This window comes from Oryza sativa, chromosome 6 (genome assembly GCF_034140825.1).
Source record: "Oryza sativa Japonica Group chromosome 6, ASM3414082v1".
In the NCBI taxonomy this organism is placed as follows: Eukaryota; Viridiplantae; Streptophyta; class Magnoliopsida; order Poales; family Poaceae; genus Oryza; species Oryza sativa.
In genome coordinates, this window is record NC_089040.1 from 30,454,670 (window position 1) to 30,590,124 (window position 135,455).

Here is a 135,455-nt window from a genome sequence, read left to right on the forward strand (position 1 = left end):
CAGACCCACGGCGTCTACACGATTTCAAGAATGGCTGCAATGGCATGTCAGGTTGGGTGGTGAAAGCGAGATAAAGAGATGCCATTACATGCATGATCAACAAGATGATTATGATGCCCCTGCTTACAGAATGATTACAAAGTTGTGAAGGAGAATCACTGGGTCGTACGATGCTTTGAGAGCCCTGTGATCTTCCTCTTTCTGGTGCAGGAAAGGAACTTGTGTTGTTCATAGACACATCATTTTCGTGATATACTCTGCAATTTGCAGCATGTGACATTTTTGCATACATGTGGACATGGTTCCTGCTGAAAAATGGAAAAATGCCAAACCATTTGGTTATCAGTTTGAGATTTTTTTTTTTCATCGATGTGAATTGTGAACTACTAATTGAGAGTTGCTGCTTCAGGCTCAACCTCAACAACCAGCAGCCATGAGGATTGACGCTGGCAACCTAAACGAGATTTGGAGGGAGAGACATCCCTCAAAACATTTTTAAGAAGAAATTATGAGTGTATTGGGGATTGAACACGGGATCTCGGGGTTAAAACTATACACCTCTTGCTACTACACTATCAGGTACATCTCTTATCCTGGCAACCTCAGGAACTGTTGCTAACAATCATAAACTAGCTGCAGATTGGCGCCGTTAATTTTCATCTCCAAATTCCATTTGAGCTGGCCGAAATAGCATATAAACAAGGTGTTGCACCACATGTAATGAGTAATTGTGTAATTGCACTTGCAACCTCGTATGGAACCATGTACTGGAGATTAATTGCATGTTATCGCCAACGGATTGTTAAACGTAAATTAATGTCGATCAAAATGCAGTATGCTTTTCTCAGTCTATATATAACAAGTTAAAGTATGGCCTTAAGAGTTGGAATTGTTGTGTATAAATACACCTTGAGGCAGATCTGGCTGGGTTGATTAGTTAGCATGGTAATTAGCCACCGGACTTCGCATTGGCTAGTCATATCCTTGAATGGCGTATACTCTATGTTGATATACAGACACTCGATCTGTGTGAGATGCCGGGTTTGTGACAGCCTATGAAACGCCAAAGGATGAAAAATATAAGTCAAAGTGGTTATCATGCCAAGTGAGCCAGAACTTATAGACGACCAAAGCATTAATCTTTACTTTTCAAACGGTTGCTGTTCTTCAATTAGGCCGGTAAGAATAAATAGATTAGTTTGACCTTTGGTAAGACACATTGAGGCATGGATCGTTTGTTCTTGCCCAATGAAAGGAACCAACGATTTTGATAATTGTCACATGGATCATGGATGCAGGGCGCCGGTCTTGGTTGAATTTTGCAACTGGAAATCCTCCTCATTCTGCTGAGATCTTATACATTTAAAAATAATACCGTGGACCTGCTGAAAAGTTGTTGTTTGCCTATGTATCCTACTACAACTCTAGAACACAACCGTTAAATTTCCGTATAATTAATTTCGATTAATCATTTGGCGGGACCTTTTTGTCCGACAACCGTATTCCGTTTCCCACGTCGACACTGAATAAGAGTTCATTTAAACCCAATCATAGAGAACACCCCAAAGACCCCAAGCATATAAAACTTAGAGGACAAAATTCCCCTCTAAAAACTCTCATCGGCCAAATAATGCACTACGAGTGTCATGTGCCAAACGCACTAGACCACTAGCGGAGTGTCATATGGTAAAAACATGCTTTCAAATATCCTACCACAAGTGCCACATAAATATATGCTCCCTCCGTCCTAAAATATAGGAATTTAGAATCAGATGAGATGTTTGTCCATATATATTGTACTAGCAAACGTGTTCCAGGTTCTTATATTTTGGGACGGAGGTGGTATATCACAGGCCATGTCAATCACATAAGAGTTTCTTCCATATAGGCCCTGTTCTTTTCTCCAACAAGAGTTGGATAAAGATTAAGATTTTCTCCAACAAGAGTTGGATAAAAATTAAGATTTTCGTGGCACGTTTTTTAAACTGCTAAACGGTATGTTTCGTGCGAAAACTTTCTATATGAAAGTTGCTCTAAAATATCATATTAATCTATTTTTCAAGTTTTTAATAATTAAAACTCAATAAATCATACGTTAATACCACCTCATTTTACGTAAAATACTTAATCTTTATCTTCATCTTCATCTTCAAGAGAAAAGAACACCACCATGTTCTTACACTGGACTACGTATACCATCAAATCTTTCAGGAGGGCTCTTGCAGCGATCATACGGTAAAGTACTCAGCTGCGAGGGGCTTAATTAAGCTTCTCTTGTGATGACCAATAGATCTGCACATTAGATAAACATAAGATTTTTCATTCACGTACGGTGTTAAGTTTGCACAGATATATAAGTCATGAAATAATAAGCTCACCTGCAGTGTGCCGGTGATCAGCAAACATACTGATCATCTCTGCGTCTATCTCCCTCGTCTTCGTACATGCGCCTGCGTCTTAAAAGCAAATGAGTATACTTCGAAACAGGGTTCAAATTGTCGTTTTCAGGTTATACTGGAATTAAATTTCGGCCTGAAATAATTTAAAATTTGATCAAAATTTAGTCAAATCTGAACAAATACACAAAAAAAAATTGAAAAGAAATCCAAAAATTCCGGGCGAAATCATTTCATATCTATAGACCCGAAATTCTGAACCCTGTTTAGAACTCCATCCTATAGATCGATCAAGGTAGTTAAGCTAGCTTGCACAGCGATGAGGCGGCGATCGAGGAGAGAACGGGACGTCGGTCACCAGCAGCGGTGGAGGAGCTTGCACGCTGGTGCTGCTGCTCCGGGGAGTAGAGGCCGTAGCGGCGAGTGTCGCCGGCGTGGGGGCGGCGGCGGCGCGGGTGGGAGGTCGGGGACGAACATGGCGGTCTAGGGTTTTAATTTTGTTTTGGAATGGGGAATCGAGAGGTTGACGACGTGGGGTGGTTGGAGTTGGAGTAGGAGGGGGAACGCGAGGTCGCGAAATATGGGCCGGGCCGGGCCCATCTCCTCCTCCTATATGGATTCCGAATGGGCCTTCCAGAATACAAATGGATCTGGTGGAAGGCCCAGCACAGCACCAAAATAGAACACATTGACCTTTTTTTTCTCTCTTTTTGGCAAAAACATTGACTTTGTTGGAGTTATGGAGTACTATCATGTTTTGTCAGATTTTAAATTGGGCTCAAAATATTTCAACTTCGCTCAAAAAGAAAACGGAACAGGCTATAGGCATAGGATGGAGCGTAGTTTGGGCCACACCGCAACTCCCCTCTTTAAGTTAGATTTAGGAGTTAAAACTCTACTAAATGCACTCTTAAATTAGACTTTAATCGCACATATACGTACTAGCATATAGTGCCTAGCTAGCTACTCGAGGTTTGGTTTATTTTGGGACGAATGGCGTATATCTAGATTTATAATACTATTATGTGTCACATTTCGTACGAGGTTGATTTATTTTAAAACCATGGGTGTAATATGCCCAGTAAAGCCACCACGGCTCGCCCATAACTCCATATTCTTTATGACCGGCCTCTGCTATGATAAACATAATCTAGAGGTTCACCTCAAGATTTGGCTTCATACAGCATATCCGGGCATTTGAGATACTCTCTTCGGTTTTTAATAGATGACACTATTAACTTTTGAACACATGTTTGATTATTCGTTTTATTTAAAAATTTTATACAAATATATAAGATACTCTCTCCGTTTTAGATTATAAGTTGTTTTAACTTTGGTAAAGGCAAATTAGTTTAAATTTGACCAAGTTTGTAGAAAAAGTTAATTAAATTTTCATCTCAAGAAAAAATATTATGAAAACATATTTAATAAAACTAATTTAGTGTTGTAAATATTACTATATTTGTCTACAAACTTGATCAAACATGAAGTAGTTTAAGTTTAACCAAAGTCAAAATAACTTATAATATGAAATAAAGGGAGCATAAATCATGCTTAAATTACTTTGAATGATAAAACAACTCACAACAAAAAAAATATAATTACGTAAATTTTCTTAAATAAAACGAATAGTCAAACATGTGACAAAATAACAACGACATCATCTATTAAAAAAAATACTTCAGTACCTTTATATAATTATACAAAAGTTTTAAATTAGTAAATGATCAAATGATTTACAAAAAATCTAACATCAACGTTTATTTTAAAAGGAGTAGTACTCTATAGTAGAGCAAGTTCGATAGTATAGCTAACTGCTAAGTCTAAATTATCTATAGTTAATTTAATAGTTAATATATATAGTAGTTACCTACAAATATATACTTATAGTGTACTGATACATGGTCTGATACTTGGGGCTCATAGCTAGCGCGTGCGCGCGGCTAGCAAGCACCTCCCCTTAAGACTTTAACTACATCTATTAATTTATTAGTTAATATTTAACACTAATGATACTAGTAGTAATTAGAAAAGATTCTGAAGATTTTTAAGAGATTTTTTTACTAACAGATTGAAAATTTAATTTTTTAAGTTAGATTTGAAAACTTTTGATTTAAGTTTCAAATTTTAAAGTCAAATTTTGAAAACTTTCAAAATCCAGATTTGAAAAATTTGAAAACTTTTAACTTGAGATTTAAAAATTTTCAACTCGAGATTTAAAAACTTTCAACTTAAGATTCGAAAACTTTCAAGTCTAGATTTGAAAATTTTGAAAACTTTCAACTTGAGATTTGAAAATTTTCAACTCGAGATTTGAAAACTTTCAACTCGATATTCGAAAACTTTCAAGTCCAGATTTGAAAATTTTGAAAACTTTCAACTAAGATTCGAAAATTTTCACTCGAGAATTGAAATTTTCAAGGCTAGATTTGAAAATTTTCAAGTCAATATTTAAAAACTTTCAACTCAAAACATTTGAAAAAAGCACATTTGCTATTGGCTAGGAAATAGTGGGGATGGTGGATGCATCGAGTTTGTTGCTAGAGTAAATATAGTATGAGAGAGTTATTAGCTTTTCTTGGTCTTAGTGTACCTATGAAATATATAGATCAATTTGGAATGGAGGGAGTACTTAGGTGCAGAAGGAAATGATATAACTTTTCCCCCCAGATTTTCTGTTACTTCATGTTTTAGGTATACCAATATTTTTGTGTACTTGGTTGATCTGTGCACTAGCATATAACAATTATCCGGCCATCAAAATGGATGAATTTTCCATTTCATCATGTGAAAGACATAATAACTGGAACCTTATCAAAGACATATACTTATTAGTTATTGCATGAGGTAGTTAACAGAATTGATTGCTTTCATTCCCCAGCTTTCACTGGTGATGAACTTCAACTTCTTGTATATAATCTTTTTGATGCTGCAGTTCATGTGATGTACTGATTTCCTTCTGGTCATTGAATTACTATCATATTGTATTGTTTTCTTTAACGGGGAACAGAAAGGGATACCCTTTCTGAAATCATGCTGCTGTTATTGAACCCTGTGTTCCTTATTACAGGTAAAAGACAGCATGTCATGAGGACTTTCCAAGGTCATAACCCCAACACTATGAAAGTTCATTCTCGCAAGTCTCAACCTTCAAAAAAGAAGCCTCGCGAGTTCTATGACACTGTTGAGGTACACATTATTGATGATGACAGTGATGGTGATGCGAATATCCACAAGGATTACTCAATGGAAGACACATCAAAGCACCTTGTCATGTACAATCCTGAGATCACGTATGACAAACAAGGGGAAGTTGAAGTTACTGAGCCTATAGATAACTATACTTCGCTGAACCAAAGATACATGAAGCCAAGACACGGATATAACACTGTTTTACCATCTATCGGTGCTTACACCGTGCAATGTGCTCACTGCTTCAAATGGAGGATCATCCCAACAAAAGAGAAATATGAAGAGATACGTGAGAATATTTGTCAGGATGTGTTTGTATGTGAAAGAGCTCGTGAATGGAACCGTGTTATATCTTGCGTTGATCCTGAAGATATATCACAGGATGGAAGTAGGGTGTGGGCGATTGACAAGGCAAGCATTTCCCAGACTCCTCCTGGCTGGGATAGAGAGGTCAGAATCAGAGGAGAGGGTTGCAGCAAGTTTGCAGATGTGTATGTCACTGTTTCCTTTCCTGGATTTGCAGTAGTACGTGATATTTGGTACCATATTTTTGGCCGTTTCCATATTCGGATATCAAACTTCTTTCTTTATGTGCCTAATAGCATCTTCATGTTAATCGTGGCACACTGGTCCTGTTTATTTATGCCTTGACTAGCTGCTAACTGCTAAGATTAGTTAACACTTTCTAAATAATTAGTGCGATCTCAAGTTTATTCATACTAGTACCACCTATGATCATGAAACTTCTACAGTTTTCAGTTAATACTTTGTAACACCATAGCAAATATCTCACTAATTCCTTATGATATGCCTGCTTGAATAATGCAAACAGCCATTATTATGTTTGCCAGTTTCCTCAGGAACTTTTTCATTATATGATATTTCGAACAGCAACATTGCTTGTAGGACACACAAGATACTCGAGGTTGACATATGTGAAATACTTTTCTTTTTTCCTTCAGGTACTACACTTCTCCAACTGGGAAGAAGTTGAGGTCATTGGTAGAAGTTGGGAGGTGGGATTCATCCATTTGTGCTCTTTTTGTTGCATATTTTGTGTGGCTAGTGTATTACTTGGGGTACCTAGTTCTAGTTGGTCTGGTACAACAAAACGAAGCTCTGGAAAAGCTCTGGAAAGTTCTTGAAATATTTCCCAGGAAATGATGTAATTATTATGTCCATATTCTAGGTACTTGGCAGAGAACCCACACTACATTAGGCAAGGGGTTAACTTAACCCAGTTCTCTTTCGCCACCCCCAAGCCTCTGCAAGAAGACTATGTCAGGAAGCATACATATGCAGCAACTCCTGAATTACCAGAGCTTCTTGAGACTGCGCAAGGTGTGTTATCAGTCCTAGGTTTGTTACATCTATTCTACTTTTTTTTCATTTTTAACTTCTTGTTCCCCACATTGTTGGAAAGGAGGCGTGCTTCAAACAAGGTAAGTTGCTGCGCAAATGGCACAGTTGGAGGTATCTTTGCAATGCAAGCATGTCTAGTTATTTTCAGTCAAATGAGCTGTGAGAAGTCATGTACTCATGATGCCCTTGCATTTTGCTACTTTACATCCTTTCTTGATCTTAGCACCATCTAAATATCATTTAGTGTTGTGATATTAACTGAATATATTTTCCCCCAGTTTCATCCCATAGCTATATCCTGTCAAAACTACCTGTTCTTGGGAGCTTTTGCTGATATATTTGTTATTGAGTATACATTGTTATTTTTCAGTGGATCCACTCTGCTGGGCAGCACCCCCTACACGCAGCGAACTGCTTGGTGAGCTTGGTGCTTCAACCTCAAGATCTGTTGATGTCAGCCAGTCTGAGGTGTCATACCCTGTAGACTTGCACCAGCCCGAGGAGTCTGCGCCACTACCTCCACGCACAAAGAAGAAAACTATGAAACGAGGGCGAGTGTCAGCAACGGGGTCTCAATCGACTCCACCTGGTTCATCCAAAGATCAGTCTGGAGGATGCGTAAGCGACGTCGAGTTTGTTTCGCTGTGAACTCTGGATGCAGTGCCTTTGTCTCTGTCAGTCTGCCTTTTGGTTCGTCTCATTGTCTATACCTCTCAAGAAACATAAACTTCGACCTATATGCCCAATGTTTTGGGTTTGATCAGATGCGCTAAGCATCGAATTTTGGTAATCTAACTACGTCTTAACATGGCCATGACATAGGCTGTAGCATCCACATAACTAGGTAGCCAGCACTAGTCTGATAGACTTGGCAGAATATGTTAGCCAGCATTAGTCTGATAGACTTGGCAGAATATTTTCCATGGACAGCCTGCTACATATGTTGATATGGTAGTTGTACTGGTATTGTAACATGGAAGTCTGGAGTAGACAGACAGTGTTATCAGTGTACCAGATGTTTTATGCTTCGTTTTTCTGTCTCTTGTCTTTGGATGCTTTGTGTTGATGCTCGATTAACCAGTCAGATACTTAAGGATTCATATTCAGGAAATCCTGACACTGAAAATCTGCTTATCCAGAAAACTGAAAGAAGAGCTACGCATGAGTATGTGCCAAGAACATTTTGTATTTGCAAGGGCCTGTGAATGGAACCATGTTTTATCATGTGATTACCCAGAAGAAAATGTCAAAAGATGAAAGCAGTGAAGTTCCTCCGACAATGTCACTAGGCTTACACTGAAATGCCATGTTTGAAAATTTAGCATCATCAGGTCCAATTAACCCAAATTCTAGAATCAGGCAAATGGTTCACTGAAGACAGCAGAGTGAACCCAATGGCGTGCCTCAGTCACAATCGATGCCGGGAGAAGCTCCTCAACAACACCATCAACCAGATTGTGTGCATATACATTTGTGATGGATTTCTCTATCAAACCTCGTGGATTGAAAGGAGCCATCTTCCTCTTCTTTCCGTTTCCAAGATCGATCGTTCTGCTCTCACCCCACAGCCGGTCAGGGCAGAACGTGTACACTTTCCTCCCACCTTTCTCCTCCCTTAAACGGGAGGATCTACCACGGCAGAGGAACCAGCTGAACCCATCCAGATCGCCGGCGTCCAATGGCGACGGCGCCATTGCTATATCCAGCTTGAAGAACTTGAACTCGCAGAACTGATCATCGTGACGGCGACATGAGACTAGGATGACCTCCTCTTCTTCCTCTTCCTCGCCACCGCCTTCGCCAGAGGCGGTGACGAGGAAGTGATCCTCTTGCCAGTTCCACCCCGGCGAGGGCACCGGCGTCCTCCAGGCCGTCTCCGTCATGTCGAACACGGAGATCCTCCCACGGTAGTCGGCGCAGACCACCTGCTTCCCGCGCAACGCCGCGTCCACGATGAATGTGAACGCGGCGCGGCGCCGCCCGTGGCGAGCTTGCTGCGGGGGGGAGGTGTTCGTGTTCTTGTAGGTTGTCCAGTACACGTCGCCGGGGCAGGATGGTGGGATAATCGGAGGCCGTCTCGACGCAGGCCACCACCAGTGGCTCCCCATGGGAGTTGATGTGGAAGACGAAGAGGCCACCGGCGACGGAGCGGAACACCGGCAGGTCCACCCGCCGGCCGTTGCCGGCGTGGACAGGAAGACGGTTCGCAGTGTTTTCTCTCGCCGGGGGCTATGGCGGTAGTTCTGGACCATGAGCAGCCACCCGCGGTTCTCGAACGCCAATGTCGCGGCGTCCAGGAAGAAGGCGGCCATGTCGGTTGCTCCACGGGTCTGCTTGGTGGATGGATCGAACAGGAAACATTTGTTGCTGTTGCATTCCAGAGTTAACAATGCCAATGGTAGCTTGGATTGCTTGGAACAAGAAGTGGTACTTGTTGGAGAAGCATCTGGCTCCATGGTGAATCTTAATTGGTACTAGCTAGTTCCTCCAGATCTGAGATAAGCAAAGGGCAGAGGTTGATCATTTGGTACAATGAAAACTCTACTTATATTACATACAGTGTAATACTATATCCAAATCTGTGAGATATAAGCAAAGAACAAAGATTGATAATTTGGTACAATTAGAGTAGTGCTTATATTATACAAATGTAATACTACATGGCACACTATCTAGCATCTACCATCCTGTGCAGCCAAGTTGTAGCATGCTAATAGATAGAGTCCAGAATAATGTAATTTAACCATTGGTTTACATAACTTGCAATGCAATGCTATTATGGTCACAAATAGTGAGTGGTGAATAGGTTTCTTTAACAATGGGTTCGAATCCTACTAATGCTTCCTAATTCCAAAATACTTACTATTAGCTACCAAATCCCACTTATGTTCAGAGCGAAAGGGCACGTAGAGTAGCACTCCAAAGTCCTAAGTGCAAATCTCCATAGGAGTAAATTTTAGATTGGATTATTTGAGGGGCTAAGTTTTCGATTTAAAAATATCACATATATCTGGTTGGATATAGATACCGGGTAAAAAACAGACAAAAGAATATCACGCGCCCTAACTACATCACCAATCATGGGGGATCGAGGCCAAGAGGACAATTAATTAATCTACACAGCGCATGCAGAGCAAATAATCGACCACCGGATCAAGAGAGAGACCTAACCCTAATACTCGCGCTTGGCACAAGGGATCGATCGAGGGAAGTTCACCTCGGAGAAGAGAAGCGAGGCGAAGCGAATGAGGATTCCGGCGGGGGCGCGGCGCCGGCGGCAAGGCGGAGGGAGCGATGAGGATCGGAGGAGTCGCTCTCGCTCGCCGATTCGGTGATGCTTCCCGTGGAAGTAGGGATGCAAATTGGGAAGAAGAAGAAGAAGAGACCGAGGCGGACTGGTTTCGTTTGGGCCGGGCCGAAAGTGACGCGACCATGTCCGTATTCCAAAGTTTTTTAATGGACCTGACCTGACTGGCTTGGATTAGAATTTGGAAACTTTTGTTTGCCTAGTACCCTATCCTTTCATATTATTAGTTGTTTTGATTTTTTTTATTTTAAGTTTGATCAAGTTTATTAGCAGCATTTAAAACACCAAATTAGTTTCATTAAATGTAATAAGGATTATATTTTTAATACGACTAAAAAAATATTCGTATGTTGCAACAGGTAAATGCTATTTTGATATTATAATTGTTATACGGTTTAGGTAAGCTAAAATTCACTGTGTTAATTCGCTTGAATATTTTTTTAAGGAAATCATGAGCTGCAATTAGGAGTCTGTATTTCATCTCAAGTTAGCATGAGTTTTTTTAAAGAGATTTCTTATACGACTCCTTTTATATTTCTAACTCAAACACGGATTTGTATTTCCAAAAGCGAATGAACTTAAAAACCGACTCAAACACGAATAACGTACCAAAATACCGGCAAAAATATCTTCAATTTTTATAATAGTAGAGATAGAGATTTATTTTATGTTGAAAATGCTGCTATGTTTATCTATAAGTTTGACCAAACTTAAATAAGTTTGATTAAAAAATAATTAAAATGACTTGTAATATGAAACGGAGGGAGTGCTAGACATGGGGGTGACAAATTTGCCTCTAATATGTATTGGACTACGAATTCAGCCAAACACGGATTTTTTTTTTGAATCAAGTCAGATATGAATGGCTTGGATTTCTTTTTGTCTGTTATTTGAATAAGGATAGCGTATGCGGACATATTTTGGATGTATTCACAATATAGATCAACTAACAAAAACATCAGACATTCTAAAGAAAAGGTCTTCATGTACTTCTACTGTTACTCCATCAATGCATAAAACTTCAAAATTAAATTCATTTCATTTTAGCGGTAATAAAAAAGGAAAAATCAGAAATTGCAAAATCTTCTATTGCCTGCTGCTCTTTGTGTAATGAATCCAAACTTGAAATTTTTTACTTAAATGGAGGATGAGTACATGTAGATTTTTTTTTTAAAAAAAAACTGTGATATTGTTTAGCTACTGTGTACCAATGGACAATAATCTTGTGTGCACAAGATATATTCCCAAAGAATAGATAAAATATGCATGTGGCAGCCAGCTAACATGGGTTTGAATTACCAGCAATTCTTACCCAACTGATAAATCCATTTTGGATGGCATCAAGATGAATTGTCATAGTTACTCTGATAAGTCGGAGGACATATCCGGTGAAAAGAGCTAAGTGTTGAAAACTCATGAAAATCATACCTAAAAGTTTCGTAAATTCATGAAAAAAATACTAGAGAGAGGTGCAGATATAAAATACATTCTCACCAAATCTCAACTCCAAACTCAACTTCGTTTAAGAGGAAAAAAATTTCAGATGAATAGTGTCATGTTACTATTCACCTGAAATTTGTCTTTTTTTTTACTCCTAAATAAAGTTGAGTTTGAACTTGATATTTAGTGAGAATATATTTCATATCTACACTATCTCTAGTATTTTTTTTTATGAATTTATAAAACTTTTAGGTATGATTTTCACGACTTTCCAACACTTAAGCTCATTTTCACCGGATATGTCCCTAATAAGTCGGGGCATTTGCAATTGGAAAGAGGGAAAGAAACAATATGAAGAGAGGACCCCAGCAGTTGAGTGAAATCCGACAGGCCATCCCAAAATCTTAGTTAATTTTCTCAAGATAATTATATTTATAAGAGAATATCCCTAAAATATACGCTATACTACTCAGTCATGGTTGAGCTAGATTACCAAGGTCGACCTTAATCAAGCTCGAACGAAGCCTACTCAAAAGCTCGGGGGTGAAATAGACTCGTGTCGAGTTTCAACAAACGAGCTCGCTCAAGCTCGGCTCGTTAACGTCCCTAAATTCAGCCATATTTTAAGGTTTGACATTTAAAGGTTCACACTAACATTCTAGTAAGAGAGAGGATTAGAGCCGAATGGGCCTAAATGAACCGAGCAAGCCAGCAAAGACTTTAGGAATAAGTTCACTTTGACTCCCTTAAAAGTGACCCAAATCTAATCCGTGACCCTCAACCACAAAACTAGATATCTTTGACCCCCTAAATTGTTAAAACCGGTGCAAGTTGACTCCCTGGGTGGTTTTGGAGAGTGGTTTCACTGACGTGGCGATTATGTGGTGGTGTTGACTTCGTCTTCTTCCAACGTGGTGTTGACTAGCACTTATATGGCATTAGAATTAAAAAAATATATGCGGGACCCATTTTTCATTCACCAAAATAAATATTATGGGCCCCACTAACATGTGGACCCCACATGTTAGTCTCTCTTTGACCCCTTCTTCCTCCCTCTCTCCCCCTCTCTCCTCGGGAGGGACGCGCCGTCGCAGCCGTGGGCGGTGAAGGCAGCTGCAGACTCAACGCTGGCACTCACGGTGAGGGGGCAGTTGAGGCGGAGCCGCACCATCCTGCTGCGGCACCAGTGGGATGACGACAGGGAGCGGCGCTGATGAGGCTGCCGACGGCAAGCTTCGTGGCTAGTGAGTTGGGAGGAGGAAGGAGAGCCTAGAGCAGGGGGCGGCATCCTCCTCGCTCGTCGCTCCGCCCCACTTCGGTCGATGGGAGAGGAGTCGGAGGCGACGACTTCGGCGGAGAGGTCGTCAGCGACGCTGACGTAGCCTTAGGAGCAGCAGGTGCACTAGCCTACCCCTAGTCACCGTCGTCCCCATCACAGCCGGCCTCGCCGCCCTAGAGCTCCCTCACCAAGCTTCATCGCGCTGCCGCCTCTGTCTCTCTCTCTCTCTTTCTCTCTCTCTCTCACCACCCCTCCATCTCTTCCCCCCGATCCCCAATCCTGCGGCGGCGGCGGATACCCCTACCTGCCGGCGCGCTGAGAGGGGAGCTACACGAGGTGGTGTTGGAGGAGGAGGAGAAGGAGGAGAGCTCCACCGCCTTCGTCGAGTCCCGTTTTGTCCTGCCGACGAAGCTGGGTCCGAGCCTCGGCGTGCCCGTCGCCTCCTTGGGATTCTCTGTCAGCACGGGCGACGTCGACTCCGACAATGGAGAGAACCGGAGCAGCAGCAGCAGCAGCCAGCAGGCCCTCCACCGCCGCGAGCGCTCCGTGCCGCCATGACTCCTCACCCTTCGTCGCGGCGACAGGCGGTGATGCGGTCCAAGGGGAGAGAAAGAGTCAGAGAGAGAAGTGAGAGAGTGAGAAGGAAGGAGTGAGGATAGGATGACAAGTGGGTCCCATGTGTTAGTGGGCCCACATTTTCTTTGTGTGTGTGTGGATGACAAATGGACCCACATTATGTTTTTAACTCTAATGCCACCTAAGCGCCACATCAACGCCACAGACAAGTCAACACTGCCACGTAGACGCCACGTGTCACACCCCGAAGTTTTCCTCCCAAGTCAAAATTGTAATTTATAATTGACCCTAAGAAAATGCTGGTGAAATCAGGAGAAAACCCTAAGAAAGTAATGCAAATAATAATCGGATTTGACATGTGGAATTTTTCTTGAGTTCTACATGTCGAAATTCATTAACAGGATTTTTAGTGGAATTTTCAGAGCTCTAGAAATAATTTTAACCAATTAAAAATCACTAAAGTGCAATTGTTAATTCCAGGGAAAATCCTTTTTCCTTTTCTTTTTCTTTTTCCTCTCTTTTCCCTCCTTTTTGTCAAGTGGGCCGTCGGCCCACTTCTCCCTTCCTTCCCCTCCCTTACTGGGCCGGCCGCAGGCCGAGGCCCAGCCCGACAGCCGGCCGCCCGCCTCCCTCCTCTCGGGGTCGCCGACAGGTGGGGCCCACCTGTCGGACCCGTCTCCCTCCTCCCGCCGATCCCGCTCGCGCCGCCACCGCCGCAACCGACGCCGCGCCCACGCCTCCGTCTCTCCCGGGCCACGTCGACCACGCCCGCGCGTGCGCCGCATTCCCCGCGCCCGTTCCCCTCCCTCTCCCGCTCGCGCCCGCGCCCGAGATGGCCGGGATTCGAAAACCGAATCCCGCCTCTCTCTCCTCCCCACTCCCCCACGTCGGCCGTCGAATCCCGCCGCTCCCGGCCACGTCCGGTTCCCCCATCCCCTATTTAAGCATCACCGGCACCCCCTCTCGCTTTTTCCCCATTGCGCCGACCTCTCCCGAGCTCCCCAACGCCTCCGCGCCGTGCAACCACCCGCCGCCGCCGCTTTTGCTACTCCGGCCGCCGCTAGCCGCCGCTAGGCTCGCCGCCGTCTCACGCCGTCGCCGCCGTTAGCTTCGCGCGGCCGAGGTCCACCTCGTCCACCCCTCCTCCGTCGAGGTTCGTCGCCGGAGCCCTCATCTCCACGCGCACGGGTGAGCGCCACCTCTACCGCCGCCTTCGGCCATAGATCCCGATCGCCATGGTCCATCTCTCTCTCTCTAATCTCTATCTTCTCCTTCCTTAGGGCACGCCGAAGCTCGTCCGCTAGCCGACGCCGTCCTCCCGTGGCTTGCCGTCGCCGTCCGCCATCGCCTTCCTCCGCGCCGGCCACCCTCGGTGAGGCATCCCCTCCCTTCTTTTCCCCTTCCTCTCCTCTAGCCGCCGCTCTCCGCCGCCGTCGGTCGTCGCTTTGCGCCGCTGCCGCATGTGCGCCGCCGCCGTGTGAGCGCCGCGCCGCCGGCGCCATGGTCGCCGCCGTCTCGCGCCGCGCCCGCGCGCCCCGGCCGCGAGGTCCCGCGCCGCCGTCCGATCTACCCTTGGGTAGATCGGGGCCGTCGGTCCGGTCGCCACGTGGCGCCGCCGCCCAACCTTTTCCCGTGCCGCTGACCGGTGGGCCGCGCGCCGCCACCCTCTTTCTCTCTCTCCCGGTCGCTGACCGGTGGGCCCCGCCTGTCGGCGCCGCGCCCCCTCGCTGACGTCAGCCCTGGTTAATATTGCGCAATAAATTATTTAAGGATTTCTTTTATAGTAATAAACACAGTGAATCTTCTAAAATTCATATCTAATTCATCCGAGCTCCGTTTAATCCCATTCAAGTCTCAGTAAATCAAGAAAAATGTGTAGAATCCATTAAAAATGGTTTTGTTCTCTGTTTCAGTAGTCTTATAGCCTGTTTGCAATGTTTGCTTTGTATGTCGCTAGATTCCGGTTCTTTCGACGCTCCGGTGTACTTCGAAATAGTCGCCGAGGTACCTCCAGCAGCAGAGCAAGGCAAGTCATGCTTGTCACTTGAACATGTTGATCCTATATTGCAAATGCTCCATTGTTTTCTTTCAAATATTGCATTGTTTTATAATATCACTATGGGATGGATACCTACTGCTACAGCCATGCTTTTGGATATCATGCTCCTTTGTTAGCTTGGGTTATAACATGATTAGACTTTGGACTAGGACTTGCTTAGCCATGCTTAGTTCAACTAGCACACATTGGGGATCTCATTTAAAACCTAGACTATAGGTTTATATGATAATGTTGGTTTAATACCACCGCTCTGGTGTTGGTTAAATAAAATGAACCACATGGTGGGCTGTGGGTGCACGGTTTTGCTAGTCGCACCCATGGCAGTTAAGGACCGGTTCGCAGGATGCCCTGGAAGAATTTATCGTACTTACCACAAGCCAGCGTGGGCAACGGCTGGGCTTGTAGTGTAGCTTTCCTCTAGTCGACGCATCCAGGCAAGGGTGGGCGTGATGGAGCGGGGCGGGCCCTGCGACGGCCTCTGTCGCTTCCGGATTCACCTAGGCACGAGAGGGGACTGCCCGTCGCCCGCTGGGGACGGGGGTGAAACCTGAGGTGTGGTGTGCTTGGCTAGAGGGGGTTATGCGAAGGGTCCTGTCACGGCCTCTTTCCGGTATGTCGTGGTGGCATGTCGGCGCACGGAAACGTGTCGTGGGGCTGTGTCTTGTGGGTACAGTTGTACACCTCTGATCAGAGTAAAACTATTCGAATAGCCGTGCCCGCGGTTATGGGCGGTCAACCAGATTCACCGTGATTAGTCTCACCCTAGTGTAATCTGTTGAACTTGGATAGTTTAGGTGGATGGTTGGGCCTGTCGCAACGTGGGTTAGCGTTGGACAGCGGATGTTTAATACTGCTTAATTATTACAACTGTTTTCGCATTAAATTCCTGTTTATAAATGCCAGTATTTATGCAAATGAACCACTCTAGCTCTTCTTTGTTAATTCCCTGCATCATACCCCTATTCCGGTATGACTTGCTGAGTACAGTGGGTAGTACTCAGTCTTGCTCTACTTTTCCCAACCCCAGAGGACGGGTATGTGTCAGATGAAGGTTTCTCCGAGGAGTAGGCTTCGTCCGTGCCGTCGAGGATGCCTGTGGAGTGGTGTTCCCGCTGCCGTTCAAGTCAAGGCTTAGCTCCAGTTTCTTTTGTTTTTCCGCTGCATTTCTGTCAGACCTTTATAATGTTTGTAAGACGTGGATCTGTATGTCAACATTGTCGTTTGTGTACCCCGGCTGGTCCTGGACGGGGGTTTTAATACACATTCTGCTTGGAATTCTATTCGGGAATTTCTGGGCGTGACAAGTTGGTATCAGAGCCGACCTTGACCGTAGGACAAGCCAAATGGAAAAACCTAAGAGCCCTCTGAATCCTTTTTCATTGCATATGTTCTTCGCAATTGGATTTGTTCCGGGAAAATGGGGATCTGTTCTTGTGGTTCAAGGGAAAAATCTTGGTCGCTCGTTTAAAGTGAGTTTTTCAAAACGAGTCAGTCTAGGGTTTTAGTAAATTATTGGGATTTATTCGTCAGTCAGTTGGGATTTGATGGGTGAAATGCATTCGGTCCTAGCTCGGTATCATGGGTTGCAAGGTATTTATGCTTTGTTCGTTATTATTATTATGTATCTAATTTCCCATTATTTTATCGTTATGTGAGTCTGTCTTATTTATTCGCGCTCATGTAAAATGATCTATGCATAAAATTTTGCTCTTATTTGATTCCTTTATTTGAGTCCTTTATTGCTTTATTTAAATTTGGATTTGAGCATGCATTGATCCTACTCCTTTGTCTTCTCTAGATGGCCGGTCACCCACCCAACCACCGCGGAGAAGGCATGATCGACTTCGTGGCAGAGCTGGCACGCATGACACTGGTAGTGGGCTACCCCGACGCGCCGGAATACACGACCATTCCGCCGCTCAGTGGCGAGCTTCCTTACCGTGTCCGCTTGGAGGTCCATGGCTACGTGGGGACTTGCCTCGCTAACATGGCGGTGGAGGCGTCAGGAGGCACAGCAGATCACGCCTGTCAGGAGGCAGCCTACTTGATGATGGCCAGACTACGGGAGCGCCACGACTACATCTTCCACGACACGGCGTACCGCTACCACCCCCGTCGAGCCCATGGTGATGGCGTCAGCTCCTTCCGTCCGACAGCTGGCGAGAACGACACCACCTTCGGTCACATGTGTGCTGTGATGAGGGGATTGGACCGGATGCACTCGGACCTGCACAAGGCGACCAAGGCCTTGAATGATGGGAAGCTCATGAGGATCGTCGCTCTGAAGGACGAGATAGCGCGCCTGAAGAAGGAGAATGCTCAGTTGAAGGGTCTTCCAGCACCAGGAGGAGTCCGGATCCGCACTACGCCCCGTAAGAGGACGACTGCACCCGTGCGCATCCAGCTTGCGCCCAGGAACCCACCTCCACCAGCAGCTCCCGCAGCACCTCCAGTTCCGCCCGCAGTTCCTGCAGCTCCAGCTTCAGCTCCAGCTCCAGCTCCCGCGTTCACTCTTTCCTTCGCTCCAGCATCAGCCGCCAGAGGTCCAGCCAGTGGTACCGGAGGTTGGTTGTCCGCTACTCCCAGTGGCAGCGGCGAGACTGATCTGTCAGGCTCCAGGAGTCGTTCAGAGGGACCAGGTGACGAGCAGGAGGACGCTTTCGACTCCACCGACCGCAGGAGCCGTTCCGAGCATTAGGCTCGTTTTCCCATTAGTTTATCGATTGTCTAGTTTCTGCTTGTTAGTTTGTGTGTTTAGGTTGCTTGTTTGGGGTCAGTCGACGGTCGATATCATGTGCCTATGATATGGCTGTCTTAATAAGGATTTTTGCTTGCCTTTTTAAGTGTTTTAATTCAGATCAGAACAATTGCAGTTTTAATTCCTATATAATAAAGCTTAGTTCTTGAGCATCTGTTTTTCTTCTTCTCCCCCGTCTGCTTTCCCCTCCAGATGGTCTACACCAGGACTGGCAACCGCACGACAGGCGAGGGCAGCAACGGTGAAGAACGCGCTGATGGTGTGCACCCCAACAGTGATTCCGGCAATGGTCCGCCACCACTTCCCGAGAATCCGACCCTTGCCCAAGTTATGGCACATCAAACTCAGATGATGGCAGCCATGATGCAGCAGATGCAGCAGCAGCACCAGCAGATGCACCAGAGGATGATGCAGCACGCCGAACAGCAGCACCAGCAGTTTGGTCCCCCTCCCCCTCAGTCCAAGTTGCCAGAATTTCTACGCGTCAGGCCACCCACCTTCTCCAGCACCACCAACCCCATGGAGGCGAATGACTGGCTCCATGCAATAGAGAAGAAGCTGAACCTCCTGCAGTGTAATGATCAGGAGAAGGTCGCTTTTGCCACACACCAGCTTCAGGGTCCTGCGTCAGCTTGGTGGGACAACCACATGGCCACCCGCCCACCGGGTACTGAAGTCACATGGGCAGAGTTCTGCCGTAGCTTCAGGAAGGCACAGGTGCCAGACGGAGTCGTGGCACAAAAGAAGAGGGAATTCCGGGAGCTCCATCAGGGCAACAGGACTGTGACAGAGTACCTCCATGAGTTCAATCGCCTCGCGCGATATGCACCAGAGGATGTCCGCACCGACGCCGAGAAGCAGGAGAAGTTCATGGCGGGTCTGGATGACGAGCTGACCAACCAACTGATATCTGGGGACTACGCCGACTTTGAGAGGCTGGTTGACAAGGCAATCCGCCAGGAGGATCAACGCAACAAGATGGATAGGAAGAGGAAGGCCGCTCAGTTCAGGGCACATCAGGGAAGTCACCAGAGGCTGCGCTTCACTCCCGGGCAGCAGGGTGGACCTACCACCATGATCGTCCGTCAGCACCGCCCGTTCAACCCCAGCAACTTCCACCAGGGCTCCAGTGGCAGCCAGAATCACCATGGAAGTCAGCCCAACCGCGGTACAGCTCCACGCCCACCGATGGCACCGGCACAGTCAGGCCCGCCCGCACAAGCCAAGAAGGAGACGGGAGCAAAGCCAGGGTCCTGCTTCAACTGTGGCGAGCTTGGCCACTTCGCTGACAAATGCCCGAAGCCCAGGCGTGCCGGGCCAAGGTTTATCCAGGCTCGTGTCAACCACGCATCTGCGGAGGAGGCACAAGCAGCACCAGAGGTTGTACTGGGTACGTTTCCTGTTAACTCAATCCCTGCAACAGTACTTTTTGATTCTGGTGCAACGCATTCTTTCATCTCCAAGAAATTTGTCGGGATGCATGGGTTAATAAGAGAGGAACTTAGCACACCGATGCGGGTTCATACCCCAGGGAATAGCTCCACTTCGGTTCAATTCAGCCCTTCTATAACAATAGAAATTCAAAGGTCACCGTTTCTAGCCAACCTCATCCTTCTCGAATCCAAAGACCTAGATGTCATTCTTGGGATGGATTGGCTGACCAAGTTTAAGGGAGTCATCGATTGTGCGAATCGCACAGTCACCCTGACCAATGAGAAAGGAGAAACCGTGGTGTACAAATCTCTAGTCTCGCCAAAGAAAGGAGCCTCGTTGAATCAGATTGAGACGGAAATCCCAGTGGACATCGAAGAGAAGAACTTGAGAAAATTGGAGGACATACCCATAGTCTGCGAGTATCCAGAGGTGTTCCCCGAAGACCTCACCACCATGCCACCCAAGAGGGAGATTGAATTCCGGATTGATTTGGCACCAGGAACCGCTCCAATCTATAAGAGACCGTACAGAATGGCGGCCAACGAATTAGCGGAGGTCAAGAAGCAAGTTGATGAGCAGCTGCAGAAAGGGTACATACGACCAAGCACTTCACCTTGGGGCGCTCCGGTCATTTTTGTGGAGAAAAAGGATAAGACGAAGAGGATGTGCGTCGATTATCGCGCACTTAACGAGGTCACAATCAAGAATAAATATCCCTTACCGCGAATCGACGATTTATTTGATCAACTGAAAGGAGCTAAAGTGTTCTCTAAGATAGACCTGCGATCAGGCTACCACCAGTTGAGAACCCGGGAAGAGGATATTCCGAAGACGGCCTTCACCACTCGGTACGGGCTATATGAGTGCACGGTTATGTCTTTCGGACTTACCAACGCACCCGCATTCTTCATGAATCTGATGAACAAAGTGTTCATGGAATTTCTGGACAAGTTTGTTGTGGTATTCATCGACGACATTCTTATCTATTCAAAGTCCGAGGAAGAACATGAACAACATCTCCGTCTGGTACTCGAGAAGTTGAAGGAGCACCAGCTATACGCCAAGTTCAGCAAGTGTGACTTCTGGTTGACGGAAGTAAAATTTCTGGGTCATGTCATTACAGCTCAGGGTGTGGCAGTCGACCCATCGAACGTGGAGTCAGTTACCAAATGGACCCCACCTAAGACCGTGTCGCAGATTCGAAGTTTTCTAGGACTGGCTGGTTATTACCGTCGTTTCATCGAAAACTTCTCAAGAATCGCCCGACCCATGACTCAGTTGCTTAAGAAAGACGAGAAGTTTAAATGGACAGCTGAGTGCGACAAGAGCTTTGAGGAGCTCAAAAGGAAATTAGTATCCGCACCGGTGTTGATCCTGCCCGACCAGACGAAAGACTTCCAAGTCTATTGCGATGCCTCCCGTCACGGACTTGGATGTGTCCTAATGCAAGAGGGCAGAGTGGTTGCATATGCCTCGCGGCAGTTGCGTCCACACGAAGGAAATTATCCAACTCATGACTTGGAATTGGCAGCAGTGGTTCATGCTTTGAAGATCTGGAGGCACTATCTGATTGGCAACCGCTGCGAAGTATATACGGACCATAAGAGTCTGAAGTACATCTTCACCCAACCGGACCTAAATCTCCGACAACGAAGATGGTTGGAACTAATCAAAGACTACGACATGAGTATTCACTACCACCCGGGTAAAGCCAATGTGGTGGCAGACGCTTTAAGCCGGAAAAGTTACTGCACTGCCCTATGCATCGAGGGCATGTGTGAGGAATTGCGGCAGGAGTTTGAGCATCTCAACGTGGGAATTGTTGAACACGGGTTCGTAGCCGCTCTGGAGGCACGGCCTACGCTCGTGGATCAAGTTAGAGCCGCTCAAGTAAATGATCCGGAAATAGCAGAACTGAAAAAGAACATGAGAGTCGGAAAGGCTCGGGATTTCCTTGAGGATGAGCATGGCACAATCTGGATGGGAGAAAGATTGTGTGTACCGGACGACAAGGAATTGAAGGATCTGATACTCACCGAAGCTCATCAGACCCAGTACTCCATTCATCCAGGCAGCACTAAAATGTATCAAGACCTCAAAGAGAAGTTTTGGTGGGTCAGCATGAGGAGAGAAATAGCTGAATTCGTCGCACTCTGCGATGTTTGCCAACGAGTGAAAGCAGAGCACCAAAGACCAGCAGGTTTACTCCAACCTCTTCAAATCCCGGAATGGAAATGGGAGGAGATTGGAATGGACTTTATAACAGGACTGCCCCGGACATCATCGGGTCACGATTCAATTTGGGTAGTCGTGGATCGACTCACTAAGGTTGCTCACTTCATACCAGTACATACCACGTATACGGGCAAAAGGTTGGCGGAGCTCTACCTCTCGAGAATCATGTGTCTACATGGGGTACCCAAAAAGATTGTATCTGATCGAGGGAGTCAGTTCACTTCAAAGTTCTGGCAGAAACTACAAGAAGAATTGGGGACCCGTTTAAATTTCAGCACGGCCTATCACCCGCAAACTGATGGTCAGACAGAGCGAGTCAATCAAATCTTGGAAGATATGTTGAGAGCTTGCGCTCTTGATTTTGGTGGAGCTTGGGACAAAAGCTTACCATATGCGGAATTCTCGTATAACAACAGCTACCAGGCCAGTCTACAGATGGCACCGTTTGAAGCTCTATACGGCCGGAAGTGCCGCACACCTCTCTTCTGGGATCAGACAGGCGAACGTCAGCTGTTCGGAACAGAAGTATTAGCGGAAGCAGAAGAGAAAGTCAGAATCATCAGGGAGAGATTGAGGATTGCTCAGTCTCGACAGAAGAGCTACGCGGATAACCGTCGAAGGGAGCTAACTTTTGAGGCCGGAGATTACGTGTATCTTCGTGTCACCCCGCTCCGGGGAGTACACCGCTTTCAGACAAAAGGCAAGTTGGCACCACGCTTCGTGGGACCGTACAAAATTTTGGAACGAAGGGGAGAAGTTGCCTATCAGCTAGAACTTCCATCCACTATGATCGGCATCCATGACGTGTTCCATGTGTCCCAATTAAAGAAGTGTTTAAGGGTACCTGAAGAACAGGCTAATTCGGAACACATTGATATCCAAGAGGACCTAACATATGTGGAGAAGCCGGTTCGCATACTTGACACTAGCGAAAGGAGAACCAGAAACAAGGTCACCAGGTTTTGCCGTGTTCAGTGGAGTCATCATTCGGAAGAGGAAGCGACCTGGGAAAGGGAAGATGAGTTGAAAGCCGCCCATCCGTACCTCTTCACCAGCTCCACCGAATCTCGGGGCCGAGATTCCGTTTAAGGGGGGTAGGTTTGTCACACCCCGAAGTTTTCCTCCCAAGTCAAAATTGTAATTTATAATTGACCCTAAGAAAATGCTGGTGAAATCAGGAGAAAACCCTAAGAAAGTAATGCAAATAATAATCGGATTTGACATGTGGAATTTTTCTTGAGTTCTACATGTCGAAATTCATTAACAGGATTTTTAGTGGAATTTTCAGAGCTCTAGAAATAATTTTAACCAATTAAAAATCACTAAAGTGCAATTGTTAATTCCAGGGAAAATCCTTTTTCCTTTTCTTTTTCTTTTTCCTCTCTTTTCCCTCCTTTTTGTCAAGTGGGCCGTCGGCCCACTTCTCCCTTCCTTCCCCTCCCTTACTGGGCCGGCCGCAGGCCGAGGCCCAGCCCGACAGCCGGCCGCCCGCCTCCCTCCTCTCGGGGTCGCCGACAGGTGGGGCCCACCTGTCGGACCCGTCTCCCTCCTCCCGCCGATCCCGCTCGCGCCGCCACCGCCGCAACCGACGCCGCGCCCACGCCTCCGTCTCTCCCGGGCCACGTCGACCACGCCCGCGCGTGCGCCGCATTCCCCGCGCCCGTTCCCCTCCCTCTCCCGCTCGCGCCCGCGCCCGAGATGGCCGGGATTCGAAAACCGAATCCCGCCTCTCTCTCCTCCCCACTCCCCCACGTCGGCCGTCGAATCCCGCCGCTCCCGGCCACGTCCGGTTCCCCCATCCCCTATTTAAGCATCACCGGCACCCCCTCTCGCTTTTTCCCCATTGCGCCGACCTCTCCCGAGCTCCCCAACGCCTCCGCGCCGTGCAACCACCCGCCGCCGCCGCTTTTGCTACTCCGGCCGCCGCTAGCCGCCGCTAGGCTCGCCGCCGTCTCACGCCGTCGCCGCCGTTAGCTTCGCGCGGCCGAGGTCCACCTCGTCCACCCCTCCTCCGTCGAGGTTCGTCGCCGGAGCCCTCATCTCCACGCGCACGGGTGAGCGCCACCTCTACCGCCGCCTTCGGCCATAGATCCCGATCGCCATGGTCCATCTCTCTCTCTCTAATCTCTATCTTCTCCTTCCTTAGGGCACGCCGAAGCTCGTCCGCTAGCCGACGCCGTCCTCCCGTGGCTTGCCGTCGCCGTCCGCCATCGCCTTCCTCCGCGCCGGCCACCCTCGGTGAGGCATCCCCTCCCTTCTTTTCCCCTTCCTCTCCTCTAGCCGCCGCTCTCCGCCGCCGTCGGTCGTCGCTTTGCGCCGCTGCCGCATGTGCGCCGCCGCCGTGTGAGCGCCGCGCCGCCGGCGCCATGGTCGCCGCCGTCTCGCGCCGCGCCCGCGCGCCCCGGCCGCGAGGTCCCGCGCCGCCGTCCGATCTACCCTTGGGTAGATCGGGGCCGTCGGTCCGGTCGCCACGTGGCGCCGCCGCCCAACCTTTTCCCGTGCCGCTGACCGGTGGGCCGCGCGCCGCCACCCTCTTTCTCTCTCTCCCGGTCGCTGACCGGTGGGCCCCGCCTGTCGGCGCCGCGCCCCCTCGCTGACGTCAGCCCTGGTTAATATTGCGCAATAAATTATTTAAGGATTTCTTTTATAGTAATAAACACAGTGAATCTTCTAAAATTCATATCTAATTCATCCGAGCTCCGTTTAATCCCATTCAAGTCTCAGTAAATCAAGAAAAATGTGTAGAATCCATTAAAAATGGTTTTGTTCTCTGTTTCAGTAGTCTTATAGCCTGTTTGCAATGTTTGCTTTGTATGTCGCTAGATTCCGGTTCTTTCGACGCTCCGGTGTACTTCGAAATAGTCGCCGAGGTACCTCCAGCAGCAGAGCAAGGCAAGTCATGCTTGTCACTTGAACATGTTGATCCTATATTGCAAATGCTCCATTGTTTTCTTTCAAATATTGCATTGTTTTATAATATCACTATGGGATGGATACCTACTGCTACAGCCATGCTTTTGGATATCATGCTCCTTTGTTAGCTTGGGTTATAACATGATTAGACTTTGGACTAGGACTTGCTTAGCCATGCTTAGTTCAACTAGCACACATTGGGGATCTCATTTAAAACCTAGACTATAGGTTTATATGATAATGTTGGTTTAATACCACCGCTCTGGTGTTGGTTAAATAAAATGAACCACATGGTGGGCTGTGGGTGCACGGTTTTGCTAGTCGCACCCATGGCAGTTAAGGACCGGTTCGCGGGATGCCCTGGAAGAATTTATCGTACTTACCACAAGCCAGCGTGGGCAACGGCTGGGCTTGTAGTGTAGCTTTCCTCTAGTCGACGCATCCAGGCAAGGGTGGGCGTGATGGAGCGGGGCGGGCCCTGCGACGGCCTCTGTCGCTTCCGGATTCACCTAGGCACGAGAGGGGACTGCCCGTCGCCCGCTGGGGACGGGGGTGAAACCTGAGGTGTGGTGTGCTTGGCTAGAGGGGGTTATGCGAAGGGTCCTGTCACGGCCTCTTTCCGGTATGTCGTGGTGGCATGTCGGCGCACGGAAACGTGTCGTGGGGCTGTGTCTTGTGGGTACAGTTGTACACCTCTGATCAGAGTAAAACTATTCGAATAGCCGTGCCCGCGGTTATGGGCGGTCAACCAGATTCACCGTGATTAGTCTCACCCTAGTGTAATCTGTTGAACTTGGATAGTTTAGGTGGATGGTTGGGCCTGTCGCAACGTGGGTTAGCGTTGGACAGCGGATGTTTAATACTGCTTAATTATTACAACTGTTTTCGCATTAAATTCCTGTTTATAAATGCCAGTATTTATGCAAATGAACCACTCTAGCTCTTCTTTGTTAATTCCCTGCATCATACCCCTATTCCGGTATGACTTGCTGAGTACAGTGGGTAGTACTCAGTCTTGCTCTACTTTTCCCAACCCCAGAGGACGGGTATGTGTCAGATGAAGGTTTCTCCGAGGAGTAGGCTTCGTCCGTGCCGTCGAGGATGCCTGTGGAGTGGTGTTCCCGCTGCCGTTCAAGTCAAGGCTTAGCTCCAGTTTCTTTTGTTTTTCCGCTGCATTTCTGTCAGACCTTTATAATGTTTGTAAGACGTGGATCTGTATGTCAACATTGTCGTTTGTGTACCCCGGCTGGTCCTGGACGGGGGTTTTAATACACATTCTGCTTGGAATTCTATTCGGGAATTTCTGGGCGTGACACCACGTCAGCGAAACCGCCCTCCAAAACCATCGAGGGAGTCAAATTGTACCAGTTTTAATAGTTGAGGGGTCGAGATATCCGGTATTGCGATTGAAGGATGCAAATTAGATTCGGTCACTAGTTAAGGGAGTCAAAGTGATCTTATTCCAAAACTTTAATAAGTACAACTTTTAAGAGGGGAGTTTGCTTCAATTAGGCTTTAGGCTCTAACCAATTAGGCCCGGCCCATGAAACATCAGTTCGAAAGGGCGCGCCAAATCTGGCGCTGACCGTGCTGCACTGCCCTGCACTCCTGAAAGGCAAAGCTTAATTTGGACGGTTCGTGTAAACCTGAACTGAACAGCTCTAGAACTGCTATACTTTGTGAGAAATATGATTGCACTTATAGAAATAAATGTAAGAGCTTTACTACAAGAAAATACTCCATCCAATTCTATTACTAGAATACAACCGGTATAAAACGTAACATAAAAGAGAAATATTATTAAGTAGTAAAGTAAACCATTTTCAATAATTTAGGAGGTAAAATGAGCTTAACAATAGTTTAGGATATCAAATCATCTAACTAATTAGTTTTGGGGAGTAAAATTGACGTTTTTCTATATGAAATACACACACTCTCTCTTTTATATTATAATTTATAAATCGTTTTGATTTTTTTCTAGTCCAACTTCTTAAAGTCTGACTAAATTTATAGAAAAGATTTAGCAACATCTACAACACTGAATTAGTTTTATTAAAACTAATATTTAATAGAGTTTGATAATATGTTTGTTTTGGGTTAGAAATGTTGTAATGTTTTTCTATATACTTAGTCAAACTTAAAAATGTTTGATCAAAGAAAAAAAATTCAAAATGACTTAAAGTATGAAGTACAATATTACAATTTATTTACACTTTTTAAACCAAAAGATTACAAGTGTCAAGGGAAATCGGCTACAGAGATCGTCTCAGTGATTTCAGTCAGCAGTACTCCCCCAATCTATTTTTGATGGACATATTTCCAAATCTAAAAAAATTATTTTTGATAAGCATATTTCAATCCAACAATCTATACTCTTAATGATTTTTTCGGATTTAATGCGTGACTCTCCATTCTTCCACACAATATTAGCTACATGGACATCGAGAAATGTAAATATTAATGTCACTTGTTTACGAGTAGCACATTTAAATAGATGATAATTAGAATTACTTATTCTTGATATGTGTGTAAAGATAAAATATAACTATTAAAAGTATATGGAGGGAGTAGTACATCAGCAGAGACTAACACGGTCAACTGATCAAGGCGGTACAGGCACACGTATAAACGTCTTTCTGACACGGTGGGGTCGGGGTGGGGCCCACGGGTCAGTGACTCCTGGGGTTTTCAAAGTTTCGCGAAGCCCTCTCGGTTCCCTCTCTTTTTATCCTCTTCGCCGTTGCGAGCTCGCCCCCCTCCTCCGCCTCTCCTCGCCGCCGCGTTCCACCTCTCTCTCTCTCTCTCTCTCTCTCTCTCTCGGAGTCGAGGGTTAGGGTTTCAGCCATCTGCGGCGTCTCCGGCGAGCGAGCGCGAGGGAGGCCGGAGCAGAAGCCGGCCGGGGCGCGCGTCCTGGTCCTCCCCGAGGACGCGGCGGTTTCGATCCCCTCTCTCTCGGGGTTGTCCGCTTCGCCGTCGGGAGAGAATCCGGCCGGAGCGCGAGCGTGAGGTGCGCCTCCTCCGCCGGCCCGAGGAAGCATGCTCTCGATCCCTCGGGTTGTTGGAGGAAGCGCGCGGCGGCGGCGCTTTCGATCCATCGGGTTCTCGATCTCCTTTCGCAGCCGGGCGGGCGCGGTGAATCTGCGGGTGAGTTGCCTTCTTTGCCCCCAACTAATGGAGATGAAACTCTTTCGCGATCAAATTCCTCTTCTTTTTCCTGGTTCTTGCGCGATTGTGCGTTCTTGACACCTTCTTCTTGGATGGATTTTTTTGCTCATGCGTATGCGTTGCAGGGACGGGGAACGAACGAGATCCTACTTCCTTGTAGTGCGATGGCGACGGAAAATTCTTCCCCTGCTTTTACGGACTTCTTGCCCCGTGCGCTCAGCCCGATTCCGTTTGGTCGGCGCCATTCGTGTGCGCGACATGTACGTGTTCTAATTCACCTCATCCTCTGCTTCTAGTTCTTCCCCCAATTGACGGTTTACCTCTGAATCTTGTGATTAGGCATCATATTTTTTTTCCGCCCGATCAACTGTTAGAAACTATTGGATTCCTGACTCCTGAGGTTTATTCCTCTAGTTACTGATCAAATAAATCGCACTAGTGGTTCTTTGATCCATATAATGCCGTATTTTAACGAATTTGTGTCATTTTGTCCCAATACAAAAGTTAGCTCTCATGTTTAATGGACTTCGTCCTTCTCAAAAAAATGTTTAACGAACTTCGTGCGTACTTATCTTTTGTGTTCTTTTCGTTCTGATGTATATGCTGTATACTTCAGTTGATAAAGTAAGTCACTATACAGGAAGTCAGGAACATCCTTGTGTCAATGTAGTTTGGATGGCTGTGTTCTTATCATTTTCAATTATTTACATTAAATGGTTGCTCAGTAAGATATTTCAAGCTTGGAATTTAAGTGCAATTGTGATCCCGGCCATTATTCACAAAGGAAATCCCGCATTTAGATTGCAGCCTTTCTGTTTCATTATGGATGCTTGTCTTACATGATTTCTTCATGTTATTGGTCATGTACTCATGTCGTCTTTCACATTTAGTCATGCATTCTTTCACACAAGAGCAGATGCTTTCTCTCAAACTGGAAAATGATTCCTAGTGTCAATATTGTTCTAGTTGAAAATTTACTCCTCAACAAAACTAGGGAGCAGGTTCAAATATAATGGTGTGTCCATACTGGATTGATTTACACAGTAGTGAATATTCACATGAAGTACAACAACATGATCAACATCATTTGAGTAAAAGAATGGCAAATATTCCCTTTCCATTTGGCACTTACTAGTTATCACATGGCATGCAGTTTAAATCATTTTTACCTTCCGGTTATGTACATTAGGCTAATTTGCATCTTTATGGAGAAATTATTTGCACACAGTTGATCTTAGTTGTTAACAAAACTGGTTCTGATATTTCTCTCTTTTTTATTTGAATGATTTATATTCTATGTGAATTGGGAGGTATATTCTTTCAAATGTCTTTGCTTCTTTACTGTTATGCGCATATTTGGCACTTTCTAAACTCTGGTGTCATGTTTAACGGTTGGATTCCTGGATGCAACAGGGGGACATAATGATGAATATTGATCAAGCTGAGGATTCATGCAGTAACATTAGTGGTGCTTCGAGATCTTCTCAGTCTCATACTGATCAAACTGAGGATTCAAAAGGTTAGTCTACGCAATGTAAATCACCAATGCTTTAGTTGTATGCCTTGCAGCACATACTGATGCACTCTATTAGGATTAGAGATGGAAGGACTGAAAATATGTTATTATGCTAATTGTGCTATGCTTCTGATAGGTATAGCTTCGTTTGGTCAAGTTCTTAGTTTCTTCATGTTGGTCTTCCGTATTTATGTTTAATGCATATTGTCATCCATGTTTTTGAAGGGCCCCCTCCTTTTCGGAGTTCTTGCTATGGTTATTCCATGAGTTACATTCAGTGCTCTCACATATAAATTACTGCATACTGTGTATATATTCAGGAAATGAACTATGTACTCGTGTCAAGGCTGTTACGGATGTATCATGTGGTAGTGAATTACAAGATACTTGTGAAGAAGAAGGCATCATATTATGGCCAGGTCTCAAGATGAGCTTTCCTCAAGCCCCTCTAGTCAGGATCCAGGACAATGAACTTGATTACGCGTACGTCGATGTTTCTGAAACTTCTATTGGCAATTCATTTTTCATTACACAGTTCAACCTTCCTTTGTCACTTCCTGTTTATGTTGTCCTCTGTCTATCATTTCCTGTGTATGCTGTTTAGCATAGATATGTCATGTACTCACCTTAAGTATTATATTTGTTGCAAAATTTCAGGCCCTCTCGAAATGCATGCAAACAACTGGCAGCTAATCCTGAGGCCCCTCTGTTTCGCCTGCCTCCTTTAGGATCCTATGAAAAAGAAATGTGCGGACCTGTATTGCTTATATGCAACGTCCATTCTCCTGGAATGAGTTGTTTCTCTCCATATACCAAGAGCACCTTCTACAGGGAGAATATGGAGATTGATATTGACGATGTGTTGTACTCCAATGGTAGCTGGTTCTTACTAAGGGAGGCAAATATAATCAGCCTTTGGAATGTTAACACAGAGAAGCGATGGTTTGTTGGCGAAGCTGAGGAGATTATTCATCAGGGATATTTTATCGGGAACCCACCATTCGATGTGACAATAGCTCTTGCGCGACAACATCCCCCAAAGCTCGGAGAAGAAGCTATAACTGCAATCTGGCTCAGATCGGTTAAGATTGGTGGCTGGAGCAAAGGGTCGGTGAGGTGTGATTATGAGCACAGCGGGTTGAATAGCCTCACCATTCATCAGGGCATGCTTTTTTGGTTAACTGACAGCGGTTCGTTGTGTTGTGCGAGGCAAACATCTGAGGGCTTAGAACTTATGATTTGGAACGGCTCAGTGAGAATATATGGGATGAACTTTTCACTGGTAAAGCATTTTGATGACCTATACATTGTGAACGGTGGCGGTTTTTTCCCAAATGAAGTAGCTAAATCATACCAAATCGTCGTTGGAGATGAGCTTCTTGTTGATGAAAAGAGGTTGAAGGGGAAAGACGTATTTACAGTCTCAAGACAAGGAGGTTTTGTACTCCCATCATCCGAAGCGGATAATGGCAAGTTATTCACTGGAAACATGATACCGGATGTCGACTGCTCTATGTAAGTATAACACCGCCTGATTACTTGATGCAAAATATTTTGATTGGATAAAATATACTTATAACATTTGAATGCTTATATTTCTCTGCAGGTACAGCTGGAAAAACAATCAAAATGAAATTATAAAGCCCTGCCACTTTCTTCGCCACGCTACCTGTAGCAGTGTTTGGGCTATGCTGCGTACCAAGAGGCGAACCTAGCAAAACTCCAGTAACTACCTTGTGAGTATCTTCTAGTTGTATTTGTTGACCTTGCTTCAATCGCAGCCATAGGAACTACCCAAGAGTTAGTAATTATATTGAGACTGCACATACTGTACTAGTGTACTTTAATTTTCTTAATTAGTTAATTATCAGAAAGCTAAACTGGACTACAGATGTTGATTCATGTCCATAATCATAAAATGCTTCTCTATTCTCATTGAGTTGATAAATTTTTTTGATGCATTTCCATATGAGGAAGTCCGGATACCTTTGAAACTAATTACTATATACTGTCTGATATCGTTCTCAATAAAATTCTGACACTGAATTCCTTTGATCAATACAGGTAGAGGCAACTCTTGCCAGCCTGTTCAATAAACCTGGGCCATGTTCTTTGCGCTTTATCCACTGCCAGTGCCTGTCGGCTGTCGCAATACTGCATGAATCAACTGTGAGATAACATTTGGAATAAGCTGTTTTTCCTGTTGGGCTACCACTTATCATGATTGGATGAATATGTGCTCTTCTAGTCCCGTACATATATGTCCTATACTGGATGATCTGTGCTTCATTCTATAGGTTGATACACTGTGATCTTCTGCAAAACATGCAGAGCAATGTAACTCTCACATACTGGATGATGTATACTGCTCGTTTTCTTTAGAGAATATATTTGAACAAAGTAAAACGGTTGCCAGTTGGATGTTCAATTTTATTCTGCCTCCTGACAACATAATTCTTTGTCAGTGAACCAGTTGCCACAGTTTTCCCCAAACTCGGATACTTTCTCGTGATAATTTTTAACATCTCTCTTCCTTTCCAAACTTTTTGAAGTATATGCATGGAAACCTTTTGATGATGAGAGTGTAAAGGCATTTATGTGATTTTTGGGAGGTACAAATGTAGATTTGAATATTGATGGTGGTTGGCTATGATTTTTGTGTTCACTTGAAAAGTGTGAACTTCAAGTTGAGAGTATAGTTTTTGAGCTGAAAGTCGGGGGAAATTCAAGATGTAAGCTCCCCCATTTTGTTGACAGATTGGAAAATTTGCTGTTCAAGGTTGAGAGTAAGATATCAAATCTCTAGTTGAAAGAGGATATATTTGCCTCAAAAGACATTGACCCACAGTTATAACTTGTAATTGAAATTATATGTAGCCATGTAGGCAGAGGATTTGGGATGGTGATGAAGAAACAAAGACAACAGTAATTACCCATGCTCAAATAATGAGTTTACAAAATAGCAATAGGAACAAAAACCATAAAGATTCACCACTGATCATTCTGTAACCAGTACAATTACAAAGCTGCTTACATGTATATACATGGTATGCCTCCATAAGATGTCAAAAGAAATGATAATGTTTCCTACAGAGAATTGCACAAATTCAAGACCTATAAGAACAAAAAGTAAAAGTAGAATCAAATTCAAGCCCACATGTCCAATATGTGGCACTATTTAGCTCAAGTAGCGAATGTACTAGGGAGAATCCAACGGTGCACTTCTGTAACGATTGATGCTGGTATCACTGTCTCAACAGTCTCATCAACTAAATCATATGCATAAATATTTGTGATGGACTTCAGTGTTGAAGGACCTAATGAACCAGTGAAGGTGGCCACCTCAGTTCCATTCACGATTGAGCCGGCACATTTATTTGGACCAAATAAGTAGACTCTCCTCTTCCCTTCCTCCTTCACATGGTACGATTGGCCCTTACAAAGGAACCAGCTGGTATTATCCAACTCCCTGTCATCCAGCAGTGACCACTCCATTGCTTGTAGATCCAGCTTAAAGAACTTGAAAGCACTCCCTGTTTTACAAGGATGCAATATGGCCACGACTTGCTCATTGGACGCAACAAGAAAATGAGAATCTTGTTTACTCCAATCAGGACAAGATGACACTGTTCTCCAAATCATATCAGTGATGCTGAAGGACAAGATTTGCCCATGAAAATCGACGCACACAGCCTGTTTCCCCAGCAACACCACATCAACGATCAAAGCACTCTGGACCTTGTACATTGCTTCTGACATTTCTGGATCACTAATATGCTTATAGATGCTCCAGTACACATCTCCAGGACAGGCAATATGGGCAGTTGGAACAGCACTCATGATCTCAATGAATGCAACCACTAGAGGCATTCCATGAGAACCAACATAGAAAACAAAGAACCCCTCATTAGGAGAACGAAGTACCGGTAGGTCCAAGTGCGTGCCGGTGCTAGGATGAACAAGGAACACGATCTGATCTTGGAAGGACAACGGCTTGTGCTGCGCCATTAGGAGCCACCCACCATTCTCAAATTCACAGAAAGCATCTGGAAACACCGTACTGGTTACCCCATGGATCTTTCGGCTTGAAACATCAAACAGCAGTCGCTTCTTGCTGTTCAATTCCACAGCGAAAAGGGCCAAGGGTACCATCAACTCTTTGGAACAGTTATTCTTCTCTGTACCATTTGTTTCCATGGCTCAACCTGGCACAAAAACACCTGCAAAGAAGCAAAGTGTATGGATTAGAAGACCAGCTCATTGTTCATAAGATATGGCAGTAAACCCCTATATATTCAAGTCTGATGGATTAGGAACATGTACTTTTTTTTCTTTTTCTTTTTCCAGATACCAAACTAGCAGAAGTGTCTCACCCCCATCTAGTGCCAAGCGTGCCATCTGAAACCTGAACAGAACCGCTCATACTACTAGATTTCTTCCTAGTGTGACTTTGGGTGTCTCTAGTTTGTGACTTTTGAGTGCTCGATGGCACACTGCTTCCACTACGTGCTTGCATCCAAGAACCTAAACATCACAAAGCGCTGGCACGCAGGGCGGGGTGTGGCGGTGGACTGGTGGTTCACCCTGAACACCCCGCCCGTGATCATGGTTGATTCGACTGTTTGTTCACCACGCACACGCAGCAAAAATAAAAAAATAAAATAAAATGGAGCCAACGATCCAGTCAGGCTAGCTAGGGCTTCCATACCTGAATACCTGCACTGTGTGAAGCGAGGAATCGCGCGCGGTGGACTCCGCGGTGGTGGAGGAGGAGGACTGCGAGCTGTTGGCTCCGGCGGAAGGAGGGGCGCGGCGGCCTTCGTCGGCGCCGGCGAAGAGGTGGGGATTCGATTTTGTTTTGGGACGAAGGGTATCCGTATAAAAAGACCTTTTACCCTAACAAAAAAAAAGGACTCGTCTACAGTTCGGATTCGGAAATATATTAAGAGAATTATGTAGTGGGCTCGCAAATTCGTGATAGATTCGGAGACGAGGCCCAACAAACTTGGGAGCCCATCTAGTGGGGAGAAGGCCGCCCAGCAATACAGGGGCCTTCTGGACATGGGCCGATCTTTAGCTATGTTGGCTTCAAAGATCGGAATAAGTTCACTTAGGGTCCCTCTATTTGTCGCCCAGTCCGATTTTCGTCCCTTGACCACGAAACCGGGTACAATCTGTCCCCCAACATACGAAAACTGGACAAAAAAAAGGTCCCTCGGCGGTTTTGATAGCGGTTTTGGCTGATATGGCGCCTACGTGGCTAATTTGACCCGGCCTTCATCTGACACTTCGATCCAAAATAATAATAAAGTCCGTGGGACCCACATGTCACTTTCACACAAAATAATAATTAAAAATGGTGGGACCCACATGGGCCCCACATGTCATTCTCACCCCTCATCTTCTTCCTCCTCCCTCTCCATCTCCCCTCTCTCCATCTCTCTCCCCTCCTCTCTCCAGCCTCCAGGTGCCATGGCCCACGGGGTCACGGGGAGGTCCAGCGGTGGCGGCCGGCGACGCAACAGCCTCCCGCCCCGACGAGCTCCACCTACTCCCCCCCGATCGGCGTTGCTGTTGGGATGGAAGTTGCGCATGGCGGCCTTGTACGCCGAAGTCAGCCTTCCACTTGAGGAGCACGCCGTCCTCGATGCCGAGCTCGCCGGTGGGCAGCTCGATGTGGAGGCGGTGCAAACCTCAGACGGCGAGTGGTGTGAGACGTCCACGGCGGCAGGAGTGGATGGCGTCGAAGTCGGCGCCGTCCATGCTCACCAGCCTCATCGCCGGGATCCCTAGCTTCTCGTGGAGGTACGCCATGCCTCACACCACGCCGACGGCGATCCTCATCCTCGCCGGCCAATCCAGCACCACCCTGTCCGGGCGCTGGTCACCTGAACCAACAAACAAACACATCGTAATTAGCAAACTATAATCGAGATTAGTAGTTGATTAAGAACTACTAGTATTTGCTGTGATTATTATTACCGTGGAGGACGTAGAGGAGGCTGCCACGTGGCATGAACTCGGAGACGATGAGCTTTTCTCCCCTGCGGTAATGGTAGCCGACGGGGGAGAGGACGTTGGGGTGGCGGAGGTCGCCGAGCATCTGGATGTGCTCCTCGAACTCGACGCGATTCATGTCGCGCATCCGCTTCACGGCGACGGTGACGCCGTTGCGCATGGTGACCTTGTACGCCGACCCGAGCTCCCCACCCTTGCGTCCTTCCATCCCAACAGCAACGCCGATCGCGGTGGGGGGAGTAGGTGGAGCTCGTCGGGGTGGGCGGCCGCCACCGCCGGACCTCCCCGTGACCCCGTGGGTCATGGCGCCTAGAGGCTGGAGAGAGGAGAGGAGACAGATGGAGAGGGAGGAAGAAGATGATGGGGTGAATATGGCATGTGGGACCCACGTGGGTCCCACCATTTTTTATTATTTTGTGTGTGAAGATGACATATGGGTCCCACGGTCTTTATTATTTTTCCATATCGAATTGTCACGTAAGCGTCACGTCAGTGCCATGTCAGATAAAAACCGGGTCAAATTAGCCACGTAGGCGCCACGTCAACCAAAACCGCTATCAAAACCGCCGAGGGACCTCGTTTGCCCGGTTTTCGTAAGTTGGGGGACGGGTCGTACCTGGTTTTGCGGTCAAGGGATGAAAAATTGGACTGGGCGACAAATAGAGAGACCCAAAGTGAACTTATTCCTCAAAGATCAGGCCTGCAAGGGGGCCCAAATAGTTATTTTTGTTCTGTTTTATTTTTGATTGAGATGCAGAGAGTTAAACATAATTTTTTTATCGCGAAATCTATTTCAAGAGCGCTCTCGGTTTAGCTCTATAGCGTGACGCATCTCAGAGCTGTCTAACTGTGCACGTCGTCATGATGTCCATCCACGTGGGTGTCTTTTCCTTTCAAATAAAGTTCACGTGGGTGTATTTTTCCTATTCAAATAAAGTTTCATCTCAAATTACTTATCCGATCTACAATCCGATTACACCATTGTGTTCGTTATAATTAGATCTTCACAACAAGATCTTACATGATTATGTTACGATGAAAAAATATTTATATTTGTAAATTACTTTTATTATATACATAAGTTACTTTTATCATATATATATATATATATATATATATATATATATATATATATATATATATATATATATATATATATATATATATATATATATATATATATATATATATATATATATATATATATATATATATATATATATATATATATATATATATATATATATATATATAAGTTACATTTAGATTTGACTAAATTAATTCTTAGACATATAAAAGTAAATTCAATAAAGTCTAAAAGTAATTTACATATATTCTAAAAGTAACTTAAAACAAAACGGAAGTAACTTTGTCACGACATTAGAAGTAAATTCGTTGTAGGGATAAAATATGACTTTTTAGTTAATTCCATAATTTGTGCTGATTAATTTAATTTCTAGATAGAGTCATATTTTTATCTCTACAACGGATTTACTTCAAATGACATGCCAAAGTTACATTCGTTTTGTTCTAAGTTACTTCTATAATATATATATAAATTACTTTTAGACTTACAGAATTTACTTTTATAATTTAAAAAGTAACTTAATGAAATCTAAAAGTAATTTAGACATATCATAAAAGTAATTTGTAATTTTTCATCAAAATATAATTATGTGAGATCTTGTTGTAAATATTTAATTGCAATGAACACAACGGTGTAATCGGATTATAAATCGGATAAGTAATTTAAGAGAAACTTCTCTAAGAAAGAAAAAAAATACATAGATATTGAGTGTACTAGTAGCTTTTTTTTTTAAAGAAGTGTGTCTCTCTTTAGTACTATCCAGCTAGCACTCTCGGTGTAGTCGCGTCCTTTTCTTATTATTAATGAATGTGTAATAATAGTCAGCAGTCGTGAGATATTTTTCTCTTGTTAAGAAAACGAAAGACACAATAGTGTGAGAGGGATGTAATCATGTAGTTGGAAAAAAATTAGAGAAGAACAAGAGAGGTGAGATGAGGTGAGGTAGTATAATATAGGGTAAGTGATTTTGACATTCTAATTTGTTTCATGATATATGGGGTTTTATAATCTCGAGACATATTTTTATTTCTTATCTATTAATTTGTGTACTAGTTTATTTTCCCATATGTTAACTATTTCCTATTTTATCCCTCGACCTATTACTCCTCTCGTCCCAATATATACCAATCTACTATGGATCCGACTATGAATATAAACATACCATATCATGAATCTAATCACAGGTATGTCTAGATTCATAAATCTAGGATAAGTCTGGGTCTAATCTCGTCCTAAATTGCTACATAGTGAAATGAAGGGAATATCTTTTTTTTATGCCCCAAGTTATTTTAGTACTTTATTAATTTATGTAAAAATTGGTACTCCATCATCCCATGTTAAGTGTAGTTATTAGTTTCTGTGTTTAATATGGTATTATTATTATTATTATTATTATTATTATTATTATTATTGAATGATAAAATATGAATAGTACTTTATGTACGACTTATTTTTTTAAATTTTTTAAATAAAATAGACAATCAAATGTTAAGCATAGTAATCTATAACTGAATTTAAAATAAAACGGGGAGTACGTATTATTGGGGAGAGAGATAGAGAGAGACAGGGGGAGTGGACTGTTATGAGAGGCGAATAGTCGGAGTGGTGGCAGTTGAAGCAAGCGTCCCTCCAAAACGAGAGCAAAAAGGCGCAACCACCAACGCTACGGGATCCCATCCATTTTTCTTCCCTTTCCGATCCAAAAGCTTCCTTCCCTTCCGCCACCACACCATGCCACCCGCCGGAGACGCCGCCCACGCGCCGCCGCCGCCGCACCGCCGCCTCGTCTTCGCCTTCTACCTCACCGGCCACGGCTTCGGCCACGCCACCCGCGCCATCGAGGTACTCCGTTTGCTGCTGCTGCGCTTCGTGTTCACTGGAGCAGTTCAGTAGCGTTCGCTTCCCATCGCAGGTGGTGCGGCACCTGATCGCGGCGGGGCACGAGGTGCACGTGGCCACGGCGGTGCCGGAGTTCGTCTTCACCGCCGAGCTGCCGCGCTCCCCGTCCTCCCAGGGCCTCCTCCACATCCGCAGGGCCATCCTCGACTGCGGCGCCGTCCAGACCGACGCCCTCACCGTCGACCCCCTCGCCTCCCTCCTCAAGGTTTTCACCCACGCCCTCCTCGCTTTCCACGCTGCTGCTTCTCTCTTCATTTTCCACCTATTTTTGCCTGAATTGCTGTGGAATGCAGTATCATGAGACGGCCGTGGTGCCCCGCGAGTCGATTTTGAGGACCGAGGCGGAGTGGCTCACCTCCATCAACGCAGACCTAGTGGTACTACTACTTCTGGATTGCTCTTGTCTCATTGCGATGCATTTTGCTATTTTTAGGAGGGGGATGTTACTTGTTAAGAGTGAAATTTACTTGGACTGAAGTGAATGTGGGTGCTGTTGTTGCTTTTGGGGCCTGCAGATCTCGGATGTTGTTCCTGTGGCCTGCAGGGTGGCTGCAGATGTTGGTATCCCCTCGGTCTGCATTGGGAATTTTAGGTGGGGTTATGTCTCTTCCCCGCTTTACTTCATCTGTTTTGAATGAATCAGTTGGCACATCACAACTTATCTCTACCTCATGTTCAGTTCCATGTCTTGCCAAACTTTAGAATGCCAAATAGAATTGCATATCATAGTATAAGGATGCATACTTTAGCATTGCGGAATCAAGCAACACTGATAATACGCTATTGTTTCACTATATGTGCAATCTGCAGTTGGGACTACATATATGCAGAATATATTGTGGCATCTGGCGATCATCACCGTTCTATTGTTTGGCAGGTTTGTTTTTTTCCCACATCAGCTCATTACCCTTTCCTGTTGAGAGTGGTCAAATTCTGGCCTTTAGGTTATCTGCACTATTGTCTCCTTTAGCAATCTCCCTTTTCCATGTGCAGATACGATTACCTGCTCAATATCCAACTATCTACTCAATATTTTGCAGATAGCGGAGGATTATTCTCATTGTGATATCTTACTTCGACTACCTGGATACTGCCCTAGTATGTTCATTTGTGTTTTTCCTATTCTTTCTTTAAAATGTTCATATTTCGAACGGACAAAATTGTCAGTATTTCATTTCTCAGTTTTAATTTTTTTAAAAAATGAGTTTTCCTTAAATCCATAGTGCCGGCTTTCCGTGATGTCACTGATGTGCCTCTTGTGGTAAGAGGGCTACGCAAATCTAGATCAGAGGTTTGTGTGATTCTACTGATGAATGATGCTCCATGGGCTTGAACAACATTCTGCTTTCTTAATTTACAGTTCCCTTTTTTGATCTATTAGGTGAGGAAGGAACTTGGAATAGCAGAAAATGCGAAGGTGGTGGTTTTTAATTTTGGGGGACAGGTGGGCGTTCCCTATGGTTAAATTTCATAAGCTTAGGTGATATGTTTCTGTTTTCCCCCTTTGATATTGTTTTATATAACTCTGTGTTTTAAATTATCCTGAAATAAATCTTGTGCTTTTTTTTTGAATCTATGTTGCCTTTAGCTAGTATCTAGATATATCATCGCGTGATGTTCCCGCAACAGAAAAAAAAAACCATGATTGCACTGTAGTACTGTTTTAACAGCATGTTTCATATTATATGCTTTGTTGAAAGCTCCCAATCTTGACTTCATTACTGAATGCTCCTATGTTTTTATTTGAGTTAAAGAAGTATGATCACAAATAAAACGAAATTATTAATGTACTATTGTCCCCAGCCAGCAGGATGGAACCTGAAGCAAGAATGGCTGCCTGATGGCTGGATCTGTTTGGTATAGATTTTTATACTGGATTTCTATCCTTTAAATAAGTAAAGCATCTGCCCGGTGTGGTTGTCTAAAACTTAGCACTGTCTTCATGAAAGGTCTGCGGTGCATCTGATTCTCAAGAGGTTCCTCCAAACTTCATTAAGCTTGCAAAAGATGCTTACACACCTGATGCTATGGCAGCATCTGACTGCATGCTTGGTAAAACATGATATATTCATTTTTTAATACTAGTCCATATTTTCTATATTTTGCTATGCACTGCTTACTCTCACTACCCTATAGGGAAAATTGGATATGGAACTGCAAGTGAGGCTTTGGCCTACAAGCTGCCATTTATCTTTGTCCGCAGAGATTATTTTAATGAAGAGCCATTTTTGCGGAATTTACTTGAGGTTGAATCATTTCTAATCATCAAGTTATGCTAGGAATAACTTATGTACAGCTATGCTAAAAATGCCGCCATGTCCCATTCTATTTCAGCACTACCAGAGCAGTATTGAAATGACCAGAAGGGACTTCCTTCATGGGCACTGGAAACCTTATCTACTCCGTGCTCTCACACTTCAACCATGCTATGATGGTCCAACAAATGGTGGTGAGGTAATTTTGCAACTGATTTCCCAGGTTATTGCATAATTTCATGCAAACTGGCCAAAATTCACAATATTTATGTGGTTAATGCAACAACATTTTATTTTGTTTTTTTGTTCAGAATCAGATGTGATAAGATAAAAGCAATACTCATTTATCTAGACCAAAATGAGAAGGATAGATGCATAGTCACTAAATCGATTGTATTCCGTATAAGTATTATTTGTAATGATAAACTAATGCTTGTCCATTCAGGTGGCTGCACGAATCCTCGAGGACACTGCTGTTGGGAAGAAGTGTATTTCTGACAAAGTGAGTTACAACAGGGTTGGATTTCCATGTCTACCTTTTTGCTCATATGCCTGTTTTCATCCTGAGCTCTTTAGTTTTTACACTTCATGTGGAAAACTTTTCTCAGGGAGGTTAGAGGACAGTAAGCTTCTTTTGAAACTTTCTATGCTCCATGCTATGTAAAACCAGCATTCATTGAACTGGGAACTTCTGTTTCCTTCTTTTAAATTGTCAAAAAAATTAGATCTGTTTTGGAAACCCTGTTGTACAATCATCTGAGCCAATCAACATATCCTATTTGTAATTATAGTTCAATGGAGCAAGACGATTGCAAGACGCCATAGTGTTAGGGTATCAATTACAAAGGGCTCCAGGGAGAGATGTAGCGATTCCTGACTGGTATTCTCTTTCCGAGACAGAAGTTGGTGCCTGTCCAATCTCAGAAAATATTAAAACAAAAGAAAGCACCGAATCGTGAGTTAAATGCCCTCTCTTTTCATATTTGGGTAGTTGTTGAACAATAGACTTCGTTACTGACATAACAAGTTTAACTCTGGTAGATGTTTTGAAGACTTTGAGATACTTCATGGGGATCTGCAAGGATTACCAGACACCATGTCCTTTTTGAAGAGCTTATCTGAATTTAATCAAAGTGAGTTAAAGAGTAATGGGAAGCAACCTCAAGAGAGAATTGCTGCATCTGTGCTCTTTGACTGGGAGGTACTTGGAATTCCCTGTATTCATTTTACTGCTAAACTATACTACCACATGCACCAAATTTTGCTTCTTCTGTTCATGTAGCATGTCTAGAGTGTAGCTGTTGCAAGAGTGCATAAAGGTGCAACAATGTACAATCAGATAATAAGCTAATAACTTCCTAAATGCACAAAATATATCAACAATGATCCTGTGATGTTTCATTTTAAGTTTCACTAAGCTACTATATTAGTTTGATCAAAGTAAATCGTATCTCATTTTGATGTAGTATACATGGTCCTTGTGAGTTTCACATGTCAATTCACCATATGTTAGTTTCATGCTTTCTTACGAAATATAATTCAAGGGAAACATTTAAGATAATACAGTTTGCAGATCCTTTTTGTGATTGGCATTGTTGACCACGATTTGTATCATGTAATTTCCATATCTATTACATGGTGCAGAACATGTCCAAACAGCTCTCTCTTTTTTTTGGCCATTGAATTGTTTCTTTAACCGATCTTTCTTTTTCTCAACTCTTATCGAAACTGAGCTTTGATAACTGATTAATCAATTATTCTTGTTAACCTTTTGTTCTAACAATTGAAGGAAGTCATTCAAAATGCTTAATAAATGACTGAGTAATCATAATCCCTTATTTGTTTTTTGCGTGGTTCCATTTCAGGAGGAAATGTATATAGCAAGGGCACCTGGTCGTTTAGATGTCATGGGTGGCATTGGTGACTATTCAGGAAGTCTAGTCTTGCAGGTATGCTCAATTGCAGGTGAAAAATCATATTTCTGTACTTGATCTTTAAGTTAGGCGATTTTATTCTCCCTTGACCCCCCCCCCCCGACTTTTAAATAATTAATAATTGGGATGTATAAGTCCCATTTTTTGTGATTCTCCTTGTTTGATCCAAAAGCATTGCTTGGCACTGGTGGATGGTGTATTAGCAAATGAACCATCTAATGGCATCACAACAATACATCTTCTGTTTTAGTCAGTTGTAATTAAAAGTTTTGGTGCAATTACTAGCTGCCCCTTCGGGAAGCCTGTCATGTTGCTGTACAGAGGAACCACCCAAGCAATCAGAAGCTATGGGAAAATACACAGGCAAGACGGCTTGAGAACGGAGGCATGGAACCTGTGGTACAAATAGTATGTTCTACTCAATCATCCAAATATATTTTTTTATTAATCCTCAGTGAACGTGGATACTGCATATTAGTTATATGCTGAAAATGCTTGTCCTGGCTAATTCTTACATGAGAAAAAAGATCTCAATTATGAAATTCATATGGTGCTTACTACCAATAAACTCTCTCACAGGTATCATTTGGGTCTGAATTGAGTAACCGTTCACCAACTTTTGATATGAAATTGTCAGATTTAATGGATGTCGACAAACCAATATCCTACGAGAAAGCCAGAGAATTTTTTTGTCGCAACCCATCCCAGAAGTAAATGTCTTCTATTCCCCACAGAAGCTTAAACTGCTCAACTGTGTTGACATGTTTGTTAACTCCATCCTGTTTCAGATGGGCTGCTTATGTCGCTGGAACAATTCTAGTGTTGATGACTGAGCTAGATGTGAAGTTCACTGACAGCATGAGCATTCTGGTACACCTAAGCTTCACTTTTTTGTCTTCCCTTATTGTGCATGTGTGATTTTCCTTTTTTTTTTTGGTCTAGGGAAATTATTTTCTAAACTCTCTTTTAGGGATTCAAGTAGAATGACAAATGCACAGACATACATTTCCTCCTTTTTCTTTTTGCCCATATGCGACAATGATATTTTGGCCAATAGTGATTACTTTTGTTATGCACTGAAACTCAGGTTTCGTCTGATGTGCCAGAAGGCAAAGGTGTTTCTTCTTCTGCATCAGTGGAGGTTGCAACTATGGCTGCTATTGCAGCTGCCTATGGTTTGTAGAATTGACAGTAGTTACTTTTCCACTACTTTCTTTTTCTCTTTTCGGGATAGAGTAGACAATGAGTTAACTTAGGGCTTATAACCAATTCTGTGTAATTCTGAAATATATTTAACTAAACACTGTTTCATGTACTAAATAGCATCCTTGGTATTTTTTGCTCTGGTATGTAGGTCTAAACATTGCTCCAAGGGACCTCGCTTTGCTTTGTCAGAAGGTATGGTCTTAAGAAATGTTTGGTGGTAAAATACAACTCATTAAGTCCTTAACGTTTATGGGCCTATGGTCTTTCAGGTTGAGAATCATGTTGTCGGAGCTCCATGTGGAGTAATGGACCAAATGACATCTGCTTGTGGAGAAGCTAACAAACTCCTTGCGATGGTTTGCCAGGTTAGTAGCGTTCAATATTCATTGCAAGGTAGATCAAATCTTTAACCCAGTGAAAAAAACAATGTTGCTTCTGTATTTGTTTGATCGCAGTTTTGCTGCAGCCTGCAGAAGTGAAGGAATTGGTTGCCATTCCTAATCATATGCGGTTTTGGGGTCTGGACTCAGGGATACGGCATAGGTAGAAAATTTTCCAGACCGGGCCTTTTGTTATCAATTTATCAAGGCTGAACTTTTGTGATTGCAAGAATTGGAGCTAATTGCAGTATTCTACTATTGCTTGAATTGGTAGTGTTGGTGGGGGAGATTACGGATCTGTAAGGGTAGGCACTTACATGGGACGAAAAATGATCAAGTGTGCAGCATCCGACTTAGCTTCAGAATCCTCAGTTTCTGATGCTCCTGTTCAATCTAATGACTATAAACAAAATGCCATAGAACTACTGAAATCCGAAGCTTCCCTGGAGTATTTGTGCAACATACCACCTCACAGGTTCACTCTTATCATAGTGTTCACCAAAACACACATCGTTTCAGGTATTGCGCGGATAATGATATCTTACAGTTACATCTCAATTTCAGATATGAAGCTATTTATGCAAAAGATATTCCAGAGGTCATTACTGGAGATGCATTTTTGAAGAAATATGGAGATCACGATGATACAGTAACAGCAATTGACCCTAAAAGATCTTACAATGTGAAGGCTCCTACTAGGCATCCCATATATGAGAACTTTCGAGTTGAGGTTAGATCTCTCCATTTGGACTATTTGCTTTTGATGCAGTTGTTTTTCTTTTCCTGAAACTGAGAGGCAGCAATACATTTGTATGGTGGGAACCCTTATGAAGCTTTTTGTTGTTTGAATTTACTCTTTTTGGAAACATGCTGCGGTGATATTGTTGACATGCTCTGTGCTTTTTACCATCAAAATTACAGAACATTTTACTTAGAAAAAGGGGTCTGAAACGTGTCCAACAAAATGTTGATTGTATTATTAACTTTGTTTTAATTTGTGGCATATAGACCTTCAAAGCACTCTTAGAAGCAGCTAATACCGATGAGCAATTGTCAGCCCTTGGAGAACTTATGTACCAGGTGAATTTGAGCATCTCCACTACTTTGTGTATCGTGTACTCTTATTTGACCATAAGATTGACCATCTAAACGTACAGTTGATGACATTTGTTGTATATTGCTGACATGTTTTTCATCCCATACTGTTGGCAGTGCCACTACAGCTATAATGCATGTGGTCTTGGTTCTGATGGGACTGATCTGCTAGTTAATCTGGTACAAGAAATGCAGCACAGAAATATGTCAAAAGGTGAAAGTCCTAGTCTATTTGGTGCTAAGATTACCGGAGGAGGTTCCGGAGGCTCAGTTTGCGTCATGGGGAAAAACTGCCTCAAAAGCAGTGAGGAGATCATCGAGGTATGTTCGGAATTCCAGTTCTACGATCATAATCAGTAATAAGAGATGTTCTACGTTACGTCTGGAAAACAACTCTAACATCAGAATTAAGTGTTACACTCTTGCACTAGTTTCTTTTTGTATCATGCGAGAGATATTAGCTTTATGCTTTGCCTTGGACATTTGCAGATTCAGCAAAGGTACAAGGCAGCAACTGGCTACCTACCAATCCTATTCGATGGATCATCCCCAGGCGCTGCCAAATTCGGCTACCTGAAGATCCGACGACGCCCCTCGTCACCAATTGCTGCCAAATGAAGAGATTGGCTTTCAGTTTGTCGTGCAACTCGGTCTGTCAATGAGTTTCATCAAGACCGTTGATTGAAAACATTGTGCCATCCTGTCAACTGCAATTGTTCGTTCATTGATTAATTGCTCCATTCTGGGGCACAGTCGTTGCAATTGTAGATTTCGTGTGACAGCCAATTCGTTGGGTTGCTTTCGTGTGGAACTGTGAAAATGTGAAATACTGGATTCTTCTGAAAGGTTAGTGGTTTGGTACTTTGGTTTGTGGGTTAGAACCCAATTGGATCCATGCCAATGCAATTATTTTGCCGTATTAGAAAAATGCTACTACTATTCGCGAAATCTGGTGGCTGCAAATCGAGGAGAGGACGACGGCCGGCGACACCTATCTGCCTCGCATCGAGAGCCGCAGCCCATCGCGCCGGTGGGCAGAATCTGCATCCGCGATCTCCTCTTCCTCGTGGGGGTCTTGACGATGGCGATGAGCCGATCCAGGCACCGGCAAAAGTGGGCGGTGATGGAGCACTCGAGCAGAGGAAGGGGGAGAGAAGAGGGATGAGAGGGGGTTGACCCACTGACATGTGGGTCCCACTGTTTTAGCTTTTTATTTGAGTACCAGGTGGAACCCACCTATTTTGTTTTTACTTTTTAAATTTTTAATTCTAGCTTCTAATGCCACGTCAACGTCATGTAAGAAGATGACTAAGTCAAACTAGCCACATAGGCGCCATATCAGCTAAAACCACCGTCCAAACCACATTAGGACATCGTTTGCACTGGTTTTGTAAGTTGGCGGACGGGTTATATCTGGTTTTCAGTTTAGGGACGAAAATCAATCTGGCCGACAAATTGAGAGATCTAAAGCGAACTTATTTCTTACTTCGTCCGTTTCACAATGTAAGACTTTTTAGTATTGTCTACATTTATTTAGATGTTAATGAATTTAGACACATGTATGTGTTTAGATTCATTAATATCTCTGTGTATGTGGGTAATGATAGAAAGTCTTATATTTTAAAACGGAGGGAGTAGTTTGTTCGGCCTGGCCCATCAGCGTGTGCAGAGGCCTTGTTGACACAGATCGGGCCGCATCTCCGATGAGCCGAGCTGAGCCTGCCAAACATGTCAACCGGCCCAGGTGAGGTTGTTGTCTTGTGTGACGCTACCATACCAAGCTATTGACAGAGAGGGAATTATTTTTACAAACAAAAAAGCAACAGGAATGTAATATCTCCCCTCGTCTCCTCTGTTCATTAGTTTATCGGCCCAATAAAAAAAATTTAACTTCTATATCTTTTGTTTGAATTTAATTTTTTAGTTCCTTTTTACCAGTCATTTTTCAGTATTAGCTTTGTTTTGAACATAAATTATTTTTGTTTGTTTCGTTTGTTTTTCTTTCCATGGCTTATCTAACATAGCTTTAATAAAAATACTGGTTGGTCGAAGCAGTGGCATGACGTTGTGCTTCCTGGGTCACATCTAATCCAAACTGAATTGTATCATGCTAACTACTATATCACATCAATAATTAGATGTGAAGTGAAAGTGTCTCAACTGGTTAGGTTTCTTTTAGTGGAACTAACCCATCCAGATTTAAATTCTAAATATTTGATACGAGTGCTCGCATTTACGGCTAATTAGGCGACGGAGGATGAACCCAAAACACTTGCCGTTTCCTCGCTATTCTGCCAAAATTTACTACAGGGAGAAAAAAGAACGAAACTAGCTAAAAGGACGATCACAGATCAGTTAGCCCAGCGTCTACGCCAGAACAACCATGGTTTAATCAGTCATGTATCTCTGACCAAATCAACGACGACATTAATTGGCTAGCTACCTCAACCTAAAATTAATTTCACCAAAACTAAAGCACATTTGTAAGTTGTGAGGCCATCAAATTAAACCGGATTCCCCATAGCTAATTAGAGCAGTTACAATAGCAGGCTATAAGCCAGCTATAAACATATTTTAAGAAGATAAATAAGGAGAGAGAAGGGCAGCGGGCTATAGATTTATAGCCAGCTGTAGCACGGACTCCAAAACAGTGTGTATGACAGGTGGGACCAGATATTAATATTGTAGTATGTAACTATTATATGAATGAGCTATTAGATTGGCTATAGATGAATTGGAGCTAGTAGTTGGTTACACAATTAAACTTGCTCTTAAGGCACAAATTCAGTTCAGTACTAGCTGGAGAATTTTCCACATGGAAGAAGTGGGGCAGAAAGGAAAATTAAAATGGAAGTTGTGAGGGCCATAAAATTAACTGGATTCCCCATAGCTAAGGCACAAGTTCAGTTCACTCCTAGCTTGAGAATTTTCCACAAGGAAGAAGTGGGGCAGAAAAGAAAATTAAAATGGACACGACATGTTGGAAAAACCAGATTTAGACGAAAAGACGTCCCTCCAAACATTTTTTAAGAAGAAATTGTGAGCGTGTTAGAGATTGAACACAGGATCACGGGGTTAAAACCATATATCCCTTAACACTGCACTATCAAGTGCATCTTGACACTACATGTTGGTATCAACTCCCTGGAGCATAAACCCCCAAGTATCTAGCAGAAAAAGGTTAGGCCCAAATCACCTCAATGTCAGCCAATTCGGATGGACAAAGTGGGAGCTTTCCAACAAATCTTGCCAGAATCTTACCACTGATCTCTTGGTGCAAAACACCGTAGCGCAGAGAAATCACATCCATCTGGCGATAGCGAATGCGTGATGCACTAGGCGTCACTCGCAACTGTTCGTACGTGCCGGAATCGGTGATCGAATCACGTCGCCTACCTATGTCGTGGATGCGTAATCTTCATACCCAAATTTGCACATCCGATCGATATTTTTCTCGCCGTCTTTAACTGTGGATTGGGTTAATTAAGTAGTACTGTAGCATGCATTTGAGAGTTGGAATTAAAATAGTACTCCCTCCGTTTCATATTATAAGTCGTTTAACTATTTTTCTTAGTCAAACATCTTTAAGTTTATTCAAATTTATAGAAAAATATAGTAACATTTAAATATAAAATAAATGTATTATCAAAATATATTTAATATTTAATACTGAATTTAATGAAACTAATTTGGTGTTGTAGATTTTGCTATTTTTTCTATAAATTTGATCAAGTATAAAGAACTTTGACTAAAAGAAGGTCAAACGATTTATAATATGAAATAGAGGGAGTAGCTATGAGTCACTTACAGGGAGTTATATATATTTGTTTTCTATAGAAGTCACTTACATGTTTGCATAGTGATATATATCTTATACAAATTTATCTTGTTATTTTTTAAAAGAAAATTAATAGCTATTCAAGTAACATGTAAATAAATGAGAAGATATCCTCTCGAGGATGAATACACTTTTTTCCGAATAAAGGAGATTGAACAAATAATCCATGACCATGACCCATTTCTAATTGAGATTGATAAGCATAAAAACAACCATTTCAGTTATTTTAAGTGAATTATTGCAGTGGCCAGCATGAGATGACACCACTTGAGAAAAGAGATCGAAATGCTGAATGCTCTCAGCTAATATACCGGATTAAAAGCACATGTTGCGCGATCTGTCTTTGACAAAGAGCGATATGCTGCTGTATATTATCAGATATATATATATATATATATATATATATATATATATATATATATATATATATATATATATATATATATATATATATATATATATATATATATATATATATATATATATATATATATATATATATATATATATATATATATATATATATATATATATATATATATATATATACATATGTATATATATGTATATATATATACATATATACATATACATATACATATATACATATATATATATATACATATATACATATACATATATATATATATATATATATATAAATATATATGTATATACATATATATATATATATATACATATATATACATATATATATATATACATATATATATATATATATATATATATATATATATATACATATATATACATATATACATATATATATACATATATATATATATATACATATATATACATATATATATATATATATATATATATATACATATATATATATATATATATATACATATATATATATATATATATATATATATATATCTGATCATCACTGTTTCGTACTAGCTACTATTAGACATTATTAGCAGGCAGGATCAATTAATTCTCCTACATATATACCGAATTGGTTCGAAATTCTCATGACTTAAGTTTTTTAGATAACGGACTAAGATATATATTAACGGTAGGTCCTCTCAAATAACTCATAGCAGGCTAAATAAAATTATAGTGACTAATAGCAGATAAAATTGAGTACTCTATAAAGACAAATAGCTAATCTATTATATATGTTGGCTTTTAAATAAGCTAATACTACCTCCGTCCCAAAAATAAATGTAGCCGTTGATATCCGTGTCTAACGTTTAACCGTTCTTCTTATTTAAAAATAATTATAAAAAATAATAATAAAAATAGTCACATATAAAATACTATTCATATTTTATCATCTAATAAAAATAAAAATACTAATCATAAAAATTTTCAAATAAGATAAACGGTTAAACGTTGAACATGAACAGTATAAAACTGCACTTATTTTAGGACGGAGAGAGTAGCTGGTAGTAAGCTCTCCTATTAAACTTGCTTTTATAAGAACAAATAGCTAGACACTACTCAATTAGATATCTTCGAAAATAGTTACTGCTATAGTCGAGATTTAAAATCTTGACAGGTTGTTCTTTGTTGGATGACAAGCTAGCCGTGAGGTTAATATGGTGTCGGCAAAAGAGACGAGAGGGGTTAATTAATCAGCCCAATTAAGCATGTGTGTCGGCAAAAGCAGACGAGAGGATGACAGCGGCAGAACAAGACGCAGGTGTCACTTGAATCAATATCACCCAGTGGACAGGAGGACACAAGTCTCGCAATCCCAGCGGCTGATCCGATCCGATCCGATCCTTTCCAATTTCCAATGCTTTCGTTTGCCCTCGTGCCGTTTTGCGTCGCTGTTGATGGAAAAATGCAATGTTTGCTTTTGCATTCTGGGTGTCCTCACCTTTATCACTCTTCATCCGTCTCAAAATAAATCTTATTTTTCGCATATATCACGTATTCCAATACAAAATTAAAAAAAATAAAATATTCCTACTTTATTAAATTAAGTATGTAACTATTCCTCGCTTTTATCTATTTCCAATATAATTATTCACTACTTTCACAACCTATAATGCAATGATTACTTTAAAAATAAACTTATTTTTTATAAATGAAAGGGACTTTAAAAAAATAAAGTAACAGAGGAGGAAATATATGCCTTTAGTTTCACTTTCTTCGCCGAAGAATTTCGGTGCAATTTTAGTCGCTCCAAAGGATAGAGACATGGTTATTCATTTATGCCTACGGTTCACGTATTTCTTTGTAAAATTTATTGAACTTAAATTTATCTCTAAAATTGTTACAAACATACATTAGAGAAATTCCTACCGTGCATATATTTCACGTGTGCTCATGTATGGATGGCGTGGGTAAAAAAACTCTAGCATTTGTGTGGTTCAGGAGGTGCCCTTTGGCCCTTGCTGATGCAACAACCGTGTACTAAAATATTAACAGAGAGTGTCTTACGATGTTGGGTCCACCTGTCATATATATATTTGCAATGCTCATACCGTTTTATATTAGATTCACATATCATACACACATATGAGATAAAGTTACAGTTTAATTTCTGACAAAATCGTTTGTTATTGTTATAATCTTGTGGTGTACTACAAAGTTAAAATTATAGTAAAGTGAAGTTTTATCCAAGTAATTACAGTTTTCTAAATTTTATTCTAAACTAGAAAAAAATACCCGTGCGTTGCAACGGGTGAACTCTATTTTAATCTTATTATTGTTATATGGTTTAGTTACGATAAAATTTACTGTGAGAGTTCGCTTGGATATATATATTTTTAGAAAATCATGAGCTGTAGTTAGAAGTCCGATCGTCTCAAGTTAGCATGCGAGTTTTTTTAAACAGATCAAATACGGATAGTATTTTCAAAAGCAAACGAACTTAAATAACCGACTCATACACGAATAATGTACCAAAATACCGAAAAAACATATTCAATTTTTATAATAGTAGAGATATTACTACATCTACTACAAAATAATTTCTGCACATCTTTTAAAAATGTATATGTATATCTTTTTGTCTAGATATGTTTTGAAAACACATAGAAATCCTTATATTTTGTAACGAATGGAGTAGTGGTACTAAGGGAAGGACACACAGTACTACTGTAATTAAGTAAAATTAATCATACACATGCCACTATATTAAAAATTCTGTCCTTTTCTGTACATATATGCTAGCTGTCTTTTTTCCCTGTATGAAAGATTGAAAAGCAGCACGTAGGGGATTAGCTTAGTGAACAACCCTTCTGATTTGCTTAGCTAGCCAGGACAGTGATTGCATTTGCAGTTGCAAGGGCCACTCTGTACGGTAGTTGTGTCCACCAGCTACGTAGCTAAGTATCCTAACTATCTTAGTTTAATTTGCGTCCTAAAGCTAGCTAATGATCAGTATAACCATTAACAATTTGATGCGTGCAAAACACATATACAACATGCAAGCAGCTAGTATATGTAATTTAGCTTAGCTTTTATTAATAATTAATTACTATTTAGTGATGGACTTGACCTAGCTAATAATGATCTAGAGGTAGAGCATGATTAGTTTGACTGTATAAATAAGCTTATATATTTTTCTCCATGACGTGCTTCATCTACGTACGGATGTAATGATATTGCACAATGCAAGCGTGCATGCGCGTATGCATATAATCATGCAAGCAGCTGATCATATCGAAGCTGCTGTATATGCATGCAACTACCAAGGGTTGCATACTGGAAAAGAAATAGTTAGGCCGGTGTGGAATTAACAAATAGCATGTATGTTTTTCACAAATGAGAAAAATGTTAAGCACTTGTCTTGTGCCTCTGGGTCAGTTAATTTTTGTTAATTACTCCATTTATCAGTCCTAAAATATAAACAATTCCAGCATTTACATTTGCTCTAAAATACTCTTATATAGGCATACAAGTTTCATAATTGATTTATCCTATCCAAAGATTAGAAAAAGTTATGATTTTTTAGTCTTTTTTTATATTACACAATATATACGAAAGTTTATGTATAAATTTGAAGATTTATGCATTTTATTTTTTTAATATAATTTATCTGTTATATGCTATATAGAATTTTTTTTTGCCGTGCTCTTTCTAATGCAAATAATCTTTCATATGCTGCACATAATATTTTTGTGCTATTATATTTTGTGTGAGCAATTTCGCTCTCATATACCCCAAAAACTTTTAAAAGGATAAAAACTCCCCAAAAAAACTTAAAACTTATATACAAATATCTATGTTATGTAAGGATGTTACATAAAAAAATTGAAACTTCTAAGGGTATAAATCAATCGATTGTTAATCTTGTATTTCTTTAAGGTATTTTGGATAAAAAAATTAAAAAAAAATACTAGTCGGATGACATATTATAGGACAATTGATAGTCTCCGGTATATATATTATAGAAGTGAACAGTGTCAATAGAAATCGTTGAATTAGAACAAACTTATGCGTTTGAGGGATTGTGAGAAAGAGGACATTGCCCTCGTTATCCACGCGCACGCTTCCCGAACTGCTAAAACGATGTGTTTTTTGCAAAAATTTTCTATGGAAAGTTTCTTTAAAAAATCATATTAATCCATTAATTTTTGAAGTTTTAAATAGTTAATACTCAATTAATCATACCCTAATAGCTCACCTCGTTTTGCGTATCTTCCCATTCTCCTCCTTTCTCCTTCTCCCAAACACAGCATCATAGAATATAGATTGCCAATACTTTTCTCTTAACATTAATTTCTGCTAGAAAACCTAAAGACAGATTTTTGTTTTGGACCAGAGTAGTGCACAAAGTAACTCCCAATTATGTTTATCATTTTCTAATTAAAAAAATCTGTTGTAGCATATATAGTATGCATCCAGAGTCAAAACAAAGTTAATTTAATCATCACTTGTCTTAATTATGGAAATTAGCACACATATCTACTCCCTTCATCCCATTTTAAGTGCAATTGGGAGTTTCCATGTCTAACATTTAACCGTTCGTCTTATTTAAAAAAATTTATAATTATTATATTTATCATTATTAGATAAGAAAACATGAATAGTAGTTTATGTGTGACTTATTTTTATAATTTTTTATAAAATTTTTAAATAAATTGAATGGTCAAACATTAGATATATAAACCCACAACTTCAATTAAAAAATGTGACGGAGGGAGTATACGGCAATCTCAGTCAATCACACCTTACCAAATTAGTAAGATGCGCACATATCACACATGGCTAGCTTGGTGCTGTCATTTCATGGATAGATGTGGCTTGTGTGGCCGCCGAGTGCTAGCTAGCTCTCCTTAGCTCGTGCAGCAAACTAAAGCAGCTTATCCTTTTTATCATTTTCTCGGACCTGGATGATCATGTCGGCTACCAAGCTACTATATGCCTTCTCTGTATATCAACCCGTCCCGACTAGTGCTAGCTAGTAGATGGTTATTAGTGCATTTGCAAACAAACTTTTTCACTTTTATAAAAGAGGGAAAAGGCTCATATACCCGTCTAGATAGATGCCTCCAAAGTTTGTCACGACTGGGACATGTGAAGATGTATATTAGTTGGTTCTAGACTACTCCCTATTATTATTTGCTAACCAAATAGAGAATGCAATTACATTTATCATAGTGTGAAACTTCTCTAGCGGGGAAGTGTATATACTCTCCCTTGGAGATTTGGCAATTTGAGTCCAGGTCCCAATCCCAGAGTAATGAACACGAGGAATTATACATGTTCATGCTACATAGATATGTAATACTACCTACTTCTGTATATGGACTATGAGCGATTGAGAATGAGTTACAATGAGATGAGAATCTTGCAAGAGTGCTAGCTGCTAAGAGTTAGAACCCTCTATCTGTTGGACTGGAGCCTCCTTTATAGATTAAGGGCATCCACAATGCCGTTATAAAATTCTTTGGATGGGGGTCTGCAGCATTAAACAGGTCGTGTTTGGTCTTGTCGAAGCCTTTAATTAATATATAATATAGTGTACTCCCTTCCGTTCTAAAAATATAGTCGGATTTTTAACTAAATGTGGCTACATTTTAGGATCATGAGAATATCTTTTATTTTACAAAGATATATAAATGAGAGATTCTTTCATTAGCCGCAAATTTTGGTCAATGTCGCCCAATTATCTTCTTCTTTTTTTTTTGTGTGTGCGGAGAGAGGAGGTGCACTTGCTGGAGTACGTAGAAAAGCGAGTGTGACATGAAAAGAATCGTTGCGAGAGATATCACCCTGCAGAGTGCAGTAGATAATAATCTAGCTGCTGCCTGCACTTGGTGGTGGGGTGGCCAGTAGATACAAGCGATGCACACTCATTGCCATTTTGCGTCCAAGTACCGTACCTCAATATATAGCTTGTCCCAGCAAATTAGTACACGGCCACAACTAGCGTACTCTTTGTACGAGTACATATACTGGCAGCGGCAGAAGCGTACAGGTAGATGAACTGGCTGTCTGGCCAATGGCAACTTCAGACTTGGGAGCAAATCATCTTCACTTCATACATGCGTGTGTACCTGTGATCGATTGCCAACTTTTTCTCCGTCAACGAGTACATAATTCTGTCTCTGCTGTTTCTTCTAGTAGTATAGGAGTACAAGTATGGCCGTGTTTACTTCGTTGGCCAAAATTTATTTTAAAGTATACGGATATATATTCAAAGTATTAAATATAGTCTAATCATAAAATAAATTAAAGATTTCGCATGTAAATTGCGAGATAAATTTATTAAGCCTAATCAATCCGTTATTAGCAAATATTTACTGTAGCATCACATTGTCAAATCATGGCGTAATTAAGATCAAAAGATTCGTCACATAATTTACATGTAAACCGTGTAATTGGTTTTTTTTCGTCCACATTTAATGCTCCTGCTTTATGTATGTGTCCAAATATTTGATGTGATGTTTTTTTGCCAAAATTTTTTTAATCTAAACACGGCCTATATATGAGTCGTTTTGACCTTTTGAGTAATTGTTCCAGTTGTTTACAGTACATTGTCATCTCCTTTTCTTTTTTTTTTCTTTTGGCCTTTGTAAGCAGAAATTTGTGGTAATGACCGGGACCATGTACTGTAAGGAGTAGTACAATATCTCATGAGAGCAAGTTTAATAGTATAGCTAACTACTAGCTTTAAATCATCTATAGCCAATTTAATAGCCAATTTATATAATAGTTGATTACTATACTATTAATATCTGATCCCACATATCATACACATATTACGTCTTAGAGTCCGTACTGCAGCTGGCTACGGATCCGTAGCCCGCTACACTGCTCTCTCTTATTTTATCTAAAATATATTTATAGCTGCTACTGTACCTGCTCTCAAGATACGAGGGCAGGCATAGTGAGTGCTATAGTGGTATAGATGGTGCAGTGAGAGGGGAGTGTGGTGCCGTAGAGCAAGGGGACACTGGAAATCCATGGTGTTTCCTCGCGATGCAGCCGCCGTGCACCGCAGGGCCCCAGCCTCATCTCTCCCTCTCTCTCTCTCATATGCCTAGTGCTACTGCTTCCCATTGCACTTGCTGCTGCTACTATACGGAGTTGATCTCATGCAGCCAGTGAGTGTCATTGTGACCAATCATGAATTGAAGCGTTGAATTGCATCACCTCTCGTAAAAGCTAGATATTCTTTTAAAAGTTGATGTTACCGGACGTCTTCCTAAATACAAGGATTATGAGAAGCTGTAATTGTATAATAATTCAGAAAATGACATAGAAGTTAAAAGTTAGGTTACCAGCTTCTCTAGATTCTCACCAGTTAATTTCTCACCGGCTACTTCTCAAAATCTTAAAGTGGTGTTTGAATGAGAGGGGACTAATTTTAGTCCCTGTCATATGCGCTCATTAGGAGTATTAACATAGACTAATAATAAAACTAATTACATAATAAGAGCTAATTCACGAGATACATTTTTTAAGCCTAATTAATCTATAATTAGCACATATTTTCTATAGCATCACATAGGCTAATCATAGATTAATTAGGTTCAATAGATCCGTCTCATGAAATAGTCTAGGATTATAAATATATTTTATCATTAATCTACGTTTAATACTTCCAATTAATGTCCTAACCTTAAATATAATAGGGACTAATTAGTCACATGCATCCGAATACTACAACATTAACGCCGTGTTTATTTCCAAAGTTTTTCTTTAAACTTCTAACTTTTCAATCGCATCAAAACTTTCCTACACACATAAATTTTCAACTTTTCCGTCACATCATTTCAATTTCAACCAAACTTTTAATTTTGGTGTGAAACTAAACACAGCCTAAGATCTCTCCCTATCAATCGTTATTTTTTTCTGAAAGCCTTTCCGTTTTTTTTTCCCCAAAAGTTACTACTCCTCGGCCAACGATTTCTCAGCTCCATCCTACACGCGCGCAGTTAAAATATGGAGTAGTAAAAAAAACCGAAAGGAGAGAAAAGAAGAGAAGCGAGGCCCAGGTGTCGATGCAAGTGTCCCCTGACGCCCCAACCGGAGAGCGTGAAAAAGCCTGCACTGCACTCTCGCTTCTCGTCCAATCAAATCAAATCACATCATTTTCCGACCATATCCTGTGAGTTGTCCTCCCTCCGTATAAAAAAACAAACACTGGATTTTCGTATTTAATTTTGATTTTCCGTCTTATATGAAATTTTTTTATAATTTATATTTTTATTATTGTTTGATGATAAAACGTGATTAATATTTTATGCGTGACTTGTCTTTTTAATTTTTTTCATATTTTTTTCAAATAAGACGGACGGTCAAACGTTGGACACGGAAACCAGGCTTTGTCTTTTTTTTTTATGACGGTGGGAGTACATTCACTCTTCACTGAATCATCAGACGGTCGATGCACCTTTGCCCGCGGCGAGATCAACGGATCTTGGCCGTCCGATATGTCCTTTGTGTTTCGTGTACATGCATGTACCGGCGAGGCTCACAGTCACATGTCACTGGTAGGGACGGAAACGGTCAAAGGTTCTATTTGGAGAGCTTTAGATTCTGAGAAGCAGATATTCGGTAGCCAGTTTCTGAGAACCTGGAAAAGCTTTAAAACCTAACTTCTCCAGTTTCTAACTTCTTACTTCATTTTTCAGCATCTATAGACTATTTTGGAGCAGTTTCTAGCAGAAGCAGTTTTTGGGAAAAGCTGCAGCTAGGAGAAGCTCTTCCAAACAGAGCCAAAATGGTGGGAAAATTGTTTTGGCTCAAACCAAACCAGATCTTCATCTTCTGAAAATGGAATGGTAAACAGTGAGGATCCATTTGGTTCGTAGGATTAGCAAAAGATTGTCATAGGATTTAAATTTATATAGGAGTAGAATTTTTCATATATGCCCCTTTTATTCATTTGAAAAGAAAGAGAACTTTCAATAGGTAAACTTTTATTGGAAAAATATCAAGAGGCATGGGCTCTTTCCTATGACACTATTTAAAGGGCTCATGTCTTATTTCCTTTTATTTATTCATACGGGATTGAGAAGTATACCACTCTAATTCCTATGTTTTTCCCATTAAGATTTATTTTAATTCATGCGAATCAAAGAGAGCCGAGCTAAAGCCAAAAATAGAATCATACGGAAAGGAACGTATCAATATCAATCGAAAACTGGTAATAAAAATTGAACTGTAAAATCACATACTCAAGTTAGTATTTAACTTAGCATAACTATATAATATCACCAGATAAATTTAATCTTGCACTATGTAAATTAGAATGTGTTCCTCCTTTAGCTATCACTTAGGTCACAGATTTGATTAGGGAGTTGACGGCTTCTAACTATGGTTCAAACAGAAATATGGAGCATAGATACTATGGTATTTAGAAATACGGTAACTATTATATCATAAAAATGGCAATTTCTTCAATAATATGGTAAAATATGGAAACGATTTTTCCATATCTTTTACTATTACTATTTTCATTTTCACCCGTTTTCATTTACTCGTGGCTCGGTCGGTAGTAGAAATCAAAAGCGAGCATCAGTCAGTTGGGAATTTCTGCGATTGATTTTACCCTTACCGTGGACACATCACTATGATTGCCTGATTAATCAAATGGGTGGATAAACTGCCAATTTTTACTGGAAATTATTTTAATCTTGTTTTATGCAGAAACATCGATCCATCATCTTGTAAATATTTTGTTCCAAACACAAAATGACCACGTACGGGCAGCTTGCAACAAAAACTGCTCTACTAGTTCATTGCTCGCCAATTGGCCATTGGTACTCGAAGAGTACATGTTCATCTTGGAAAAAAATGGAAAGCTGAACAGAATATGAAAAGGTGAGGATCTTGGAACTGGTCCGGAATCTATGCCTTTTGTGCATTTTTATATGTTCTATAATCCTCACATTAAAAAGCTTGCTTTCGAGCACTAATCATGCATACTATTTCTTTTGAAACAAAAGCTCTAATCATGATGCATGCATGGTGACATTGGTGAGTAAGAAATATTTGAAAGGGCCGAAATGAGAGGCCTGCATGCGCCATGACGACTCCACGCGTTGCTGCCCACGGAAAAGGCGCCGTTTAGCCAAAAGATGAGCGAAAAGATGTCAAATTTACTTATATTGATTCGGCGCCGTAAAGCAAGATCACAACAACTTTAAAATGGTTCAACCGTAAGAATTAATATTAAAGTAATAGTACGATACAAGTTTAGCAATATAATTACCATATTCTTTTTTTCCATAGGAGGAGTGCATTATAGGAAATACCATACATAAGTGTTAGGTTTCATATTTTCAACATACAAGTTCTAGAAAATAGCATCGCATATAGCTAATTTCTCTATGAAATTATTTCACCGTTATGGCTCTATCAATCCCGTCCAACCCACTAAACGTATAAAAACACTCTTGCTTGCTTGGCCACCTCCTCCCATAGCATCGCCAACATTAGCAAGGCTTTATGGCCACCTGAATCGCGCTACACTCTTGAGTGGAGCTACATGGCTATCCTTGATGATGTTGCCTCCATGTCTCCCATGCTCCTCTTGCTCAGCCATCGTAGCTTTTCCTCCGCTCGGCGTGAGGCCAACTCCTAGTTCGGCAGAGCCAACAAACAAAGTGGCTGGATTGGAGACACGCAAGAAGGCAGCACCGATAATACCCGTCCATCCAGTGCACCCTGAGCTTGCAGTGGACAAATCTGGCACGCCTCATCCTCTAGGCATCCCATCACTCAATGGTCATCAGTTGACCTTGGAAATGAGGAGGCCGCTAGGAAGACGAACCGGGAGGCGATTTCTGAGTCTATTGTGGATGAATTTGGCTCGACTAGATCTTGTAGGTGGTAATGTGGTGCTATTGGGAGCGCAACCTCCATGGATAAGAGCCATCACTCCCACAACTAAAATCAACCGCCAGACCCTGTGTAGGAGACGCACCTCCCGTTGGCCATCGCCTGGAACTCAACGCCATTTGCCGGATGTCCGTTGTCTGTCGCCGTTGTTTTAGCGTGTACGTTGGGAATTTGGGGATTTGACGTTGTTAACCGAGTGGTAGAATTGTATTTTTCTATCGCCTAACTGACAACTTCTACTATCAAATTAACGACGATGCCATTTCTCTGACCTATTAATTTGTAAGATGGTATATATTTTTACAGCAAAACATAGAATTTAACACTTGTCGATGGTATTTATTTCTAAAATATATCTATTTCCATAAATTGGTGAGATGGCACTACGTACGTCCATAAATATATTCTGAAAAGCAAACTACACATAAATTAAATACGGTTACGGTTTGTCCATACTTAATACCTGCATTGATCAGGTCGGTACGCGATGCATGATTGGATCCGGCCAGAACTTTGCCTGCAGCGCCAGCCAGCCAAAACCTGAGCTAAGCTTGCAACTGATACTTGTTAGAGCAAGTTTAATATTATAGCCCACTACTAGCTTTAATTCATCTATAGCCAATCTAATAGTTAATTCATACAATAGTTGTTTATTATACTATTAATATATGGTCCCACCTGCCATACACACATTATGTCTTGGAGTCCGTGCTGCAGCTGACTATAAATCTGTAGGCCGCTGCTCTTCTCTCTCTTCCTTTATCTCTTTAAAATATGTTTACAGCTGGCTTATAGCCTCTATTGTACCTGCTCTTAGTAATCCTCCAGATAGAATCAATAGTTTGGTTTAATTTAATTTGGTGTTGGTTTGGATCTGAAATCCCCAGGAAGCTACGGAACAAAAATCAAAATGGCGATGGCGAAGCACATGATCATCCTCATCCCCGGCGCCACATCGCATGCATTTTCTTCTCTTCACGATGTTCGTGCTTGCACACACCGGCCATTGCTAACCTTCACATGACAGCCTCACATGGAATGTTCTCCCGTTGTTGCTACCACTAGAGTTTGTTGAGTCGGCGACACGCATCAATACAAAACATTCGTCAGTTGAGTTTTGAGACATTAGGGCTGCAAGTTGGAGACTATTATGAATGAATGAATGAATTGAATGTATATATTGCTGCGTGGAATTATTGTTGGGATGCAGATCTGATAGGCCTCTGTTGTCGTTTCTAATTTCTAACAGGGGTACAATCATATCTCATCTAGAAAAATAGTACTACAATCTCTGTTTTTGTGGTAGCATTCCCTGTAGGCTGTAATGCTTGTTGGAGCTTCACCATGCATGCAAGCTAGGCAGAATATTTTGTCATGATTTAAAAAATTTATCCTTCGATCAATTTTATATTAGAACAAAATTTACAAAATCTACTATGTAATAAGTTTATGATATTGTGATAGTATTTTTCAAGGTAAAACTACGACATCTCAACATTTATTATGCTACTATACGAGTAGTACCAGCTTTTAATGCCATAAAGAATTTATCCAATTTCTTATTTCTTATTTGCGTAGCAGTTGAGATTGTGCTGAAATTTTCAATGGTGTAAAAGGAATTGTTTTTTTATTCTTACGTATACAATTTTTGTTACATTTTTTCAGGTCCCTCTGTAATATGGGATTGAGAAAATGAAGGAAAAAACATAGAATTTTAACATGAATGCACGTGTAAAACAAATAGTTACAAAAGACATGAAAAACATAAAAAATATCATTTAATTGGATCACAGTGAAAACACATAAATTTGAGGAGATATAAAGACTCGTAGAAAACTTTCCATGAGGTTCTACTTCATGTTAAATTTCCTCGAAAACTTACATGAAATGAAGTTCCTCATATGAATTTGGGATTCTGTAGTGTCCATTCATTTGATTCAACGATCTATATAGAAAAATCCTATAAAATGAAACCTCCTCTAAAATTCCTACTATTTTCCTTTGAATCAAGGGGCCTTATCTTTAGGACCCATTTGAATCGTAGAAATAAAAAAACGTAGAAATTAAAAAACACATGATTCTAACTAAAATGTAATTATAAAACATATAATGCAAAACAAAACAAAAATACTGGAATGATTGTTCGATTGGACCATGGGAAAAAATACATGAATCAAATGAGAGGTAGAATCAAAGCAATTTGTTTTCAAGGGGTTAGAATTCTTGCTAAGTTCCCTTCAAAATCTCTATATGATTGTCTATTCCATAGAAATTTCAAATGATGAGAAATGATTCGATAATCTATTTCAAATACTTTCATATGAAATTGTTCTATAGAATTAAAATCCTCTGAAATTTGTATATTTTTTTCCCTACAAATCAAAGAACTTGTTAATGTGTACTCCCTCATCGCTTGTTCGTAAATAAGGGATTCTAGGTTGATGTCTTTGAAGTTTCACAAATTGAAAAGGTCATGTTTGATAATAAATGTAGTGGTTAGATGGATTATATTGCAATATTTTCCCACCTTATGTTCTGAGCGAGGATTGCCATTTGTATCAAGTGAAACAGGATAAACACCGGATGATTTGCTTTGCTGTGGGCTGTTGACGAGAGACCACATGGATAAAAATTATCCAAATCTACAGGGGGTATTTGTGTCAATCAGGCCATTGTTCATGTCGTCATCCTACAGTTCCAAGCTACACGAATCTCCAGGTGAGAACAAATTTTTTTTGCTGTAGCTCCTCTTTCGTCAGTCCCGACTCCCGACACGAGGCCTCGCAACCCGGGTCACCTGGTCAAAACCAGAGGGCCCACACAGCGCATTTCCGGGGAACACCCGGGCCCACCCTCGTGCTCCCACCCAACACGCCTGACCAGAAAATACCATTCTTTTTTTATTTTTACCAACACGTATTGCCAATAATATTTTTCAATGTTAGGCCGCATTTAGTTGTATTTTTTTTTTCAAACTTCTAACTTTTCCATCACATCGTTTCAATTTTAACCAAACTTCCAATTTTAGTGGGAACTAAACACAGCCTTACAGCACCTTACTTCAACCATACTCGTATAATAAAATACTACTCCCTCAAATATTAGGAAAATTGATGTCCTCAATTTGTATAGCAAGAGAAAATAGAAAAAGTCGCTCTCAATACAAGAGATAGTTAAACATGTTTTCATGCATTGAACATATAGTACTACTGCATTTCAGTATACCTTCCATTTCAAAAAAAAAAACTCAATTCTAATTACGAACTTGGACACGTAGGTGTTCATATTCATAGTTAATATGATTTACTACTATTTTTTTTTACATAGTACTAGTGCTCTTGAATAATGCGTCATTTCATGGAAAAAAAGTGAAGCTGAATTTATATATGGAAATGAAAAAAATCGTTTTAGTGCAGTCGCTGTCACATGGAGGTGGGCCCGGGAGGCGCCGACCGGCAGTGACCACGTCAGCAACTGAATTTTATACTTACGTCCTCAGTTTAAGGAATGTGTTTTTACAAGTGGCAGAAAGAAACAATTCTCGCACTGTCATTTCTTTGTTCTTGGTTATATACAGTACGGATTAGGAGCCCAATCCCTTTCTTTAAGTACTCAATTGACAATATTTTACTACTCCAGTTTCTGTACAATGTTGATGCAGTATGAGTGGTTTTAAGTCATTCCTAACCCCGGATGCTCAGGCCAGTTGGGCATTGCTTGATAGAGACCATAGTCGTAATAAATTCAATGGTAGAAGTACTAACTATTTATGCCTTGTTTTTTTCCTTAAGATTATTCACCAAAATTTTCAAAATGGACTAGTTTCTCCACTTGCTTAAATAAAACATTTTCTAAAAAAAATGCTTAAGCTATTACGACTGTGCTGCCACAGCTAGCACAAACGAACACCCTCAATCTTTTTGGCTTTATATTGGTATTTGTGGGATGGGTGAGAAATGAACTTATTTTGGGATGAAGATAATATATAATAAAGTACTCCCTCCATCCTAAAATGTAGGTATTTTTAGTTATGAATCTAGACATACTGATTCATAGGTAAAAATTACTATATTTTGGGATGGAGGTAGTACATAACACATAGCAATAACTCGCTGAATAGTCTAAAACAAACGTGGTCTAAGTAAATTTATCTTTGTGTAAACTTTTTATGTACTACATTCAGCTAGTACTATAAATTTAAATTTGTAGACACTGTCAGCACTAATCAATCACGATAGAAACATGGGGGAATTTGGGCAAATATCATAACAAGAAAGTGTTACACTCGATCAGTGTCACACCCTCTCTTTTGGAGACGCACACAACACAAGAGAAAAAAAGCAAAGCAAACCAAACCAAACCAAAAAAGGCGTAAACACAAAAGCAAGGCAGCGTTTTGCGCGTGAACCCCCAAATCCAAAAAACGAGTTTTGCGTGACACGGTTTACGAGGCCGTGGCACGCGAAAAGATCTGAGCCGTCGATGAGGAGCAGTGTGCACGCGACGGCAACCAGCGCCGCGCCGTGGGTGGCGTTCACACGGTGGGCCCCGATCGGATGACGCGGCAGCCTTTCCCGATTCGGCCGTGGGGATCTCGCCACGTGGCATGATGGCGATGGCCCCACCGGCCAGGGGCCCAGGGATCCCTTTTGTGGGGGCCATGATGTCGGCGTGTCGTCCTGTCGATCGATCTCTCGTGGGTTTTATGCATCGACCGTTATTTCGGTTGAGCTCAAATGCGTACGGAGAGTGGAGTGGAGTACATTGGGAATCCTATTGTCATTTGGTGCTTTTATCTCGGTTTCATCTCATGTTACCTCACTTCGTCGTGAGGATTAGACCATTCCCAACTCGATGAATACGATGATGTCCATAATATTAAATAAGCTGTCACCTATAATGAAAAATGATATGACAAGTGGATAAATGAGGAAAGAGAAGGAAACCATGTCTTACATGAGACATGATTTCTACACAACATACAAGACATCATGTGAGATAAGTAGCATTAAATTCAAGTATGGAATAGTGGTGTTTGCATTGGAAGAATAGTGTCTAGTACTAGTTTCTTGATGATGTGGAGTTTATGGAAACTATGCCTAGTGTCTTGGGTTGGGAATAGCCTTACATTTGAGTACTTCGGTCCGGTTGTATTCTTAAGTCAGGCCTTGTTTAGTTCCCAATTTTTTTTCCAAAAACATCACATCGAATCTTTAGACATATGCATGGAGCATTAAATATAGATAAAAAAAATAATTACACAATTTGTATGAAAATCGCGAGACGATCTTTTGAGCCTGATTAGTCCATGATTAGCCATAGTGCTACAGTAAACAACATGTGCTAATGATGGATTAATTAGGCTTAATAAATTCTTCTCGCGTTTTCAAGCGAGTTATGAAATTAGTTTTTTCATTCGTGTCCGAAAACCCCTTCCGACATCAGGTCAAACATCCGATGTGACACCCAAAAAATTTCTTTTCGCAAGCTAAACAACGCCTCAATGTTTCAACTTCATTTATCTTGTTTTCCGCAAGCAAGTTTTTCAAACTGTTAAGTATCGTTTTTCTAAAAAAAATCTATAGGAACTTGTTTTTTTTTAAAAAAATATTCATACGTTTTTAACTTTTGTTAGCTAATACTTAATTAATTATACAGTTATGCATGCTTCATTTTACATGTCAGGAAGGAGGGGTTCCCGACCCCTTCTCCTGAACACGCCTAGATGGTTCTAATAGCCGGTGAGTGGCAAACACATCCATCAAATGTAATTTAAAGGAGTATTGTGGGTTTTTTTTGCCCAAGTTTATATTCGTTGTTGATGTGGATACTATAGCCATGTTTAGTTCCTAAAAAATTTTGCTAAAAAACGTCACATCGAATCTTTAGACATATGCATGGAATATTAAATATAGATTAAAAGACTAATTGCATAATTTGTATGAAAATCGCGAGACGAATCTTTTGAGCCAAATTAGTCCATGATTAGCCATAAAAGTGCTACAGTAACCCACATGTGCTAATGATGGATTAATTAGGCTTAATAAATTCGTCTCGCGGTTTCCAGACGAGTTATGAAATTAGTTTTTTTATTCGTGTCCGAAAACCCCTTCCGACGTCCAGTCAAACGTTCGATGTGACGTCCACAAATTTTCTTTTCGCAAACTAAACACACCCTGTAATAGTCACCGTAGACATGTGGTTTTTTCTCTCTCTTTTTCTTTAAGAAAACAAATTGTTATCTTCTTGATTGAATGATTGCCATATATGCCAAGCCAAGGTTATCTTCTTGTACGCTTATATTTGCGAAGCACTACCAATATGCGATCTTTTATGTGTTTATTTGAAACATGAGTATTCTCTTAATTCTTGTAAAATATAAATTAATTACTTTGAAATTTTGATGAAATTATTGCATTTGGAAGGAGCTCTATTAAACTATTAAAGTAATAGAAACCCAAAAGAAATAGAAACTATTAAAGTAGTCCGGTAATTGTGACTGGACAATGTAAAGAAATGCTTTGCTTTTATTAGCACACAAATTACTATAGTATCTCCCACTATTGTACCATTTAGGTTCTCAATCCCTTTTAGCCCAACAATTTAATAACAACAACTGTAGTTGTAGTTTTTATTATAGGAATTGATGAGACTACTATTGGTGATGTTGTTTTGCCCTAGCAGATATGGGCAGCTAGGCAAGGGGGCAATCATGCTCCTAAATATTCCCCTGAGCAAGATGCCCATAACAAAAGATGAAGCTAAGCAATGTAATTAGTTTAATTACAAGTGGGGGTGATTAGTTTAAAGATGTGCACATGGCAATGATGGAGCTGGTGAGGAAGGCCACAGGAGATTAGTTGGCCTGTGCATATGCATGCTTGCACACCTGTGTTCCCGGCTTTGCTCTCTCCAATTATCAAGGGCCACACTCTTTGTGCTTACATCGATCAAACCCAAGTCTAAAAGCAGGGGATTAGGGGCAGTAGGTTTGGTGAAAGTATCCAAAAACGGATTAGTTTAATCTTAGATTGTACTAGTAGTAGTACCAACTAGTATGTGTTTGCAAAAATAAAAATGCTTATTGGAGATGTTTTCAGGTGACCTAATGGAACATTTCTTCGGAGAACATGGAATCTGTCCCAAGGCATTTCTTATTTGTATGATAGGGATGTGAATTTTTCTTGTACTATTACACTTGACAATTTGATTTTTTATTTGACTCTATGGTGAGGTTACTTCCAACAAATGTTTGTAGCAGTAACTTATTACTGTGCACATAGTGAGGAGTATTTTTATGGGAGCATTTCAGATTTTTTAAGGAGGAAGCAAACTTTTGCTTTGATCCTTGGGATTCCAAGTTCCTGTTTGATTTTTATTCATGTTGATTCCATCAATCCCCCGGTCCCATCCACCAAACAATCCCAATTCCCAAGCTTCAAGTAACCTGTGAAAGCTTCAGGCTGCGTCAAGGTCAAAATTAGCGGCGACGATTTATACTGCTAATGATGCTCGTGCCAGTGAGATTACTGTTTGTTGGTAGATAAACACACAAACTATACTCAAGTCAAAGGGCTCAAAGAAAAAACCACGAAAAGTTCAGCTCCCTTCACTTCAGCGGTGAAGAGGATTATTAAAAGTTGCAAATGTTTCGTTTGTTCAGATGAAATCATGGAACGGTTAAATATGATAATACAGTATATAGTATTGTACTAGTAATGATTATATATGGTTAACAGAAGTAGAGATAGAATGGTCTGAAGAATTGCAAAGGCCACATGGCCAATTCAACTCAAAAATGATTCTCCTACTCTTTCCACAATAGTTCAACCGTTTTGTTTTAGTAGTAGAACTTCATCCTGCAATTCTACCTCACAATGCGAAAATACAACATACTGTGTAACCATAAGTTCTTTTGCAGTATAACCATATCTTCTTGTTTAAAAGAAATCAATCACTGTACTAGAATAACTACAGTCAAACCATAACCGTCCATTTGAGTACTCTAATATTTAGTGCATAATATGTCAAAGAACAATTGACTATTACTGTTATATCTCCGAATTATCGGGGAGCACGTTTAACCAAGGATAAATTTCTAAAAGTGTGCCACAACTTTAGAAGGAATCCAAATTTTGTACTCAAGGAAAAGAGCTAAATTTTCAACGCGGAGAGACCATGTTCTTTCCTGCTTAGGGATGAATGGATGAATTCGCTTTCGGATCTTGTAGACATGCAATTATTTCAAAAAGAATAATTCTTAGTGAACTATTTTAAGTTCAGTTTTGACCTTCAAAATAATAGTTACTCCTAATTCATGTACTTTTACCCTCAAATGTTTTGTGTTTGAGAGGAGAACCAATCCCTCCTCTGCACGCAAAACAGAGCGGCCTTTTAATATTAGTTAATTTTTTTAAAAAATAGATCAATATAATTTTTTAAAACAACTTTCGTATATATATTTTTTTTAAAAAATGCACCATTTAATAGTTTGAAAAGCGTACGCGTGAAAACGATTAGTAAGGTGGGTTGGGAAAAGGGAGCGCCGAACTCAGCCGTAACAAGAAACAATATGAGAGTTAAGCCATTAACACTAATTGATTATTTAATAATTACTCCAAACTTAAACAATACTCTCAGTACGAGAGTATATTAATACAATTTACTCCCTTTGTCCTTAAAAAAATTCAACCTAGTAGGATGTGTCATAATATAACGAATCTGGACAGAGGGTCTAGGTTGCATTTTTTTACAGAGGGAATACTAAATAATGTTTTTTAAAATCTGATATTCATTGTCCTGAATTCAAAACACTGTAAATTAATTTGGTGTGAGCCTAGCAGGAGAGGGTGTAGGACCCACACAAGGCAGAGAGAACAAAATGGGAGCAGAAGTGAGAGAAGAAGAAGAGGATGGGTGTAGCTGTAGCTGACCTCCTTCCACCTCTCGCACACGCACAATAACAAACCACTTTTAATTCCCCGAGGAGAGCAGAGAGCTCGAAGCAAACAAGAATCACAGGAGCGAGCACGGCAGGCTGCAGCATCACCACCACCCTACTCTCTCTCTCTAGCTAGGGTTGCGCTGCTTCGGTCTCGGTCTTGGCGCCGCCTGCCTCGCCCTTCTTGCTCGCCCCTGCTCCCCTGTCCCTCTCGTGTCGGGGCGACGGACGGACATCCTCACCCGCGCGCACGTACGGGTGATCGATCGATTGATTCCTGCTCCGACGAAGACGGCGGCGGCGCCGGTGACCTCGCCGGACATGCGCGGGGCCCGCTGAGGTCTTTGTTGCCGGCGAAAGGGGTGGAGTGATTGACTCGGTCGGTGTCTGCCTGTCTGGTCTGAGGTCATGATGAAGCAGGCGCAGCAGCAGCCGCCGCCGCCACCGGCGAGCTCTGCGGCGACGACGACCACCGCGATGGCAGCCGCTGCGGCGGCGGCGGTGGTGGGGAGCGGGTGCGAAGGTAGGACGAGTTCTTGCTTTGCTTGCTGCTTCCAATGGCGGTTCGGGATGGAGCAGTGGTTGCCTTGCCGTGTTCTTGTTTCTGCAATCTGGTCCCTGTTTTATCGCGTTATTATTTCGCCACAAAATTAGGCAAATAAATCCTTTCTTATTCTTCTTGGATTTTGGATTACTGCATTTTTTTTTCTCTGCATTTTTGTTCCTGTGATTTCTGGCGAGCGTCGCAGCATTTACTGTTCCACATTTATGCCCCCTCAAAGTTTGAGTAATCGCAACATAGGAGTACGAGTAGCTGCTACTGCAGTGCTAAGCCATGTGCAGAGATTAATTGGTTTGTGTAAAAACCTGGTCGTTTAGGGGGCGAACTGCAAATTACACACAAGCTCGCCGGCGGCGTAGGGCAAAATGCATTTGGTCATTTGGATCATCCAGCTTACGGCGAGATTATTAGGGAAAAAAGTTTTCACTGTTTTGTTTGGTTACTGATTGGCCGTGGTGTTTTGCAGGGGAGAAGACGAAGGCGCCGGCGATCAACTCGGAGCTGTGGCACGCCTGCGCGGGGCCGCTGGTGTCGCTGCCGCCGGCGGGCAGCCTCGTCGTCTACTTCCCCCAGGGCCACAGCGAGCAGGTGACTTCGAAGTTCTATTGATTTTTTTTTCTTCTTTGTTTCATTTTCATAGCCATGGATGGCCTCGTTTTGAGACCCTTTTTAATTGACTTTTTGTTCTTATGATTCTAGTTTTTTTTTGGTTTGCTTTTTTTAAAAATAAGAATTCTAATTCGTCTCGTTCTGAATGTTGATGATTCTTGCACGAATAAGTTCACAACTTGCTGTCCTTTTATGAGTTCTTGAGAGGTGGAATGCTTTTTTTTTTGTTTGGTGTTCCATTTTGTTCAGTAGTGGTGGCAGTTATAATTATATGATGGGAATAATGGGATGTGTTTCTAGGGCCAAAATGATATATTTTGTTCACATCTTTATTTCTGGGAATGTTTCACTTATCGCCTAGGAGTATATGTCTCCTGGAATCTTTTCTGAATTCATGTATCTTCTGTTGCCGAAAAGTAGTAGTATTATCTTTTCATGAATTGTTTTTTTTGGTTCTTTGATATTACAGCCATCATTGATCTATTTGGTAATTTGATTTTCTATGTTTTATACGATGTGGGAGATCTCGATTGGTCTGTTTGTTCATTGTACTTTATTTTGTTTCATTAGCTACCAATTTTTAGCTTATGGCCAAAGTGGTTGGAAGTATTGGGCATACTGGACCCCCTTCTTTTATGGGTTTATGGTGTGTGGCACCATTCTCTTGCTCTGTCGTTTGGTAGATGAAGCAGCCAAGCAGCTTCGATTTTTTTTTCGCATTTAATGGTAATTACATTCAGTAGCTTCTTTTGCAACTTTCTTGGCTTTGGTGTTGGGGCTACCTTATTTTGAGCAAGTTTGAAGTATGGGGTGATGAACTGTTTGGATTTGGAAAAGATTCTTTATCTAAAAGCTAGTGCTGGAAGGTGCCTAATTCTGTATTGGTTTTTCCTATCCCTTTTGTGATGATGAGAAAAAGGGAACTTTTTTAGTAACCGTGTGATGGCTATGTCCTCATAGCACATGCCGATGTGAGGCAAGAGAAAGTTTTGCTGTGGCTTAATTAATATAAAACGAATTTATGCTTTAAACTTAAATTCAGCCTAATGTTGGTCATGCTTTTTTGTGTGGGGAAATTGCTGTGGTTGAAGTAGGGAACATTTTGTAAAAGGGAGAAGAGTTACATAGAGAATTTAAAATAAAACTTAAGCAACATAAAAATAATATTTGTAAAAATTCGGTTGCCATTTTTTCCTGTGATTTTCATCGTGATCGAGTACCCTTTGGCCTTTGTTTCCCTGTGACTGATGATTTTTTGTTGATAAGGTCCCAGTATCAACAGATTTATATCTGCATCCTTCTGATTCCAGTGTGAAAATTGTTGCTTAGAGCCACAGATTTAAGTATCTTTCATATTGCAGGTTGCAGCCTCTATGCAAAAGGATGTTGATGCACATGTTCCAAGCTACCCAAATCTGCCTTCAAAGTTGATTTGCCTTCTGCATAACGTCACTTTACATGTAATCTACAGACGTGAGATGTTATTATAGTTTCTTTTTACCTTTAACCATCTATGCTGAAAGTATGGTCCATCTATATTTCTTAGGCGGACCCAGAAACAGATGAAGTGTATGCACAAATGACTCTTCAGCCAGTTACTTCAGTAAGCATCTGATGCCCTTGCAGATCCCCAACAAATTTTCATCGATTTCCCTTTTGTTCATGGATTGTAACCCACCTTTTGTGTTTCAATTGATTGTGTATTGAAAAGTATGGGAAGGAGGCCCTGCAGTTATCAGAGCTTGCACTCAAACAAGCGAGACCACAGACAGAATTCTTTTGCAAGACACTGACTGCAAGTGATACAAGTACTCATGGAGGCTTCTCTGTGCCTCGTCGAGCTGCAGAAAAGATATTTCCTCCACTGGTATGCAAAGATCAGAGTCATATGCCATTGTTTACTTCATTTTCTGCATCTTTATTATTAAATCACTGGTGCTTGCTGTAGGACTTCTCAATGCAACCACCTGCACAAGAACTACAGGCCAGGGATTTGCATGATAATGTGTGGACATTCCGTCACATATATCGGGGTAAGCAAACAATAGCAACGATAAAAATAAAGAAAATATATAGTATAACAAATGAAAAATTCTGCTGTTGACATCCTACTTTATAGTTGTTGATACTTAATATTTGGCATGATTGGCTGAAATTGTGTGCATATGCATGTTTTGTTCTTTACGCATGGCAGTTCCTGTATTCAAACTTCAAATTATTGTGTTTTTATGTAATATATGTGGCTCGATATGTATTTTGTCCAGACAAAATATTTAATCGCCCATGTGTTTTGATATAAACAGGTCAGCCAAAAAGGCATCTGCTTACCACTGGCTGGAGTCTATTTGTAAGCGGCAAGAGGTTATTTGCTGGAGATTCTGTCATTTTTGTCAGGTATGCTACAGCTTATATGCTATATCTTTAAAGTTTGAACTAAATGATGAGAACAAGAGATGCATGATGTTTTCTTGTTTTTTGTGGTTATTCACATCGATTTAACGGTGGTCTTCTTTCTTTTTCCTTTTTATTTTTTAGGGATGAAAAGCAGCAACTTCTATTAGGAATCAGGCGTGCTAACCGACAGCCAACTAACATATCATCATCTGTCCTTTCAAGTGACAGCATGCACATAGGGATTCTTGCTGCTGCAGCCCATGCTGCTGCCAACAATAGCCCATTTACCATCTTTTATAACCCTAGGTCAGTTCTGTACTAAAGTATGTTTTGATAATTCTCTAGTAGTAACTACTGGAGAGCTGTTGAAATGATGGTATGCAAATTCCGTATTTCAGGGCCAGTCCTACTGAATTTGTTATCCCATTTGCTAAGTATCAGAAGGCAGTCTATGGTAATCAAATATCTTTAGGGATGCGCTTTCGCATGATGTTTGAGACTGAGGAATTAGGAACACGAAGGTACTTTTTTCTCACTTTTCCATAAATGGAAATAATTGTGGACTGAATTGCCATATTATATGATTATACATGTCAATGACAAAGCTGGGAATGATTCTTAATTTTCTTTTTAAATTTTTTGTTGTTGTTTTCTTGCCCTTATTGCAGATACATGGGAACAATAACTGGCATAAGTGATCTAGATCCAGTAAGATGGAAAAACTCGCAGTGGCGCAACTTACAGGTTTGTTCTCTGGTTAATTTTGGCAGCACTATAACCTAGTATTTCTTGTGCCCATTTTCTGCTGCTGATACAATATATTTTGTGTTTTTTCATTCTTGAACAGGTTGGTTGGGATGAATCCGCAGCCGGTGAAAGGCGAAATAGGGTTTCTATCTGGGAGATTGAACCGGTCGCTGCTCCATTTTTCATATGTCCTCCACCATTTTTTGGTGCGAAGCGGCCCAGGCAATTAGGTGAGCTCTCATGTTACATTGCCATTACTTCTTTTATATTCTTTAACTGCTCTTGAATCCAGTTATTGATCCAGGAGAATACCCCTTAGTCATTTGTTATGTCTAGCTACTAGCTTGGAAAATATACCTGCAACCAAGCTTTACCTTTGAGATGACAATCTGGATAACATACCTTTTGAGTTGTACGCACCCAACTGATTTGAGCTAATTATCGAATTCTAGTGGTGTTGTGAATTCAAATAGATGAATTGTTTCACTAAACTGCTTGTATGTATGCTTAACTTTTGATCCCTACCATGTAATTACAGATGACGAGTCCTCGGAAATGGAGAATCTCTTAAAGAGGGCTATGCCTTGGCTTGGTGAGGAAATATGCATAAAGGATCCTCAGACTCAGAACACCATAATGCCTGGGCTGAGCTTGGTTCAGTGGATGAACATGAACATGCAACAGAGCTCCTCATTTGCGAATACAGCCATGCAGTCTGAGTACCTTCGATCATTGAGCAACCCCAACATGCAAAATCTTGGTGCCGCCGATCTCTCTAGGCAATTATGCCTGCAGAACCAGCTTCTTCAACAGAACAATATACAGTTTAATACTCCCAAACTTTCTCAGCAAATGCAGCCAGTCAATGAGTTAGCAAAGGCAGGCATTCCGTTGAATCAGCTTGGTGTGAGCACCAAACCTCAGGAACAGATTCATGATGCTAGCAACCTTCAGAGGCAACAACCTTCCATGAACCATATGCTTCCTTTGAGCCAAGCTCAAACCAATCTTGGCCAAGCTCAGGTCCTTGTCCAAAATCAAATGCAACAGCAACATGCATCTTCAACTCAAGGTCAACAACCAGCTACCAGCCAGCCCTTGCTTCTGCCCCAGCAGCAGCAACAGCAGCAGCAGCAGCAGCAACAACAACAACAACAGCAACAACAACAAAAATTGCTACAACAGCAGCAGCAACAGCTTTTGCTCCAGCAACAGCAGCAATTGAGTAAGATGCCTGCACAGTTGTCAAGTCTGGCGAATCAGCAGTTTCAGCTAACTGATCAACAGCTTCAGCTGCAACTGTTACAAAAACTACAGCAACAACAGCAGTCATTGCTTTCACAACCTGCAGTCACCCTTGCACAATTACCTCTGATCCAAGAACAGCAGAAGTTACTTCTGGATATGCAACAGCAGCTGTCAAACTCCCAAACACTTTCCCAACAACAAATGATGCCTCAACAAAGTACCAAGGTTCCATCACAGAACACACCATTGCCACTGCCTGTGCAACAAGAGCCACAACAGAAGCTTCTACAGAAGCAAGCGATGCTAGCAGACACTTCAGAAGCTGCCGTTCCGCCGACCACATCAGTCAATGTCATTTCAACAACTGGAAGCCCTTTGATGACAACTGGTGCTACTCATTCTGTACTTACAGAAGAAATCCCTTCTTGTTCAACATCACCATCCACAGCTAATGGCAATCACCTTCTACAACCAATACTTGGTAGGAACAAACATTGTAGCATGATCAACACAGAAAAGGTTCCTCAGTCTGCTGCTCCTATGTCAGTTCCAAGCTCCCTTGAAGCTGTCACAGCAACCCCGAGAATGATGAAGGATTCACCAAAGTTGAACCATAATGTTAAACAAAGTGTAGTGGCTTCAAAATTAGCAAATGCTGGGACTGGTTCTCAAAATTATGTGAACAATCCACCTCCAACGGACTATCTGGAAACTGCTTCTTCCGCAACTTCAGTGTGGCTTTCCCAGAATGATGGACTTCTACATCAAAATTTCCCTATGTCCAACTTCAACCAGCCACAGATGTTCAAAGATGCTCCTCCTGATGCTGAAATTCATGCTGCTAATACAAGTAACAATGCATTGTTTGGAATCAATGGTGATGGTCCGCTGGGCTTCCCTATAGGACTAGGAACAGATGATTTCCTGTCGAATGGAATTGATGCTGCCAAGTACGAGAACCATATCTCAACAGAAATTGATAATAGCTACAGAATTCCGAAGGATGCCCAGCAAGAAATATCATCCTCAATGGTTTCACAGTCATTTGGTGCATCAGATATGGCATTTAATTCAATTGATTCCACGATCAACGATGGTGGCTTTTTGAACCGGAGTTCTTGGCCTCCTGCCGCTCCCTTAAAGAGGATGAGGACATTCACCAAGGTCAGTACCTTTCTGTTTCTTTATCTGAAGCCAACCAACAGCTTCTTCTGTGGTCAGCGTGAATTTTAATTATAAGTAAACATGAAGCTTTTTATCTTTTTCATTACCATGGTAACAATAATTTAAACTTGCGATGGTAGTTTCATCTACTGGAAACTAAGTTCTCATTTATTAACCTTCAAAACATTGAAGTAAATGTGCATATGGATAAGCCGAATTGCATGATAAGTCTGAGTCAGATTCTGTTCCGTGATGTGATGAGGACAGTATGAGTAGTTTTTTTTTTTGGTTGCCTAGGAGATGTTAAGAAGTTTTATGGTTGAGTTTCTAGCCGAACATAACTTTTATGTGCGAATCTCACATGTTTGTATTAATTATACTCTTTAAGATAAGAGTTTTCTAAGTGTAACTTCAGGATAAATCTGTTAAACGAAGCACCGTTTCTTTGTTGTATTATAGCATTTTATGGATGCATTTGCAGTTGCATCTTTGCATAACCTATATGGTACTGTAGGTATATAAGCGAGGAGCTGTAGGCCGGTCCATTGACATGAGTCAGTTCTCTGGATATGATGAATTAAAGCATGCTCTGGCACGGATGTTCAGTATAGAGGGGCAACTTGAGGAACGGCAGAGAATTGGTTGGAAGCTCGTTTACAAGGATCATGAAGATGACATCCTACTTCTTGGCGACGACCCATGGGAGTAAGTTCAGCTCTCATTTTCTTCTCATGCTTGCATAAAACACTCTCAAGTTTCGCTTCCAGAATCTGAATGGATAGATGGCCGCATTCCACCCACAATCAACATCGCCTATGTATCGGGCATTCATGTTCTTGCATTCCTAATGAGTGCTACTGTGGATCATACAGGGAATTTGTCGGTTGCGTGAAATGCATTAGGATCCTTTCACCTCAAGAAGTTCAGCAGATGAGCTTGGAGGGTTGTGATCTCGGGAACAACATTCCCCCGAATCAGGCCTGCAGCAGCTCAGACGGAGGGAATGCATGGAGGGCTCGCTGCGATCAGAACTCCGGTAACCCTTCCAATGGTTCATATGAACAATTCGAATGACCAAATTCACCAGTCCATATTGTCATGCTGCGCCGGTGTAAGTAGACAATCACCGGAGTGTTGTTGTAGATGTTATCAGCTTACATCCGGGAGCGCAAATGGCTCGGCGGATCAGTAGTGTTTTTTTTGTCTATATGTGTAGTTTCTCACACATCAAAAGGGAGTAGGGATGGTAAATGAAACTTACCTAGAGTTTCTTAAGGTTAGGCGAAAGATGATTGTACTGTTGGAAAGGCAGTTCTGTAGTAAAATGATTCTTCTTCAGAGGCCATTCTTAAGATCTCCATGATGAAATCAAAAGTTGAAGATGTCAGGTCTGTGTTTTTTGAGTCGTATGCATTTGCTTTTTGCAAATGTTATGTCGGGTTATTCTTCAGGTATTGGAATACTGCGTAATTTCCATAGGACAAACGGTTTTTGCCAACATGAGTGCTAATTTTTAACAAAAAAAAAAATAAAAGTTACTACTGCAAAAAAATACAGAACACAAAGCCCTTCCCTAACCTATGCTAAAGATCATGAATCACCACTTCACCAGCACACATTGGACCAACAGAAATCACAGTAGAAACTTTATTCTTACATGTATTATTAATGGATGATGCTATAAAGTATAAAGATTACACTCTCGAGGAGATGGGTTATTTCATACTAACATGCTAATACAGCGAACTGCCATTTCACTATATATATCGGCTATTGGCGAATATTGCAATGTAGTCCTTCAAATCTCAACCTGGGTCGTCGTCGTCGTCGTCCCAGGCTGTTGGATTTCCTGCATGAATGATTGGTAGGTTTCAACCCTGGACTTGGATTCAGGCTGTTCGAGGCCATCCATGAACCCGTGGGTCATCGCAAGGAAATCTTTCATGTGCAACCTCTTCCATTCCTGCAGGGGAAAAAAATGAATGAGCTCAAAATGGATATCACACAATCGTAATAACCACTGTCAATTTTATCAATTCAGTTAAGCATGAAGACAGTTTAAGTACAGGTGTGAGAATGGAAGAACTAACAAAATAACATGGGCTTAAGATCTTGTATATATACAAAATGGCATCAGGTATGAATACAGACGGAAATACCCTCACCTCAAAATCCCATTCACCATAAAGATTTGGATCCTCTGCATCAGCCCATACATAGGTGTCAGCAAGCATTGTCTCTGAAGTATCCTGCAAGGACAAATCACCTTTGTTTTTAGCAAAACCATATCGATTTTTTGACGACGTATCAACAGCAAAAAATGTACATGATGAACAGAGGAAGAACATTATTGTATGGCAATAACAAATAATTTCCTAAGATGTATTTTTGTGTCTCCTGCATAATACTTGCTGCCAGCATTGATTATGTTGACAACGTCAGTGAAAAACTCACAGTTAATGATATCTCAACTCTTGTCCTCACGTACTCCACATCTTCAAATTCATCCAGAATCTGGAGCTCTGCATCAGTAACACCGGTGATGACCTGCAGAAAAATAGTAACCGTAGGTAAGAGGAGAGAGAGGTTAAAAGCTTAACAACTTCATCTTTTCGCTTATGTTTGTACTTATCAGCCAAAATTTAAATTTTTGACCTTAAATTTAGAGTTGATTTTGGGGTTTTTTTATTCATCGAAGTTTATTTTTTAGAACACGTATATAAAAAATTTATTCATAAATTATTTTTCGTTTGTAAGTATATTGAAACCATAGCTTCTTTTCAATGAGATTTAAGGAATTGCTTGCTGTCATAACGGCCTACCGCAGTTACTGTCGAACAGTGAACATAATAGCCTAATTATATCATGAGAATATTAAAACTCAGTAATACAATCAGATGTTCATTATACTATGGTCAAACTTCAAAATAGTTATTTATATATATACTCTCTAGGAAAGATTAATTTAATTTATGTTGGAGGAAGACCAAAAAAAAGAAAGAGAAATAGTGTAGCAAACCTTGCCAGCAACTTTCTTGCTTTGAACAGGTAGGATTGCAGGATAAATCCTACCCTTGATGTTGAACCTGTGGCTGCGACAATCTCACACTTTCAGCTTATTGCATCTTTATTATCAATATGAATGAAGAACAGAATAAGCACATAGATCAATATTTTTTTTTTGAAAAAAATCTCAATCTCAATGACGCTATCACGCGTCACGATCGACGACGTCACCGGGCGCACTAGCTAGCGCGAGAGGAATCCATTCCCGGCGAGGGAGGCGAAAGCGAATCCGCAAAAGGGGAATCTCTCTCTGCAGAAGAAATCAAGAACCCTAGGAGAGGAAGAGGAGGAAGACGGCGGCGCTTACTAGTTGGGGAGGAGCGCCGGGGAGGAGGGCGGGACGCGCTTGATGATGGTGCGCACCACCTCGTCCTGCATCAGGCTCCCGTACACGAACACGCTGTGCGCCCCGACCCCGACCCCGACTCCGTCCACGGCGGCGGCGGCGGCGGGTGGCGGCGCCATGGCGAGGTGGGCGGCGGCGGCGATAAGGACTAGCGGCTGCCACGTGGCGAGCGAAGGGAGATGGAACGAACTCTCAACTCTGGCTCACTCGATTCTTGTGCGTGTGTGCAGACTGCAGAGGTGCAGAGGAATGCGTGCCATTATATACAAGCTGGGCTCTACGTCAAGATTCGTGCTGTGTGGTGTGGACGTGATCGCCGTGGAGATTCCCGTCTCTGCCTCTCCAAAGATCTGATCAGTGTGGACATGATCTGATTCGTTTTTTTTTTCTTGAAAAAAAATAGACCCGAGGCATATATAACTACGGTTGACCTTAGGCTGCGTTCGGGAGGAGCGGTTGGGAATCTCTTCTCCCCGGCACGTAAAACAGAGCACGCATTACTGAATGATTAATTAAGTATTAGCTAATTTCTTTTCGAAAATGGATTAATTTGATTTTTTAAGCAACTTTTGTATAGAAACTTTTTTAAAAAAACGTACCGGTTAGCAGTTTAAAAAGCGTGCGTGCGAAGAGAGAGAGAAGGGGTTGGGAGGTTAAAGGTAAGAACAACTTGAGCAAATACCTAGATACGTAAAAATAAATTGGGTCGTCAAGACCAATTGAGTGGAACTGATTGGAGTGTTATCACAAAATGAACTTCAGAGATAGAGCTGGGTTAACTTCACTACAGGCTTAATTCTTAAAGTTAAATTTATAAGTTGAAACCTTACCAAATAGCCCTCAAATATATTACTGACATAAACCCGTGTATGCGCTCCTTTATACTAGTACCGTATTGATTGTGTATTGTATGGCAGAGATTAGGATACAAACCATTTTCGTTATAAAAAAACATCGAACTTTTTAAGAGTACAAAAATCCAGACATGCGACATTGCTTGATAATTCTAGGCATAAGGTCGTTCTCAAGGGAATACAACTAGTGATAATATATGTGTCCATACTCTGCTTTTTCATCGAGACATACTTATCACCAGTATGTATGATCCCATGTTAGTTGAACACTATTAATCTATGAGGCTCTAATGTCCAATAACAATTGAAAATTCCTCCAATAGAAAGGTATTTGGAAGTTTGGCCATGGACCCTTACTAATTCTAAGCTACATTGTTACATAATCCTTCATGTGAAATCTTGACTAATCTTAATTGAAGCTTCAATAAAAAAAACTAAAAAAAAATTCTATACCTACTACATATTTACAACCCATTACATTCTAAATCTTAATGTACAAACAAACCATATCACTATCCGCTAATAATTATTACATCTTAATACTCATGCAAACATTCCACATCATCTACTACAATTTATTAAATTAAAGCTCCACATGCAAGCATATCAAATTATCACCCCTTATCATTTCTAAGATATCTCAACATATACCATTCATCATTTCTATAATATTAAGAGTACATTTATCCTTGTATTCGGCAGCAAAAGCGTGGGTCATCATTTTATTACTTCTACTTTGGTGGTCAAAATATCTATGCATGATCCTCACACTATAGTTTAGATCTTAGGACCCATATTTACTCTTTTTTTTTAATAAAGAAACCAACACTAATATACCAATTTCATTGAATATAGCAGAAGAAAAGGTATTGAAAAAAAATGTAGGAGAAAGGAAAGCACTAAGGAAGTAGAAGTGTTTTGCTCCTACTAAAGCCAAGTTTTGGCCTCCTCCTTGATTTGTCCTCCGAGAGATGTGACATACAGTTCTTTGTGTAAAAAACCCTATGATTCCTTTCCTATCAAATTTCCCATGCCGTAAGGAGGATGAGGGTGCAGGCTTCTTTTTTCAGTAGTCACATGTGACTATAATGTGATAAAACATTTTATTAGATCATAATTTGGTTGGAACTCTGTTTTATTGTTTTATCATGTACTCCCTCCGTACTCGTAGAAAGTCGTTTAGGATAATATTTAAGTCAAACCTTGGGAATATAAACCATGAATAACTCTCAAGTTGTTGCGTTTGAAAATGTAAAAATTATATGAATATATTTGTCTTGAAAAATACTTTCATAAAAGTATACATATATCACTTTTCAATAAATATTTTTACAGAAACAAGAAGTTAAAGTTGTGTTTTCAATACTGTGTCGCTGTCCAAAACAACTTCCTTTACGAGTACGGAGGGAGTATGTATTAAAAGAAATACAATAATCCTCTATTTCTAAATAACTACAACCAACTAACTGCAATTATTGTATACTAAGTAAGTTCGATTGAATTAAGTAAAATATAATTTTGCTGTGGGGTCTCCAGTTTAGACCTGACCAAAGACTTGAAACTTGAATTCTTGAAAGATGTAACGCAAGCATATGTTGCGGTCAAGTTGATGCGCTTAATTTGCCTTTGGCTCTCTACACATTCAAAAAGGGGAATTCAAACGTATTTACAAAGTGTAACATTCTAGATGAATTTGCTGCCTTGTCAAATGTCATGTTAGTCTGATAGTCTCATGCCTTGACTCTGCTGCATCAACTTATTATATTCGAGTGATAACTAATTTGCCTTCTTTTCGAGGACCTAAATGCTAATTTGCTTGCGAACAGAACATGGGCCAGGATATTCCAAAGATATTCGAGGGCTGGAAAACATGGGCCATGCCCAACTTGAGCAAAACGGACAGCCCATAAACCGGGAGTACCTATACATCTTTCGAAAGATTTTTATGATCGTATCACATAGATTTTTAATCTTTAGATTAAAATCCGATATATATAATAAAAGGCAAAAAGCAATTAAGAAACACCATAATGGATACTAAATTACCATATCCTCAAGAAAAAGACCAAATCCAATACAAAATTTAAAATTTACATGCGAAGATTCAAAAATTACAGTGTAACTAACAAAAGTTACAGTGTAAGTTTCATAAATTACACTGTAACTTATAAGAAAAGGCACTGTAAATTTGAGTGAGAAAATCGAGTGAGAGATAAGAAAAAATCTTTCGAGTGAGATATAGCAAAATCGTAAAGGGATATATTCATGGCCGAGAAGACCCAACAAACATGGGCCAGGCCCAAATTGAGCAATGCGGGACAGCCCATAAAGGGTGCTATTTATGGCCCAGAAGGCCCACCAAACATGGGCCAGGCACAACGTGGAACAAACAGGACGGCCCATGAGGGCACTAATAAGGCCCATCCGATCAAGCGGCCCGCCCATCCACTCCGTCTCCACCCAACGGCGGAGGCGACGACCCGATATTCCGATCCGCCGGCGCCGGCGCCGCCAGTCGCCGACTTTATCGGCCGTGCGGCTCACTCCACTCCGGGCGCCGCCGCCGCTGATCGCCGGCTTCATCAAGGATTCCTCCTCTCCTATTGGGAAGCTTCGGGCTCCTCTTTTTTTCCTGTGAGTAGCAAGGGCTCAGCGCGTTTATTATCCACTCCGTTTATTACAATTCCAGTTGCTTTTTTTTATTATTATTATTTCCTCTTCTTCTCAACCACGTCTCCTCCTCTCCGACGCAGCAAGGAGGAGATCCCCTGCGGCGGCGCCGTCGAGCCGGTGGGGGAAGGGAGAGCTTGAGGCGGAGGCGGAGGCAGAGCGTGAGCTCCGAACCACCACCATGGGGACCTCTGCGCAGGAGCCAAATCTCTGGAAGCAAATCGACGACGCCGAGCAGTAAGATCAAATCCTCCCCCACATGGTTCGTAGTCGCATTAGCCTAGGTCTTAAAGTAGTTCATCTTGGTTGCTTGTTTAGTCAGGTAATTGAATCGCGAGTTCGCGACTGCCTCGCTGAATTATGTAGTATAAGACGGTAGCGAATTGAGCTAGGTTTTCAGTTCGCGTAGCGCAAAAGGGCAGGGAATTTAGCCGGATTTGTAGACATGCTTGCCAGGATGAATGCCATGTAAAATACACTGTTCTTATTCTGGAATCTGGATGACTTTAGGAGCAGTCAACCATATACTGTATAATTGTGCTTTACAATTTACGCAAGCATGTAAAGTTCCAAATGGTGAATAAAAGGTTTTAAACTTGTTTACTTAAGTTGACATCCTGATGGCTCAGCTATCTGGTCAGCGGATTGTTCGAGCAGGCCGTATCCACTGCCTTATCTGTATCCAGTCAAGTACATTCGGCTGCCATGGAGAATTCATGCGACCATGATGAGCTTCTGGAAATGCTTGAATTAGCTGGGATGGTACTTGTTCAGGCGCTTAAAGAACTTAAGAGGTAAATCCATTACCTTTCCTCATTTTATTGCTTTTATGCTCTGACCAAATCTAAGGTTCTTATACATTCTGTAATTAGAGAGAATGCTGCCTGGTAAAGCAAATTTAAGTTTTCCATTGCTTCTCTATGATAATACAAGTATAAGTTATTTTTTATGGGCTTCTGATTTTGCCCAAGAAAAAATATCTTCACGAGTAACTGTATATAATCATAATATCTGTCTTGTTTCCTGGTGAAACTTCCTTAATACCCTGATAAAAGGTTAAATGAAATGTACTGCGTACTAATTGTTAGCTGATGTCCCATTAATACGTAATTCATCCAGGTGCCTTAAACCCTTACCTAACTTAGCTTGCCTTTGAAATGATAAAATTGAAAAACAATAGATGTACACATGCAAAAAGAATGATCCCATACTTTCTAATGTCTGGTTCAGGTTTGCTCTGGATTTATATGGATGGATATTGAAAAAATGTGTTTTTGTACTAAACATGCAAACAATCCTTAATACTTGTTGTTATTATCTTCTTTATCCACTGTGTAGAATGTTTCCATAGTTTCTGAAGTCTGGTTTATATTCTGGTGTGTGTAACACATTATGCTAACTGTTCCAGGACATCTGAGATGTTTATCCAGCTCAAGACAATCTACGGTTCAGTGGCATCAATACCATTGAAAATTTTCATTACAGGGTACTTGTTACAGTTACACAGAGGCCCCATGTGTTGTTGGTTTTTCATGGAGTGTTTTCATGCTTCCCCTTCTTTGTATCAATTACTGGTATTTTTCTTCTCGTAGGGCTACGATGCACATGGCAGGAGGATCTGGATCTGATCTTAGACCAATCTTCGATGAATACCTTGCTAAATGGAGATATACTGATGATCAAGTTTATGTTTTAGATGAAGGAAAGAACAGCTCCTCAAATGGGTTGGTTGTTACATCGGTTATGTCACCTGAACAATATTTTGAGGTGGCAGAGTTGTACACGGTAACATTCCTTAGTGTTGTCTCCCATGAGACTGCAACTGCTATCTCATGGACTGAAAAGGCTGAGTTGACTGAACAAGATCGGCAGGTAAGTTTTTGTTGGCGCCTTGTAGTAATAGATACAACTTAGGAGTTTCAGATTTCTATATTGTTTTTTTTCTGAACTTCTATTGCTGCTCTGCCCCTTAAGTTTTGCTCCTGAGGTAGAGATGCACTGTCAATTCTTTTGCATTATTAAGTTGTTTATTATATTTTCCTCTACAGGACCTATTGAGAAAACTTCATGCGTTACAATCTGCAGCTAATAAGAAGTCCACCAATCAGGGTGCAAAACTATCAGAATCAGCAGAAAGAAACCTTTCCACTTCTCAGAATGGCTCAATATCACCAGCACATGAGGATGCTACTAAAAGCTCAGCACCTACGCACAATGGGAATATACAGGGACTTAGAAAGGCTTTGCCGAAATCCATTCAACCTTCTTTTCAACGCGTCACAAATCAATTTGATCCATTGTTCTGGTGGTTTCATTCATTTCGCATAAAATTTGGAAAGGTGCATGTGGTTCTACCAAGTGGTAAAGTGATGTTTCTATTTTCACTGCTGTTCTCGACATTATACATCCTTAGGAGGAAAGGTGCTGCGTTGAAGAGGTATGGATGTCTCACACTTGCAATCGACATTTTCAATCGTAATGTTTTTGTGCCTCTATGACCCAAAAGACTCATTGGGAGTGAATGTGCTTTGAGCAGGACTGCATTCCAACAAATTTCATCTCTGCGACGGGGCTTCCTTGATGCCCTGCAACTCGCCTTCTCCACCCAGATAAATCCACTCGCAGCTGTTCAACAGGTGCCACAAGCCCCGCGTGCTAGCTGGTGATGTAGTGTAATTATTTTACATATTTATGCCGACATCAGACTTGAGATATGAGTGTATGACAAATGTGATACCTGATTTTGTGCCATTGAAAATGTAAGGCAATGGTAAGAGAGCTGCTTAATACTTCCTTGTAAGGATCCAGATTGAGACTAATATATATGTTTTTTTATGACTTCTGGTACCTCCTCTTGGCCTCTTCTATGTTGTCCTAGATGTTAGGCTGACGGGCTCAATTTGGACTAAAAAACCAAGCAAAAACAGTTCAAACTTGTTGTTCAGTGATTCTGTTTGCATTTATAGAGTGAGAAGCGGTTTGCAATAAGTGACATATTCATGGCTGCAAGCGATATGTTTATGTGTAAGCCTGGAGCATATGGTGGATGATTTGCCATGGTAATAATATGAAGTGTGTCAAGCCACAAACTATACTGCCTTCCTAACATAGGTGTAGTAAACCAACAGATATATTTTAAATATTATACTATTTTGTAACACATTTTGTAACACGAAGTGGCTGTAGTTTAGTGGTGAGAATTCCACGTTGTGGCCGTGGAGACCTGGGCTCGAATCCCAGCAGCCACACTATTTTTTTAATTTTTTCTTAACACTTTTTATTTTTTATTTTTACCTTTCAGTCATTAACACTTTTTAATTTTTTTCTTCAGTCATTAGCCAACTAATAAAGCCTTGATTTGATTCATTAGCCACCCTTTGATTCATAAACTTTTTGAAAAATATATTTTGCCTTGATTGGATTCAATCATTAACACTTTTTAATTTTTTTTCAGTCGTTAGCCAACTAATAAAGCCTTGATTTGATTCATTAGCCACCCTTTGATTCATAAACTTTTTGAAAAATATATTTTGCCTTGATTGGATTCATAAACTATTTGTCATTAACCACGCTAATAAATCCTTGATTTATTTTCAGTCATTAGCATTCTTTCTTGATCTTTTTCTTCAGGCATCAGCCACACTAATAAGTTTTCAGTCATTAGTCATGATTATGGTAAATATCGATCGAATGATTTTTACGTGTTCGCTTGACAGATCTAGCTTTGTATGCTATCGCCTCCTGGTTGAGCTGCCCCGTGACAGTTTACTTGAGCATCTTCGTGCTGGCTTCTATTGAAAGAATGGCTGAAAGAATGCTAATGAAAGAAGGTGGCCATCTTCTAGGGCTTGCTTACCTGAGCATCTTCATGCCGGCTTCGACTCACTTGTCCTTTGGTCTCTTGGCAACTGTGGAAGAAACGCAACTGTAGGGGCTTCGACTCACTTGTCCTTTGGTCTCTTGGCAACTGTGGAAGAAACGCAACTGCAGGGTTTACGACTCCGCGCTCTCTTCGGTCTTAGTGGTTCTAAAGTCCATCATCTTAGAGAGTCATATGTGATCGTTAGCTGGCATTGCTACTTTTGGGGATTCCTCGGGAGTGTAGTGTGGCTTTGCTCTCTCCCGCCGATCGGATTTGTGTTTAGCCATCCTAGTAGTTTCTTTCTTCTTCCTTGGTTTTTGTCTTTTTTTCTCTCTTCGCCTGGCATAAGCCGGTCTGACTGATTGCGTTGTGTAACAAAAACTCTTTTCTTTTAGGTAATATATTGACGTGCAATTTTTTTCGCGTTTGTGACTCTTTTCTTCTAATATATTAACGTGCAATTTTTTTTGCGTGTTTGGAAAAAAAGTTCGAATGATTTTGTTGACGCAGTGGCCTCATTAAAATTCGTTCTTTGCTATGCCTAAACCGTGCGTCATGCATAGATAGATCATATATAAAGACCCTATAATAATATTACGTAATCAATGATGAAATTAATTAATTCCCAAACATGTACATCTATACATATAACCGGCCGGCGGTGGCGGTGGCGGCGGCGGCGGCGGCTGCCGGCCGTGCAGCGGCGGCAGCAGCACCGGCGTGGTGGTGGTGGTCGGCGAGGACGGCCTCGAGGACGTGCACGACCCTGCCCATGGTGGGCCTGACCTTGGGGTTCTGGCTGAGGCAGTCGTAGGCGAGGCGCGCCACCCGCTCGACGGCGGCGTCGACGCCGCCGCCGTAGTCCGCCGCCGGCGCCGGCAGCGCCATCCGGCGGTCGACGATCCTCTCCAGCTTCTTGGGCCGGATGAGGATGGGGCGGGCCCAGTCGACGAGGTTGCACTTGCTGCAGCCGGCGGCCGGCGGCTCGAGCGCGCGGCGGCCGACGAGCATCTCGAGCAGGACGACGCCGAAGCCGTAGACGTCGCTCATCGCGGTGAGGTGGCCCGTGGCGACGTACTCCGGCGCCGCGTAGCCGTACGTCCCCATCACCCTCGTCGACACGTGCGTCTTCCCTCCCCGCGGCCCCTCCTTCGCCAGCCCGAAATCCGACAGCTTCGCCTTCATATCCTATTACACCCCCAAATTATTAAGCTAAATTAACATTTGAAAATTCAGATTGTTCTCTCAATTTATAGAAATACTAAAAAAAGGTATTACCGTTTTAACGGAATAGTTGACATCAACCTAGTAACTATATCTATAAGGTATTCATATACGGTACCGATATCAAATCTGGTACTTACGAAGATACCTATACCTACAAACTACAATACCCTACTGATGTCAGCATGCATAAAACTATTCCATCCATTTCAGATTATACATCATTTTGACTTTTCAAACTATTTTAAATTGATCAAGTTTGTAGAAAAAAAATATTTTCAACCCAAAATAAATATATTATGAAAATATATTTAATTATAGATTTAATGAAACTAATTTGGTGTTATAAATATTATTAAATTTGTCTATAAATTTAGCCAAACTTAAAGTACTTTGACTTTAACTAAAATCAAAATAACTTATAATTTCAAACGGATGAAATATTTTGTTGCAATGGTATAGCGTTATGTAGTAACCCTCATGAATTTGTATTTGAGTAAGATAACTACTAACTGTGTCAAGCAAAATGTTGGAGGTCTTGAAGTCGCGGTAGATGATCGGCCGGTCGCCGCCGTGGAGGAAGGCGAGGCCCCTCGCCACGTCCAAGGCGATCTTCATCCGGGTCGTCCATGAGAGGTTGCATGAACCTGGCCGGGATCGTTAACCAGTTTCAACCTTTGCATTGCATGCATATGCTCTTGATCATAGTGATCATTAGCAACATCCTTAGCAAAATAAATTAATGGCGAGAAATTAATTTAAGCTCACGTCGGAAGAGGTGGTTCTCGAGGCTGCCATTGGCCATGTACTCGTAGACCAGCAGCCGGTGATCGTCCTCGCAGCAGTAGCCGATGAGCTCCACCAGATTCGGATGGTTGTACTGCCCCAGGTAGCTCACTTCCGTCTTCATTTGATTAATTTCAATTTTATTTGATTAAATTAGTGCAACATTATAGCAAGTACAATAAACACATATCAAGAAAAAAAGGAAGAAAACGGGCTACAGATTGTAGCCAGTTCCAACACAGACTCCATTATATTTTATGTGTATGAGAGATATGACCGATTAATAATGGTGTAGTATATTTATAATTATTGCATGAATGGACTATTAAAATAGCTATAAATGATTAGCAGCTTGCATGAGCACAAGAATGGCGAGATGATGATGTGTGCACACTGACCAGCCATTCCCTGTCGCCCTGGTGGCCTAAGGGGTTGAGCTGCTTGACGGCGACGACGGCGCCATGGATGAGGCCCTTGTAGACGACGCCGAAGCCGCCCTCGCCGACGATCTGTTCGGGGCTGAAGTCGGCGGTGGCGGCCCTGAGCTGGTCGTAGGTGAACAGCTCGAGGTTGGTCCCGTACGCCGGCATGGTCCGGAACTCCTCCACGTCCTTGGGCACGGCCAGCATCACCGCCGCCGTCTCCGACACCGTCTTCCTCAGCCTCGGCGGCGGCGACGGCGACGGCGGCGCCGACTTGGGCGCAATCGCATCGCCTGCATTCACATACACACATGGCAATAATCAAACAAACGACCCGAGGCACCTATAAATCGGGCGCTCGATCTTTTTTTAAAAAAACGGACGGTGTTTCACTAAGCGGATCGAAATTGTTTCATTAAGTAGATCGGAAATGTTTCGATCGTTTAAAATGCTGAAACATAACCAAATCATCTCATGAGACATTTTGCTACAACGTATGAAACAGCGGTTTTTAAAGCTGTTTCACTATATATAAAAACAATGTTTCAGCAAATAGTGAAATGATGTTTCAATTCACTGCAACATTTGATCTATACATAGTGAAACAACATGAGTATACTTGCTGAAACATTGTTGGTAGAAAAAAAAATGAAACAGATCCCCTTAATAAACCGTTTCTGTAATATATGGGTGATTTGTTGCAACGGCACGTGTGATGGGGACGGCGCGGAAGCGCGGGCATCCGATGCATGCGGTCCGATTTGAAGAATTTTCGCAAACCACCGATTCAGATCATCGGAATGCATGCGTGGCGTACCTCCTCGGCGGCGGGATGAGCGCGCCGCCGCCGCACGTATGTCTCCGCAGCTGGCAATGAACCACCGGTGCATCTTGAAGATGAGGAAAGCCAGCACGCCGGCCGGTTGATTAGTTTCTCACACGCACGTAGTTAATCAATGGAGGTCGTTGGATATAGCAAGAATGTGATGGCGGTGTCCCTCCTCACCGGCGGGTGCGGTGGTGGGGGCGGCCAATGAATGGCAACCTCCGACCACCACACGCCGGGAGGGAAAGGGAAGGGGGGAGAGGAGGAGGAGAGAAGCGGTGGGCAAAAGCGCGCGATGGCAAAACACAAGTCATGGAGGGGATGGAGGTTGAGATGGTGTCAAGAGAGGGAGGCGACGGGAGGAATGGTCGGAGTTGGCGTGGTTGGCTCACCTCGCCCCGCGTTGCTAGCCGCGCGCGCGCATGCATGCAGCCACCCACACTTGCCATCGTCAGTTTTTTCAGGCCGTTCGATCGCAAGCAGAGACAGACAGCTAGGCAGAAAATGCTTCAATCCAGTCGTCCGATCTCTTGAAAAAAAATCGAACCTCTTGCTATGACTTTGCTGCATGCAGCCTTTTTGTCAGATCCTCTCTTTATATACATGTTATATATGCTTCCTTACTGAGCAGTATGCATGAAGGAGAGATGACACGAGATATTTGCATGTACATAATACCCTTTTAGCAAACTTGAAAATGATTTTTCTTTTAGATTACTGTCTTCAACGCAATCATTGCCGCCATGTCATCGTCGTAGGATACCACCTCCGTTGAGCTGTCGTAGCTTATCTCGCCAAAAGTCTACAACGCTACGCCGTCATCACATTGCACACAAACCATCATGCTGCCCCACCATCATTGCTGCAGAATCTCAACTCCACCGAGCCACCGAAGCATATATCACCAGAAAATCGCCGCTGACATGTCCGGGCAGCGAAGGCAGTTGGACGTACTAGTTCCGTACCTTGTTTTTGCTCATGGCGGACTGAGGAGCTCGCATTGGTAGCGAGAGGGCGTGGAGGAGGAAGGGCGAATTAGTTCCGCATCTCCAAAATTTGCAACAACTAGGAAAAACTTGAAGCTAGTCATATAGTCTTTTTCATTTCGGTTATTTGTTTTTCTTTGCATCTTAGTTTTGAGATGTTGAGTGTATGCACTCGTATAATTTTGATTGTGTATATCCAATTATGGATATAGATGCCGGATTTCTATCCATTGTCTAAAAAAAATGTCAAGTTCTGATACAATGGCAAGTTCTGAATGGTAAGACAGCCAGGGAAATTTATTTTTCAGGTTATTCTCGAGTCTTTGACTTCACCACATGTTATTTTTCAGGTTTACGATGGTGCAGGGTTGACCCCATCGGTTTATAGTTGCAGCCTCGCAGTGAAACTCAATTACGACACTATCTACAGTCCAGGGGGCCATTTACGGCCTCAGGGGATTGCAATTGTAAACAAGATTCCAGAGAAGTTTCAGGGAGGTATTTCCAGTTGTGGGGATCATTTACAATCCCAAGCTCATCGCTATATATCCAAAATAGTTTGTGAACGTTGAGTTGTGGGGAGTAACTAACAAGCATCATTCTGAAAAACCATATATATCAACCAGGATTTAAACTTGAATATAAAACTTGGGGCAACCGTAGTAGATTACCAATTGGTCACCATTGCCAATTTTTTTTTAAGAAAAAACACTCACCATTAACACCATGTTTGTGAAAACATACAGCCTTATTGAAACAGCAGTAAACGAGGGCGGGCAGGGATCTCACCATATATGGACGTAGTTCACTGATGACTAAATTTATTTTGAAAGTAGTTCACTCAACTCTGATTTATGAAACGGTAAATATTCAGAACTTGCACAGCAAATATATCTGACGGCCACACCGAACTGATGAAGCTGTGACTAGAAGCTGGCCGGAAATTACAGCACTGAAACAGAAGCCTGGTATGGCGTACACACAAGAAGTAAAAAAGTTTGGTTAGTGACGCTGAGGGTGATGATGAATACTTGAAACATTTTGCAATGGAGGATAGAGGTGGCACCTGCCTGTGGTGAGTGAAGCGAACGGATCGGCGATTATGGCTTAGCTTCCCCCTTGCACGACAGCTCTGGTTGACGAGTGGAAGTGGTGCTGGAACTCTGGAAAATGCACGAGCTTCTTGGTTGCTGGCTTCATGCCGTCATAGAATCCTTGAGGCATTTGAGCCAAATGCACCTCCCGGAGGAAGTTTAGTTCATCAAGCTTCGGCGGCGGGCTGCTGAGTCTTGCACATTTAGCAAAAACAAGCACCTCGAGGTTTGCCATGTTCTTGGTGCCAAACGTGCACTCATTGAGCTTTCCCATCGCGATGATGGACAGCTTCTTCAGTTTGTGGTAGCCATTGGTACAAGTCAACTTCTCCCCTTCGTAGACGTTGTATAACGAGAGGAGGAGAAGCTGCTGAAGGCCTTGCAGAAGCTGTAGTGGATCTTTACCTTCTACTGGCAGTTTGCTGTCCCAGAGGTAGAGGTATGTTATGGATTGAAGCTTTGGTTGTAGACGGTCAAATTTCTGCATACGACCCCCAAGCTTCAGCTTACGGAGATTCTTGTTGACATTTAGATAACTCAAATTGAACCCCCTCTTCTCACCAGCAGCACATGTTATAGTGAGCGATTGTAGGAGGTCCATCTTGTTGATTGCATCAGAGATGCCTTTGCTGCATGAGATTGATGCCTTCTTAACTGATAGCTTCCTAAGGAGCTTGAGGTATAGCAGTTCTTGCTCGAAAGGTACCATGCCTGCCTTTTTTCGTTCAGAAGGCACCTCGTGTGTTGCACCTGACAGCGTCTGCAGATGAAGCAGCGACAGCAGGCCTTCCTTGATGAGCACGGACTGGTCGCGGAAGGAGTTTGCAAGATAGAGATGCCTCATCTCTTTAAATTCAGACACATCGTTCACCTCTGTGATGCCAGTGTCCCTGATATCGAGGCACATCAAGCGGCGGAGGCTCTGCAGAGTTTCAGGGAGATATTCCAGCTGTGTTCCTCGCAGGCCTAGGTAGCGCAGGCAAACGAGGCAGGTGATACTGGAGTGCAAGCGGGTGAGCCGAGTTCCCTGAAGATCCAACGTGCGTAGAAGCTTGTACGTCCGACCAAATGACAGCTCAAGCTTGGGAGGCTCCTTCCTCTCGGTTCTGAAATACAGCAGGGAGCGCAGCCGAATGTCTTTACTCATCGCACTAGACATTTCTTGGACAGCTTCATTGCCGTCTCCATCTCCATGCACAGCGAGTACACGGTAGCGGTGCAACAGTGCTGTCTTTCTGCTGAACAAGCTCGAGCTGGGTCTGGTTCGGGGTGCCGGGTGAGCGGGGTCCCGTGCAAATCTGCAGATTTTCTGTGCCTCACACATTTCCAGAGCCAGGGATCGCATGTGCTCGTTGACCTTGCATTTCAGCACCTCGCCATCCAAGCCTGTTTTCTTCACCACGAGCAGTTTGTAGTCAATGAGTCTTTGTAGCAGGTTCTCTGCCTCTTGCTCTTGGCTCTGAAGTGGGCTGTCGTTCGGTGGGAAGCCTTCTGCCGTCCAGAGGCGCACAAGCTTCCGTGCAGGGATCAATGAATTCTCAGGGATTTCTGATCTCTCTGGAAAAGCCAGGCAGTACAAGAAGCCGAGCCGGATGTCAGCGGGCAGTTGGGCATACTCTGCTGGTATGAGTGGATCACGCTTCTTATCTCCTATTACCAAATCATCAACTTGGTTTTCCTCGATTTCCTTCCATTTATCGACGCGATTAGCACCAAGCAACGCTCCCACGGCCCGTATGTTCCACGGGTTGCCTCTGCATTTCCTCAAGATGCCTTTCAGAGTCTCCACCATTGGCGTCAAGTCATCTCCATCGATGTTATCTGTCTCTGTCTTCCCCTTGAGAGCCTTTTCCAGTTGATCGTATTCTCCTCCTCCTTGCTGCCCATCATTGTTTCTATCGACGGCCACAGGAGCAGGGGTGTCATCAGCATTGCGAAAAGCTACATGCACCAGTAGCTGCTGTTGGTAAGCCAGTTCAAGAGGGCGAATCTCAACCTTGGCATGCAACTCTTCGTACTGTATACGTGTGTTCCTGGTCAGGCACACAATCTTCCCCTCCCATCCTCCTAGGACATGTCGTAAAACATGCAGCGAAGATGTATCGTCGACATCATCCATCACCATCAAGTAGCGATTGCCCACAGTCCGAAAGGTACGCTGGATCTCTTCAATTATCTTCAATTCATCAATGGCATCGGGATACATGGAGTTTGTCTCACGCTCTTCGTGTTTCAGCACAGCCCGCAGCAAGTCACTCAAACATCTAGTTTTTGACATGTCGACCTTGGAACGTATTTTGAAATGATTCCTGACATCGATGTCTTTATACACCTGGTTCATGAGAGTAGTCTTCCCTGAGAGCTGCTCTCCACTGACAAAGATCACTGGAGCAGCATCTCGCAACAATATATTCTTCAATTCTTCAATTTTTTCCATAAATCCAATTGGTACTGTATCTTGTTCTTCACAATGAGAATGTGGGGTGAAAGGAAGGATTGCAGGAAGCCGCTCCATCACTTCTTGATGATAATTTTGCACCTCAGTCGGCATCTCGTTTTTTCGGTCTCTGATGATTTTCACAAGTTTGTCAGTTGACAACATCCCAATAGCCGACTTCATCGCATATAAATGTCCCACATAAACACCACGCATTGCGTACATGGCGATCTGATCTTCCAAGCAAGAGGCGGCCTTCAGGGCATCACTGATCCAGGTGTGCAAGCGCGACGTTTGCCAACTCTGGGCATTGATCCTTCCAGTTCCAGCCAAGAAAAATGAAGCCTTGTTGATGCAATTCTGTAGTTCCTGTAGATCTTGTTTAGCCAAGGTAATCTTGTGTCCTCCTCCTGATCTGATGACCCTAATATCTTCCTTTAGCAAAAGGTACCAGGACAGTTCTACGAGTTTGGGTAATAAGGTAGAAGACGGCAGCAATGCGGCCTCCATGGAGCCCAAACGAATGTATGCCACTCCCTGGACTATTGAAAAAAAAAAGAGAGGCAAAGTTAAATTCCCAGCATGAAATATAATTCATTTTCTTTTGTTGCTCCTAAATATTTCACGTTTTTGTTGTCACCACACATGTAATGAAACAATTATCTTGAAGGGGAAAAAATGACTATAAGCAAATCTGGAAATACAGAAAATAAGTCCTGAAAAGCACCCTAGACACATAGTTTCATATGTGTGTGCTGTAATTTTATTAGTGACATTACTATGAAATGATCATAATTCTGTTAAACAGATTTTCTTATATGCATAAAACCTGTCAAGTATCGCTACAGCTCACCTACATTGTTTACACAGACAAAGTAAGGGACACAAAGTAGGCATATATGTTCAACATGGAAAAGTAGTTTTGTTTTTCTAAGCACCTGAATTTATGTCCACAGGTTAGGGATGCATTTGTGCAGAGCTAGTGTAATTCCCTTTATTGATTGTTTAATTATATAAATGCATATAGAGGAATTTCCTATTAAGCCATTGGAAGTTGAATTCTTGTATGCCACTGATGATCATGTGTCATGTGAACTTGGACCCACCATGCATAGAGACTAAAATTTGGTGGCATATATCCTTTATAAATTACTAGCTGAATGCCCTTGCATTGCAACAGGACATTGAAAGTAACTATCATATATTATAAATCCCAAAAAGCGAAAAGTCAATCCAACGGAAAGCTCCAATAACTCCTTTTCTTTTTTTTTAAAGATCAATACCAAGTTAGCTACGGTTTAATTTACTAATTTCAGACATTGGCGAGATTGGTTAGCTGATATCAACACTAACAAGTGTGATTAGTAAAGTGTGACTCAATCATTTTCTTTGAAAGGAAAACAGTAGCTCTTCTATGCATTAAGGATAGAAAAAAAGTTTGCAATATTCTCCAAATTAAGTTTCGCTGGTTCTTTGAAGTGTGATTCAATCATTCAATGGGGATACCGATTGGAGAAAATTGAAGGCAATTGTTTTTTTTTTGGGGGGAATTGAAGGCAATTGTTGATGGTCTACGACAGTGTGAAGCCTCTTGAAATCATGATTGGAAGGCCACACAAATAGCCGAAACCTTAGGCACAAAATACTGATCTTACAGTGAGAGAAGAAAAGAATGAGTTCACCATCATTTTCTGAAACAAAGATCATAGCAATTCAAATAAGACAGTTTTAATCTTATCTACTGCCACAAAACCATGCTATAAGTCAAGTAGCCAACTAAAGTTAGAAAAAATGTTCGTCTCAAAGCTGGTAGCCAATAAAAGCAGGACACCACAGTGGAAGTTCATTTCAACGCATGTAACAGAATTAGGTCCACGAAATAAAAAATAAACACACCATATATCTTCTACAGAAGGTATATACCGCAAAAGAAATAAGAATAAAAACCACACATAGGCTAGCGCTAAAGCACGGCCATACAAAGAGAGTGAATAAAGAACTACCTGAAATCCCCCGTTCTACAGTTGAGAAAATATACAGGGGGAAAAGCATAGCAAGCAACCCATTCCAGAGAAGGAATTCATGACACTAATCTAGTAATTTACTCAGGATGACAGGCCACACGCATATTTCGTCTACCTGACTGATTTGCATACTGTGTAAATGGCAAATATAGTCGAAACAGGAACACAGCTACCCTTCTATGCGAGCTAAGAAAATTAGTTAAATGGGGGGCATAACATAAAGCAGCTTGCCGTATGCACTGAATTAGTCACACTGAGCGTATTTGATCGATTCACATTCTCATTAGTCACTATCCGTAAATCCCTGCATTCCTCTGAAGCGGACAAACTCTCTCAAGCAGAAAAACTTGGCATAAACGAGTTATGAGTGAACTAGTGTTGCCTATGAGGACTCCTGGATGGCGTCAAAATCCAACAGGCTCTGACGAGCACCCATGAAACCCTCTGATTGAACCCCCCCCCCCCCAACCCCTAAAATCCTCACATAGATCCTACTTGCCGCCACGAAATGCTTAATCCGTCGCAGGTCGGCGCCGAGCTTGATGGTCGGGTTGGTCATCTGGGGAACTCGGAGTCAATGGTGATGCAAGTGAAAAATCGAAATCCACAGGGGGATAGAAAGTTGGAAGGTCGGGGTAAGGTAGAAGCTGGGGGGCGCGTACCATGTGGTTGTCGACGAAGGCGGACGGCGGCGGTTTACTTGACTCCATTGCTCGCCGGCGGCGGCGGGCATGCCGGCGTGATGGAGGCTACTTCAGCGAATGACAGTTTTGCCCCTGTCTGGGGAACGGGGAGTGTACAGTGGCAATTCCAATTATACCTTTTTTAAAAAAATCAAAAAAAATATCTTCTTTTTTCCCCTCCTTCCTCTCTCCCTCTTCTCTTCCTCCTTCCTCATCGCCACCCTTAGGGCGCTTCATCATTATCGTCAATATGGCGGGGCGGAGTTCGACGGACAACCGACGACTCTAGATCTAGAGGGCGGCCGACGAGTGCACACTCAAGCCGGCAGCCATCGCTTGCAAGCTAAGGTGATCATTGTGCAGTGCAGTGCACGCCCCATTACAGTTCAATCTCACTACCTCACTGGCGTCCAGGGGCGTCAACGTGCATGGAGACGACCAACAAGAAGAAGATCGATGTCGTCTTCAATTGCCTTAAATCGAGTAGGCACCAAGCACACTGGGCGGCATGATCGTGTCGGAGGATAAGAAGCTGGAGAGGATGTGCTCGTGGCCGTGGAGGTAAGCTACTCGGCAACTGCTTAACCATCGATGCCACCATCTCCTCCATCTTCGATGGTTTTGCGTGCGGTGGTGGCAAGGAGGAGCTTGAGCTCCACAGTGATTGGAGGAGTACATCCTGACAAAGCAATGAATCGCAAGATCGATCTAGGATCACTACGACGCTGTGGTGCATGGGATACGGTATAGCGATTGAAGTGTGGAATTAATCTCGTCAATCCCTTTTTCTTGTGGATTGGATTAATTGAACAAGCTACTCCATATAACGGAACGTGATCCTCGTGAATTCTTCTATGAGGGGATGAGAAAAACGTTAACCCTGTTAGCTTAAATGGCATGGGAACAGAAAGGCATTTCCATGGAGGATAATCCCATATTTCCGTTAATTGCAGTCTACTTCATCCCATGATCCCATCTCAAACTAAACGCATGGATGAGATCTAATCCTAAAACGTTTCAGTTCCATCCTACTTGTTGCAGCAACTAAAACTACCTTACTACTACTTCCGCTTCACCGAGGTATTGACTTTTCTTTCTTTCTTTTTTTTCAAAATCAAATTATTTAAGTTTGTGTAACTTTATAGGTAAACATAGTATTATTTTCAAAAGAACAAATGTTGGATTCAATCATACTAATTTTATATTAGAAATATTACTACTATTTTTATAAATTTGATTATACTTAAATAAGTTTAACTTTAAAAAAAAAGTTATGTGAAAACGAGAAAATAGTACTTACAAACTATTTGCTATAATATTTACTTTGAGGATGGAGCGACTCTCGTAGCGTAATTTTAAGGAGCGGAGCGATAGCTCCACTAAGGATATTGAAATTGTTTAATTCACGAGTCACAACACACTATAGTAGGCCTCTTCTTGTCAAAGCTGCTTGCCTTTGGTGAGCTCGGCAACGATGACTTTTGTGAGGTCTCAATAGTTGCTTTCTTTTCCTTTTCTATATAGGTTTTTGCCGGTTTCCCGTTTAATTAACCGTGCTTGTTCGGTTTTTGGGCCCGATTTCCCTTATTAACTGGGCCAATTCTTTTCTTCTATAAATTTCGGCATGAGAAACTCCTACTATCTGTTCCTTAAAGAAAACAAGAGTGAATAAGTTGTCCTAGTATAAAACAATTTCTGTGCAGAGAACAAGAAACATTGAATGTTGCTGCCTCTCTCTGCTCCCGTTCACACGAGAAATGCTTAATCTCTCTCCTCTTTCAACTAGTAAACCTTATTAAGGGATGTACTTGATGAGGGTATTTCTGACTTTTATTACTAATTTTGAATTGGGAATCTAGGGATCGTGTTTTATAGGGGCAGAGGGAGTATGGCATTGAGGGCTTGTTTAGATGCCGGTTAAAATTTTCGCCCTATTACATCGAATGTTTGGACACATGTATGGATTATTAAATATAAATAAAAAAATACCTAATTACACAGATTGCGTGTAAATTGCAAGACAAATCTTAAGCCTAATTGCTCCATGATTTGACAATGTGGTGTTACAGTAAATATTTGCTAATGACGGATCAATAAGGCTTAATAAATTCGTCTCGCAGTTTACAGACGAATTCTATAATTTGTTTTGTTATTAGTTTACGTTTAATACTTTAAATATGTGTATGTATACATAAAAAAAAATTAGCCAAACAACTAAACATGGCCTATATTAAGTAGTGTTTGGATCCAGAGACTTAACTTTAGTCTCTTTATTTAGACACTAATTATTTAGACACTAATTTAGAGTATTAAATATAGACTACTTACAAAACTAATTATATAAATGAAAGCTATTTCACGAGACAAATTTGTTAAGCCTAATTAGTCTATAATTAGATAATGTTTACTGTAGCATCACATAGGCTAATCATCGATTAATAACTGAGCATTAGCCTATGTGATGCTACAGTAAACATTCTCTAATTATATATTAATTAGGCTTAACAAATTTGTCTCGCAAAATAGCTTTCATTTATATAACTAGCATGATGGCCCGCGCAGATTACGCGGCTAGCATCATTATATTTTCTCTCAAATAATAGCATATATATTTTCTCATTATATTATTCAAATATATTAAAATGACAATATAATTTTAAATTTTGCAATAACTTTACAAAACTACTAATGTGTAATATTTATATTGTATTTTATATACGTGTTAGTTATTAATTATTTTTAATATCAAATTTTAGTTATTTGTAAATTATATATATTCCTATATGGACTCTAGACTCGTCTTTTAATATTTCTATTTTTTAATTCCGAATTTTTTGTAAATTGTATTTTTATATAGACTCTATGCTCTTCTTTCAATATTATTTATATTTATTTCTGAATTTTTATTATTTCTAATTGTATTTCTATGTGGACTCTAAACTCATCTTTCAATATTCTTTAATTTTAAATTTTGAATTTCAGTTACTTCTAAATTGTATTCCTATATTGACTTTAAACTCTTCTTCCCACGTTTTTCTTAATTTCTAATTTTATTTATTTATAAATTGTATTTTTATACGGACTCTAAACTCTACTTTTAATTTTATTATGTTTATTCCAAATTTTAGTTAGTTTTAAATTCCTATATGGACTCTATACTCTACTTCTAATATTCCTTATTTTTTAATTCCAAATTTCTATTTTATTTTCTTAATTGTATTTCTATATAGACTCTATCCTCTACTTCTAATATTCCTTATTTTTAATTACGAATTTAAGTTATTTCATAATTGTATTTCTACGACTCTATACTCTACTTCTAATATTCCTTATTTTTAATTTCGAATTTCAGTTATTTCCTAATTGTATTTCTACGTGGACTCTATTCTCTAATTCTAATATTCCTTATTTTTAATTCCGAATTTCAGTTATTTCCTAATTGTATTTCTATATGGACTCTAGTCTCCTCTTCAAATATTTCTTATTTTTTAATTCCGAATTTCAGTTATTTCTTAATTGTATTTCTATATGGACTCTAGTCTCCTCTTCAAATATTCCTTATTTTTTAATTCCGAATTTCAACTATTTCTAAATTGTATTTCTATATGGACTCTAGTCTCCTCTTCTAATATTTCTTATTTTCTAATTCCGAATTTCAGCTATTTCTAAATTGTATTTCTATATGGACTCTGCTTTTTCTTTTTCTTCGATTAATGTGAGAATTTCTAGGCCATGAGAGCGAACGTGGAGACTCCTTTTTTCTATTCCTTTAATAATATAATAGATTAGTTTTGTAAGTAGTCTATATTTAATACTCTAAATTAGTGTTTAAACACAGAGACTAAAGTTAAGTCCCTGGATCCAAACACTACCTTAGTCGAGGAACAGCTTGCCACTGGATAAAGAAAAAGACCCAAACTCGTCAACTTCAACAAACACTGTACCATCAGACATGTGACAGGTCAGCAATAATCATCTCAAAACAAGGGACAAGCAGTAAACAAGTGTGACAACATGTGACACACGGACACACGGTATACAATGCATTGCTTCTTTTCTTTATAGCAATTGTGGTCATCAAGCATGTGTTTCACCATACTTCGTTAAGAGTAATTAATGGTGTTAAAATTTAGGGACAATTGCTTATTTATCCTATTTTAAAGTCCAACTATCAATTTAACCTTGTTTTTCAGATTTACTTATTTAACACGTTAAAACTTTTCACCTATTAGATCTAAACACAGCCTGAATAAAATTTTCGGTCTCTGCCCTTGTTAGGTGAACTCATTTTAACCCCGACAAATCTAGCAAATGTCAAAAATGCCCCCTCGTCTTCTTCCCCCGACCCGAATTCTCTCCTCACTGATTATCTCCTCCTTCTCCACTGGCCAGCCAGCATCTGCTAGCTTCGGCTCTGCTCCAGTTCTGCCCTAATCTGCTTAACGCCACTCCTCTACTCCTCGACCCTGCTCGCCATCACAGCATCACTGCAGGTTGCATAGGAAAGCCAAACGCGGATCTGCACTGCAAGCTAAGCTAGGAGCTCACACCCATCTAAATTAAAGATGGAGCAAGCTAGCTAGCTCGTCATTACTAATCGTTTCATATTTTCTTTCAAAAAAAACTAATCGTTTCATATTGCACATCTGGTCTGGAGAAGACGATTGAGCTAGCTAGCTGTTGAGTATTACTAATCGTTGCATATTTTACTTCAGCGGATGTTACTTAAGCGAGAGTAAATCAATAGCTAGCTAGCTCAATCATTTCTTCAAACCAGATGTGTAATATGAAACGACTAGTTTTTTTTGGAAGAAAATATGAAACGATTAGTAAGATTGGCCTCGTACCTGATCGTTAGTCGATAAATGGCTAGCTCTGTTTTTAGCTCCAACCGAGGTCAAACTTTCAGACTTGGAGTGTCAATTTGTCGATTGACGTTTCATGCATGCGAAGATCAAAAAGAACAGAAAATGCAACTAATTAACCAACCAGTTGTTTGAGCATCGGGAACGCACCTGCTTACTTGTTATTCGCCGCTGTTGCAGGCATCAACCGGCACGAGCCAAGGAGGAATGGCGTTTCTCCCTAGCTTCTACTGGAGTACATAGCCTTCGTAATGGAGTAGTCCTACCTTATTAGATAGAGCTATGTATCTTCTGTACGTAGCATCAAAGTTAACACGGACGTCTCCCCACACCCTCCACGGCAGTTGACTTCGAATAAAGAGTAGGCACATGCATGTTGCCGATCCATAGTTTGTACTACTACATCTGATTTCAAATAATTAATTAATTAATTATATGATTGAGTAAATTTTACAAAACCACACATATTTAAATATGTATATCACAAAACTACATGGTTAGTATCAAATTTATCATACAACTACATATTTAAAGTATCGTACCACAAAACTATAAATTTAGTGATGAATATATCAAAGAACCGTATATTTTAGAGTTTATATCCATAACATATTAAGATTACAAAAGTTATAGTTTTGTGATAAAACCGATGTTAAATCTGTAATTTTTTATACGATACCTTGAATCTCTTAAGAGGTCCGTTTGCAAAAATAAATTTTCGCAGGCCGTTGCCAACAATCTCACCCCACAGTTGTCATTTTCACAGGCGGCCATTTAGCTCCAAGAGACCTACCCGCTTGAAAAAAAGAATGACAGTGTTTGGAAAAAAAAATATTTTTCTAGTAGTGCATCCTCTCTCTATGCTTGGGCACTCCCACGAGCCCTTGTCTTATATTGTTGTCTAGTAAGTTATTTGCCATAACACCACTAGTTATTAACAATATATTATGTGAGAGATGAAAGTACTGTAATACTGAGGATAATAATAAGTGAAATTTCCGGAAGATTTCGGTCCTATCACACCCCCCCCCCTCCCCCGGGCATGATATTATTTTGACCAATATTTTAAATTTTGTTGTGAATTTTGCTCAGATATAATCAATTTTTGTTCAAAATTTCACTATATCTACACCCTCTAATACAAACGCCGAAAACAAAAGATTGAACAGTGGTGCTATGTGTGCTCCTTGGGTACCAAACGCAAATCATTTTAGCATTCTCAAGTCTTAAATAAATGTCAATTTATTTTATAACTTCCAGGCACTTGTCTCTCTTTTCTTTCATGTATGTTCTTGTCAAAGTGCATTGATAACCCTTGTCACGAATACATGAGTCATCCTTTTTCAACACTCATTTATTTAAAAGGAAACATCAACGTTGTTTTTTGCTCTAATTTATTTTTCATACATAAGCCCAAATTATTTAAAGTCATATATACTCTAGTATCCCAAAATATAAGAACTGTCGGCGTGTTTAAAATTTATCTCAAAATATAAAATATACCTCATTTATTTTTGGGACGAAGAGACCACATTAATTTTAGACAAATCATATGACATACATACTTCTTCTAAAAGACTCTAGTGGCGGTTCTAGTGGCGATGGTGAGTCTGTCTCTGTCACAACCACCCTGTTATGTGGGGGGTCATTACATCAGTACGGACATACATAAGTGGCCTACTTACTCTATATGTAATATGTGTAAGACTCCACTTTTTTTTACCCTGATTAAAGTGAAAAACTCAGAAACATTTTGGTTTTACTTTTGATTTTAAATTGGTTATATTGCATAATTTATTGTTAGAAAGTATTTCACGGTCACATGAAAAATGCATTTAAGGAATTAAGGGTTAATGTCTTACTTTGGGAACTACAATTCTAACTTCCTCAGTGTGTTTCTTTTCTTTTTATAAGATGGAAAATTTTTGTTTCAATCAAGTAGAAGCAAACATTTTTTTTTCAAAAAGCGGCCTCTTGAAAAAAAATTAACTCATGTATTTGGCTCCTTTTTAAGAAGTTGCAAACTATAGTTGGTCGTCCAAACAAATGTTGGTGGGGTGAAGTACTACTACTCTCCATTAGAGCAGGTTCAAAGTTCAATAGTGTCGTCGGCCGTCGGCTGCCTCCATCTATCTTTGCAGCTAGCACTGGAACCAACCTATACAATAGACTAGCTGTTATGTTGATCACATATCACTAATCAAATAATTAATTCTATACACACTTGTATCAATATACCGGATCCAAACTGAACTCAATTCTTGTGGCCACTTGAACCAGTCGAATGAGAAAGCGGAAGAGGAAAACCACAAACTAACATAAGATCCAACGGGCTTTTCATGGGACCCACAAAGTGTGTTTTTAATTGCTAACAACGGCAGCATGCATCGTAAGACGTGCTACCGCCCGACGATAGATCAATCGCCTGCTTGCTTCTCTTTCCTTACTTCTCTCTAAGGGCAAGTACAATAACTTGAAATTATCGGCTAATAGTAAGCTTACGTTGGATTTTATACCTATGTGGCGGAGAGAGAGTACCAAGAGAGAAAAACATCGTCGATTAATCTGTCGACGATCATGCACGGGCACCAATGCACCTAGCGCTGGCTTGGAGCCTTCCTATCGACAGCACCATCGACGGAACAAGAAATTAGCATGAATAATCTTCCCTGATTGGCTTGGAGGGAAGAGAAAAGCTGGGAAGGAGTGAGAGAGAAGTAATTAAATAATTATTGATATGTGTGCTGCAATAAATGTGAGGAGACAACTATTATATTTATTATAATAAAGATTAGAGTAAGCTGTACATGCTCTTAGTCAAGGGACAGCTTGTCATTGGATAAAGAAAAAGACCCAAACTCGGGTATTTGTTGAAGTCATGAGACATGTGACAGCTCACCAATAATCATCTCAAAACAAGGGACAAGCAATAAAACAAGTGTGACAAACTGACAATATGCATGTGACACACGGACACACGGTATACAATGCATTGCTTCTTTTCTTTAATGTCCTCAAGCATGTGCATCACCATATTTCGTTAAGAGTAGTTAATGGTGTTAAAATTTAAATATGTCGTTACATATTTACCCTCAATCTTTTTTAAGGCTTTCGATTCTACCTATATATGTTTTGACATGAATTTTGCCCCTGTTAAAACATCAATTTTACTCATTCCATTTAGTAAATAAGGACAAGCATAAGCTTGACATGAATTTTAACACTAATAAATACTCCTTCCGTTTCTAAATATTCGATAACGTTAACTTTTTACCATATATTTGATTGTTCGTCTTATTCAAAAACTTTTGTGAAATATATAAAACTATATGTATACATATAATTATATTTAACAATGAATCAAATAATAGAAAAATTAATAATTACTTAAATTTTTTGAATAAGATGAACCGTCAAACATATTTAAAAAAGTCAACGGCATCAAATATTTAGAAACGGAGGGAGTACTCTTAACAAAAATGAGAATAATTATAAGCTTCAGTTAAAGAATTAAGGGGAAAATTATAATTGAGTTTGAAAACAGGGTAAGAACGCAGATGCACCCTTTTATAGAGATAGTAGCAACGATCCCTAATTTGTACCCTTCTGAATCTCCAAATATTAACCACAGCATAAACTATCAACCCACATCAATGCAACTGGGACTGCAGCACAAATAGGCCCATCACCCAGCCACCCTCCTCACGCCGTGCAACCACACGATAGAATCGCTCGCCTTAGACACATCGCGCGCAAGTGCACCACTAACACGCGAGAGCCCATCACGCACGGCGACACCACCCTGCACGCACAAACCCCATACCCATACGGCGAAGAACGAACTTGCTACTCCAAGGATATGAATACGAGCCGGCTATGTTCTTTACCACATCACAGAGTGCATTCTTCTATCTGATTGTGCTAATTTATGTGCCACCTTATTTGTATCCTCTGCTGAATTGACATAGTCTTACCTCCGGTCACAAACATATTAAGTGAATTGATACTACTCCCTTCGTACCAAAATATACTAGCAACGTGTCCTCATTCAAATTCTTAGTACTAGCTGGTATCTAATTTACTACTCCCTCCATCCAAAAAAAAAAACAATCCTGGGTTTAAATCTGAACACGGTTTGAATCTGGACACACATTATATCCAGATTCAAACCTAGGATTGGGTTTTTTTTGGACGAAGGGAGTACAGAGTAATACTACTAGGGCTGTGTTTAGTTGGATCCAAAGTTTGTATTTTGGTTGAGATTAGAGATGATGTGACTGAAAAATTATGTGTGTATGACAGATTGATGTGATGGAAAAGGACTGAAGTTTGGATCCAAACTTTAGATCAAAACACAGCCTAGTACTAGTACAACAGAATGAGTATATCACATGAATTAGTTGGAGTGAGTATGTCACATGAATTAATTGCATTGATAGCACCGCACAATTAGATTCTTAACCAATTCATTCATATGGGCACGTTGATCCACCCATTCCACAGCAAGCCCTGGTCCCTCTCTGCATCCCATCAACCAATTCTGGGTGTTCCATCCAGTTGGAATTTGTTCACGGTGATCACTGAGAAGGTGAAATTAAACAGGGGACATATTCTAATACTATGAATCTGGACATATATCTATCCAGATTAATTGTATAGAACGTGTCACATCTAATCCTAGATTCGTTTTTTTCGGGACGAAGGGAGTACAAAACAAGCCATTAGTGTTGGTTCCCCAACCGACACACATGTGTTCTCCCCGAGAAAAAGGACGGGTTGATAAATTGACAAGGTTCATCGAGCTGATGCTTTGAGTTATCCTCAATATTTATATCCATGGCACCGAATCCCCACCCACATTTACACACCAGGGAATAAAAACACAATAATTTCCATATCCACAAATCAAAGATAAGAACAACCACATCACAGATAAGAACATACTATTTACATTCACTAGGTGAAACCCCGCGCATTGCCGCTGGAATTTAGTATAATAACAATAAAAAATAACGTGTAAGATAGCTAGATAATATCAGATTAAGTAAATTAATGTGGTTTATGATAATTTAAATTTAAATAGTATGTAGAATGATGATTCAAACGTAAAAAGTAAGGTGGTATGACTTTATAGAAGAAGAAAAGTAGGCAGATAGTTTGGACCGTAGATTAATCATCTAAATGCTAAAAACAATTGATGTGATATGACTTAATTAGAGGAAAAAAAGAGAAAGATAATTTGGACCATAGATTAATCATTTAAGCACTAACTAAGTGAGGATGAACTATATAAGTATATAGGATATCATAAAACATAATAGGATATACATTGAAATATTATGTGAATTATGTTGGATGATAATTTAACATGTTTGTATTTGAAAAGCTCTTAAATTATAAAAACTATAAAGATATATCATGTTTGCATGATGTTTAAATGTGATGATTGTTAGTGGATAATGATGTGGCATCTTGTTAATTAGTGGATGATGATGTGGCATCTTTGCATGTTAAGCTTAAGGAGTTAGTGGGGGATAACTTTATAGTAAGATAGGATTCAATTATTCAACAAACACCATCGATAACACCAAAACCACATCATGCATCAAAAAAACCTTTGCTATATTACACATTCAACAGAAAAAAAATATAACAAAACCGGACTCACATTACACTATGGGATTACTTTTCTCTGCTTAAGGGTGATAAACAGTAATTAGCATGGTGTTAGAAACTTTTATCGGCGTCATTAGAACCTGGTAAATATATAGTAGCTCCGCCCCTGATATCGAGATACCATTTATAATACCTACTTCCTCTCGTCCCAAAATACTCCCTCCATTTCACAATATAAGTCATTCTAGCATATCCTATATTCATATTAATATTAATGAATCTAGATATATATATTTATATAAATTCATTAACATCAAATGAATGTGAGAAATGTTAGAATGACTTACATTGTGAAATGGAGGAAGTATAAGAACTTAGGACTGGATGAGACGTTTACTAGTATAATGTATCTAGACAGACTTCCTATCAAGATATATTGTACTAGAAAATATCTCATCTAATCTTAGATTCTTATATTTTAGGATGGAGGTAGTAGCATGATATAAGATATACCAGCTTAGATGATACTCCCACCGTCCTTGAATATTCGACGCCGTTGACTTTTTTAAACATGTTTGACCGTTCGTCTTAATTAAAAAATTTTGGGAATATTATTCAAAAACTTGAGTAGTAGTAGTATATTTAACCATGAATCAAATGGTAGGAAAAGAATTAATAATTACTTAAATTTTTTGAATAAAACGAACAGTCAAACATGTTTAAAAAAATCAACGGCATCAAATGTCCCTAAATATAAGGGATTTTAGTTGAATGTGATGTATTCTAGTACAACGAATCGTGGGCATGAAGTCTATCTAGATTATTTGTACTAGGATATGTCACATTCAACCAAAATCCATTATAATTAGGGACGGATGGAGTATACAATAGCGGCCCCATTCGTTTTTCCCGGCTGTGTTGAGTTCCTGAAAAAAGTTGAAAGTTTGAAGAAAGTTGGGAGTTTGAAAAAAAAATTGAAAGTTTATGTGTGTAGGAAAGTTTTTGATGTGATATGATGTGATGGAAAGTTGAGAATAGGGGGGAAACTAAACACGGCCTCAAGCCCTCAACCAAATGCCTTCCTGGCTTCCCGTGAGCATCCGCGGTAGCTGCTCTGCTTCTTCTCCATGCCCATGGTCGACTTTCACTGAGAGTGGTGTGCTACAAACAGTAAACAGTTGGTGGCACACGGCCAGCCAGTGTGAGACTGAGAGAAGGAGCTGATCGAGATCTAGTACGTACGTAGCAATATGGTAGGAGGAGGTGGGTACAGGCAGAAGCTGATCCAGGTATGGAACGATTGGCAGGTGAGCGTGCTGGTGCTGCTCAGCCTCACCCTGCAACTCCTCTTCCTGAGCACGGCGGGCGCCCGGAGACGGGCGCAGCCGAGCTGGGGGAAGAAAACCTACTTCTGGGCTCTCTACATCGGCTCCAGGTTCATCACCACCTACTCCCTCGGCATCCTCTCCCGCGCCTCCACGGGCGACGCCAACGCCGACATCCAGGCGTTCTGGGCGTCCCTCCTCCTGTTCCACCTGGGAGGCCCCGACGACTTCACCGCCCTGTCCCTCGAGGACAACAAGCTCTGGGATCGCCGCTGCCTGGAGCTCTTCATCCAGGTAGGGATGCAAGCGGGGTTTTTTTTAGACTCACTTATTTACTTCTAGTTTATTTTTTTAAAAAAATTTACACTATCATGTAGGAAATAGGAAATGAACTAGTAAGCGGGTTTTTATATCCCTAAGTGCAGGTCTCGACCACACTCTATGTCTTCTCCCGCTACGTGCTCGACCCCGGATTCCGCCGCTTCATCGTGCCGTTCGCCCTCATCTTCTCCGCCGGGGTGGTCAAGTACGTGGAGCAGGTCGTCGCGCTGCACCACGCGACGATGGAGGCGCTCATCAAGTCCGTCCTGGGAAAGCCCGACGCTGGCCCGGACTACGCTGACACCATTAACCGATTGGACGGGATTATGAGATCCGGCGCATTGCCGTCCCTCGACATCAAGAACGAACGAGTTGACCGCCCAAACTCTGGTGAGTACGTAGTAACTAATCAACCTAATTAATTTGTTTGCGGCCTTCAAGTAAATCGATATGCACCCACGTAATTATCACTCTCACGTACGACTGCGTGTTTAGCAACTTAGAATTGGGAGTTTATAACGAAATTGGTAGCGAGATTAGCATGGAAAATTGATTTTTTTAACTCTTTATCTCTTGTTTGTCAGATGTGAGGAAAATTATTACTCCCAAAATAATTGTAATTCTTGATTGTTTAACATGTATTATATAAGGTTTGAGAAATACTATAATACCGTTTATTAAATGGTGTATAGATAAGAGTGAGAGTGTAGGGTAAAATAGAAAAAAACTTGAATGGGAAGTGATTAATGGGACCATTTGTATTTTATTGTGATAAGTATGTTGGGACAAATTCAAATTCTAGAAATATAATTATTACGGGACATAGGTAGTGAGAAGGTAAGTCAAAACTGATCCCTTAGTAAAAGTTGAGATCTAGCCTGTCGGCATAAAATGGAAATGGGAATTAATTTCCTCCTAACTAACCCTTACTCCTACATAGGTACTAGAAAGCATTAATTTTCTCTCTCGATTTCTCATCCACATCTCACCAAAACTCGCATGTCCTCAAAACAAACAAACCCGTAAATAGCCTTATCGTCTCTTCAAACTTTCAATCCCATTTAACATACGAGTACTGCTATACATCTAACCCTATTGTTCGACCCCTGTCCAACCCTGCCGTATCTACCAATCAATTTACTCCATACGAGCCAACTGCTCTCCATCTGGGCTAGAGCAAAGAGTAGGTAAGTACTGGTCGGATGCAAATTGTACACGCCAATCATATGTGTAGTGATTTCCTTAACACACCTCCCTCCCCACCTATCCCACCCCAAACCAAATGTGTATGGTAATTGCTAAGGTATGTATATAGTGGCGATGTCATCATGTTATAACCTTGTATACATGATCTACTTTTCCATATGCATAATATAGTTGATATCTATACTTATACACTAATTGTACTTCGATAAAGCTCCCACATTAAGTAGAGAGATTTTGCTGTTGATTAGGCGCATTATGTCATCATAGGCGTAGATTGTATAGAGATCATATTAGATAAAGCATACTCTCTCCATCCTAGAATATAATGATTTTCAGGGGTGAACACAGGTATTGAGAAAGTAGGTAGATTTAAATAGGAGAATGTTATGATTAGATGAAAATGGGAGGTACGTGGGGAAATTGAATAGTGACGGGTTGTGATTGGTTGGAAAAAGAATGCTGGTGAAGAAGTAGTTATATTTTTTGATAAATTTGAAGGCTAAAATTGTTATATTTTGAGACGAACGGAGTATAATATAAGGCCCACATGCATTTTAAGATTCAACTTCTAAACTATTTCACTAACAATTAGTATAATATGAATTAGATTTTATTTACTAAAAATAATATTATTTGATTGATATTTGAATTTACTTTCATATGGTTATAATTTTATTGCTATAAATCTTATGGTATATGAGAAATTATAACCAATGATTATTTTTTAGTTTGTTTAATTTTAGTTTTGGGGGTATTTGTAATTTAAAAAATGAATTTGCACCCGTCTTGGTCTCTTAATTTATCAATTAATTAATTTAATTTCAAAATTTGAAGTTGATGATTAAAGAATTGTAACTGACGCACTGTCCGGTTCTGGCTGAATAAAATAGGGATATATTCCTTGAAAAAACAATTACGGGACAGATAGATGGGAGAGTTGCTTCTCTGATCTCATCAAGACCTTCTCGCTAAAGAAAACGTGCGGGAGGAAGAGGAGTTGACCAATTTGAATAGTTCCACGTGATAGATCGAGAGGATGCAGTTGATGACTGCTCCTGTTTTATTTTAGTACAGTAAGTATCTCCGTCTAAAAAAGGACTCTAAGTTAGGACTAGGACTCTGCATGGATAAAATACTTCTACCTCGTGATTCATGCATACTCCCTTCATACTCATAAAAAAGGAAGTCGTTTTGGACAGCGACACGGTCTACAAAACATAACTTTAACTTCTTATTTCTATAAAAATATTTATTAAAAAATGATATATGTATACTTTGAAAGTAACTTTCAAGACAAATCTATTCGTATAATTTTTACATTTTCAAACTCAACAACTTGAGAGTTATTTATGATTTATATTCCCAAGGTTTGACTTAAATATTGTCCTAAACGACTTTCTTTACGAGGGAGCATGCACATGTACTGCTGTAAACATTACTAGTAGTAACATTAATATATACATGTATATGCATATGTGTGTATGTTGTGAGCGTGTTTTTAAGAAAAGAAATTTCTAATTTGAAATCTTGATATCTCTAAAACAAATTCCTAGTGTATATGATGTGCTTATAATATAGTTGGCCATATGGACCGCCCGGCACGGCATGGCACGGCCCAGGCCCGGTCGTGCTCGGGCCAAGATTTGTCGAGCCGACACGGCCCGACCTACACGCCGGACCATGCCGTGCCAGCCCACGTGCTCCACTTGTGGCCCAGACACAGCCCGAAGGCACGGGTAGCCCATCGTGCTTTATTTGAAATAAGTATATTTCCCGTCTCTCCTCTTTGGGTAGTGACATATATATAGCTAAATAAGTCTATTTTACATCCCTACTCTTTGGGCCGTGCCATATAATACGTCTATTTGTCCTCCCTATTCTCTGTGCCATGTCTTACATATGGTTGACAATAAGTCTATTTCACCTCCCGGAAGTTGCTCCTTGCCGGGCCAGCCCACCGTGCCGAGGCATAGGCCCAGGCATGGCCCGACAGCGATCGAGCCATGCCATGCCTTGGGCCGGGCCTCGGGCCTTATGGCTAACTATAGCTTATAGATATAGGATGTGCGTTTGTGCATTTATAGGGTTAAGTGAGAGCATAACTGTGTTTATAAAAAAAGATTCTAGTGTAAAATCTAAGGTGCTCATAGGGTAACGTTTGCGTTTATAGGGCTGAGTGTGTGTTTGTGAGTGTCTGCGTTTATAATGTGTTTCTAAAAAAAATCTAGTGTAAAATCTTGACATCTCTGAAAGAACTTTTTAGTTTAAAATCTGATGTGTTTATAGAGGTACGGTGTATATGCATGCGTTCATAGAGCTGATTGTGAGCGCATACATTGTACTGTATTTTTTTAGGAAAAAATCAGTGTAATATCTTGATATCTTAGGGCCTGTTCACTTTGATGTCATTTTCAACATTACCAAATTTTGGTAAAGTTACCAAAAAAGTGGCTATATTTAGTTTGCTGCCAAATTTTGGTGACTATAAAATTTTATCAAAATTTGGTAAGGTTTTTTTTGGCATCAAAGTGAACAGACCAAGTTACTTAAAATTTGTCTCAATATGCAGATCCGGAGGCCAACGTGCAGGTGAAAGATTACAGCGAAGATGAGCAGGTGGCCATCAAAACCATCCGGTCAGCACACTCTCTGTTCTCGAGATTCAGTGTCCTGTTCGCGGACGGCATCTTCAGCTTCGAGGACAGGCAGGAGAGCCAGGCCATGTTCTTGCGCAAGGACGCGAGGTGGGCGTTCAAGATCGTGGAGATCGAGCTGGGTTTCGCGTACGATCGGCTCTACACCAAGGCCTCGGTGTCCCGCGGGGCGAGGCTGGCGGTGCGTGTGTGCAGCCTGTCGCTCACGCTCGCCGCCGGCCTCTGGGCGGCGCTGGCGATCCTGCGGGCGAGCCAGTACCGGCAGCGGCACCGGTGCGTGACGTACGCGCTGCTCGCCGGAGCGGCGCTCAACGACGCCGCGATACTCGCCGCCCACGCCTTCTCCGTCTGGTCCCTGGTGCACGGCGACTGGCTGAGCTGGTGCTCCGTCATGCTGGTGAAGCGGAGGAGGTGGTCGGCGAGCATGGCGCAATCCAACCTCGTCACCTTCTGCCTCCGGAAGCTGCCTTCCAACAACGACTCCGACCCGGCGCCGCTCTCGTCGTCGTTTCTTCTCCGGCGGCTACTCCTCGGCGGCGGCCGAGGAGGAGGAGTGCAACAACAAGACGCATCGCCTGCTCCTGCTCTTTCCACCACGTTAGCGTCCATGGACGAATTCCAGAAGCTGTTCGAGAGGCGTTCCCTGCTCGACCAGGTCCGTTCTGGAAGCTTCTGGAGCAAGTACAAGCATACCAAGTATGTCCCGGTGAGCGAGAAGCTCAAGGATTTCATCTACGCCCAGCTAGAGGAGAAGGTTCGCCGTCTCAGCGAGTACGACAAGAGGATGGAGAGGGAGCGTGAGCGTGAGCGGAAGCGAGTGAGAGCTCCATCTCCATCTCCATCTCCATCTCCATCTCCATCTCCATCTGCATCTGCTACGACTCCAACCCAAACCGGAACGTCGACGACGACGACGACGAGTAGCATGTACAGCATTTTGACGGATTGCAGGGGGGACCAAGTGATGAAAAAGGAGCGGATCAGCAACCTGAGCTGGAGCCTGGAGAAGAAGGAGTTCGACGAGAGCCTACTGATATGGCACATCGCGACGGACCTGCGGTTCCGCGAGGAGGCACAGGCGGCCGGCGCCGCCGCCTCCGCGGCGAGTGCGGCGACCGTCGATCAGCGAGAGACCAGGAAGCACATGGAGATCGCGCGGGAGCTGTCCAACTACCTCTACTACATCATGGTGGTGTAGAAAATCTAATTGTTGTATTATGTTATTTTCTCCGATCTATTAGATCGATCCTCTATATATAAGCGTATACAGGAGATAGAGACTATAAGAGTAGATTTATCTCTAAAACTTTATCTTATCTTTTAAGATTCTATCTTTAAAATATATCTTATATCTATAATTTGTATTTGACTATTATTTATAACCGTTATATCTATACTTCTAACAGGTGGTGCACCCGCTGATGCTGTCGTCGTCGACGACCATGGCGATCAAGAGGTGCCGGGACACGTGCGCGGAGGCGCGGAGGCTGTTCCTCAAGGACCACGTGATGGCGGCGGCGGGGAAAGGGAAGGGCGACCGGCGGCGGGCGGTGGGCGAGGACAACGCGCACAGGGTGCTCCTGGACGTGGACACGCCGCTGCACGCGGCGGTGGTGAAGGGGGACAAGTGCAAGTCGGTGCTGTGGGATGGGTGCTTCCTGGCGAGGGAGCTGAGGCAGAGCATGGCCGACCCGGGGAGGAGGTGGAGGGTGGTGTGCGAGGTGTGGGTGGAGATGCTGGGCTACGCGGCGGTGCACTGCGGAGGGTACCAGCACGCGGAGCGGCTCAAGGACGGCGGCGAGCTCATCACCTTCGTCTGCCTCCTCATGACCCACCTCGGCATGGGGAAGCACTACCGGACCGAGGTTGGGGATGCCTACGCCCACCTCTCGCCCTACAGCGCCGCGGCCTAGCGCATCTGTATTAGTACTACACTCCAGCTAACCTGTTGCTTGTACTACCTCGATTGGTGAACAGAGTTTGATAATATATGGGTGTGTTTGGATAATGGGTTAGGAGAGGTGGGATTGGGAAATAGAAATGATGGAGGGATAAGATGAAATGGAGTGAGAAGAATGGATGGCTATGATTGAAACTTATCCTTTGAGGGGTAAGAAATCATATTCCAAACCCATTATCCAAACATGGCCTATGTGATTGTTAGCTCAGGAACAAAACGTTCAGAAAGAAATAACGAATAGTCGTAGGCAGAGCAAATGAACAGGAGTGGATCCTAAATTCTCATCTGCATGTTATCCTAGTAGTTATGTAAGAAATTGAAAAAATAATCAACTACATATATTAATATGTGATAGATCACTCTACAAACATGCAAATTAAAATTCAATTTTTACAAATAAAAAAGACAAATTAAACTATAGCTAGTTAATGTATATTATAAATCCAATTTGGTTTTTTTTAACTTGTAGAAGTTAAATTTAATCTTACATGTTTATGAAATGATTTATCACATATTAATCTATCTTGTTGATTTTTTTAGTATTTTTATAATCATTTAGATGACAATGCAAACAAGTTATCCCCAAAAGAATTTAGAATAGTTTCCTGAATGAACAACACACGAATCGATCTCAGCTCATTCCCAAGACGAGTAGTAGATATGTCAGATTCTGTGGAACAAAACAGATCATTTCATGATCATGAACACTTCTCATCCAATGGCAAATATCCTGGTGGTTTGGTTTCAAAAATAGAAATAATAAATCCTGGGGTTGCAGGACAATTCGCCCCCAAATTATTCAGAGTCCATCACTGACAGGGTAAGATCATGAACGGAGTAACCAGTCATCAACCCGTTCCAAATAGATGCAGCAGAATCAGTGCAGATGGCCATAGCCGGAGCTGCTGCCATTGCCAGGATGCATGAACGCCTGAGCCTGCGAGGCATGATCGAGCGGAGGCGGGTCGTCGCCGTCTTGCCAGAATCCTCCTCCTCCGGTGGACGGGTGCAGAGCATGCATCACACTGACAGGGTTCGTCGGGGCGGTGACGGTGGCGGCGGCAACGGCGAGGGGCGGCATCACTCCACCGGGATGCACCTGGGAGCCGGCCTGAACGTCGGCCGGGCCCCAGGAATCGCTTGACAGAAGAGAGAGAGCACGCCGAAGATCCGGGGCTCCATTCGAGTTGGAGGACACGACGGCACAGGCTGGATCCACACCTGAAAATCATCACAAATCATATGCATCATCAGAATATCAGGTATTCATATATATGATCCTGCAATTTGGAGAGAATAATTTAGAATTAGACTGCCCAACAGATTAAAAGGGACACTTTTTGGGGGGGCTCTGAATTTATCATCTTCAGTTCTGTTCTGAACTCTGTACTCGTGTTTGTTTCTGTCTTTCTCGCAAAAGCCGGGTCAATGAAGATCTATTGTCTAAAAATCGTAGATCATCTTTAGTTGCTTGTGCCTGGTGTATTCTATGATCCTGCAACTGGAGATGATTTAGACAGCTCAACAGAAAGAAAAGGAATACTTTTTTGGGGGGTCTGAATTGAAGGCCTGTATCTATTGAGATGACTCACACTCCTTGCAAGTTGCAACACTAAGCTGGCATATCCAATAAGTATTTGTTGGTCCCAGGTTAGTACCAGGCACAGATGTGGGTACTGGACTACCAGCTAAAAGTTCTGGTGAATGTCATTATCAGGGGCAGTGATGGGGCCATAAACCTAGTAAATGGGACCTAGTCGTTTCTTGTCGATCTCTCGCGTGAAACACATTTCTTGCTTTTTGGGATGGTGAAAGGCTCCCAGGCTCCACCCAGAGAAAAAATGGAGCAGTTCAGATTGAAAGATCAACATACCAAGGCAGGAAGTCCAAAAAGCTTGTAACAGATAATTGGTGGATCTAGCCTCTCTGTTTTTGTTTTTGTTTTTTTGAGAAACAATTTGTGGTTCTAGCTTGTCCATAAAGCAAGCTGATGCAAATGGATAAAATGAGTAATCAGTAGTTACTGAAAAAAAGGGAGCAAAATGATGTGTTCTTATGACTAAGTAGCTTGTTTAATCCAAACTCCAAGTCAGGAATGCTGACTGTTTAGCAACAAAGACTTTTCAGAAGATTGTAGCCGTATGAAAAGGAATTATGGAGAATAAAATGCTGTCTCGGCGTTGTCGAATAGCAGAGAGGTGAACAGTACAGATAACAATCAAACAAAAGGTCAAATCAGTCGGACCTATTTACTGATAAGAAATTGAATTGCTAAAATAGGTAGTCCCATTTAGATCATTAAATAAAAACACATGGTTAAAAACTTAAAATTGAAGATGCTGCAACAGCTGCATGTCTTTTCTTTAAAGTTCAGTGATGAATTGAGAGATGTTAATGTACCTTGGTTGAGGACCTTCGGGGTGTTTCCCTTGAATGGTATGAGCCCATCAAAATCATGATGATGCACCGTATGCGACACAACATTGCCTGGCATCTGCAGGGTAGAGAAATTCAGATCCTCAAGGCCTATAGTTTTCATTGGCTTCATCCAGGGGAGTTTTGCTTCTGTAAATTTGAAGCCTCCCAGGTTGTCACATGAAGAAATTGCATTGCTTCTCACTTGGCCAAAAGGAGATTGGCCAAAGTAAATATCTGTCTGCTGCCTTGCATCTGCAATGCAAAATCGCAAACACTGTCACCATGAAAGATTTGTGTAGGACTTGGTAAAAACGCGTCAAGTGGAAAACTACATCATGAAAATACACAAGCTACCATATATGATTACTATGCATTATTATATAACAATATAATAGTAACTGTCAAGACTCAAGAGGATGGGTTAAGCTCCCTTCTAAAAAGAAGTGTGCCACCAGGTAACACCCACCAGTCGTGCGTATGCAGAAAACTGGATATGTTACATGTTAAAATGCTTACGGTATCATCCTACTATTTCAGCAGTATTGATTGGGTTAAAGGAATAGCTTTCAGTCATCAAAACAGAACAAGGCATCTAGCATTGTGATGCATCTAAGGGGTCAGTACTACCGTAAAACATCGTGGCGAGCCTTGATGAACCAAATGAAATTGCCTCTTGTTGCGGTTTCCTTCTTCGTGCATTATGATCAGATAGACGCCTGCGGCAACTTTTCTTTTTCTGGTCAAATTCAGCTAAACCATGAAACCTACAAAACAATAGAGTACATAAGACAGCAAACTAGTAAAGATCAATAACCTCGAACCTTGCGTTGTACTTTAATCCAAGCAAACTAGTGCTACTTCTTTGACTTTATTTATACTGGTATATGCTTTATGCAATACAGATAGAGACAATTTTCTTCATTGTTGTTGTGTCTATTGATTTAAAGAGGGTAGTGCATATAAAAAAGGAAGTCTTGAAAGCATGCAAAGTGAAATAAGATTATGCTCTCACCGACTACACTGTTGGCAAAAACGGCGCTCCAGACCAGAAACAATAACCTTTGGTGCCTTAGAATGAGCTTCACAAACTTTGTGCTTGCGATGGTATTCTCTTGCGGAGGACAGATCGACTTTGCAGCCTTCAACTTGGCAGTATGAGCTTTGTGTGCTCTGCTGAGACACCTTCATCTTCTTGACCACAGTAGATGGACAAGTCACACCTGAAGCTGCAGAGGAGCTCTTGACATTCTGCCCTCCACAAACATTTTCAAAGTAAGTTCTCTTCCCTAACTTGAGTCCTATTACCGGCTCACCATGGCTAACTGCCACAGCTGGAGAAGTGCCCGAGTCTTCAACTCTACCGGCCTCGCCATCCTTGCACATGTTCTTGCCATGCCCTTTGACAGAAGCAAACCTGAACTCTAAGCTGTTCCCCAGCTTGGATGAGGAATCGAACGACGCTGACAAGGAGCTCTTCGATGAACCATTGGCTAGCTCCGAGCTAGAAGTGAACGTGCCACCGGATGAATTGGTGGATCCATGATTTGCGGCCGCGACAACTACACCTCTTGGTTCAGGGTGAGGTATGCTCTTGGGATTTTCCATTGTATTCGGACCGAAAGGCGCTGGATTTTCCCAGTCCCAAAACACAGGGCTCTTCTGATTCCAGTTCATCCCAAAAGAAGCCATGGCTGAATTAAGGATCTCAACTGCTGCTGCTCACACTTGTATATATTGCAAATCTGATAGGATTTCAAGAAACAAGAAGGAACAGAAAGAACACACGTCACAACAAATTGCAGAACTTGGATGAGAAAGGCAATAAACATATCTCGGGTACCAAAATCATTTTGTCTTTCAGATAAAAAGACAAGTACAACATACCATCCAAAATGAATTATACGCGCTTTATTGTGGGGATCATAGCAAGAGAAGAAAGGCGAAAACGATCAATTACCTCAACTTTCCTTTCTCCCAGAAAAGAAACACAGTGGATCCTTCCTCTCCCTGCAAATCTTGCCCTCAATCAGCATGACCATGCATAGCACAACCTTGAGCATAAATCAAACCGATCCGAGGAGGTGATGAATAACAAGTAGCAGCGTTGAAAGTTGAAACCAATTGGCTGGCAGAACTAAAGCAACAGAGACTCCATTGTTGTTCTTGGCTGAGTTCTCACTCACCTCGACTTGAGAGAGATCCTATCCCACTTGTTTCCCCGACCTAAAAGACGACAGCATCAACCCCATCAAGGCTGGCCCCCATTCATCACCACAACCACCCGCTATTTAAACCCTTTCCAATCTATCACCACAACAACTACCCCAAGTCAATCAGAGCTGCATTATTTGCTCCTTGTTACCGCACATGAACCAGTTGCTTGTTGGGGAGCATAAATAAACCAAACCATATATGAAATAAAAAGCAAAGAAACTATTTTGAAGGAAGTAAAAGAAAGAACAATAATACTTGATGTGAAACCAAGAATCTCACCTCCTTTAGCTGAGAGAGAATCGTTATCCCCGTTGTATTCTACCTGGATGAAAACAATAGCCATAAGTTTTGTGGCAAAAGAAGATAGGAGAAAGAAAAGAAAAAACACAAGAAAAAGCAAAAGCACCAAGATAAAGAGGACATGACTCACAAAGATCCAACACACACAAGATGGCAACCTTTCCCTCCTAACTAGTATCTCCCAAAACCCCACCTGTGAGCCTGAGAGCCTGAGACTGAACAGTAACAAGAGGAGGAGGCAGCAACAAGAGGAGAGTGAGGCCCAGTGGATGGCTGCCTCCTCCTACAGCAACCAACAAAAGCACATGCCCTTCCCTGACACTCCAATAATGCTCAGAACAAACACCAACTGGTAGTGTAGTGAGTAGTGACTATACCAGTTTACTTCTACTTCTACTACTACTATGGCCTCAACTACTCCACTCCTCAAAAGCAGCAGCAGCAGCAACCCTAAGAAAGAAGAACAACTCCTTTTTGTGGTGGAAATCACATTGTAGCCCACCCCTCACCCCCTGCCTAAAGATGATTGAATGATGTGGAGAATCACTCCTCCACAAACAATGCCATGCCATAAAAAGATTCTGGTTCTTGCAAAGAAAAGATAGGGATAATTTCAGACCTGGTTTTGCTGCCTGGAGCTATGCCATGGTGCTGCTTTTCTGCTATAATAATCTCTTTCTTCTTCCCAGAGTACCAAGTAGTACCAAACTACCAACTAACAGCAACACCAGAGAGAGAGAGAGTTTGATCTATCTGGTGTTCTTTGCAGCAGCAGTGGTGCTTTGCTTGATTTGATCATTGGTGCCATTGGGGTGTGTGTGTGGTTGTGTTTGTATAAGGGTTGGATTGGAAAGTGTGGGTAGGGAGAGGACAAAAGCAGCTACAGTTTTTCATCAGTGTGCTCAACAGTAGAATCATGTGCCTGGTTGAGATGAATCAATCTAATCTCTTGCCCCCATCCAACAACAGCTGCAGCCTTTGCATTGCAATGCACACTCTTTTCCCTGGTCAGATCCTCTACAGGGTTTTCACTGTTGCATGTCGCCTCTGAAACCCCCAAATGGAGCAATCAAAAGATTAAATTGGGGCGGTGAGTTGTACTGTCAGTTGAATGGTTTAGCATGCTGGGGAAGAGAGTATCTTTAAAGAAAAATCTCTAGCAACGAGTACTACATGTTGGCAGTATTACTACTAGCACTAGCTGTACTTTTTTCCTGCAAAAAAAATCTCTGGCCTTTCCATTTCCTACAACAAGCCTGTGATGAGGGAGAGGACCAATGACTAGGAGTTGAGGACAAAGTTTGTCCTAGATGCACATTGAAAAAAGAAACCAAACCAAGTACCGATGCCTTTTGCTTATTCTGAACCCCTCTGAAACCACAGCTACAGAATAAACATGAACTTGGACCTTCATCAAAAAGATGAGTTCTTTACATTGTCCAGCTATTTCTATCTCAGTACTGATATCATAAATTATCAGTACTAATACCATTAATAGCTCAAGGTATCTCTTCAAATTATATCTGAAAAAATGAAAAAAAAGAAGAGTCTTTATATCCAACGACAAGGAGGCACCATCTGTGGTGTCCTGACCAACCAACAGTTGATGGCCTCATTGAACAGAACACTACTACTTTTCATTGCCTCTAATCCGGATACTTTCAGCCCTGTCTGAAACAGATTTTTGTCCGGATTATTAAGGCGGATTGTTTGTTTATAAATTAATATTTTGAGGAATAAACTGCACAAACAACTTACAACAATTAGTGTAAATAATGTAGTATTCCCTTCGTCCCAAAATATAATAATCTAGAACTAGATGAGATATTTCCTAGTACTACAAATCTTTACCGGCATCCTGTACAGATTTACAGTGGTAAGAAATATCTCATCTGATCCTTATATTATGGGATGGATATAGTAGAAGTTTTTTTTTTGAGAAATCGTAGTTTTAGAAAACATGAAGCAAATAACCCATGAGAAAAAATCTGGACAAAAACTGAAAAGAACATGTCCTGATGATAAACTACCACTAATCAAGAGACAGTTCATGCTTAGGGTTAGGGAGTATAAAATGTAGGCCAAGACAAGCAAGAACACAACAAAAGAAGAGGACTGATTGTGCCAAGAGCAGAGAGAGAGAGAGAGGTAGGAGGAGGAGCACGAGGAACGAGGAGAGGATAGGACCCCGACCTAATCCAAACAAAACAGGACGACGCGAGATCTGATGAAAAGTCTCCCGACCACAAGCCAATCAACGCAACCAAGAACAGAAGCATGATTGCCCCCAAGCTACTAGAGTCCAGCAAGAACCCTACTTGGATCGAAGCCAATCACTACTAGTAGATCTGCCCGCAAGCAGCCAGCGGTTGGCCATGGCGATACGCTATCCGAGACGAAGAAGACGAGACGAGACGACGACACGAGGTAGTACAAAATGTATACAGTGGCGAAGCAGAGCAAATTGCATCGTCGCCGTGAGGCGCGATGAGTCCATGACTCGATGAGGAAATTGCGGGAGATTTGTTGGATTCGCCATGGTAAGCGAGCACGTGAAGGTGAAGCCCCCTCCGCTTCCCGCCGATCCGCCGGGGGGAAGGGGAACGGGGAGACCATCAGACTCGTCTTTGCTTATGCTTATTCGATAAAATTTGAATTTTTAAAATTATATGTAGAGTTAATTTTGTGGTTTTTTAATTATAATTTATTTTTTAGCCTATACTTTTATATCATTAGCAATATGTATATAAAAGTTTTATTCACAGGTTATTTTTCATTTGTAAATATTCGGTTCGCTTTTTTCTTCAGTATGCGAAACGATGGGGCTGCAAGAAACCAGGTTAGGTTGTTGCAGGTTTCATATTTTTCTGTTCCAGGATTGCGTGAACGATTTTATATCATTTATAAATGCTTTTAGAGGATTTTAAATTTTAACCAACAATTTCACTAGGCAGGCTCCAATCTCGGCCCGTAGATATGGATGGGCTGCGATTTTGTTCGGGCCAAACAAGGCCACCATGACAATTAAGAAAGTTGAGTAGAAGATAAGTTGTAGTTTATATTTCTCTTCAATTTCTTATATCTTTTAAGATTATTAAGGAAAATAAGGAGTATACCAATGTAGCCTTTTGTTCCAATTATGAAGTTTGGTCAAGCCAGCCAGCCGGAAGCATTGCACCATTGCCTTTTTTTTAACCTTGGATTGAAAACAATTTGGGGCATTTTCGCAAAAACTGAACTAGTTTTATGTAAAATTTATGTGTTCTAAAATAACCCAATCTCATTCCAATTGACACACTGATTTGTTTGTGTTAATTTTTACGATTTTATTTACTGATGTATAACATCATAAGTGAGTATTTCAACAAAATTAAGTTATTTCTGATATTACTACCTAACTATAATTTCATAGTCAGGTTTAAGTTTTAAACTTCATATAAATAGAGAGGTATATGTATATAAGCGTCTGCTTTTATATTGTACTATACTTCACAAGAAAAATAATTTCATCTATCGAAAAAAAAATCCCTTGAACATATATATTTGCTTAAGAGATTAAAGCTCAAGAGCCGATTGGGCAAGGTCAAAATTGAAAAGAAATTTACCAGCGGTCAAAATTGAAAAAAAAAGACGAAAAAATAAAACTAGTAATCCTAGAAGGTGACGGTGTCGAGCATCATGCCGAGCGTCTGCACGATGTTGGCGGACATGGCGTCCATGGCCTTCTCCTCCAGCTTCCCCTTGGCGTCCACCTTGCCCGCCCTCACCACGGCGAGCCTCTCCGGCGGCGTCTCGTCCTCCTCCCTCACCTGCGCCCCGTAGCCCACGGCGAGGTCCCGCATCCCGCGCACCGCCGCCTCGTTGCCGGCGTCGTGCGCGCCGAACCGCCGCAGCGCGAAACCGTCGGACCACCCGCTCCGGCTGAGGCACGCCAGCATCCGCTCCTCCCCCTCCTTCATCCGGTAGCTGATGGCGAGCGAGTAGTAGTGCCGCCCGAGGCCGTGGACGAGCGCCACCGCCGACGGCCGCGCGACGGCGCCGACGTTCGACGTGGTCTGCCGCGCCTCGCCGCCCGCGGCGCCGCCGAGCACCATCGCCATGTGGTCGACGAGGCGGAACGCGTCCATGACCACCTTCCCCTTGACGCTCTGCACCGGGTCGATCACCACGGCGACGGCGCGCGGGTGCAGCTGCTCGAAGCTCTGCTGCGTGGCCATGTCGGTGCCGGAGAGCCAGCAGCCGAAGCCGGGGTGGGAGTGGTACCACCCCACCACCATCTCCGGCCGCCCCGTCTGCCGGAGCATCTCCAGCATCTCGCTCTGGAACGCGTGGTCCACCGCCTCCACGCTCACGCCGGTGCCGCTCTGCGGCATGGCGAACACGTCGGCGACCGTCACCGTGTACTCGTCGACGAACTCGCCCAGCATCAGCCCCATCACCTCCATCGGCACGCCGGCTCGCCCGTGCTTGAGCATCTTGAGGAGGGCGAGGGGGGACACGTTGATCTGCTCCGACGTGTCCGGCTGCGGCTTGTCGCCGCCGACGGCGGCCATCATCGCGCTCAGCATGTTGGCGTCCATCGGTTTTCGTTGCAGATTTCTTCACCACGATTCGATCGATCAACGATAAATTGCACGATAGCTCGTGATATAAAAAGATGAGGAGATTTAGTGTGAGTCCGATTCGAAAACGAAAAGGATTTCACTTCAGAGTTCAGAGTTGTTCGGATCGATCCACAAAAGGTGTTCGTTAACAGTTTTGTTATATATTTTTTTTGACAAAATTTATCGGATGTAATTACAGTAAAAATTTGTAATATAATTATACTATAACTTGCATGTAACTTTCACATAATTTTAAACTGTTAAATTTGTTTTAAAATTTGTACAAGTGAGAAAGTAAAAAGGCCACAACACGCACGTATGAGAGGATTCGTTCTCACGACCTTCATTTCTTCAAAAAAAAACATATCATGAAGAAACTTTTGAAAGTTAAATTATATTGTATTGTATTTAGAGTTATAATAAAATTACATCATGATTATACTGTAACTATATCTGTTAAATTTTTGTAGTAACAAATTTTATTGACAAAGGTATAGATGATTCCAATGAGAATACTAAGAGCAGATACAATAGCAGTGCTATTAGCTAGCTGTAAACATATTTTAATGAGATAAAAGATGAGAGAGAAGAGCAGCGGGCTACAGATCTATAGCCAGCTGCAGCGTAGACTTCAAGACGCAATGTGTGCATGACAGGTGGGACCATATATTAATAGTATAGTAAGCAATTGTTGTATGAATTGGCTATTAGATTGATTATAGATGAATTGGAGATAGTAGCGGGCTATACATTTAAACTTGCTCAAAAAGGTGTTACTAGTTAATTAACACGAAACCTAATGCTAATCTACAGTACTATCTAATCACCACGTGGTTAGCTTCGATTAATGTGCACGTGCGTGGGGGAAGTTTCCCGAAGAGTCTGGAGACGAGTGCCAAAAAAAGAAAAGGAATTGAACGAGTCAAAAGAGGTTTTTTTTTTAATTATTTTTGCCGGGTCTCGCCGCGAAGACGCCATCGGAGGCAGGCAGCCCGGTCCAGCCCACCAAGCAGGTGAGGGGCGGAGATGGAGGAGACGGCGGCGGCGGCGGCGGAGAAGGCGACGTCGTACAGTTACTGGGTGCGGGAGGCCACGGGCGACGCCGCGCCGCTTCCTGCGCCACGCAAGATCGACGCCGCCGACCTCGCCGCCAAGCCCGCGCCCACCACCCTCGGCTCCGTCTGGAACAAGGTCCCGCCTCGTCTTGCTCTTGCACTGCATCCTGGAAATAGGGGGGAGAAAAAGAAGTCGTTGGGTTGATTGATTACTGTAGTATCGGGGAATCTGGAATTTGATTGATTACTGTGTCCCTGAAAGTGGAATGGTTCGGTTTTGTTGTTAGTTTTGCATCTGAAATCTGAAATGGAAGTTGTACTTGCGGTTTTGTTGTAGTTTTGCATCTGAAATTTGAAAAGAAACTTGTAGTTGCAAGGAGGGTGATATCATCGTTCATGCTGGGGAGCTAGTTCCTATGCCCATATCGAGCTATCTATGTCATGGGCAACTTAAGGGATTTTCAACCTGGAAGCATGCTTTGCCTTGCTATGCAGTAATCCCTGATAGGCAAAACCTCAAAAGCAGCCAAGAAGCTGAATCACTAGAACGTGCCATCAGAATAGTTCAAACTTCAAATGCAACAACACCTCACAAACATGTTTGAGTCATGTTGCCTTTAGCCCTTTGATGCAACATTGCTTCGACGAAGCGGTTTCTTGACTGTTGGCACCATCTTTCCTAGCCAATTCTTATGCCTGTGGCTGTATCTTAAATGATGTTTGACACCAAACAGGGCGTAGTGTATTATCAGCTAGTATTTCTTTCTTTGGTATTGCTATGGAATGTTTATTATCACCATTTGTTTAGACTATGCTACTAATACATACTGTGCAACAATCAACAAGATAAGTTCACAATGGTAAAATGAGAGCACAGTATAGAGATTAGCTTTTTTTAAAAAAAAAAATTCATAAAACCTAATAGCTCTGTGACTATATATCTAACCAATTTCCCATGTTTTCTGTGCTTCTTGTAGGCTGGAACCTGGGAGGAAAAGAACCTCAATTCATGGGCCAACGGTAGGATAAAGGTGCTGTAGTTCAGCAATCAAATGCTTGAAATCCAAATGTCCTAACTGTAATGCTTATATTGTTACACATTTCATCTGAGTGATCTTAGATAATTTTAAACTACAGGATTTGCTGGGCTCATTAGACCCTTTGGAATTTTCTACTGGGAAGGCATCTGTTTACGAAGTATCCAAGTGTTCAGGCGATGTGAGTAGTGTATTTCACAGAGCCATTTGATAGTTTTCATCACAAGTGCTTTGTCGTGGAATAAAGTGCTCTTATTGTTTTACCAACCTAATGCCGTGTGGTACTGAACCTGAAAACACTACTTCTAATGAATAAAAAACCATTACTTCTGATAGTACCGTCTGTTGTTAACATATACCGTAATTCTTTTTTGGGCTTTTAGGGAACTCTTACATCTTTAGATATCCTTGAAGATAACCTACAAAACTATCAAATGCTAACATAAAGAGGAATTTTTTATTCATGGCTGTTGGGGCAATTCTTGCATACCTTGACATCCTTGAACATAACAAGGACACTGTTGAAAGATATCAAAGTTAATAATCCTTAAGGATATGAAAGACAGGAATATCAAATTTAATAATCCTATATTGATCTTACAGAGACAGAAGAATTTTATATTATCAGCATTCATCCTCAGTGTGTACTTCTCAGCAAGCATGAGTTGTGGTCCTGATATTTTTGCTGTGTTAGTTGTTGGTTTGAACATTGAAAAATGGCGTGGACAAACCCATTAAACTAGGAACTGATGAGTAGCAAAAATGTGGCAACTCTCCGTGGGAGCTCTGCAAAATGCTGGTAATAATACTATGTGGATTCAGCATGAGTTCAGCTTTGTTATCCCTGGGGGAGATCTACAAAGCTTTTCTCTCTGTTCAGTAAAACATTGATTAGGGCCTTTCTCAATCCAACTGGGGAATTCAGTAACATGTAGCAGATTTGTTTTCTCGATTTGGTAGTGATGCTTGTTCCTATATTCGAGAACAAAAATGTATAGCTGATGGAGTGCCATGTTCTTGAATGTCTCACTGATAATCCAGCTAGGGAACAGTGCTTTCATTTTCATGCACCCCTTGTGGTTCCAAATCCATTGGTAGTAGAATTTATTTTCATGAACGTACTGTTTTACGGACCCTTCGTTTCGCTTATTCCCCGAATAAGCGAAACGGCATATTTGCAAACGAAAAATAATTATGAATAAAACTTTTATATACATGTTCTTAGCGATCTAAAAGCAAAGGCTGAAAAATAAACTTCGATGAAAAAACCCCCAAAATCAACTCCAAATTTAAGGTCGAAAATTCAAATTTTTGCTGATAAGCATAAGCATAAGCGAAAAGATGAGGCCTTTACTTTTATGACGATTTAACATTGTATACTACTATCAGTGGAATGTTGTGTTTTGAACTTTTTATATATTCTAGTTTTCAGTATAACACATGTTCGATGTTGTGTCTGAAATCAATGTGTTGGTTACTTTGGCAGGCATTTCTGGTCACTGTCCGTAATAAGAAGAGAGTAGGCTATACTTATGAGCTGGGCTTAAAATTTAAAGGTAAACAACCTTTAGTTCTGGAGTTCACATCTTCACATGAGCTATCTCCTGCTGAAAATTGGCACTCATGGGAGTATTCTTCAGGTGAATGGTTAATTAAGGAAGAAAACAAGAAGGTGAAAGGCTATCTGGACATTCCAGAATTTTCATTTGGTGAACTTGAAGACTTAGAGGTACATTATTGCTTTCCATAATAATATTAGTAGTATTCTTTTCCTGAGCAACTTCGAATGTGCCCTTTTAAAACGATGAATCTGAAGATGATATCATCTATGGAAATGAACATTTTGCCTATGTTCTGTCAGAGTTCAAATGGTACCTTTTGCTTATTCCTTTCAGGTGCAAATAAGTTTTACCGACATCAAGGACCTCTCGTCCGACAACAAGGCACAAATCAGCAAGGATTTGAAGTCGTTTCTTGCACCGATCCGGGAGAAACTGCGCAAGTTTGAAGAAGAGCTCAAGGATAGATAGCAAAGCTGCAAACTTGGTTGGAAGCATCACGTATCAAAAGATGATGGCTTAATCTATAGCCATTTCACGTATCAAAAGACTGCTTCAGACGTTTACTGCTAAAAGTTTGTTCCAATACTTGCTGCAATATGCACCGTGTTTGTTTCATTGCCGATACATTCATACTTGTGCCACTGTTGAACTTACAAGACCAATTGAGCAGAAATTTTCTGAAGCTATATTCCTGTCAGTTCTGTAGTTTGTATTCAGGTAGCCAGGCCCATGGGCCACAACTCGAAACAGGTTTCGGCCCAATCGGCTTGTATATCTGATTCAGTAGCACTGTGGCAATTCACCAATCAGAACTCAGAAATTCAGAACTGAACAGTTTGTTTTCCATATGAAGGAGAGTTGCAAAGGTCCAAATACAGCAATGAAAAAAAGAAGTATAACAACGTAGTATCGGATTGGAAACAATCTGATACTACAAATTTATGTATAGGCATAAAGGTCTAATCCAGATCTATACTACAACTTGTATACTACAAATTTAGAGACAGAGATGAGCTGAAGTGAGGTGAGCTCAGCAGCAATGGCGAGAGGAAGAAATGGTTGGCTCAGAGTGGCCAACTCGTCGCTTTCTCCCTCTCGGTTGAAGCAGATGCAAGTTGAATGCGGTAGTATTTGATTCTGTTGCACTGTGTGCGACTGTGTCGCGCTCTGTCCATGACGTCCTGCAGCTCCACTTGCACGTGAAGGAGGACCCATCTCCAAAAGAGAAGGGACCCAGGTAGTTTTACTGAATCACTGCCGATGTACTTCTAACATTCCAGTAAAACTTTGAATCGTTGCCGATGTACTTCTAACATTTAGGCCCGTTCTAACTTGGTAAAGATAAAGATACGGATTTTTTTTCTTGATTTTCGTTAGTACGGTTTTCAAACTGCTCAACGGTGTATTTTATCCGAAAACTTTCTATATATAAGTTGCTTTAAAACATAAGATATCAATTTTTTCAAGTTTGTAATAATTAAAGCTTAATTTAACGACCATCTCGTTTTGCGTGTTTGCTTTTAATTTTCATCTTTAGAAGATTCAAAAGGGACCTCAGCAAAACTACCCCTGTAAGCAGTGACAGAGTCAGCACTGTCGTAAAACCCGGGTGACCGACCGATTTTTATACGCGTTAACAGATAACGGTAATGAAGACGGCAACGACAGAACCCGGGTGGTCGCTCAACCTGCCCGGGAGTTGTCTCTGCCTGACTAAGGCCCCTTTGATTTGGAGAAAAAACATAGTAATTTTGGAGGATTTTAATCCTATAGGAAAATTTTCTATGAAGCCCTTTGAAACAAAGGATTGAATCCTATTCAATCCTTTGAAATTCCTATAGAATGGACAATCCTATAGTGATTTTGGAGGAAATTTAGCAAGAGCTTCAACCTCTTAGTAACTTTCCTTTAAGTCTATCTTTCTCATCCAATTCCTGTGTTTTTCCTACGGTTCAATCAAACGCTCATTCTTGTGTTTTTTCTGCGTTTTGTAATCATCTGTTTTACACTTATATTCCTATCATAATTCTACGTTTTCTCAATCCTGCGATTCAAATGGACCCTAAGTGTACAATTAGATAACCGTTTTGTCATAGAGATAATCCATAAAATGCCATTGACAAGCGTCCAAGTCCCAGAAATGCCATCAACAAGTGTGAGTTCCAAGAAATGCCATCGTACAAGCGATTTTGTCCCAAAAATGCCATCGCCGTTAGGGTTCCGTCCATTCTACGCCGTTAAGTTCTATAGGATGAACAGTGTATTTAACGGCGCGGAATGGACGGAACCCTAACGGCGATGGCATTTTTGGGACAAAATCGCTTGTACGATGGCATTTCTTGGAACTTACACTTGTCGATGGCATTTCTGGGACTTAGATGCTTGTCAATGGCATTTCATGGATTATCTCTTTGTCATATTATCGTGTGTGGATATGAGGCAGGCTACTCAAATAGTAGCTGCTACCATATCCACCGTGCACTGGACAAGCGAGGGTGATCGAGCCAGCATTATCGTCGAGCCCGAGCAGCAAAACAACCAGCTGTCGACAATTGTAGTTTGTTAGATTGGCTCCGCCGTCACATGCCGTGGACTCCTCCATTTCTTTTATAATGGAATAACATCCTACCTTTCCTTCAAAGAAGCTATATGCACTTATATATTACATAGTTCACTCATTGAAGAGCAAATAAGATTCAGGAATTGAAATTGCAAAGATTAATAACTCCAATACTTGAGGAGGTGTACAATTTAGGCCCGTTCTTTTCTTTAACTCTGAATTTAAACTTCCTCTTTTTTATTAGCACGTTTTTTTTAACTGTTAAGAGATGTATTTTTTTTCAAAAAAAGTTTTATATAAAAGTTGTTTAAAAAATAAAATAAATCTATTTTTTAAATTTATAATCATTACTACTTAATTAATTATATGCTGATGAGTTTTCTCATTTTGCGTACAACTAAGGCCTTGTTTAGTTAAAAAAAATTTACCTAAAAAGTCACATCGAATCTTTGGACACATGCATTGAGCATTAAATATAGATTAAAAAAGTTAATTGTGCAGTTTGCATGAAAATCGCGAGACGAATCTTTTGAGTCTAATTAGTCCATGATTAGCTATAAGTGCTACAGTAATCCACGCGTGCTAATGACAGATTAATTAGGCTTAATAAGTTCGTCTCGCGGTTTTCAGACGAGTTATGAAATTAGTTTTTTCATTCGTGTCCGAAAATTCCTTTCGACATCCGATCAAACACCCGATATGGCATAAAAAAATTTCTTTTCGCGAAGTAAACAGAGTAAAAATCCTCGAAAGAACGCACCCTCCCGTACTCCTACGGGCCTGTTTGGCACAGCTCCAGCTCCACCCCTTCTGGAGCTGGAGCTCGGCCAAACAGTTTCAGCTTCACCAAAACTGGAAGTGGAGTTGGGTGGAGCTCTCTCACAAAATATACTAGAGTTATGGAGCTGGGTTTAGACAGCAGCTTTGAGGTGAGAGCGAGAGCGGACGCGGTAGCGCGAGCGGGCAACTCTTGAGGAGGCCCAAGAGCCCCCCTTCCCCCCCCCCCCCCTCCCCCTCTGACGACATTTCCGCGCTCGCTGCTGCTGCGGTTGCGTCGCGGGTCGATCTGCGCCTAGCTTTTGGGAGAAAGCGAGAGCAGGGAGGGACCAGCTGCGTGCTGATCGAGTGAGAGTGTGAGAGTGAGCTGAGCTCGATCGCTTGTCTGCTCTGCTCCTCGGACTCTACCGGGAGGAGATCGATCGGACCCAGCTGAAATGAAACGGTGGCTATAGCTTCAGCTACACTGCTAGCCACACCCTCTGCCTTTCATGGCTTGATGCATCTTCATTAGATGCTCTAGGATATGCTCCTCTTGTACCACTCCATCGGTCAAGAATCAACGTTACGATCCATTAGTACTACCTAAATCTCTCGGATGAATCATGCACCTCTGCGTGAGACTCGTTATAATCATGCACCTCTCCGTGAGACTCGTTATTAACGCTTGTGAGAAACTATTCTAAACTCTTTGGGTATATGTACTCGTTATATATTTGCATATCACTCAAATGTAAATGTTAAATTTTAACTTTTATAAGTTGCAGCAGAGAAAACAAATTTAACTGTAAATATACATTAATTAGCTATAGTTTAAATTTTTTCGTTGTAATTTGTAAAAGTTAATTTTTAACTTGTATTTTAGAGTGGATATCATATACTAATCTATCTTCTCATTTTTCTTAAAGAAAAATTATAACTATGTAGATGTTATGTAACTAACGAGGGAATATCCTTTAAGAGTTTAAAATTCACTTCCTTACATTTATTGTATATAAAAAAGGAGCAAGCAGATCTCTCCCTCTCTCAGGTTTCCTGAATTCCAGATCTTTACCCTGATGCAATCTTGTTCTGAATCACAACTAGCGCCTTTTTTATAACCATGTCAGCAGCAGAACATACAGAAAATAAAATCACCACTAAGAACTCGTATAAAAAGTACTTAGGAGTACATGACTCCTTTTGTTGTACTTACAAATATAATCCCTCCTTCCCATAAAAAAATAATCTAGTATCGGATGTATCATATCCGGTTTCTACATTCACTTTTTATAGGACGGAGGGAGCACTCAATAATTCCATTATAAATGAACCTTGTTTAGATCATTCGCAGCTAGGCAAGCTTGTCTATATGGATCATGGAACGATTGCAACTGCGGAGGGGAAAAAGAAACAAAAATTCAGCTTTGATTGTTTTCGCTAAGCTACATGAGACAGACAGGAGGTATGGTGACATCTCTTTCTTCGATCGCTACACCAGCATTGCAACTTGGTTGACGACGAACTCGATATGCCGCAGCATATTCCAGTTTTTTCTACCACCTGCCCAGGCGCCGCCTACATGCATTGCATATATATTGCATTGCAGCTGCAGGTAGAAACAGCCACTGAAAAGAGATGACGTCGAGAGCTAGAGCTAGGGAAAATTGACGGCTGAGATAGATAGATATGGATGCATTCACCTCACCAAATGTGGCACATATATATCTAGGCTAGCTATACAATGATTGTCATTTTTGCACAAGTGGAAAAGGTCTGATTGATCAAGGCATGTACCTGTTTGTTTCAAAGAGGCATAAGGAAAAATAGTAAGGGGGTGTATAGATGTAAGGATATAAAGTTTTGGCATGTCACATCAGATATTATATAGGGTGTTACATAGGGTGTTCGGGCACTAATAAAAAAAACTAATTACAGAATCTGTCAGTAAACCGTGAGATGAATTTATTAAGCCTAATTAATCCGTCATTAGCAAACGTTTACTGTAGCACCACATTGTCAAATCATGGAGCAATTAGGCTTAAAAGATTCGTCTCGCAAATTAGTCGCAATATGTGCAATTAGTTATTTTTTGGCCTATATTTAATACTTCATGCATGTGTTCAAACTTTCGATATGACAGGGTGAAAAATTTTAGAGTGGGATCTAAACAAGGCCTTACTCTCTCAGGTTGTTTTCAATGTAACACTGTTGATTTTGATATAGTTTGAGCATTTGTCTTATTAAAAAATAATTATTATTTGTCTTATCATGATTTGTTTTATAAATACTCCAAGCATTACTTATATTTTTTTATATTTGTAATTTTTTAATAATTTGAGTGATCAAATGTATAACTCAAAGTTAACGGCGTCAAACATTAAAAATCGAATGGAGTACTATAAAATTGTTGTGTCAATACATATACACGTGGTATATTAATATGTACATGTTTTGAATTTCCGTGTGCAAATGAGCATAAATATTCCGTTCGATATATGTTCTCTACATGACAACACAAATAAAAACTATTTAGCTAAGTTGGCAATCTAGTCTATGAATTGGTGGACCTTAAATCTTCTTTTTCTAGTGTAATGGTGTGTGTTTTGGTTGTGTGCATCAGAGTTCGGGAGTATTCTCAGTATGATTGTATCACCTTAAACCTTCCATTATCTTAAAAATTATTTTTTTTCATCGCTAAAGAGAATCAAAGAATCATTTGTTGAGCAGTACCATTGACATGTAAGTACCGACCTCAGTTTTCAGCAATATTCTGGTAGCCCTGGAATTGGGAAGAAATATGATGTCAGTCTAGCCCTATCAAAGCGCATTGTTTAAATAAAAATGTATTTCCTCCATCCAATAAAAAACAAATCTAGAATAGGATGTAACATATTCTAGTGCTATTAATCTGGGCAGATGTATGTCTAGACTCGTACTACTAGAATGTGTTACATTCGATACTAGATTGGTTTTTTTATGGGACAGGAAGTACTGCTATAATTGAGAATAGAACGGCAGTAACGTAAATTTGTAGCCTGCTGAACTAATCTTGTCCTTTATTGGATCTGCATCGACCAATCCTAGGTCGAGGTTGAAAGATGCCCTGCCACCAGATCAATTAGACAGTGTACAAAAGCTTTCACATTTTTTTCTCTAGGCAAGTGGATTAATGGTGGGGACAACATCCAATAAAAATGGAGTAATGGAACAAAGGTGGATCAATTAGGAGTGCATGAAGGAAGATATCTGCCTGACTGAATGAGAAAATTGCTGTGTATACATCCATTTGACAAAAAAACTACAATTAGCTAACGAGCCAGGGCACAATTGAGATATGAATAGTTTACATACCTTATAAAATTTCCCAAATAATGCAATATAATATGGTAGGGTGGAATTAATGGTTTAATTAGAAAATTATGTT

General features: G+C 41.3%; 14 protein-coding genes and 1 non-coding gene across 33 annotated transcripts; 7 read left to right on the plus strand and 8 right to left on the minus strand.

Moving 5' to 3' along the window:
• The first annotated feature begins 5,471 nt into the window (after window positions 1–5,471).
• Window positions 5,472–7,979, plus strand: LOC112939372 (methyl-CpG-binding domain-containing protein 2-like). The gene is made up of 4 exons (XM_066311213.1): window positions 5,472–6,079; window positions 6,551–6,604; window positions 6,778–6,929; window positions 7,321–7,979. Exons 1-4 carry the CDS (start codon window positions 5,484–5,486, stop codon window positions 7,596–7,598), a joined length of 1,080 nt encoding a protein of 359 aa, XP_066167310.1. The 5' UTR covers window positions 5,472–5,483; the 3' UTR covers window positions 7,599–7,979.
• Window positions 7,980–8,118: 139 nt separating this feature from the next.
• LOC4341975 (uncharacterized) lies at window positions 8,119–10,293 on the minus strand. The gene is made up of 2 exons (XM_015786678.3): window positions 10,168–10,293; window positions 8,119–9,443 (listed from the first exon to the last, which is right to left on the minus strand). Exon 2 carries the CDS (start codon window positions 9,404–9,406, stop codon window positions 8,306–8,308), a length of 1,101 nt encoding a protein of 366 aa, XP_015642164.1. The 5' UTR covers window positions 9,407–9,443; window positions 10,168–10,293; the 3' UTR covers window positions 8,119–8,305.
• A 22,305-nt stretch (window positions 10,294–32,598) lies between these two features.
• On the minus strand, window positions 32,599–35,123 carry LOC4341976 (uncharacterized). Of its 3 annotated transcripts, none has more exons than XM_015785993.3 (2): window positions 35,027–35,123; window positions 32,599–33,852 (listed from the first exon to the last, which is right to left on the minus strand). In XM_015785993.3, exon 2 carries the CDS (start codon window positions 33,827–33,829, stop codon window positions 32,816–32,818), a length of 1,014 nt encoding a protein of 337 aa, XP_015641479.1. In that variant the 5' UTR covers window positions 33,830–33,852; window positions 35,027–35,123; the 3' UTR covers window positions 32,599–32,815. The 3 variants fall into 3 exon arrangements, with proteins under 3 accessions (XP_015641479.1, XP_025882386.1, XP_025882385.1); XM_026026601.2 differs by lacking the exon at window positions 35,027–35,123 and adding an exon at window positions 34,349–34,530; XM_026026600.2 differs by lacking the exon at window positions 35,027–35,123 and adding an exon at window positions 34,341–34,530.
• Window positions 35,124–35,150: 27 nt separating this feature from the next.
• On the minus strand, window positions 35,151–36,573 carry LOC136356921 (pollen receptor-like kinase 3). Its single transcript, XM_066311499.1, has 2 exons — window positions 35,615–36,573; window positions 35,151–35,520 (listed from the first exon to the last, which is right to left on the minus strand). The coding sequence occupies exons 1-2, from the start codon at window positions 36,051–36,053 to the stop codon at window positions 35,450–35,452; spliced, it is 510 nt and encodes a 169-aa protein (XP_066167596.1). The 5' UTR covers window positions 36,054–36,573; the 3' UTR covers window positions 35,151–35,449.
• Window positions 36,574–38,412: 1,839 nt separating this feature from the next.
• Window positions 38,413–46,367, plus strand: LOC4341977 (L-arabinokinase). Of its 2 annotated transcripts, none has more exons than XM_015788437.3 (28): window positions 38,413–38,579; window positions 38,650–38,841; window positions 38,930–39,013; window positions 39,152–39,228; window positions 39,447–39,513; window positions 39,677–39,734; window positions 39,842–39,927; window positions 40,018–40,080; window positions 40,440–40,493; window positions 40,586–40,688; window positions 40,773–40,882; window positions 40,971–41,090; window positions 41,337–41,393; window positions 41,683–41,846; window positions 41,933–42,092; window positions 42,757–42,840; window positions 43,111–43,233; window positions 43,405–43,535; window positions 43,614–43,695; window positions 43,913–44,000; window positions 44,180–44,223; window positions 44,301–44,396; window positions 44,498–44,574; window positions 44,686–44,886; window positions 44,976–45,141; window positions 45,420–45,491; window positions 45,624–45,827; window positions 45,996–46,367. In XM_015788437.3, the coding sequence occupies exons 1-28, from the start codon at window positions 38,469–38,471 to the stop codon at window positions 46,122–46,124; spliced, it is 3,003 nt and encodes a 1,000-aa protein (XP_015643923.1). In that variant the 5' UTR covers window positions 38,413–38,468; the 3' UTR covers window positions 46,125–46,367. The 2 variants fall into 2 exon arrangements, with proteins under 2 accessions (XP_015643923.1, XP_015643924.1); XM_015788438.3 differs by having other exon boundaries at window positions 39,860–39,927.
• A 23,171-nt stretch (window positions 46,368–69,538) lies between these two features.
• Window positions 69,539–77,679, plus strand: LOC4341978 (auxin response factor 19-like). Its single transcript, NM_001421875.1, has 14 exons — window positions 69,539–70,094; window positions 70,600–70,721; window positions 72,104–72,202; window positions 72,289–72,345; window positions 72,454–72,609; window positions 72,691–72,775; window positions 73,046–73,136; window positions 73,278–73,442; window positions 73,535–73,657; window positions 73,805–73,880; window positions 73,984–74,113; window positions 74,422–76,295; window positions 76,810–77,000; window positions 77,168–77,679. Exons 1-14 carry the CDS (start codon window positions 69,980–69,982, stop codon window positions 77,367–77,369), a joined length of 3,486 nt encoding a protein of 1,161 aa, NP_001408804.1. The 5' UTR covers window positions 69,539–69,979; the 3' UTR covers window positions 77,370–77,679.
• A 109-nt stretch (window positions 77,680–77,788) lies between these two features.
• On the minus strand, window positions 77,789–79,942 carry LOC4341979 (AIG2-like protein D). The gene is made up of 5 exons (NM_001421876.1): window positions 79,669–79,942; window positions 79,315–79,387; window positions 78,750–78,842; window positions 78,461–78,544; window positions 77,789–78,258 (listed from the first exon to the last, which is right to left on the minus strand). The coding sequence occupies exons 1-5, from the start codon at window positions 79,824–79,826 to the stop codon at window positions 78,094–78,096; spliced, it is 573 nt and encodes a 190-aa protein (NP_001408805.1). The 5' UTR covers window positions 79,827–79,942; the 3' UTR covers window positions 77,789–78,093.
• Window positions 79,943–83,004: 3,062 nt separating this feature from the next.
• LOC4341980 (protein APEM9) lies at window positions 83,005–86,078 on the plus strand. Its single transcript, XM_015785550.3, has 7 exons — window positions 83,005–83,195; window positions 83,315–83,468; window positions 83,861–84,025; window positions 84,640–84,717; window positions 84,824–85,103; window positions 85,280–85,668; window positions 85,768–86,078. Exons 2-7 carry the CDS (start codon window positions 83,413–83,415, stop codon window positions 85,895–85,897), a joined length of 1,098 nt encoding a protein of 365 aa, XP_015641036.1. The 5' UTR covers window positions 83,005–83,195; window positions 83,315–83,412; the 3' UTR covers window positions 85,898–86,078.
• Window positions 86,079–86,407: 329 nt separating this feature from the next.
• On the plus strand, window positions 86,408–86,479 carry TRNAH-GUG (transfer RNA histidin (anticodon GUG)). The gene has a single exon. It is a non-coding gene; the product is annotated as a tRNA-His (tRNA).
• Window positions 86,480–87,687: 1,208 nt separating this feature from the next.
• Window positions 87,688–90,683, minus strand: LOC4341982 (probable serine/threonine-protein kinase PBL17). The gene is made up of 5 exons (XM_015787108.3): window positions 90,343–90,683; window positions 89,502–89,818; window positions 89,086–89,221; window positions 88,831–88,964; window positions 87,688–88,281 (listed from the first exon to the last, which is right to left on the minus strand). The coding sequence occupies exons 1-5, from the start codon at window positions 90,413–90,415 to the stop codon at window positions 87,733–87,735; spliced, it is 1,209 nt and encodes a 402-aa protein (XP_015642594.1). The 5' UTR covers window positions 90,416–90,683; the 3' UTR covers window positions 87,688–87,732.
• Window positions 90,684–91,953: 1,270 nt separating this feature from the next.
• LOC9271614 (disease resistance protein RPM1) lies at window positions 91,954–102,724 on the minus strand. Of its 5 annotated transcripts, none has more exons than XM_026026373.2 (3): window positions 102,599–102,724; window positions 92,408–95,410; window positions 91,954–92,302 (listed from the first exon to the last, which is right to left on the minus strand). In XM_026026373.2, the coding sequence occupies exon 2, from the start codon at window positions 95,376–95,378 to the stop codon at window positions 92,445–92,447; it is 2,934 nt and encodes a 977-aa protein (XP_025882158.1). In that variant the 5' UTR covers window positions 95,379–95,410; window positions 102,599–102,724; the 3' UTR covers window positions 91,954–92,302; window positions 92,408–92,444. The 5 variants fall into 5 exon arrangements, with proteins under 5 accessions (XP_025882158.1, XP_015644519.1, XP_025882159.1 ...); XM_015789033.3 differs by having other exon boundaries at window positions 102,591–102,724; XM_026026374.2 differs by having other exon boundaries at window positions 92,404–95,410; window positions 102,591–102,724.
• A 6,408-nt stretch (window positions 102,725–109,132) lies between these two features.
• Window positions 109,133–115,570, plus strand: LOC4341984 (uncharacterized). Its single transcript, XM_015785838.3, has 4 exons — window positions 109,133–109,675; window positions 109,807–110,092; window positions 113,478–114,751; window positions 114,969–115,570. The coding sequence occupies exons 1-4, from the start codon at window positions 109,307–109,309 to the stop codon at window positions 115,473–115,475; spliced, it is 2,436 nt and encodes an 811-aa protein (XP_015641324.1). The 5' UTR covers window positions 109,133–109,306; the 3' UTR covers window positions 115,476–115,570.
• Window positions 115,571–116,098: 528 nt separating this feature from the next.
• On the minus strand, window positions 116,099–121,271 carry LOC4341986 (squamosa promoter-binding-like protein 12). 12 transcript variants are annotated; one of them, XM_015787968.3, is made up of 8 exons: window positions 121,074–121,263; window positions 120,434–120,476; window positions 120,124–120,244; window positions 119,898–119,991; window positions 118,953–119,682; window positions 118,568–118,704; window positions 117,923–118,192; window positions 116,154–116,743 (listed from the first exon to the last, which is right to left on the minus strand). In XM_015787968.3, the coding sequence occupies exons 5-8, from the start codon at window positions 119,627–119,629 to the stop codon at window positions 116,400–116,402; spliced, it is 1,428 nt and encodes a 475-aa protein (XP_015643454.1). In that variant the 5' UTR covers window positions 119,630–119,682; window positions 119,898–119,991; window positions 120,124–120,244; window positions 120,434–120,476; window positions 121,074–121,263; the 3' UTR covers window positions 116,154–116,399. The 12 variants fall into 12 exon arrangements, with proteins under 12 accessions (NP_001389870.1, NP_001389869.1, NP_001389871.1 ...); XM_015787970.3 differs by having other exon boundaries at window positions 120,124–120,163; window positions 121,074–121,241; XM_015787972.3 differs by having other exon boundaries at window positions 119,898–119,947; window positions 121,074–121,241.
• A 2,645-nt stretch (window positions 121,272–123,916) lies between these two features.
• On the minus strand, window positions 123,917–125,282 carry LOC4341987 (26S proteasome non-ATPase regulatory subunit 14 homolog). The gene has a single exon (XM_015787977.3). It carries the CDS (start codon window positions 125,032–125,034, stop codon window positions 124,108–124,110), a length of 927 nt encoding a protein of 308 aa, XP_015643463.1. The 5' UTR covers window positions 125,035–125,282; the 3' UTR covers window positions 123,917–124,107.
• Window positions 125,283–126,034: 752 nt separating this feature from the next.
• On the plus strand, window positions 126,035–129,558 carry LOC4341989 (uncharacterized). The gene is made up of 6 exons (XM_015787978.2): window positions 126,035–126,249; window positions 127,091–127,144; window positions 127,251–127,331; window positions 128,637–128,706; window positions 128,791–128,879; window positions 129,046–129,558. Exons 1-6 carry the CDS (start codon window positions 126,085–126,087, stop codon window positions 129,178–129,180), a joined length of 594 nt encoding a protein of 197 aa, XP_015643464.1. The 5' UTR covers window positions 126,035–126,084; the 3' UTR covers window positions 129,181–129,558.
• Window positions 129,559–135,455: the final 5,897 nt, after the last annotated feature.

Bases quoted from the DNA above. Each gene is read 5' to 3' on its own strand.
- LOC112939372 (XM_066311213.1), top strand. From the start codon at position 5,484: ATGAGGACTTTCCAAGGTCATAACCCCAACACTATGAAAGTTCATTCT. The intron at 6,605-6,777 runs GTGGGATTCATC...TCCATATTCTAG, and splicing joins TCATTGGTAGAAGTTGGGAG to GTACTTGGCAGAGAACCCAC. The intron at 6,930-7,320 runs GTGTGTTATCAG...GTTATTTTTCAG, and splicing joins GCTTCTTGAGACTGCGCAAG to TGGATCCACTCTGCTGGGCA.
- LOC4341975 (XM_015786678.3), bottom strand. From the start codon at position 9,406: ATGGAGCCAGATGCTTCTCCAACAAGTACCACTTCTTGTTCCAAGCAA.
- LOC4341976 (XM_015785993.3), bottom strand. From the start codon at position 33,829: ATGGAAACAAATGGTACAGAGAAGAATAACTGTTCCAAAGAGTTGATG.
- LOC136356921 (XM_066311499.1), bottom strand. From the start codon at position 36,053: ATGGTGGGACCCACGTGGGTCCCACATGCCATATTCACCCCATCATCT. The intron at 35,521-35,614 runs GTAATAATAATC...TTGTTGGTTCAG, and splicing joins CCTCCTCTACGTCCTCCACG to GTGACCAGCGCCCGGACAGG.
- LOC4341977 (XM_015788437.3), top strand. From the start codon at position 38,469: ATGCCACCCGCCGGAGACGCCGCCCACGCGCCGCCGCCGCCGCACCGC. The intron at 40,081-40,439 runs GTGGGCGTTCCC...TATTGTCCCCAG, and splicing joins TTTTTAATTTTGGGGGACAG to CCAGCAGGATGGAACCTGAA. The intron at 44,887-44,975 runs GTTCACTCTTAT...TCTCAATTTCAG, and splicing joins TGCAACATACCACCTCACAG to ATATGAAGCTATTTATGCAA.
- LOC4341978 (NM_001421875.1), top strand. From the start codon at position 69,980: ATGATGAAGCAGGCGCAGCAGCAGCCGCCGCCGCCACCGGCGAGCTCT. The intron at 72,776-73,045 runs GTAAGCAAACAA...TGATATAAACAG, and splicing joins ATTCCGTCACATATATCGGG to GTCAGCCAAAAAGGCATCTG. The intron at 77,001-77,167 runs GTAAGTTCAGCT...TGGATCATACAG, and splicing joins CTTGGCGACGACCCATGGGA to GGAATTTGTCGGTTGCGTGA.
- LOC4341979 (NM_001421876.1), bottom strand. From the start codon at position 79,826: ATGGCGCCGCCACCCGCCGCCGCCGCCGCCGTGGACGGAGTCGGGGTC. The intron at 79,388-79,668 runs GTAAGCGCCGCC...AGATTGTCGCAG, and splicing joins CCGGCGCTCCTCCCCAACTA to CCACAGGTTCAACATCAAGG. The intron at 78,843-79,314 runs GTTTGCTACACT...ATTTTTCTGCAG, and splicing joins GCAAGAAAGTTGCTGGCAAG to GTCATCACCGGTGTTACTGA.
- LOC4341980 (XM_015785550.3), top strand. From the start codon at position 83,413: ATGGGGACCTCTGCGCAGGAGCCAAATCTCTGGAAGCAAATCGACGAC. The intron at 84,718-84,823 runs GTACTTGTTACA...TTCTTCTCGTAG, and splicing joins TTGAAAATTTTCATTACAGG to GGCTACGATGCACATGGCAG. The intron at 85,669-85,767 runs GTATGGATGTCT...TGCTTTGAGCAG, and splicing joins AAAGGTGCTGCGTTGAAGAG to GACTGCATTCCAACAAATTT.
- LOC4341982 (XM_015787108.3), bottom strand. From the start codon at position 90,415: ATGCACCGGTGGTTCATTGCCAGCTGCGGAGACATACGTGCGGCGGCG. The intron at 89,222-89,501 runs GTCAGTGTGCAC...AATCAAATGAAG, and splicing joins AGGGCGACAGGGAATGGCTG to ACGGAAGTGAGCTACCTGGG. The intron at 88,965-89,085 runs GTGAGCTTAAAT...GATCCCGGCCAG, and splicing joins CGAGAACCACCTCTTCCGAC to GTTCATGCAACCTCTCATGG.
- LOC9271614 (XM_026026373.2), bottom strand. From the start codon at position 95,378: ATGGAGGCCGCATTGCTGCCGTCTTCTACCTTATTACCCAAACTCGTA.
- LOC4341984 (XM_015785838.3), top strand. From the start codon at position 109,307: ATGGTAGGAGGAGGTGGGTACAGGCAGAAGCTGATCCAGGTATGGAAC. The intron at 109,676-109,806 runs GTAGGGATGCAA...CCCTAAGTGCAG, and splicing joins GCCTGGAGCTCTTCATCCAG to GTCTCGACCACACTCTATGT. The intron at 114,752-114,968 runs GTGGTGTAGAAA...TACTTCTAACAG, and splicing joins ACTACCTCTACTACATCATG to GTGGTGCACCCGCTGATGCT.
- LOC4341986 (NM_001402941.1), bottom strand. From the start codon at position 119,629: ATGGCTTCTTTTGGGATGAACTGGAATCAGAAGAGCCCTGTGTTTTGG. The intron at 118,705-118,952 runs GTGAGAGCATAA...ATTGTTTTGTAG, and splicing joins TTTTGCCAACAGTGTAGTCG to GTTTCATGGTTTAGCTGAAT. The intron at 118,193-118,567 runs GTAGTACTGACC...TTTGCATTGCAG, and splicing joins GCTCGCCACGATGTTTTACG to ATGCAAGGCAGCAGACAGAT.
- LOC4341987 (XM_015787977.3), bottom strand. From the start codon at position 125,034: ATGGACGCCAACATGCTGAGCGCGATGATGGCCGCCGTCGGCGGCGAC.
- LOC4341989 (XM_015787978.2), top strand. From the start codon at position 126,085: ATGGAGGAGACGGCGGCGGCGGCGGCGGAGAAGGCGACGTCGTACAGT. The intron at 127,332-128,636 runs GTGAGTAGTGTA...TTACTTTGGCAG, and splicing joins TATCCAAGTGTTCAGGCGAT to GCATTTCTGGTCACTGTCCG. The intron at 128,707-128,790 runs GTAAACAACCTT...AGTATTCTTCAG, and splicing joins GCTGGGCTTAAAATTTAAAG to GTGAATGGTTAATTAAGGAA.